We start from the raw sequence: 144,179 nt of genomic DNA, 5'->3' as shown, positions 1-144,179 counted from the left end.
TAGCACCTTTCCAACACGACACTTTTTGAAATCTTCTTCCAGGTTCGATAAAGAACAAGAAATCCATATACTATATAGCCTGATCTTGAAAAAGAATTATAATAAATACGTTATCACATTGGGCTATGTCCTCCAAGTGCTATCTTTTAATTTATCGTCTCAGAACAAGAACAACATCTCTCTGTTTCTGCAACAGTCATTGTGTTTTCAGACCCCACGTACCTTTAATAAGTCTCAGAGAAACAGCATCCAAGAACTAAGGTCTAATTTTTAACACAGTTTTTCAGAATTTTGAAATGTTGAGTTATTCTACAATCAAGGTAAACTAGCTCTGAAATCCACGTGTGTGTGAATGTGACTAAATGGTTGTCTGTCTTTGTGTGTCATCCATGTGATTGATTGGCGGCCTGTTGACGCCTCTTGTCCAATGTCTGCACCCTCAGGGGTGTAGCTAATGGATGGATTGATGGTGGTTGGAAGTATAGTACCTTCATCTTGGTGTCAATGCTGTTGAGACAGATGATTTTATAGCACCTTTCATGAGCCAGCCATGTTTGATTAACCATAGATCATGAAACATATTCTGTGTAGACTGCCCTATAGTTTGAGCAATAAATGGTCACCATTCAGAGAATAACTCCTCTGAGATTGTGTCCTCAAACATGCTGTGGATGTTAATAGTTTTATTTAATATGATTATATGAAGAGAAATCTAAGATGCTTTAAAAGCAGGGGTCCTCCTAGAAATTCTACCTTCTCGAGCTGTGCCACTATAGACCCAGTCATCATATAACGGTTGAGTATCACCTCAGTGGTAACCTCCAACTTTAGCTCCTCTTAAGTATTGTGTATTTTCATGGGGCCCACTACCTGTGTGCCAAATTAAATGACTTTCAACTCCAGAGAGAAAATCTGCCTCGAGCAGCACCTACCCACTGAGAGGGGGTGGTGACACGCATACTGTGTATGTTAATGTACAACCAATTGCTTTATAAGGGCCTACCCTTCACTTGCTAACCAAGTTGGCTACACTAGCAGGTCTTAATTTTTTCTTAATTTATTATTTTCTACTGCCATTAGAAACTCTCTTAAAAGTTATTAGGCATATAATTAAATATCTTTATTAGCATTAAGCTCTTGTTTTTACAGGGGGAAATAAATGTTGAAAAAAGGATCAGACATTTCAATTTCATTTTGCTGTAAAAAAAAAAGGAATCAAATTCACAGACTATTTAGTTCAATGTTGATCCTGTGAAGTCCCAGAAAGTAAACAAAAAATGGTACTTGTGCACACAAGATGATAATATGTGGGTAGATGGGTATAGATATGTATATGTATATATACATACATTATTTTTTTTAACTTAATGGGACTTCAGGTGGATTGATTGGATTCACATGCTTCTGTTGCACAGGCTGAACTATATATTCACATGGCGCCCTGATTTTATTTTAGAGAAAATGTCTGATTGACCTCTGGTTCATAAATTGTAAATGTATTATCTTGTGTGATGACTGCACAGCTTCTCTTCATAGAAGGTGGGGTACGTTTTGTCTCACACAAAGGACAGTGACCGCAGCTGTGGACTTTTGCAGCTCAGATTCTTAACTCATCAGGCTTTTCAGTTCACCTTGTTTTGAAATACTGATTAATTAACATTTAGAAAAATGAGAGTTGCATCCTTAAAACAACCTAGTTGCAATCATTTTGCTTTTTTTTTTTTTTATCATGTTATGCCAATGAGTCTATAAGAAAGTGAGTTTGCTTTATTAGCTTTGATATGGTGAAACACTGGTTGCAGCTGTGAGCGAGCATTAATCCCTACACAGACATTAATCTCTAAGTAACCAGACTAACTAGTGAACTATTAAAGTAGACACTGAATTAAGTTTTTTTTTTTAACAGGAAGGAAGGAAGTTCTGAATACGGAGACTTAACAAACTCATAATATCCAAAAGGAAGGTACTTTTAAGCTGCTACATTCTTGTCCTGCCAGTAGAGGTAGATGTAAATAAACTTTAGTCTTTAGTTAATTTCAGTGAAACTCAAGACTCAGGTACAGCTAAACATAAGGATGAGAGAAGCATTCTTCTATTAACCTTTACATTTTGATTTATTTATTTATATACATTAAAAAGTAGCTTAATAAATGTTTACAGCTGCGGACCATAATATCATTAAATTAAAAACGTTACATTTCAACAATTTTATTAAATTCCTGAACTTTGAGCTACAGTAGCAACCCCTTTTTTTAATGAACAGAAATGATATTGGAGCACTTCAAAAGAACACACGCTCACATAACACAACACCTACACATTATGTCCACATTATAACAGCGGGCGCTTTGTTATTAACACGAGGAAGCAACTCCAACTCCAAGAGATTCAGAGACAACATAACACAAGTCCAACACATTTAATTGCTGTAAGCGTTTGTGTCACTATAAAAAAAACAACAACAATTCATGCGACTTAACAAAAGCCCCCTCAAAGATGAAAATATCACTGCTGATATAGAGAATAAATACAATGGAAAAACACTCATCTACACAATAGATCAGAAACAGAATACTGACGTCGGTAACAATGGAAAACAGAAAAGTGCTTTATCTGCTGTTCACCATTATAGCCTCTCTATGTACTTAATAAAGTACCATTTTATACCAAGATACAGCATTTTATTAAATGTATATGGAGACTTTTAATCACAACCTTTTTCCAAATACGTGTGCCTTAAAATATTCTTGAAGACTACATAAAATCAAGTTATAAATTTCAAAGATTATAATTGGCTTTACTTTTAAATTATTGAATTCAAAAATCAAAATACATCAATAAAAGCAGAGATTAAACTTTTGGAGCTAAAAATAAAAATATAGATTCAACATGTGTTAGTCCTTTTATAGTAAATTCTAACTCAAAAAGATAACTCGTCCTTTACTTGCATGCTGAAAAGACTGACGTGTGAACATCATCTAACCGAGTTGACAAGTTGAACCAAATGATCCAAATGATTATAACAGGGATAACAAGGCTTTCCACTCAGTGTGATATCTACCAAACCTTTTTTAGTGACAGAATCAAGTAGCCTTCAATCAGTTTAATGTGCTAAAGAGTCCCATTTTATTTAGTACAAACAATAGAAGAGACAAAGCGACGCAGGGAAAGAAAAAGCAATCCTTTTGCTCCAGTGATCCATGACAGATGGATGATTCCTCCAGGTAGGTTTTTTTTTTTTTAACTTGAGCTGAGCTGCATTGATTTGGCAGCATCGGCTGGATGTCACACATGCACTGAACAATGCTCAATGACTTTGCTGTCCTATTCCCATTTAAATTGCCTCTACGTTTCCTCTCTGACACCTGTTTAAATCAATGCCTTCCTCTGCAGGTCATGGGCTGAATGTACTAAGGCGCACAACAGCCGCCTCTCAAATCCACTAAAATCAACACAATAATTGAAATATTTTCAAGCTGATTACACCAAAGCCCTGGGCTTGGCTGGTTGCTAAGAGTACGCTCCCTAGTTGCTAGGGGGAGTAAATCATCTTGCATTATTTGATTTTTGTTACTGATATGAAACTGCTAGTCCCTCGATTAAATGTCTCACAGTCAAACACCTAGGGGATGGACAGGAGAGAAAAAATAAAATAGTCGCTTCGAACCTGTAAAATAGCATCTCTAACTTCTCTTTTCCGTGGGGCTTCAGCACAAATCTATCTGCTTGTTTGTTTGTGCCTTCTGAAATAAACAAAGCTATAAACCTGTTTTTCTGTCATTGAGGAAAAGCAGAAAAGACAGTGAAGTGTCCAGATATTCCATATATATCCCGTTCAGGTTTGGTATGATCATGAGTAATCTCTTTGTCTGCTTTATCGAAACAGATTGAAGAGACAATACCATCATGTATTTGTAGAAATCTCAAAGTGGTGGCAGGTATAGAAAACATTGGCTGAATGGTGTACTGTCATAGACAACTTCAAAATAAAACACTTCCATGTACATGTCATGATTTACATGGCACATTTTTTTTCATTTAATTTTATCAGGAAATTCTAAACATAGAAGTTGATTATAACAACCACCAATACATTTATTCCCTTACCTCAGCATCTTTGATCTGATGCTGACTGATTACAACTGGACCGCCACTCTCCTTCCATTTAATATTAATACTGCATAGAGGAGGATTTTCTCCAAAGACTTGTCAGACATTGAGGGCTGCTCCAGCCAGCCTTGTCAAATGAGATCAGTGCTCACCATAATGGTGAGGTCAAGTGGAGGGGCAGCCTCTCAACTCCATAACAGCCTGACAGCCAGCATTATATTCTGCTCTGTAAGCACGGCGCACGTAGACATATGCAGGTCCTACACATTAAAAACTACAGATGCACTTGACGTACATCCAAGGTGTGCCGTATCATTAAAAAAATGTCAACGTAATCCTGCAAATGGGTGTCAGCTGAATTAGTTAATCTACTTATGCAACATTAGATTATATCTATCACAGGACTAAACTCCCGTGAATAGAATACAAGGCATTTAACAGTATTCCTTGACCTCGGCTATGAGCTAGCCCCTGATTTCGACAGCCAATAGAAAGGAGCTGGCTGACAGCTCTACTAAAAGGTGGCTGAGTGGTGATCAGTGCCTGGCTGCTAAATAAGCACCTAAGCATGAATCAGAGTCCCTTCATTAGCTGGCTGTCAGGTTTGTTCGATCGATAAGGCCGTGCCACTCTTTTTTATTTATTTACCAAGCGGCACATTTCTTGTAACTGAGTTGACTTTAAACTGTGCGGCTGTTTAACTGCTTTATTCAGCCCCTGTTTGAGACCATCTGGACCCCTGTCCTGTAAGTCTCTCCTAAAGCCCCGGCCTGACAAGCAAGAGATATGTCAATGCAGTCCTCAGCACAAAGCAACATCTGCCATCCCTGACGCCCACCATTGTATGGCCATTTAATCTGTCCCCCTCCTCCCCTTAACGGCACACAACAGTTCCTGGTATTATGTTTTGCCACTCAATTAGCATTATCATCCCGCTGAAATAGAAGCCAATTTACCTTTAATGACGTGATTGTTAGATGAGTGACAGCAGTCGGTGCTGCCACTATCACTAGATAAACGGAGGCCTGCCCCTGTTTTCCTGACTGGTCGCGCCGGGGGCCGGGAAGTCAGAGCCAGCCAATCACCGTGGCCTGGCTTCACCCCTCACCACCAACATTGTTTCCTCCAGTTCATAGAGGCAGTGTGCTGGAAAATTGAGTCCAGATTCATTAGGTTTTCAGTGTGCCGCTCGAGTCAGTTAAATTGATACATTTCCTAACAAAATTGAAGTGCTTTTGTGGTGCCTGCGGATGGCTGGTGACCCCACTCGGCCCACTGAGCAGCCGAAGCAAGCTGATGGATCCATTAGACCGCTTAGACTGCTTATTCCTCTCCCTCCATCTCTGACTGACACTGTAAATCTGAACCAATTTCAGACTCTAATCACCATTACAAACCCCTTCCACTGTCCATTTGTTACTCTGCAATTCGAATACACTACCTAGATTGGTTCAGAAATACCAGTTTAGAGGGGCCCTCCTGCTTTCCCATGGTTAAATGGCTCATGACTGGTCCTTTTTCTCGGCTGAAGCGGAAACGCAGTGGCTGCTGGAGGAGGAAGAGGAGGAGGAGGGCGGGGATAACATACAGTGAAACAAAAGGCCTTGAACAATTCCCAAAAGATAACTGGAATTAAGAAAAATGACGGATAAATGAATAAATACTAGGAGAAAATAGGAAGTGTGAAATTCAGGGAGATGACAGACAGGCCTCAAGGCCACACTGGCAGCTGTGGTAGAAGGCTGTCCCTTGAATAACAATTACTGTTACACCTCCAAAACATTTCCTCTTCCACTAGCCATTTTTACCCGAGCTTTTATCTGCTCAGTCAACCGCACAGCACTAGCGAAGCGGCTGGAGGATATTATTTCCCTGTTGGCCCCAGTCATATAACTCTGCTTAATATGCACTCTATAATTTAAGAAACTGGAATTATAACCCGAATACGCCTTGCTATATATTATCTATCTAACCTTCAACTTTGTTCAACTTTGAATTAGTGACTGAACATTTTCACATAACAGGTAAAAATGCTCAAAAAGTAAAGCCGCACATGCATTATTTATGCCCTTAAATCATAGCAGTTCAATTGAAGGGCTTATATTGAAAACCGGTGAGCTCACCCGTCAGTCTCTACATCTAATTAACTGCTGCACCTCATATCCTCTAAGTGCGCTGGAAACACATTTTAATTGATATTGAGATGTTTATGCCCTTAGAAAGTAATTAAGATTTTCAATTAATCCTGTCTTATTTCTGGACATCTTTGTTCGGTGTCCTTGAGCGTCCAGCGATTAATTCCCAAAACCTCGTCCAATGAAGAAACTTCAATTACTTTGCACTGAATCACAACCCTGTGAGTGACCTCATCCAAGGCTGCATCATCATTTAAATTAAAGGCAATACAAACCCAATTAAATCATATAAGGTTGGTGAAACCAGGAGTAGGTGAATGTGAAAATATGTTTTGTATATTCCATAAAAGAGGTAACAAACACATTTCCTTTGTGTCTCCTGAGAAGAAGAAGAAAATCTATAATGAAACTAGCTCTTTTTGGGTTATCAATAATTCTCGAGCAATCAATTATAACAGCCTTCACAGAGAAAGTGATGTTCCCTATGGGATCTGAAAGCAGTATATGTGCCTTTTAAACTGACCTATTCCCCCTCTCCTGTGTCTCCATTTGCTTGTTTATTACGTTCAGACATGCTCAACACTCCAGTACAAAAAGTGTTGGTGGAAAAACCGAGACACAGATGTTATCAGTCAACTTAAAAAAACAGTTGATTCCACTTCCTAGAGACCCCCTTACAGATAATGGTAAAATGTGAGGCCTGATATGAAAACATAATCTATCTCCTATACTGTATTTTCATACCTTTGGAATTACATCTCCCCAAACCTCAAATGTGTACACACAATATGACAACACTCTGACTGTCCAAACCTCTATTGTCATGCCAAGAATAAATAATAATTTCTCTGTGCTGCCCTTGCACTGCTGTTTTGCTCACACATACAATCACCTGCCCATCTAGGCAACAAAAAGCCTGCTTGGGGATTATGGTGACATAATCTTAACAGTGGCCTGTGAGTCGGGGGCTGAATGGGTTTGAACCCTCTATGCCACACTGAGATAACATTTGTCACCGGGGTTCCTGGGCGCCCTATTCATAGATTAGTGGACTGTCGCCTTTTCAAAATGTGAAATGGCTTTGGCACTGCTGCATGTTTATTTTCAAAAACCTGTGCCTCCAAGGATGAGGAGAGCCTCTTGTCCTTTTCTTGAGAGCACCGCTGCTTGGCCTCATGTGAGCACATAGAAATCAGCAGCTTCTGTTGTCTATGTGTATCTGTGAGGACGGTGAACACCCAGGAATACTGTTACATCCCCTTGTTGCTCCCTGGGCATCCTGAGATAATACATGATATGTTTGCCGAGCAAAGTGTTTTCATTTGAGATGTTTTTAAGTGGAATAAGCAGGGTTTATGTTTGTATTATATATGCTGGGTTAAACACTTCAATATACCACCAAAGAACAAAACATGCTCAAACCTTTTGTAAAAAGAATAGGTCAACATTTCTTTTCGGGATTTTTGTTTTTTTTGACAATACTCATTATATTCTAAACTATTTAATTCTATATGTTTATACTTTTTTTGTTTCTATATGAAGCTAAAGCTAGCAGCTTAGCTTAGCTTAGCATAAATATGGAAACTTTATGATCTGGTTTTGTATACGTATCTTATTTATTGAATAAATGCAATAAACATTTGTAAATCATAAGTGTTTTGTTATTCAGAATATCATTGCTGGCGATCATGTGTTTCAGTCATATTTCCCCAAGAAATAACCCCCATAAATAATGACAGATTATTGGTTTCACACTTGTGTGTTCAGAATAAAGGATCCCAGATAAAACAGGTTAATTATGCTTTACACTTGCTTGTGCTATTTCCCCAGTCTTAACACTACGATAGGCTAAATCAGTGGTTCTCATCTGGTCTAGCCTCTTGATCCACCACCAACTCCTTCATGACAATCTTGACCCAAATTTCTAATTTTTTTGTAACCAATCAGATTTATTGAATGAAAAAAAAAAGACCAGATTGGACCTCAGATGGTACAAAACACGTGACTGCGAGAAAGAACAAAGCAAGCATGGTTTCATAGACTTTTATTGACATTTGTTTTTTCAGTTACAGGTTTGCGACCCATTTAAAAAGGCTCCACGACCCACCAGTTGAGAACCACTAGCCCAGTGGTAAAATACTGCTAGAATACATAAGAATGGTATCAATCTGCTAATCTTTTAACTATTTCTAGAAGTTGACCTATTCCTAAAAGTAGGAACCTTACCATTCCTTCCCTTAAAAACCTGCATCAAGGTAGACTGGACCGTGAGTGATTGGTGATTTATTTATTTATGTATTGAAATTCATTCAGAACAGGAGATTTGGGGATGTTCGCGGCTGCAACATCTCCTCCGTCCCTCTCTAAACAACCCCACTGTATTATTTGAGCACGCTTCAAGGGGTCTTTAATCAGGCCGAGCGGTCCCCACAGTTAGCATTTAAAGCGAGTCTTTGCATCACAAAAGGGTGGGATGTGTAAATGAGATGTGACATTTTATTTGTGCGGGGCTATGCAGCAAATAAATAAATATCAGGCCATGACAGACAGAGACTGCTTGGAAAATCTCCTCTACATTGCACTCACTGGTTAACTGTCACACCATTAAATTGACTTTCGCGTTGACATGTTGCCTTCCGATTGGTTAGCAGATGTAAAAAGAGGGAACACTTGCCAAACAGTTTCCAAGAGCATGAAATTGATATTGTGAATCATATGTGACAGTGACTCTTCTGCCCTATAATTGATCTACATTAAGGCTACAAGGCTACAGCCTGTGATTGGAAAGCGGGGCACATCATGAGGCTCTGTGTATCCCCGGCTGGCTGCCAGAGGAGTTTATTCTTGCACTGGAAAGATTACATCTTCAATTTTACCTGGGGTGTATAGACCTCAGTAGGCCAGCAGATATCTCTCTATAAGTGGGACCTTACTTATTGCTCTTTCAAGTGCTAGATCTATCCATTCACTCTAATTAAATTGAGGTTTTTAATCTGGTTCCTCTAATCCAGAGTCAAGTGTGTTGGGACTCGGATGATGTGATTTGAAAGGGAATACTCTTGATTCGCTGAAACACTGTTATCTCTTCCACACTATTGAAATAAATTTGAAAATGAGGTTTGTGCACTTAAGCACCACACACTCAGACGGCTTGAGCCGGGTGCTTTGGCGCACAATGTATTCCAAGTAAAGTAGGAGCATATAATAGAAAGTAAAAGCCCTTAATCGGCACCTGCCTTCTTTTTTATGGTAATGAATTTACAGGAAAAGTGTAATTAAACTAACCCTTAACAGCGATCAAATATATATATATATATATTTAATATGCAATTTTTTTTGGCTAAACAAACAACAAGCTAAACAAAGCCATTAACATCTTGCTAAAACCTTATGATGTGTGCCAGATTGGTAAAAACGCTAAATCAAAGTTACTGGCCAGTAAATGGGTTTCTGTGCTAAATCCTTCTATTGTCAAATGTATTAAGACATAAATAAATAGATCAATGAGTTTGATCATAAGATTTAGGGAGACCTCTCCTTTCAAATCTAGGGTCCATGTGACAAAGGGTTAGCCACTGAAAAACAGCAAGCATCCATTGCTCCAGTATATAACGCCTCTGCTGGGAGAATTCACACAGTTTGGTCTTCAAGATCCAAATCAGGCGGAGGCTTGATAAAGCTTGTTCTAGCTGGGTATCCAGAGATAGGGGTCTTACCTATGAGTCATTTTCGGCATGATCACCCTTATCTGTGCTGAGCTGGGCTCCCCTGGCTACTCAGAGGCCTCCGTTTAACCCTGGCCCTTCACAGCCAAACACAAAAAAACACTCCCAGCCAAGGATGCTTGTTTGTCAGGGATTAAAGGTATTTTCCCTGCTTCTGTTGCTGCATCCTTATTTTGGCAACAGCAGCCCTCTAATTCAGGTCACAGTGCCATTGGTATCACCAACAAACTGCAGGCAACTTTCCAAGTTACACTGGCTCACACAAACCTGTGCAAATCATGCTGGACAAACATCCGAGCAGCCAACTGCCCCAGAGAGACAATAAAACAATAGAAATGGAAAATAAAAGTTTAACAGTAGATTTTCTGCCATGATGCTGTTGAAGTCATGAGAAAATGGAACGAGATTGTTCCAGGGAATTGACTAAAAAGAATAGGATGAGGAACATTTTTTTATGCAATTACCTCAAAGAGAATAGTGACGTACTTTAAGGTAAACCATATCACAGAAACTAAAGAGCTGATCTCATAATGGACATTTTAATCAAGTCCCTAAAAAAGAAACCTATCAAGTTCCAATTTTAATTTATGAGTAAAGAAATGATTTTAGGGAAATTCAAGGCAAGCTGCAAGATGGTGTGCAGGATTAAAATCGAACTCAGATTACACTGTAATTGCAGACTACGTTTTTTAAATGTTTACAGTACTGTTTTTTTTTTTTTCATCCATCGTCTGCCATCACATGCAGTGTTGCAAATAGGAAGTCTGTTAAACAATGAAAAAACGTGTTCCCGATAACATTTCCATCAATATTCCATGTAAGTCGAGGGACAACATAAGGTTGACTTCAAGTTCAGGCTTTCTCCTGCAATGTATTCTGTATATTTACTCCCTTCCTCTTGGGAACATGCATCTGTGGCTGCCATCGTCAAAAGGGACCTCAGTAAACTATTCATGAAGCTCTGACACCAGCATCTCTCATGTTTGTGGGGTACTCTACTTCAGACTAATTGTCAAATGTTGTACACATCCACTGAGACATCACTTAACATATTTCTGCAATTTTATAGAATTAAAAAAAGAATCAAAATTTTTTTGCAGACTCATCTTGTAAAATCTACAGGAGATCTCACCTTAGGCCTTGATTTGGATAACAAGCAAAACACCAATTCTGCTACAATGATTCCATCTATTTAACTTACATTCATCACAGCTAATGGCCCAAATGAAGGTTTAAGCACCAGCTTGTAAACAAACATCTAGTGTGGTGGGAATGGTATTGCCACTCTGGGGGGTTGTGGATGGAATCTCTCCATAGTGACAGGATGTGATCGGGGACGTCCCTACTGAAAACTATCCAGGTTACGCACAGCAAAGGAGGCTGAATATTTAAAAAAAACCCTTTTGCTGCTGTTGACCTCCAATGCATGTATTCTAGAAAACAAACAAAAAAATATTCTAGTGTGAATGTAACTAACAAAAAAAGAAAAGGATAAAGAGGGAAAAAAAGGAGGCGAAGAGAGAGGGATAAAATATGTGTGCTGTATATATGTCCAATATGAGGCCAAGAGGAAGGAATAAATGGGGAGATGGGGCTACAAAGAAGGGAAATGACAGCTGAAAGCTAGGAAGTATTGGGGTCACACTGATGGGCAGTGAATTGTGTCGTGAATTGAATGAACTCATCTTTAAAAGACTACTGTGTATTCCCCCCTTTATTGAGAAAATAGCCATATTAACATCCTGTTCTCTTTGCGAAACAGAGCCATATCCGGTGATGATTGGGTTTGGGTAACGCTCTGATGGAAAAAATAGAGCCCATTGCTTCCACATCACCATCTCACACCACATTGGCATATGCGGCTCAGTGCGTCCCACTTTTGGCCAAAATTGAAGGGCTTGCACAGAGGAAAATAAATAGACGGTTGAATAGCAATGGCCTCTGCCACTGAACCTTTTATCAGTGGGAATCTAACAGCCGTGCCGTTTCAGAATTTCAGTTTAGCTTCCGATTACGGTATGTCCCGGCATTTTATTCCCTACATCTCTATGCTTCATAGCCTTCAAACACTTCTCGGTAACTGCCTATTATCCAACAGTTCCACTCCACTGACCCTGCCAATAAAACTTTTCATATCCTTATAAATGAACTCAATTGCCGCGTTCTAAACATTTACACTGCACTAACAGATCATCTCCACACCTTGGAATTGGGTAAATTCCCTTTTCCTTATGAATATATAGGAGGAGATTAGAGATATGATAGCTTTTCAGATTGCTGCACCCGGTGAAATTAGTTTAGTGAGCATTTACAGACTAAATTGGAACCATTAAATAGCGGATTGAATTGATGGCACATTCATTGTCTCTCCATCGGTATCACTGTAAAATCAATTAGCCGTCACTTTTCCATTCTCAATAAAGTATGATTGTCAGCCACGGATGAATAAAGAAGACCCTGACAGCCACTCAGACCAGAACACCATGTGAAAACAAATGTGTGTGTAGGCCAGGGGCTGGCAAATGTGACCTGTAATTGTGCAAAAAGGCACAATTGTCTTTATCAAAAGGCCACTGTGCATAGAATGGGTCATTAGTTTAAAAATGTAGCGCTTCAAAGTGATACAGAGAACTGGGAGAGCTGCAACAATTGTTTCAGTGCAAGGGTAAATAGAGATTTCTTTTTGAACTGTTATTATCCATCGAGAAATGTTCAATCTTTTTATGTTTGAATTTAAAGGTTAGAAAAAAAATCATATTTAATATAAGACAGTTTAGAAAAACTGGGACAAATGAATAAGGTAACAATACAAGTATGCTCTGATTAAGGAAACTTTCATGACATCACAGCAGCAAGTGTAAAAATCAATGACTTTCATGTGTTACCTTTGACATAATGTAAAAGTCACCTGAAAGCACAGAAGCACTTCAAATACTTGGCCTTGGCTTTTTTCTATTAGGTGATATTCATCTTTTATTCTTTATCAATAAGCGTAACATCATTTGTTTAACCAGACTCCCTGTTTGTGAATCACAGGAATTGCCAGGCAGCTGTTTGGTTTTGGTTGCAAATCAAACAGCGTTAGGTCTGTCAATTTGCCAGAGGCGATGCTGAGTGTCCTCTGAGATCAGGACTTTCATCTAATTTTTCCCGTCTAATGAAATCAAATAGGGTCTCCCAATATCCCTCATCACAATGCTGTGTGCACTGAGAGCCTCTGCTCCGACAGCTGAAGTCCCCTCCTCTTTATTTTCTCTGTACTGAGTAACATATGAACATGCATATGAAAATTACCAGAGGCAGCAGCATCGCATATGCTATTATGCCAAAGATGGCACAATGAAACATGCCAGTTTTTCATTAAGCCATTTTGGTGTATTGATAGAACAGCTGAAGCATCTTTTTTCTTCTTGAATATGCCAACAGCCTGATGGACTGCAAACACAGTGACTTTTAAGACCTGCCAACAATCACAAGTCAGGGCTCCAAAAGCATGTCAGGTCTGCTTGTCAACAATATTGGGATTTCAAGTTTTTGTTTTTTTTTGCACAGAATTTACCGTTCATGTCAAATGTTGCTACTTGAAATTCCAACCATTTTAAAAAGGGGCGACGCAAAATTGTTAACCTCCGTAAGAGAAAATGAAGACACTCTGTCAGCCAAACGTTTACTCCAACATTTTACTGCATATAATAAGAATGAAAGGATGTTTACTAAAGCCAAAGAGAAATTCAAGCATTTCTGATCCCAGTAATTTAAAAATAAGACTCTTCTGTGTGCTGAAAGAAACCACTAAATGCAGCTAAAAAATATATGAGGCAATGTGCATTTACATGTATTAAATTCACTATCAGAACCAGATTGGTTTCATTTTTATTTTTTTATTTTTTTTAAATGAATGCTCATCTCCATGCTGCAATTACTCCCCAGTGTGCATTGTGCTGGCAGAGGATTGGTTATCTCGGCACAAAGTAGAGGGCTTTAGGATCCTCAGATGAAAGGTGAGATGGAAATGCGATCAGGTATTATTGCTGCATGTTATCAACACTTCAGCTTCCAGTATATGTACTGATACATTGTAGATGCTCATCTCGGAGGTAAATACTTTGATTTCATGAATACAAATGGTTGCTCACAAAAGGCAGGGTAAGAATTCAATCTATATCAATCTGATTCAGCGACTATTCCCCGGCCCTTTGAGGAGAATGAAGGGATCCAGCGGCAGCCTTCAGATATGAGCTCAGTGTTTGGTTAAGGCGAAGAGGGAAAGTATAATAAACTGCCTGTGTGTTTGTGCAGTCGGCCAATAGCTGCTGAGCTCTCAGGTATGGTGTGAGATTGACAATGTTTAAGGAGGCAGGCCGAGCAGCATCAGGGTCAGAAGATGTCCCAGGTAGCAGATCAACCCCAGAAGCGTCGAGGAGCTCTGTAATGTTCAGGAACTATGGTGGAAGGTGAGAAAAGCTTAGACGGGGCTTTCTCATGAACCTGGCCGACCCGGGGGGAGAGGCTGAAGGGGAGGACTGGGGCTTTGGTTGGAAAAATAGACAGCTGATGTTTGGTAGCAGGTGGGGTGCTGCTCTGTCCACAGGTGCTGCACAGATGCCTCTGAAGCAGAGCGAGCTACAGTTATCCAGGGACGCCGGGACCCGCCGGAGTCTCCTGATTCCGTCTCACCCACAGCCCTCGCATCTGCTCAACCATTCTCTAGCAGTAATTACACATGGCACCGGGTGGGCACATGATGGATGCTGGGAAACAAGGACAGAAATCTGACATGTTTTTTCCTTTAAGGTTCAGTGGAAGCAAATTAAGCAAGCTTCTTTTTATTTTCGCCATCATTTAAATGATGTTTTGAATGTAAACGTGAGGTCAGGCGTACGTCTTCCTGTCTAAAGAGAATTTTCAAGATGTTTGGTATTTCAAAGCCATTATGGAGGAGAAATGAAACGTATGAGGAAATGCTGTCCAATCGGTGTCATAATTGCTATTTGGAGGATTCATAATTACAGAGTGCAGCCATCAGATAAAGGAGTGCAGATAAAAAGGACTTCAGCTGGTAATGGAAATCTGTTTGGAGAGGAATAGTTGCTAATAAGTAATTTTGCCTAATAAACTATAACCGATTTAATCTCCACCTTATCAGGCCAAGATTTCACCACTTTCGTTTTTAATTGGCTATTTTGTAATCCCAATTCCCCACAGAGCGGATGGTCTGTCTGCCTCTCCTGAGAGTTAGCATGAAATCAGTTTAAAACACTGTGTCAATCTCATTCTGAAGTGGCCATCTGGCCAGTGTACAAGAGCTGGGGCTGGAACGCTGAACCACAGGGTCTCTGTGAGGCAATCATCAGCAGATTTACACAATGTGTTAATGCAAATTTAATAGAGACTTCCTATCGGCCACTTTAATCTTCCATGTGCTCCCAGTGTCACCAAAAACCTGCAGTACATGAGGAAAACCTGCTCATCTCACACAGACTACATATTTAGTGTCTGCCACTCCAGTTTTGTTTTTTTTTGCTCCAGATTTCATACTTTTTTTGTGTGTGTGGACTTGCAGTACAAACATTTCAAGTAAAACCGGAAGTGGCAAAAGCAAAGTCTAACTTAAATCTCCACAAACTAACAGTGTTTAGTTAACCCTTAAGCCATCATCCACTGTGAATGTACATAGACTATTTAAAAGACTTTGTTATGTTCAATAACTTAATCATGTAAATACTAAAATATTATCATCCTCACGCACATTTTGTAAGATTCTATGAGTATCTATGTTACATAATCGCATATGTACTGTAGGAGCCATAAATAAATGTAAGTTGATCCTGCATTTGGTTTAATGGTTTGTTTACTGATTTGTTTCTTGTTTGCGATCTTATTGTTTCTGGTGGTGGGTGTGTTGACTGGAAGTCCTCGTGGTGAATACCGGGTTTATATGGGCTGCACTCACCTGTTCACCTGGTTTTTGTCTTAGATGGAGAAAGAGGGTAAGCGCAGAAGTGGAACATTTCTATTGACTGCCATCTACTGCACTGCGGTCACAAGTTGATTTTTACGTAACTGCAGTCATAGTGTCTTCTGTTTTTTGGGAAGAATAAATGACGAAAAAGGCATATTGATTTGAAAGTCATTCATTTATTCTTTTTTTTTGTGACGACCTGCAAAGGCCAAATAGCTGCAATATTTACTATCAAGCTCATCTCAGCATTGTTGCTCTGCTCCCCACTGCACTATTTAGCCTGATATTAGCCTTAACTTATTTATGTTTATATTTAATGTTATACTTTTGGCCAGTTCACCAAAGCCAAATTCCTTAAAGGTGATTCTGATTTGCTGTTGCCATATTTAAGTTTCTTTTAAGAACTGATTTTTAACGGTGGTTTAAACTGTTGATGTAAGGACCAGCATAAATGATCTTTTAACACAGATATTAGTGCATGGGGTTTTATTGAGTACAATTGTTTTTGGCTCATGACTGAAATCTGTCCATGCACTAACATTAGAATCCTAAGCATTTCACATGTGTTTAATCCTCCTACATATGGAAGATAAACATGATACCTTATGTTTACTGATAGCGACTCACACTAAGGGTTCTTGCAGTGCCCTGAGAGCCTTGCAGAAGTGCAGCAGAATTTGCTTTGTTACAATATCAACTATTTGGGCCTTTCACAAGCAACACTGCACCTGCTCCAGCAACCGAAGTCAAGGGTTTCTAAAATCCTTACAGTCTCATACAGTCTAAAATATCTTTGTCTAATGAATTACACTTTAATAGAGCGTTGTTAATGACTGCATTAAAAAACCCAGGCCAAGGATTCCAGTGGAGCTCTGCTGTGAGAACCCTGAGCAGTAACTTCTACTGTGGTTTACAAAAAAATAAATCTATTCCCTCTATTCATTAAAGAGAAACACATCATACAGGACCATAGCTAAGAATTCAGGGATCCTTGAAAGAATATTGCTCTGGGCCCTGCTTAATTAATTCATACACCATACCAAGATTTTTATGGTCCCTCCACAGCTGTGGGGCCCTAATATTACCCCCACCTTTCATCCAACTTCATTTGGATTGGCTTTTTCCCAGATACAATCATTAATTTCAATTAGGGAAATATTGTGCATTTTGATTATGAGCATAATAATAAAACATAATTAATGAAAACTTAATACAAGTGCCAGAGCTTCCAATTCCTAAAATATCCTGAATGATGCAAAATGTTAGCTCACTTTTACGCTTGCTGTACGTTCCTCAGAAGGCAAAGGATCAGGTCAAAGGTTTCTTTGTAGAATCATGCCATCATAACTCCACGTGACTCAAAAGCATGTCATCGTGCACATTTTGAAAATAAAAACTGGTCAGTCTTATAAAATCACACAAGTTCTAAAACCCTGGATTGAAAGTCCATTCCCGACTCCAGAACTTCAAGACCTGGAACAGCTCTTGGACAGAAAACACATCAAAGCTATGAAGCCTGAGGGTGGCTCATTGAATGGGGAGCAGTTCTGTTGTAGAAGAGATTTTCTTCTCCAAAGCTGTAAAATATTGTCTGATCACCTCACCACAGTTACCCTGGCACTCTGTGTGTGACCTTTTTCCTTTTGTTCCGATCCATTTCCAGCGGAAGGACACGTCACTGTGACATACACATCACAAAGTGTGTAAAACAACACTCCAGTTTCATAGTGGATCGGATTCTTGTAATGTACTGGAGTTAATAATATGAATCATCCTTTTTTTTTTCTTGTGTGTATTGCTAATTTTAATGATCTTTGTACCTTTTTTACTTCTACCGTACCAAACCAGGACTCAAATAAATGACTTAAAGTAAACATCGTATGTATTACGGCATTAAGTTAATTTAGCTGTCCTGAAGAACCTGTTACAAAAAATTAACAGGTGAAATTCTATTTTCGAACAACTTAATATCAGTTAACATGGAGAGCATTTTTTTCAGCAACATATGCTGGCCAGTGTTCCCAGAGGCTGAGCTTTTTTATTCATAGTAACCTCGAAACAAGATTTGAGTTTGCTTACATATGTTGCTTTATCAGCGAGTCTTGCTCAAATACAAACAATGTGAATTCTAAGCTCATCCTTTCATATGAAGAACTGCAAAATGTTGAAGAGAAAATATACATTTTAGAAGAGATCCACTTGATTTGTAAGATTCATTCGGCTGAAGCTTTATGTAAATTGCATTAACTTTTAGTACGCCTACAATTTTCCATGGAAAGACAGCAGCAGATGATCTACAGAAAAAGCTCTCGATGAGTATCTATTCCCTTAAAAATGTATATACAGTATGTGTAGCTTTACAACACATAAATGGCTAATTAACATTGTGTGTAGATTTTTCTCACTCTTTATTTTATTTAATCAAACTTATAAGCACTGGCGAAAGATCTGAGCTTTGCAAAGATAGTTCAGTCAGGGGGATTTAATTGGTTCTTGGACGTCATCTGTGAAATAAAATGTTTCTCTCTCTTTCCGTTGACGCTCAAATGCATCCCTTTTTTATCGATGCATAGCAAAAGATTTTCATTCATTAATTTATCCACTTTAACATCTTTTATTTAATTTATTTGTAGGTTTAGGTGGAATGTAGAATAGTTGATGGTGTTGGCGTGGAAGATGACTCTGAAGGAGTATGTTCTTTTTTTTTGCTTTTGTTCAGTCTCTAGCCATTGCCTTGCCAGGTTCCTGTCTTTATTATTCGCTCTGCTCATGTCAGGCTCTTTGTTGGCTCATAATGCAGGATGCTTTACAGCAGTCACATATGCATCAGTGCTCTCCAGTGGGAGCATTGTTATGTAAATGAATATTAATGAACTCGCCTGCCACTAGTTTTTGTGCTGTTTGTTCACTTATAAAGGCAGCAGAAGACGCGATGTCCCTTTCTTTGACTGCTGCACTGATACAATGAGAGGTTAAAAAAGAAAAAGAAGACAGGGTTCAACTAGATGCTCCATGAAATATTATAGTCCTGCTGAACTCTGAAGAACAGTGAGACACATTAATCCAACTTGATAAAATCAATTTAATAAATGAGTGAACATTTAAATTGGCAAAATACATCTACTCAGAACAATATAAAATGCAATTGTTTTGCTTCCAAATGTTTTTGAAAGCTTTTCAGAAAGCCTCAAATAGTTTTGGTCATGCTAAATTCTGAAGTAATTAAACTCACACAGAATGGTTTTAAACAGAATGGCGTTGTCATATCTGCATAATAGAATGGATTTGTGTGAATTGGTAAGAGCAGGTAAATAAAACCTTTTGATTTCATTACCCTCTGAGTGTTTTCTTGACAAAAGCGACATGGCTAAAGAAAGAAAACTGATATCAAAATGGAAATTGTTCTGGCTGTTTAATTGGATGGCTACTTCACTTAACTTATCTTTTGCAGCCCAACTCATTCAGTGGATGGGAGCTTTTCCAATTACAGTAAATAACAATTTTGGGCCCAATTCAAAAGCAATTCTTCTGCTTGGGTATGTAGTTATACTGGTATGTGCGAGTGTAAACAAATCAGACATCGTCCTCTTTTAACCCTATTGACTGTTAAATGAGCTCTGAAGTACACACAAACTCATGCTTGCAGGTTAATAAAACACATACATCATTCAAAATCACGCCTGTATCATAACAATCTTAAATAGCATAAAACATGTTCTTATTTATTGCTCAGAAGAATGATTTAGGCCCAAACAGCCACCCTCGAGATCATCTCTAAGTAAGTCAATATGACATGCATCCTGATGAAAGACATTTTAAATGAAACACCGTTACAATCTTAACAATATTTCAAGCTGGGTTAAGAACAAATGATTTCATCCCGTATATAGCCTCAGAATAATGGAAGTGGCTCCTACATTATTGCCCATTTTTTCCTGGAAGCTATAGACACTGACATTAATCCCAACTGTCTGTAAAATTGAAGCAATAAAACCACAAGCAGTGGCATCAAATTTCGCCATGGCGATACTTCTCAAAAATATAGATCCTTAGATAAAAAAATAAAAAAAAAGACAGAAAGACTTGATTGTTTCAGTAAAGATTCCTGGACTCTACGCATTCCCTTTGTTGTACATAAGAGAGACATTACACTGCTGGTGGAATATGACCTCATTTGCTGCAAAGAGGAAATTTAATTAACAGAGCAAACAGCGTCTGCCAATATGCCTCCGCAGAGACTGCAGAGGATAAGAAATACCTTTCACAAGAACCTGCAATACTGTTTTGAGACTGGACCAACAGTTGGACTCATGATACAAACCCTCTGTCTTTTCATTTACAGCTGTAAAAAAAAAAAATTGAAGAGAGATAATTGAAAGGGTCCACTTTACAAAACATAAACAATGCACAAAAGGTCATGAAAGCTGCATGAAATAAGATTTAGGAGATTAGCTAGAAAGAACCAAAAGTGTCCTCCTGTGCACCATTAGATGAGTTAAAACTCCAAAATCATCACAAATGTTCTCATGGCTTTTTATTTTAACTTGCAGAACTGCTCACTTACTGCTGTTCTTCTTGGCTGCTCCTCTTGTGCTAAAGAAAAGTGAAAATCCTCAAAGGAGCTGTGTGTGTATTTTTTAATCAATTGTAGTTCATCTCGTGGCCAAACCTAAATAAAAAGGCTTTATCTACACTTGAAAAGGAATTACTTGGGTTGCTGAAATCCACTATGTGAATTTGCAACGCATACACATGTACAGGTTAACGTTTAAGAGCCAGTATAGAACAAAGCTATGGTGCCATGCTATAATTGATTGACAGGATTTTATTTAACCTTAAACTTCACTTTAAATCTTAAATATTTGACAATTTATGACTCATTAACAAAAAAGCAAGAAAAGATTCAGTATTCATTGTGGTTTCATTTACAGAGTAAATGTTAAAGAGAATTAAATGGGTGGTTTGGTCAAATTTAATTGTTGAAGATCGAGCAGTTTAGCAGATCACTAATTAAAAGGCTGCTGCATTCTGATTGGTTCAAACAAGAACTATTCACATCTGAGCACCGTCTGCTCAGAATTATGAACATTTCAGGTAGAACACAAATACAGGAGTTCAAATGTAAAATGACACATATAAGCACAGGTTATTGCTTTTAATGCTTCTTATGAGATATTTTATATTAAATCTATAGCCTATGATCAGAAATGGGGCTTGAACCTTTAATTACAAAGATATACTGCTATACTGAACCTCAGGAACCGATTTAAAAAAAAAAAGATGTCTGTTTGGCTAATTTCACGTTACATTTACCTTTAAAGTGAAGGGGGGACACAATGAGTCAGGTGTATGTACGGAACAAGGCTGTTAGATTAAATTAACTCATCACCTTTGAGCTTTGCTAATGACTCTTGGCGCTGTCTCGACTTTTTTGCGCTTCCTTTACAATGTGCTAACATCGCTCAACTTGTGTGAGAACAACACCTTCACATGCCACACAGCCATACAGTAGCACTGCTCTATTAGCGACGTAGCCATTTCATGGTTATCATCATTATTTCTTTTGATACTCTTCGTGTGATAAACACACTTCCAGAGGCTTCACTGAATCTCCAGCGAAGTGAGCGCTGAGTGGACTGATTTGTTTCCCCTGATTAATTGTTCATGTGTTAACGTGAACAAATAAAATACACATAAAGTCTGGACTGTTTGGACTTGAATCATATCATCTTCTGTCAAAACCAAACAGAAAAAAAAAATAATATCCACAATAAATGTCAATATATCTCCTTTATTTTTTGACTCCTTAATCTTTTATGTAAAAGGATAATTGGTTTCTGGAAAATAAACTCATAGCTAAAATAAGCAGAATCCAAACGTGGGTAAACAATTTTAAGCCTAATTTGGTATGAGACATGACTGGCCCAGTGGCAGTGTTGCAATTCCAATTATGATAAGGATTAAGCACATGCAATCAAAAGATAGAACAAGATAATGTGCAAAGATACATTTGGCGAGCAAGCAATTAATTGGAGAAGCATGACACCCTGCCTGCTGAGGATGATGCTTCAACACTTCCACATTATTAATGGCAAAGAGTCCTGATTTCTCTCTCTGATCATCACATCGAAGGCTGTCTCCGTGATTCGGAGGAGGCAGAGGGAGCTGTCAGGGAGTCCACTGCGCTTGGTGGTCGCTGTCTGTAAATGCTGTCTGTGCCTGCTGAACCCAGGAGGCCGGAAATGACCGAGTTCACGAGTTGATTAATGAGCGCGCTGCCACCAGTTGTCAAAATATGACACTGATTGTGGCGCTTGAAGAAATATCCTTTGATGAATCAATTTCGTGCTGAAATTGAACTGATTCATACAGAGTGGTTGCGAACACACATTTAAGCACGTGTGTGCAGCCTTGACTCAAAAGAAAATCAAATACATCAAGGATCTTGCATCCTCTGATCCTGAGGCGCAACAAAAAAAGAAGACAGATACTGTATCCACTTTGCATGAGATATGGTTTCAGAGTTGTCGTGGTGCTGCTAACATACGTGAAGTCTATTTAGCTGCTGACTGTCCAACTGTTAGCAGTCATGATGAGATTAATTAGGAGTGGGATGGCTACTGAGGGAGAGATGAAGCTGTCATTATACAGTAGGTGTTGAGTAATGATGACTGCCTCGTCTTTATCCTCGGGAAGTCTGTCTCCGCCACGCTTTTAACTCTGACCCAATTAATGCTGCAGGTAAACAGATTCCCACCGTGGTCACGAGCATTTTGCTCTCCGGAGAGAAGCGGTGAAATGGAGCTGTACGTTTTGTCTGTGCATCATGGTTGGAAAGTCAACTTGACAGAACAAGGGGCACTTGATAAACAGTCTATCTAGGCCACTCACGGTATAGCACATCTCTCAAGGGGCGCAGACAAAACCCAAGACATTACAGAGAAACCCAAAGCAAATTATCCTGACATGGATGAAACAATAGCAAATTGGACAAATGATATAATTTGAGTCATATAGGCCCCAGCAGAGTCATGTTGTTTCTTGCACTCTGAGGGATTTGGGAACAAGAATAGTGTTTGATAGTAAAGGTCAGGAAACAAAGGTGGGTTTCCTGCGCAGTATAAAGACACGGTGTTCATGAAAAACACCCCCTTACTGCAAAATATATTCATCAGTTTCTTCCTTTTTTGATTTGTGCCTCATATGAGAGGAATAGTACTTCCAGTTCCTTTCCTTGGGGTTTTGGAATTTTATCTAAGAGGCCTTTGTTCATAATTTCTCTTCATTTCTCACAATGCAGCGCTCTCAATGTTGCAACTGTATTTCTTTTTTTTTTTAAAGATTTGTTTTTGGCCTTTTGCCTTTATTGATAGAGGACAGTGGATAGAGTCGGAAAGGGGGAGAGAGTGGGGAGAGACATGCGGGAAAGTGGCCACAGGCCGGACGCGAACCCGGGCCGCCCGCGCGAGGAGCGAGGCCTCGCAACATGGTACGCGCGCTGTCGCTGCCGCTGAGCTATCGGCGCCCCGCAACTGTATTTCTTGACGTCAACACAGAGAAATACACACTGGAGATTTAATTTACTGGAAAATGTGTGATTCTAAACACATAGTTTTTCTCATTAGATGTGTCCATCTAATAAGGAGAGAGAGATATCTAAATCTGACTTTACACTTTAAAATCAATTACACAGCATTTTTATGTCAGTCAAAGACGGGATGTTGAAGGTCGATAAATGTTTCACGTGGATTTAAAGTCCTCAATAACTGGTATGGATGTCTTTTTAGGTAAGGTGGCGGTAGGTTGGGGAAATCTGAGTCTAGACTGAGTGTGCACTTTTCAGCAGCAGGGATGCACATTGAGTCATTAATCACAAGCCGCTGACACCGAAAACCTTCTGCCCCTCATAAGGGCAAAATAACCTCTAACAATGAGAGGAACTAAGTGGCCAGCGACAATGGGATATTGCGTGGTAGTTTATGTTCCTCTCATAAGCAGCCCAGCCACCCTCAGAAGATTGAGCAGCCATTCGGTGCAGCTCCCTGACTGTACACAGCAGCGGGGAGGGACATTACATGGTCGGCCTCAGTGAAGCGGCCTACAGATTCAAAGTGCATAGTGGAACCTATGTCGTTTCTCTCAATGAAACTGACCCTCCATAGCATCATTACATGCACATTTAAGGCTGGAAAAGCAAAGGCGAGCCATCACAGCAAGCAGAGACTTGGGTTAAATAGCATGACAGGAGCAAAATATCATACTTGACACTTGGCCGAAGTCTACCATCTCCTTTGCAAATGGCCTCTCATTGATATCTATTGCTTTGAGCAAAGATGATGGCCGTGATGGTGGGGAAAGTATTTGAAGAATTTCATCACTTCATTCTTGAAAATTGCTCAGTTTTAAGTGAAAGTCTGCGGTTTCAAAATGCAACTTCAATCTGAATCAGCCTCCAATAAAGGGTTTACCAACTTTACATTGGATATGACCATGCTTACGTTGTTGTGTCAGCCAGGCCATCACCTCGCATGAGCCACTCAACTTGACTGCTGGTCTGATTCCTTCAAAAATCAAAAAAGAGTGGGCGCTGTACCCAAAAATACAAATAAAAAGAGGGAAAAAAAAAATATATATATCCACAGACCAAGATGCTTCTGTTTGAGGGATTTATTAATAAGTGACGTTTGAGCAAACCTGCTCTTAGCATGATAATATCAGGATTTATTGATAAGCCAGCGTTGTTGGCTCGAAACAACACTTTTTGAATAACTTGTTGAACTCAGTGCTTCAAAAGACCTGTTCACAAGCAAGTGGGTGAAGCCACCTTGACTATGTCCGCTACTTACATACTGTACATATCATCTTATACGTCTCATTCAGCGGTAAGTCAACGCTAAAGTTTATCATCATACACGTAAAAGGAATTTACTGTTTTACTTCTCACAAAGGCAAACAACAAACTCACAGTATAAACTTTGTCATCTGTGACATGCTTTGACTGTGGGCATGCATGGGGTTCAGAACCAGCAGCATGATTGGTTCATCAGATTGGTACCTCTTAGTAGACATTTATCAAAGTTTTTACAGGCTTACAACTGCTACAGATGACAGATTTTCTTTGCTCTTTTTTTAGAGCACAAGAATTATTACTTTCTCTTCGGACCTAAAGACAAGCACAACCAAAATCTTAAAAAGTATATCTGGAGAAAATGACAAACCCTGCCTTTAAATCTGACTTATTGAGTGTACACAGCTCCCAACATTAAACACAAGAGCTAAGTTTATTCTGCCTGCTTTATTTCCTTGTGAGTAATATCATTTTAGACCTTTTTGATGAGAACACATGCGGAGAAGATTTTGACTGAGTTAGACACCTTGGTGATGTTACTGGAAGCTTTCAACATGTGAACAAAAGAAAGGCTCATTTGATAATAAATCTGCAAACATTTCAGGCTTGCCAGTGTCCAGAAGCTAGAAAACTGTAACTAATTTCAATATTTCAACATTAACTTTACGCCAAATGTAATAAGAGTTGCTTGGGATTGTGTGCGACTAGTGATACTCTTCTGAGCAATTGATTGTGTTAGTGCTGTATTTAGGCTACATGTATGTCACAAGAGTTTTGCACTCAAGGGCTGAATGGTAATAACTAAAATCCTTTAGAAATGAGCCCTTTAGCTACAGTGTAACACACATTAGCATCCCAGACCTCATGAAGGCCTGAAGTTGATTGATTAATAGAGACAGAGCATGCCAAGCCACATCAGGGCCTCTGCACAGGTTAAGTGGTGCTAAGATTGTTTTATATAGGCTGTGATTAGAGGAGGAGGAAGGACAGTTTGATCCTTCAGGCTGGATGACCCTCTCTCACGGTGGGGGGTATTTCGATCGAAACCTGCCCCAACAACTTAAATCAGACACACTCTGATTTCTGGAAAACAGAAACCGAGGTCAGAGATTTACATCTTCAGAGATTACAATTAGAAAATATGCACACACATTTGTTTAAAAGAACTATTATGTTTTCTTGATCACAAGAAACAGTCAATCCCCAATGTTGCCATATTTAGGACTATAGACATTTGGTTGTTTATTTAACCAACCTTAAATTAATGTTTAATTACTGGTGAATTACTTCTTAAACAGATTTTTAAAAAAATACAATTTTATTAATGTGTAATTCATCCCTAGTCATACTTTGAAAGAAAAATCTTCTTCTAGCAGTCATGTAAAAAAACATGTGCTTCTAACACCTCTGCTTCTGCGACTATGACATATTTTCCATTTTAGTTGCAATTAATTAGTAAACAAATAGATGGTGTTAAAGGTTGATAAAATGAAAGGGAATTAAAAATATTCTCTAAACATTATTTACTTGGAATAGTTGATCAAAGGTTTTAAGGTTTCTCTATAATTTGCCCTGTGCAGAAACTCTCCGGAGTGCAACATAATTATCTACATCATCTAAAGCAATTATGGATGCATAAATTGAATGGATGTCTACATCCCCATTGTCCCCTGCATATTTGTCCCTTGCACAGATAACACAGCATTAACATTACAATGGAGGGGGAATAATGGAGTTGCCCAGCTGGGGTTAAAAGGACATGACAATAAGTGTGACAAGCCTCAGTCAGATGCTGGGCACAAATAATAAACCAACTTTTCATCCCATTCAATGGGGGTGTGTAGAGTCATATGAATCACAGCTTCAGAGATGCGCTAACATGTTAGCACAGGGCGACGTTCAACACAACAATACTCAGTACAAGTGAATGTTCACCAAGTGCAATTTGGTCAAGCAGGGCGTGCTGAAGTTTTAACATTACAGCCAGAACTGTCATTCATCTAATCATGGACCACTAGACCATCATATGTGATGGACTACATCTGAAGAAACACAAACTATGTGTATGTCTGTTTGCATTGGTCTGCATGAAACAATCCACAGCACACAGACATGTACAAACCACAGACAGAAATATGCCAAACACATACTGCATTAAAGTAAATGAGAAACATGTTCAATATTTTTAATAAAAGAGACAGAACAGCAACGGTTTACTGATAAATTATTTTAAGCCTCTGGAGAATCTCAGGAATTATTTTCTTCGTGTTTTATCTGCAGTCCAAATTCCTCTATGGACTCTTAAAAGAAAGACTCCCAAACTGACAATTTTCTGACTAACTATGAATGATTTGGATGTAAATTTGCAGTCATGCTCCAGTGACTTCAAGTCAATTATTTAAGTATTTGTTAGCAGAAAACTCCTGGAACATTGAGTCTTAACTTGTTGACTTCTGGAATCCACAGAGGTAGAAAAAAAAAAAGACACATCGTTTAATAGATAGCAGGTGTTTTCACTGATAGAAAACAAATTACCAAATGACAGATTTTTACATAGAACTTCATCCACTGATCTAAAATACTTCTTCTCAATTAACAGGATGTGATAAACGTCTCCAAATGCCTGATCCACACTGCAATCACAGTCTGCTGGAGTGACTCATTTTGGGCCTTTTTTTGCTGAGCTTCGGTCGACACATCAGGCCTTCTCCTGCTCAGCCGAGACTCTCTGAGAATCCCTGGCAGCTCATATATCAAGGGAGATCCTCACAGCAGCACTCCTCTTCCTCTTTCAACGCACAGGGTAAGTATTTTAATTAGTTGGCTAATTGTCTAAGTAATTGGAAGACAACTTAGCTCAAAGAGTAATCAATCTCTACAGGGCTGTGTTCTATCACATCAAAGGATCTGTAATTAACACTGCAAACCATGGGATGGTCTTTGACTGAGCTCGATAGCGTGGGGGCGTATGATCACAGATAACACTGAGGTGGAGGAGACGGATCTGGGAGGCCTCCAATGAGCAAGGAGAGGTGTTATCATTGAGACACAACCAGAGTCAAACACTTTAAAGGCAGGGACAGTCAGACCTATAATAGGCTGTCAGTGATGCAACAGTTTCACTCTGTAAACAAAAGGCAGATAAAGACATTGTTCTGTAAATAATGTGTGTGTCTGTGATGGTTTGACTCACACACATCTCTTTAAATGTGATCCTTTTTTTAATTCAGAAAAGCAGTGTTTTTACTGTCAATAAAAACAATGCAATATGAGTGTTTCTCTGAAATGTTTAAAGGTGCATCTTCCTCTTAAATTTCCCCAAAGAAAATCTGTTAGCTTGATTTTGACAACAGAATTGGCAATTCATTAAATGTTTTCATATACCGAGTATCAATTTCACTTTGCAGCAAAGCTCATGCCAGGCATTAAAAAAAAATTATACATTTGGGATGAACAAGACTAATCATGTCTCGGATTCATCCATTTGAGGCCCCTTAATTTCCCCATTGTAGGAAAACAAGACATATAATGAACAATTAAACATAAAGTCAATTTCAGTGTTGTGCAGAAGACTTAATTAAAATTACTAATGAAAAAAAAAAGACTGCTTACAGTGTGGAAGTTTACTCATCAATTTCAAACTGAGTAAATGCTTTGTCTTCATGGACCATAATGAAAATGACCTTAAAGGCAACGTTCTCCATTTTATTTGTTTACAAACACAACCATTTTCTTGTTTGTCTGAAAACAGTCGACCATAATTGGCCAAATTGTGGACAGAAACGGCCGAAAAACATCAATACTATTACATCATTCAGGGACGACATATCATAATATCAATTAACAAATGTATTCAAAATGCAGAAATGAATGTCATGCTTGTGGCAGCTGCTTAAAATGGATAATTATGATGAAACATCCAAAGGAGAGCAGTCATTGGAAGACATGATATTCCCTGAAGTGACCCCCTCCCCCTCCCCCTCCGGCCCCCCACTCTCCCTGCCGCAAGGCACAATCGGCACAGTGGCAATGACAGATTGACAAATAAGGTTAATAAGTACTTTCCACCTCTCCTAAAGGCTAATCAAATATTAATCCGTAAGGTGTGGTCAGCAGGAAAAAAAACAACAACAAACAATTGGTAGAGGGGAATTGATAGGATTGATTCTCTCTCGTAAAGCTCAAGGCCGGGAAAGAAGGAGAAGACAAAGAAGGAGACAAAGAGGAAAAGTGGAGATTGGTGAAGAACTGTTGGAATTTCAGACAGGACAAATATTTGGATAAAAGCTCTTTAAAATATCTCTATTCTTAATCATATTCCATGATGGCTAGGTTAGCACATGTTACTTAAATGTATAACATGTCAGCAGTGTTGTGGGTGTCATCTGGCTCATGACACCCCCACCCACACCCAACCCTTATTAGACCCTTCATAAACACACTAACAGCTGAAAAACAATAATGCACGTGTCATGTATCATATGTTGTGACAGAATGCAATACAAGATGTCCATAGTCTCATTTTAGAGAGGAGTGGTTAAACCTTACAAAAAATAAATCAATAAATAATCAGAGGATTTCTGAAAATGTCATCTTGTCTACAAAATCAGCAAATGGGACCCTTAAAAACACTATTGGTGACACATTTTAATTTTACACAAATCCTCCCCCCCCCCACACACACACACACACAAACACACACACCTCAGAACAGTTCTCACTAATCGGATGCCCCGGGACATCTCGAGGCCTAGTGGACCATGTGAGTAGAGCCGTGTACTGATATGGCAAAATTGGATCCAGTGAGAATGCAAAGAAGCTTATCGGGCAACACTTCCAGGCAGTGCTCTCTGCAAGAGCATATGTCAACATCATTTACGAGATGTGGCCAGGGACTAAATTATGTATGATCACAAAACAAGAAAAAAAAAGGGGGGCGGGGGGGATTGGGGGGCGGGAGGTAGGATCACACGCAGCAGGTGGATAGAATATTATTTGGAGAGAATGTGAAATTATTAATAGAGGCCCTTAAGGGAGAATATTTGTTAACATTAACCGGCGAGTCATTTGTAATGCGTCGAGTGTATCGTTTATCATATTGGACACATTAGAATCATACATAGAGTTAAGTGAATGTTTTATTTGCTCCCCTGTATTGGGAGGAGAAATACATATTACTAAAGTGACACATCATTCATATGTATTTAGAAATAACTTTTCAAACAGCATCTGATAACTTGTGTTTAAAAAAAAAAGTGGCTGAATTTAAAAAAAAAAAACCTGTTAACTGTATTTCCTTCACTCCAGCCTAACATATACTAAGTAGCTTTAATATTGCCAGATGAGCAATCTCTCAAGCAAAATACTCTTCAGAGATATGTGTAATTGACTCCACATCTAACAGTATGGAACAAATCCCACTAGCAGAGGGAGTTGACAAATTGCATTAAAAACACTCAATTGGGCCAGGATTGGATAGAAGCTCATGTTCCTCCTTATCCCATTAAACATGAAACAGTTTAATCTCTAAAAGTTGCTGACATGAGGAAACGCTTAAGCATGCAGCCTGTATTTGGTTTGTGGAAGTAAATCAAGGTACAACAACATGGCCTCTGAACTACTGTGCATTTCTGTAACACGTGTAGACAAGGGCAGAATGTTATAACCCTCAAACACAACATGGAAGTAGAATTATTTTAATCAGCGTCAATTACAACGTCGTTTAATAGCAGGGGAACAGCAAAAGGCAGACATGCGTATCATTTGTTTCAGCCTGCTTAAAGTGGGCAACATTAAAGAGACTCAAACTGTCAAATCATCCAAGTTTCTTCCTCAATAGCTTACCCGATTTGAACATGTTCCGCTTCTTTTCATGACATGTAAACAGGTTTTGACATGGGTCTAGTTAAACGTGTAAGACATGCTGAAAAAAAGGAAAGGGAAATGCCTGTGCAAAAAAAAAAAGAGAAGCAAACCTGTCAACACACAGTACCTGCTTTAAATCTGTTCCCCATTTCAGGCAATCTGTGGGAACCAGGCCTGTGGAGTCTAATCCTGTTTTCATCCGTACCCCCTCCCCCCCCCCCTCCTCCAACACCCCCCTCATCTGTATCACACTTTCAATTCCACTTGCTGGTGCCTTTGTGTGATATTCATTTGATCTCGCTTTTAAAATTCAAAATCTATTCAAGGTTTTTTTAGTTGGATTCACGCTGTTGCCGTGAAGCTGTATTTATGTTCTAGATTTGGAATTGCAAATCAAGAGTGTGTGATTCGGGTGGGGGGAAAGGAGGTCCAAAATTCCCCACACTCACCTTTTATGATTCTCTAGGTTTAAAATGTTAACAAGGGTGTTTGAGCAAGATGATTTGTGCAGTATAAGCCTGTGTGTGTGTGTGTGTGTGGGTGTGCGTGTGTGTGAGTGTGTTTGGACTTTTCTGATTGTGTCAGACAATAATCACAGTAAACTCACTCTTATTTACTCAGCCTGTGAGTTTGCAGCACACGAGCACAATGGTGTTTTTTAAAGTCTGAGGTTTAAACATCTTTTGAAGTTGCCAGGCACATACCGAGGAAAAATAATGTTGGCAATTCTCTATCGCTGTCATGTGTATATTTAAAAATAATGTAATTTCATAAAGCAAACAATAAATCCTACTCAATGTCGGAATTGTCGAAAACCTAAAAAAAAAATCTCAGCAGTTGTTTGCCATTTGCTACCAAACTATCACAGACGTATTCACTGCTATTTTTTCTCTTTACAAAAATACTTGATTTGAACAACTTGTCTTTTATAAAAGAGCATTTTGTTGTTTTCTTTTCTTTTTTGGGTGGCACAGCAGTATTTTTGTCTGCAGGGATTTAGGTTGGGAACTGGAGGGTCCCCAGTTCAATTCCCAGTGCAGACCAAAGTATAGAAGTTGACCCTGTTGCTGGAGAGGTACCAGATCCCTTCATGAGTACTGCCAAGCTGCCCTCGAGCAAGGCACCAAGCTCTGACCCACTCCCTGCATAGTAGTCGTGTGTGTAGCAGCCCCACTCAGACATCTCTACATGTCCATAAGTCCTGTTTGTACATCTGTGTATTTATTTATTATGTGTGTGGGAAGTATCTGAATTCCCCTGAATAAAGTATGAAAAATGTATACAGTATACTTATTACGGTTTTTCAGGTTCAAAAACACAAAGAAACTATACATACACATAGATCTGTTTAGCTTCTTTTACATTCTGTTTAACTTTGCACAGAGTAATTTTTAGGCATGCAGGTTATTTCCAGGTTTACATTATTTGATCATTCTCCCTGAACATATCTGAATTCTGCAGCTGTGACAGTTCTCAATGCAGGACGCTTTAACCAGACGTGAAGTTAAACACCATGGTGTATCGTAGATCCTACAACAAACATGATCATAGTTAGGATTATGTGTGCAAAGAACCACACACCTCATCACCTCTGTCTGCAAAGTCTCAATAAGCTTCAGGATTTTCAGAACTGAGTAAGAACAAGGCAACAACAGCACCAGATAGAGCATAAATGATATCTCAGATGGCTGCTGAGAAATAACCTTTTCATTTCAAACAGTGTTACCAAATGTCAGCATATTATTGCAAAGAGAAACATTTGCATGTGTTGTAGGAGAACCTGAGATTCTAACTCTATCCATATACAATATCCCTGCTTTAGTATCACAGAGTGGTTTGAGAAAACAAAAGCATTAGCATCCAAGACAGGCACAGACTCAGATTGATTTTTCTTTAGACTTAACTCAGCCATTATGGTGATACCAATGGGACAACATCAATATCAACCAAATTAATAACTTCCACTCTGTGAACGATCTCAACCCGAGCTTCAACTGTATCCATCCAGTCAGTAAGAAAGAGTGAGAAAAACAAACTTAAACTCTATTGAATACATTCCTCTGAGCATTTTATGCAAAGACTTTTAATATAGCTGCAGACTTACAGCCGCTCTGCAAATAAATGCTTACTTCTGCACTCAGATATGAGTCTAAAGAGCAAGACAGAGAGAATCCACATTCGGATATGTTAACATTTAAAAACAATACGCTTGCTTGTTTTTTTTTAAATGTCAAAGCATTATAAACAAGTGCATATTTTCACATGTGTTCAAGCAGTGTGTGTTGTGTGTGACTTTTTATGGAAGCTTATGATGATCATTTTAAAGTCATGTTTGTTTGGAATAAGGTATAACTGATAATGCTATTATGAGCAACAGTGTATCTGCTTATCAGGGAATATTACTGCCCTACTTGATGCCCGGTGAGGGATTTAGGTTCACATTATGAACTCAGCCGGAACAAGCACCACTGGCAGTGATTATCTGACACGAGGTGCTGACAGACACTCACAGTTGACATTTCTGTTGATATTGGCAGTGAAGGGGACAACAGCAGCGGAGACGTACGCTGCTTACAGGACTCACGCAGATGTATTTTTCTCTTTGTCGTCCTGCGTTGTAAGACTTACAGCGTGTCATCCACAGCTGAATGAGCTGTGGTAGTGACCTGGATCAGGATCACACATCAGGAGCGGTTTTCTCTCTGTCATCACAGTTGTGTGGTCAGGCCCGACAACCCGGAAAAGCTGAAACATCACAAATGCAAAACGTAAAAGCCCCATTGTAGAGCAGCGTGTCCAAAAGCAGTAGTGTAATGGATAATGGGTCACGGTGTCGCCGTTATTTTTTTTATGTTGCGGTCTGATCCTTACCTGATTGGTTTCTGTTAGAAGTTATTATTAGAATTACAAAGACCCTACTTACCATAAAATAACAGGTAAGGTTAATGGCAAATTATTTGTTGCATTAAAACCACACTTTTTGCATTTCCATCACTTTTTTTTCTGCCCTAATGGATTTTATTTTAACAAAAATTCTCGGAAAGCATACATAATTCTGTGTAAAAGAGAATCTATTTTTCATGAATATAAAGTAATAATAAAAGGAAAAGTTAACAGATTATGAATTAATATTTTTGTGTTATAGAACCAAAAAGAAGTGCAAAAAATAGGATTTTTCACGTTTCTGCTATGATGGCAGAGATACAATGAAACCAATGTCTGGTTGTTTAATATTTAACATTGAGGAAGATTGTGCACAAGTTTACTTATTTACTGAAAATGTATTAAACATAGTAACGTACTATGTTTATTTGTAAATAACAAAGATCATATGATAGCTGATACAGATATAGATTCCCTCTGCAACTCACCCAACTCAGAGAATAAAACTTTGATATTTGTGTTATTGTGATGCTGAAGTTAAAAACCTAATGCTTATTTAGTCAAAAGTATAAAGTGAAATACAGTTACATGTTGTAACTGTCAACACATCTCAACAAAAGACACAAATCATCTCAAATCTCAAATTTGGTTTCACTAAAGAAATATTATTTTGAGCACTATTTGTGAATACAATGCAAAGTTTGTGAATTTGGATTTACATCCAGATGTAAATTTGAGGTACTGGATAATATTGATAACAGCAGAAATATGAGATTTAGTGGGGGAAAAAAAGTTTATTAAGAAACATGTAAAGTAATTTGGTTACCATAACTACATTTTTATATGAATATATACATTTAGATCTAAAACACAAAATGAGAAAAATATCATATCCCACACTTACCTGCATCTGCCATACTTGTTTGCATGATCACTGTCATATTTTCTTTGGTAAATGGTAAACAGACTTTTGTTTGTAGCCTTTCACACCCATTCACACACTGATGGTAGAGGTCGCTATAGACTGGTGTAGTTTTGAGTCCTAAAACCAGGAAGTGAGTTAGCATTTTAGCGCCATGGGTTCCTAACTCTAAAAGTCAATGGGGATTTTGAATGGGTTTGTGTTTAGACGCCTGAAATAAGGTCTGTGGTTAACACAAGCTGAAGACATGTTGACGTTATGTTAGACGAGAAAAACTACGTTACCTAAGACCCCACTTGTGACTTTTAAAGTTTTAAACGGCGGTTGCTAACGAGTAGCTAACTGAAACTACAGTGGTTGTCACAGACATTAAACGTCATCACGCCGGGAACTCTCTCCCCAATCCTCCTTACAGCCTCTAGTCATGTTTTCAGTGCTCTTGCAAATATTAGGTTAATAAACAACTTATTAAGCTAACGTTTAGCTATCTTGTCAAATCCAATGATTAGATCGATGAGGCATAACGGTCTTGACGTCATTATAAATCGACCGCGGTGTAGTTCGCTAGCGCATAACGTTAGCTTTTTACTTCTCTCGGCTGCATTAACTCTTCAAACTTCATATAAATGATGTTCATCTGTAAAGATTATCCCGCTAAACAAAACAACGCGTCAGAAACGTGTGTTTGACACAGCTTATTTTCTGCAATGATCCAAAATCCAATGCAAAAATCCCATTTTTCATAGGAACCACCGGCGGCATTTTTTCGGGTTGGCCTACAAAAATACGTCATTACTATACCAGTCTATATAAAGTCACCATCAGAAGTAACTAATCACATTCATATACATGCACACGCTACCAACACCACAGAAGTCAGGGTCTTGGCCAATGACACATTGGACATGTTGTTGTAGGAGCTGGGGAACAAACCGCCAGTCTGGCGGTTGAGAGATGATCAACTCTACAAACTGAGCCCCGATGGGATTTATTTGTTTTAAACGCAAATTGTTCTGAAATATCTCAACTCATGTTTCATTTGTAGCCAAAGGGTTATGTCTCTGTACACTAAAGCCAATCACAGAAGAGACATATATGAAGTATCAGTAGGTCACTATGGGCTAGATAAACAGTTATGATATCCCTGATTTAGTTCACCATAATCCACCGTATTTTAGTATGAATTGATTTAGCATCAGAGGCACCAGAGCAAATAAAAAAAAATGCCATGGTTATTTGACAACAAGCATAGGAAAAGTTAGTATTTTCCTGACTTGGTGTTGGCAGTGGACCAACAATGAGAGATTCATCGATAAGGTTAGTCTCTGCTAGCCGCTGTGGTTGGAAAGCCTTTGATACTTTAAAGTCTGGTTCACATGTTATGTGTAATCTGTCACCAAGCTTTTCCTCTCTGAAGCCCAAACAGTAATTGCTGTGTCACTGCATTTTCCCATGACATTTGGAGGTTAATGTGCACTGGTTTCATGGTCATTTATCGATGGAGGGTTCAGAAATTAGCATTCACCACGCTATTTATTGACAGAAGTGTTTAATAACCCATCAAATCAAACAGGATGCCCAGCCAGGAAGTGCATCTCTGCAGAGAAAACATGCTCCGTTCAAACTGCATGTGTTTTTAGTTCAACACATGCTGCTGTGTGATGATTGAACTAGTAAAGCTAAAGCCCAGAAGTTTCCTTGAATTAATATGGAGTAAATCATGCCAAACGTAGAGACAGATTTATGCCAGGGAAGCTTTGTGGTAAATATTGTATAGGAAGCGGTGCCTGATGTAGGGCTAATGTGTGTGGAGGGATTTGCAGATGAGGCTTCTGCATGAGCTGCTGTGATCCAGATGGACCTGGTCAGTGTAGTGGAGACAGATGAGGGGAGAGGAGAAGGAGGAGGTTTCTTATTCTCACAACAGGTTTCCCTTCATTGTGACATATTTAGGGCCTTGTTGGATTGGTTTCATATGTGTTTTACCTGAACTGTACAACATGCTCTTCCTGCTTGCTGCCTCAATGTTTGTCTTCACTTCCCTTCTCTTATTCTCCAACTTTGCCAAATTCTTTGGAGCAGAAAAAGAAACTGTTTACTTTTTTGATTGTTGAAATGTTGTGGGGTGGGGGGAGGCATGCAGCCGTGGGCAGAGCTTGGATTTGAACCAATGGCTGCTGCTATAGCTTATAGTACATGCGGCATGTATTTTCTGTCAGAGCAGATGAAGACAAAGTATTGAAAGCTTTGAAAGAATGCACTACATTCACAAATATATTGCAGTTTTAGAGAACTTATTCAGCAAATGAAGTGTTGATACGCAAATAAATAGAGAGTAGTGTCTATTTGCGGTAAAAGGAGGAACATTGTGTGCATTTTTTTTCAAAGAAAAATTAGTTAAATTCCATTTAACACATTCAAAGTGATCTTCTTTATGAAACCCGGCTTCCTCCTCCACTCTTATCTCGCTCTTACTGTTGTGCTCGAATGTGTATAATTTCAGATTCACACGGAATGTCACCAGCTCAGAGTGAAATATACTTATGTTCAAAGGAGTCCTAATGTGGAGTGATGGGTGGGCCTACGGTAGCCTCAGAGCCGTTGACACACAGCTGTCTTTGCAATAAATCTTGCAAATCCACTGAAAGAAAATTCTAGCTCTGGAGACTTCTTTGAGTGGCTTCAACTCTGAAAGTAAGTGTAGTCAGAATCGTTATGTGTACACCACTGCTAAAAAAAAAAAGAAATCCTTTCAAAGGCAGTCAAAAGGTACAACTTCATTTCTACTAACAGGGAGGAATTCTCTCAGACTATGTGTGTGTGACCAAATGTAAATAACAAGTAAACAAATTGGACTTCTAACATAGTAACTGGACAAGGTTAATCCTGCAGGTTAATAAATACAATGCATCCCCCTCCTAAGAGCATGCATGGCCTTGTCAGAGTTCCTTTATCTACAAGCTTTGTCTGTGAGGCCATTATATAATTATATCATTGCATTTGTCATTTGCCTCACCCTTGGGGTGAAGAGCAAATTAAAGCACTGAGTATGTGAGCTTTATAAGCAGAATGTCTTCGACACAAACCATAGCAAAAGTTCATATTTTCTGTGTAATGAATGTTACATTATTTATGCTATGAATTATGGATGAACTTGTGCAGACCTGTGCAGCCCTGACTAGGATGGCTTGTAATCAATCCTTGTCTGATGGAGCTCTCCAACAAACACTTATTGCTGCTTTCTCTGCCTCAAATCTTCCTGAAAATAAAAAAATAAAAAAATAAAAAAATGTAAAAAAACACCTAACTTGTACAGAACAGTAATAGTGCTTTTATTCCCTGAATTTGAGGTGTAAATTACAAATTACCGAAGGGGAAAAAAAAAAAAAAAAGAAGAGGAAAAAAAACATTCCAGCCATTTGGGAATAAATATAAAGATATTGTAAATGTGATGTTTTAAAGATTGTGGCGACAGAGATTAAGCAGTTCACTGATTTTAGTGACATTGAAAGGCTGTTTTTGGAGGACTGACAATACGTTTCAGCAAATACCAAAGAGAATGCACATTAAGTGACAGGATCCTTTGAATTAATACACTTTGTAACTTCGCAGGCAGTGGCATAAGCACCGAGCCGAGATAGGGAGGACACATTATTCATGGTGTTTTTCATCCTAACTCTACTTTATTAGCTTATTTGATTCCCCATTCTCCTCATAGTTGATTCAATACATTTCCTATTTGCATAAAACTGTCCGGTAAGATTATCTTCACTTATTCGATCTATCCTAAGAGTCACCTTGTTCAGGATCTTATATGAATAATGAGATTTTAAATTGGAAGACACTCACACAGAGAATGAGGCATTTACAGTTAATTCATCTCATTGAGTTACATTGCTTAGAGGTATTGGAGGGTTTAGATTTTCATTCAAGCATCATATTTAACAGTGTCTGCTTCCCCCACTTTACTGCCATTGAAATTTAAATGGCCTGAGCCTGACAGATCCAATATTGCCAACCACTGTTGCTATTTTCCTGGGAGCAAATATATTGTCAAAATCGGTATATTCAGAGAATGAGAAGGCAAAAAGAGCGATCACTTGGAGTCCCCTGCCATTGTGGTTTCCCCTTTCTCAAGAATATTTCAATAGGACTGAACTCCATTCTTTATTTCCCTCTTTATCGAAACCAAAACACATCTGAATATTGCATGTATTTTTTTTGAATCTCCAGTGTTGTCCATCAAAACTGACTCCAAATTAACAACGTGTTAGTGTTTTATGTGACAAAACTGCACAATAGATTCATGCACTCAAATTTCTGTCACTCATTCCCACACACTCAGAGTCATTTGACAGGGAGAAAGAGACAGAGAACGGGAGAGTGGGAAAGAGAGAGAAGGGGGAGGGGGTTAATTGGCTTTTTATGACTCCAATTAAATAACATTATGCATATACTGGCTTAACGGCTTATATGTGGCCTCCATTAACAATGTCCTCTTGATTGGTTCTTGGGCTTAAGGTCTCCTCTAACTTAGACAGTGCTTGTCATAGTGTCCAAACCCGTATGTGGAGGAAAAAGCTTTGACTTTAAGAGATTTTATATGTGTGTGAATCACTATAAAGAAAACTACAACTCTTGAACGGATCAATGACATTTCTACCTGCAACGAGGCAGTTTGAATCGTTATCTGTCTGAGTTGACAATTGAATCAAATAAATCTCATCATTAAGGCCTCAGTGCGTTATCTTGAAAGCAAAAGAGAGAAAAAGAAAACAAGCATGTGCCTGTCCTGAAGCGCAGCTCCTGAGGTGTTAACTAATCTCCAGTGGCCAGTCTATGCACTGCCTCCTCTAATTGCTCCCTGTATTTCAGTCTGGTGTGAGAGCAGCCATTGTAGCGAGCGCCCAGTCAGCCCCCAGAGGTCTCACACCTTCATTATCACTCTTTATTGCAGAACCTTATACGGGCACTCGGCACCAAACAGCCTGCCCGTTAAAAATAGAGCCTTCTCCTCTCTCCTCTCCTTTTGGTGGTTTCAGTTTTAATTACTAACACAGAGCCAAAGCCAGAGTCCTCAGCAGGCCGGCGTTTCTTTTCTTTTTCTTTTTCTTTTTTTTTTTTTGTTCACTAATTAAAGCGCGGATGGAGTTTATTGAAGGGACCCTGACTCTGCTCTCTCATCTATTATTAAGAGGGCAGGACAAATCATTTTCAAATTTATATGCTGAAACCTGTCCAGGGACAGGCATTGGGCGGTAAAGGTTGGGGGAAGGTGGGGTGAAATGATGCTGAACACAAGGGAAGGTGGCTGAGACACTGCCTACCCAGAGAAGGGAGGAGATCCTGGAGAAGAAGAGTGAATGGATAAAATGTGTGGTATAAGCAAAGCATCACTTAATGCTAAGTGGTGTTTGTGTGCAAAGTTCCTGTGAAGAAGCACACCTTGATTTGGATCATTAAGGCATGAGAGTCTGCTAGACCTGCTCCAGCAGTATTAACAAAGATAATGGCATTGATCGGAGGACCCCCCTCTGTGTGCTCTGTGTAAACAGTGGGCATAAATACCAAAACAGCAGGGTGGTAATACGAGAGCACAATGTCCAGCCAAATTGACGTTCTTAGTGATTCACTAACCCCCTCCGTCTAACATTCCTAATTGTCTAAACAGGAGCGACCCTGACAGCTGCACAGGTACCTCGCTGACGGGACAAAAAGACAAGCTTCTGACAGGAGAGATGGGAAGGAGCAAGACAGCTGGCAGCGAAACCTCAAGTAGAGCAGAAAAAAAAGAAGTTAATATTAGTCTTTGCTTGCATGCTTTTACTTCATGCAAGTACTCGGAATTTGAAATTCTGAGAGATTGAGAACCCATTTTTATAAGTCAGTTGTAAACAGCCAAGAATAAGTCAGTGATTGTTTCTTTTGTATTCCACTCAGGAATTCTGATGAGATATATTAATGAAAATCTTAATGGTAGTGTAGAGCAGCATGTTTATGTCCAAGCAAGTCCAGAATGTTTTAACAGCTTAGAGATATTTTGAAAACTGGAAAGGCAACTGGATTAAGAATGTTTCGAGGAAAGCAAACCGGCTTGTCACTGATGTGCATATTTTGTAATGCATTAAATATTTAATGTTTTGCCATTTTCAATCCAAGCACCAATTCTTCAAACAAAAATGAACAAGTGTGACTTATGAAAAAAATAAAAAGCTCATATTAGCTGAAACTTTTCTATGTAAGAAATCAAACTAAAACAACCTTTGACCCATGTTTCCAAAGGACAGATGAAGGCTTTGTCAAGCCACTATACTATACATTAAAATGCTCTCCAACAGTCCCAGTGTGAGAGTTATCCATTCTGTAAAAGCACAACTGGGATCAAGCCCACATGGACAATGATCAACATACAATTAGAGAAAGAAAGTCTTCTGGTTTCTAACCTTTCTAAGATGAGGTAGAGTGAATTGAAAAGGAGAAATAATTAATTTAGCCGGCCGAGGAGAAAGAGAATCTTTCCTTTGCCTAACAAGCAGCTCGCATCCTCAGGGCAATTAGTCACTGTCATATGAGGGCAAATGTAGAACCCTTTGCATGCTTGTTAAGTAAAAACTTACACAGAGGTCACTGACATGTAAGAGAAATGCAGTCGAACCACTGAGCTAGAGAAGATATGCAGAGTAAAATAAGGCAGAAAAAACTCCACCGGTATAATAAATCTGTGTGATCTTAAGCATAATCTAATGTGGCCTTTTTAACCGCATGCAAAGAGAGTTTAATTAATGCACTTACACTGAAACACAATCAGCTTCACGTTCTTATACTGGTCCCCTTTATTCAAATCTGACACAATATTGTATGTATTTTTTGGGGATATTTGTTGGAAAAGCACCTCCTTTCTTAACAGATTCTGGATGCTGCAGTTTTTAAGAATGATTCCACGTTTGTGCTCCATGTTCCCGAAATATTTACTGTACCTCTAAACAATTTGGCCCAGTATTTCACCCAGCAAATACAAGACAAATCTTGTTCAACAAGCAGAAGAAAACGGAGAGAATTCACAGCTGTTTAATGTGTGATTGTTTAATTTGACCATTTCTATGCATTCTAAATGTGCATTTCTTTCAGGGTGGATTTTTCCAATACATACAGGGAGGGATATATAGGTCAGAGACCCTCGTGCCTTATCAGTAATTTGCCATTGCCTGGTTATTAAGGACAGCTTAGGTGGAGAGGGCTGGAGTACCAGGAGGGGTTAAGGTGAATTGATTGCCTGTGGACATGTTAAACATGACCCTGTCAGGCCTCCACTCCGCTCCTAAAATGCACCAACCTGTGCACCTCACTCCAAGTAATCAGCTGTAGAGGCTTTAATAAAATTCAGAAAGCCCCGAGAACTTCCCCCTAGGGACTGTACCAAGTTGGAAATAATCGAAACCCGCGGCAAGAGACATTTGCACTGTGTTACCGTAGGAAGCATAACAAAATGCCTGGCGCTCCAAACCCTTAAGAAATGTTTTCGGCGCGGGTTGGGGGGGGGGACGTTGTGTTTTATGAGCGTAATGGAAGCACATAGGTTGTTGTTGTTCACTGTTAAACAGATTGGAAAGTAATCACCAAAGTGTCTGTTCCTGAGCTGACTGGGTTCAGATGCGGCAGCTTGCAGCAGAGGGGCAGTGGCAGGGTAATTACGGGGTAACTTGGGCTCAATCTGTCTGTAGACGCCCTCCCTCTTGGAAGGGGGTGTTTCCCTTGATTAGCCCGACTTGGGGTGAAGCCCCCTCTGCAAACGGCAGATTGAAGTTCATCACAGGGGTCTCAGCTGCCAGTATGTTGCAATGAATTGCTTGCTGTAAGAAGGTGTTGACAGGAGCAGCTGGACATCAGAGAGTGATGAAAAGAAAGGGAAATTCATGGAGAACCCAGACAGAACGGTCCACTGGGGAAAAGACTGAGAACTGGTCATCTGCCGGCGGAGAACAGAACTGCAGCCATTGTGGTCCGGCCTCAGGGTGTGTTTGTGTGTGTGTGTGTGTGTGTGTGTGTGTGTGTGTAAGAGTCATATTTGTTTATGTATGGCCTCCTTTGTTAGGAAGGCCTGCTTCTGGGAGTTAAGAACAGTGGAGTGTATGAAGTTCAGTCACGCTGATTGATTGGATCACTGCAGCCTCTGGCGATTAATCAAGTGGAACCTTCAGTGAAATAAAAAGTTAAGTCAAATGATAACGTGAAGCATTCAAAAACAATGATGGTTTCCCTGCAGCGTGTTGATAAAAAGACAAAAATAGTGGCGCTACATCATAAATGTTCTCTTTTTATTTATTTTAAATATGACATCTCTTGGCAGGAAGAGTGCATTCTGGCATAAATTCATGTTAGAAAGGATTCAATGTGTTCTTGTTTAAGACTGATCAAATCAATCCTTGTTTAGCATGCAGATGATAAATAATGGACTGTCCTTCCAGGGCGCCTGACGGCACTGTAGGACATTACACGTACAGATGTGTCTATTGTCTCACAAGTTCTGCTCCTTAGCTCAGCAATGGTGACTAATGTCAGTGAAAATGAGCAGTGTGTGCCTTTGTGTGTGTGTGTGTGAGTGTGTGTGTAGGTGTGTGTGTGTGTGTGTGTGAGTGTGTGTTTTGATGAATAGAGATGGTGCCCTAAGGTGAGGACAGACTATATTGGTGTGATTCTACCATTCACTATATTAATGAACTGCCTTAAGGTGCAAATTACGTTTTAATGGGTGTTACTTTACTAGCATGGCGCTACCACACACAAAGCCTTTTCACTCAGTGTTCCTCCTGCACCTTTTTAGAAAGAGAAAAAAAAAAAAAGCAATTATAATTTAAGTCATTTCAGTAATGTCAAAATAAAATACACAAACATTAGCAGCTCAACTTCTGGGGAAAAAAAACAAACAATCAAAAAAAAACTAAATGCTTATTCATTTTGTTATGATACTGTGTTCTAACTTCTTTCCCCTCCACACTTGAAATAGCGCAACTTGTGCTGCCAATTTTTGTCTTCCACCAGCTTACGGTGAACAAAGCCAAAGCATTTTGCATGCCTGCGTGTTTGAACCCTTCGTGCCGTATGATTTAACGCTCCTTATTTCACAGGAGGAGAATTTGGAAAGAGGGAAAGCAAATTCAAAGAAATAGGTGGCAAAAAAAAAAAAAAGGAAGTTTATGTTGAAGAGACAAATGCGTTTTGAGACGGGGGTTTGAGAGAGCAGCTCTCGCCTAACACGGTCTCTTAGCACACTTGACACCAGCCACTACTTAATTAGCTGCCATCATCTCTGAGCCCCGGAGAAAGAGGGACAGGCGAATGATTAATGATAAAAATGCCTGAAAAAAAAAAAAACCTTTGACAAAACACAACATGTCATCCTGTGTCCTCTAAAGACGTGAACTACTGCTGCGACTTAACCCTCCGTGAAGCCGGCGGAGATCATTTATACTCACAAACCTGATTAAGCTCAGATTTGTTTCTGCTTTTCAAAACACGGATGGAATTTTAAGGATGCTGTTTGCATTTCTAATCAGTGCTTCATGAGGTATTTTTGGCACACTTTACGTCTGACGATGCAAAGTCTACAGGGAAATCTGGGGAGTCATGTTTCTGTCTGTATGTAATGGTCAGGTTGTATTGCTTTTTTTCATAACGCCACTGGATCTCTGAGCATACTACAAAATCAATTGCCTTATTGATCTATAACTAATTAGGGGAAGATTAATGACTCAACTATACAAATACAGGCGCTATAATGAGCCAATACAGTGCAAGACATATTAATTGAGTTTTACATGAGGCCATTATTCTATATTAGACCCTACATGGTGTTCAAGATAGGTCTATACTGATACCTGAAGCCAGAACAAAACTGAAACATTAAATCATTTACCTTCTTTAGCTTACAGTAACATGTCCGTGTATTAACCAGAGCTCGTGTTAGAAAAACACCTCTCTTGTGTTACTGGTGTTGTGCGCAGTCACCAGCGATCAAAGGCTAATTAGTTTGAGCTGACACGGGGTCTGACCCCTTAGGTCAAAGATCATGACTGATGTTATAGAGATGATGGGGGAGAGAGGGGGAAGCAGGGGAGAGCTCAGGGATCCGAATCCTCATTAACCAGAAATTGTTGCGCTTTACATCAAATCTAAAGACTAAACTTAAGCCGAACACTTTTCCCATTCTAATCACTTGTGTTACACTTTTTAAAATCTTCACGTTTGTGCAAACAGCTCGTCCCTGGAGTGTGTTTTAATAGAAAACGCAGAAGGAGAACGAGATCAGATTCTGTAAAGTAACTGTATGCTTTCCCAGAGGCTTTAGGGAAGAAAAAAAATACTAAAAAAAACTATAATATGCAGTTTACATTATAGTGTCAGTTCAGTTCATAGACAGACTCCCAACCAGGGGCTCCCTCTACAGGCCGACTGCCAACTCCAACAGCAGCCGGCTCTGTCTCTCACTGACAACATGCTCTCTCGCATTGCTTCATTTGTCATAGCAGATGTTCAAAACTATTTTCCCTGGAAGCCTAAAATCTGAAGAAGTAAATTAATATCCCCACCCCTCCCATTTTAAGTCCCTCAGACTCAGTTCATAGCCTGCACTAAGTGCCCTTGTTGACTCAATTGGATTAGCACTAATATGTAAACACAGGAGGTAAGAGGAGTAATCCTCTAATAAGGGAAGAAAAAAAAAAGTGAAATAAATAAGTTGAAATGCCATGCCTTGCCTTAAACAGAGGCATCTGTCAGGTTAGCTGGATGTGTGTAGATTGAAAGCAGGTATTAAACGTGGACTGGGGGATATTCCGAGGCAAACTGTTGTGACCATTCAGTGACAGCGTAATTACTCGTTTGTAACTTAGTTGGATAATAGGAACAGAGCCTCCAGGGGATAAGACAAAGACTTGTTAATTATTAAAGCTTACATCAGCCAGGCACTAGAGAGTTGCAATTATTAATGTTGTTGTTCTTGTTTGTGCTTAAACACTACCTCTGCTGTTAATATGCTCATTAAGCAAAATGAGTGATTTTATTACTCTTGATTTGGTTTGGGGTTTGTTAAACGTATCAGTGCTCAGCTGTCGTTGTTTACTGAAGGATAAGCACTCGTGGACAGGTGATGATGAGAGAAAAAAAATGTGTATTCAGTCTCAGATTAAGTATATGATAGACATATATATATATATATATATATATATATATATATATATATATATATATATCATCAAAATCCCAATTAAGAACGCTAACATATTTCTTTTTGGTCATGAAGTTTCCTTTCTTTTTTCTTTTATCTGGATTGAGTTCAAACACTAACATACGTTGCAAGGCTAACTTTAGCCTATGTCACTTATTGCACTGCAAAGATTCCCTTTTAATTTGAACACAACATTACGTTGCACTCAGATGACACAAGTTGGGTCTAATAAAGAAAAAACGTTATTGCTCAAAATGTTCTCGTGCCATCTGAAGCTCTTGTTGAAGATGAAATAGTGAGCTGCGACTGTATAACATAACGTCTTCATGTTAATGAGAAATCGCTCTATTAATATCTGTTGCGTAAATTATCATGGCTCTAAATGGGAATCAGTTACAGCAGTACAATCCAGAAATGTAATTAAAAATAAACAACGTCATTTTATTCGTTATAGAGATATGATTAAAATACTTCGATGTCATGCAGTCGTTTGTTGGAATTTCATATATGATGTAAATTATTTATATTTCAATTCAAATCACAGCAGACGTACACATGTTTGACCTGCAAAACTCTTTCCAATAAATGTTGCTGTCACAAACTGCCAATAGTGATTTCAGGTGTCCACTCTTGTTGCCCCTCCTGCGCTCTCTCTAATTGGACCTGTCTGTAAATCAAGAAAGGCAAAATGGGGCTTTAACAATGGATGTTGCTCATTCAGCCCGAAGTCAAATTTTGTTTGATAGGACAATAATGGCATTGGACATATTTTTCTGCAACAATAAGAAGCTTTACTTATAGTTTGACATTTCAACTCACTCAACTTGCAATGATTATTTTTAATATTGTTCATCAGTTGAAAGACTGCGAGCTGCAGAAAAGAAAAAAGCGAGTCTTCAAACCCACGAACAGTTAAAAAAAAAAAAATGTTAAAGCAAACAAGCAATTATATTTGTTCACTCTCCACTGTGTGTTAAAACCATATGCAGCTCTAAAGGGTGTTCCTCTTCCTAATGGGCCCCGTGGGGACGAAGGGGTTAATTGATGCAGATGTTGATCGCTTTTACACACGATGCAGGGAGCATCTCCCCGGTGGCTCCTATTAGAGGCAGTTTTAATGAAGTGCTAAACAGAAGGCTTTCCTACAGTGTGGCCTGTCCTCAGGAAGACTCGGCAAAGAAAGCACTTCACAGGAAAACAAGGTCCCCTATTGATCGAGATGCCAAATAACTGAATCCTTTCCCAATCAATGCTTATTTCTCAACTTATGGAACCTAATAGAAGACAACATGAGAGAAAGTCAATCAGGGAGGCATTATATTGCTTAGAGCACATGAGTGAGTGTGTGGTTGTCATGTAGAGTAAAACACTGCAGTTTTTAGCCACTTAATGGTAATGGTGCCAATAGTTCAGCTGGGATTTTACATCCAGTACAGTTTGTTGTCTATTGGGTATATTTAAAAAAAAAAAAAAAGGGTTCCTTTGTTCAGAACATTTTCTATCTTAAAACTGATTTTTTTTATAGAAGCTTTGAGATAAAAAATATACAACTTTACGATACAGGCCACAAAAACATGAAGGTAGTAATTCCCACACAAATATATTTCCCCCCAAAACACACTTTGTTTCTAAATTTACACAAGAGAAAAAGAAAAAAAAATCAATGGAGTTTGGTTAAAGTGATGGTAATGTAATAGGGCTCCTCACGCAGCGTTACCAGCCCATAGTCACTAAATTCTCCTCATTAAAATGACAAACCCAAACACACAGCTACTCAGGCGTGATCTTCAGCTGTGTATGGCATCTGGCCCTGATGCACCTCCGCCCCCAACTCCCTAGAGCATCACACACACACATGCACACACACGCACACACACACGCCGCACACAGAATAACCCCAATCAAATTTTAAAACAATCAGTAGTCCTTTCATTTCCAATTTAGTCACCTGCCACAGCCCCTATTAGTGTCCACTATAATACAATATTAGAGGTATATAAACGAGGACGGCGTCCCCCCCCCTTCCCCTTCCAGTCTAAAGAGTTTTTCACATTTTCCCCAGTCAGTCTCTCCCTCCATCCGTCAGCCTCCTCCATCCTGATTATCAGGAGACACCAATTTCAAAGAGACATCTTAATAGTGATGTCAACGTATTAATTAGAAGTGTTAATGAGCTAAAAGCAACCCAAATTAAATTAATGCAGCAATAGACAGAGAGCGAAATTAGCTTCAATTTCTGTAAATGATTCTGAAGTGTGCACAACGTATCAGCCTGTCTGAACATTCCCATCCCCCAAAGCTAATCAAGAGCTACATTGCAATTAGCTGCTTAATTAAAGCAACACTCTGCTCGGAAAATCCGGCACAATTAAGTAATGGCTGTTATAGCATGAAGACAGACTGTATTTTTCTTCTGGAGGAGAGAAAAAAAAAATAGAAAACAACATATTCTATCCCTAATGGCCTGCAGGGGATTGAGCCAGCCAAGATGTGCCAAGATGGAGAGGTTTCTATCTCACGCTTCAATGGGGATCTTTGCTCCAGCTGGAAGCCTTGTGAATCAATGACAGCGAGGCAGATCAAACTGCCGTGCCCAGGGTAGCTGAGACATCTGAATTGGCACCGACTGGGGTGACTGTGTCCTAATCACCAGTACTGTTTTAGTAACTCGATGGCTTCCAGTTGGACAGAGGAGCTGCAGACTATTGACACTCTACACATATTTCAGCAGTGGACCTGTTACTGATCCCTGTGGCTGCAGACACTGGTGTCCTTTAGCCCCTGCGGATGTGACTGGAGTTTACCAGCACGAAGGGATAAACACTGTCAGAGCCAGAGGAGGGGAAGTGGCTTCAGCTTTGTATTCGCAATTAGTTTAGTTAACAATAATTTGATTCATTTAGCTTAAAAAAAATGTACAAACATAGCACAAAGTGGTTTTCTAACTGGAATACCTTGAGTCAATTAGAACCAGAAATTGAAGGTTTTTTTGTCTTGGAGATAAACAAGTTGTGTGATACAGAAGAGACGTCTGAAGACACCTAAGTCATCTAAATGTTATTTCTTGTAATAAATTGCAGATATACAATTCAGCAGCCCAAAAAAGTAAGGTTTTAATTTAGCTGAAAACTTATTCTCCCCCAACTTTAATGGATGAGGTGGCTGATATATTGTATAACTTATTTTAAGAAATGAATGCTCTTACAGGAAGTTATGGAGATGGATTTTATTGTTGTTGTTGTTTTTTGTTTTTTTTACAACCTATTAGTGTCCTTATTTCACTGCTGAGATGTGCCCCCTTCTTCTTGCAATGCATTGTGAAACATCTGTCTATACAGTATAGTCTCATTGTGTCACATTTAATCTGCATTATGACTTATTCATGCAGTATATTGTCACTTTATTGCTGTGGACTTATTTTAAAAACTGCAAGAAATGTGTGTGTTGTTTGGATTGGGCCCCATTTTTTGTTTCACATCACTGGTTTTCAGTGAATGTTGTTAAATTCTGGGATCCTTTTTCAGCCCATAAGCTACAACTCCAGAGTCCCCTACTGTACATGTCCCATTAACAGTACCAATTGAAAACAACACCATCTTGTTTCGTAGTTCAAGTAGAACCTCCCCTGCTACTCAGTTATTTTCTGTATTTTAAAAGTGCTCGAATGAGTGCTGAGCTGTGATTAACAGCTTTCTCTGAGTTGGAGTCCAGGGACTGTGGTGTAAACGCCATCCTTTCAGCAGGTGTAGGCCACAGCAGAGCATATGCCGCCAGGTAACCAGGCTGGTTTGCTCTACAGAGACTCTGCTGTGATCGTTTCCCTGGGCCTTCTTCTGCTGGGAACCAGTGTCACTCACAAACACCATCTGCCAGAAAAACAGCTCCGCCTGCTTGGAGCATTTATCGGCAGGTCAAGGAGCGGTGCCTTCCTCTCAAAAGAAGCCCCACACACCTGCTGGAGAAAACAGAGGGATGGGGTGCTTAGTGCTACTTTCAAAGCTCCTAATTTCTTCTTTAAGAATCAGCCATGTAAACATAAAAGAGTTAAAAACAGCAGGCACAAGAGATGGCTCAAACCCCGCAGTGCTCCAGGATACCTTTCCCTTTGCTGAAGAGAGGGGAAAAGACACCTGAAGTGTTTGCCGCTAAATTAGCTTTTCAAAGACAATAATTAGACTTCTCCCCTAAAGGTAAATTACCTGCTAACCAAGTGAACCTTGTTCTAATTATAGGATCTTGCCTTTGAGCCATTGCCGAGGATCCTCGTTCCATAGCAGGAAGATGTAAAACACATGAAGTGGTAAAGCCTGCAGAATACACAGAGGAAACATGTTCTCTGCTCTGTAACAAAGAGGTTAAAAAATGAAGGATCACTTGCGTAGCTGCTATAACCTTTAGAGGATTTAAAGGAGATAATTCCAGGTGGCAGTGATCATTCCTTCTGTGCATTTTGACAGAGGAGGTTGACTGAGCAACACTGGATGGCTGACAACTGGGTACTTATCTGTGCTTTGCATATTTTGCAGTGGATGTCGTGACACTGCAAATTGATTTGTAAGACACACAGTCAGAGAAAAGATATTGAATATTTACACTCGCCATGTAATAAAACCTGCATGTGACGGGGAGGGTGTGCTCGGCCTTTGGGTCCAGGTAATTTCTCCTTGTTCTGAGCGCTGAGCCTCCCGCCAGGCGGCACTGTGGCTGCAAAGCCACAGTAAAGGGCCACACATTTGAATTCATCAGCCGTGCTGATAGCCCGACACTAATTAATATGTAAATTTGACATTGTTTGTTTACTGCTGTGTCAAACTTTGATGTGAGGAGCGGCTTCCAGGTTAACAGAGATTTAGTGGAGATTGAGGGCCACATATCCCAACCAGCCTGTAATCTAATATTTTATTTAAATACATCCTCTAATACTGTACGTCTCCACAGCTTAGAACCTGGGAGACAGGCTAATGATATTTTATTAAGCCTGAGTAATTGAGGATCCCATCAAAATATGTAATTAAACACTTAAGCATAATTATCCTAACACAGTAGGAACCCGAATGAATTAATTAAAAAAACGTCAATACATCAATTTATTTGAATTCCTTTGTCCCTTTTCTACTTGTAATAATTAACATTTTAATTGCCTTAATTTGTGATGAGTTAAAGAAATTCACACTTTATTCACCAGCAGCAGTAACGCAAGAAGAAATTTGAGCTCACTAAAAGGACGATGATAATGCATGCTTACTGCAGCTGAGAATAGAGAGACTGTTTAAATATTTATTTTTTATTTTTTTTTGATTAAGAGTCAGGGATGTGATTGTGCGTGTGTGTGTGTGTGTGTGTGTGTGTGTGTGTGTGTTTAGCTCACTTGCCTGGGTATATGTTCATTATCAGCAGGCTGCCTGGGTTTGATGCATACCTTGAGAGCAACTTAATATCCTCAGGCCACTACTACATGTCAGGCCGTGAGAAATATACACACACAAGACAGAGGAACATCTCTGGCCCCGGTGGAGCCATTTACCTTTCTCCAAGTAGGTTCAAGATATTAATTAAGATAAATCTACCTCAATTCACACATTCTGCCATCTGCCTATTTATCAGAATTATGTTAATCATTTCTGTAGGGCACAAGAATTATTACCAATTTTGTGCGTAATTCGTATTAACATTCAAGAACTTAATGGTTTTGCATTCTTGTTCCATGCAAACCGCCTGCACCTTTGACATGTTTGCTGCACAGTGTTTAAATAAGTGACACATTTAGAACACATGCAAGGGCACATGACAACACTTTCCCTGCGGTGTGCCTATAGACAACTTGGAAATGTATCCATTTATAATAAGGAAGGTTTTTTTTGTCAGGATGCAACTTTGAACAGGACAATAATCTCACAATGATCCGTTAAGTCTCACTGGTTGTGATTTGAAGTGTGAAAGGCTTTTTTTTTCTTCTTCTTCTTCTTCTTTCGGCCAATTTATGAGCAGGTTAATTAAACTCTGAGGAGAAAATTAAGATAAGACGTCTGCTTGCATTGTTCCGGTCATTCTGTCATTATGTGGGGCAGGCCGACAGGTGGCACAGGTGAGAGCTCAGCCAACAGGTCACACCCATATGATGGTTCGGTTAGATTTCATAGCTCCCCCTGGTGCAAGACACTCCTGCCGAACCACATGCCAAGAAAATCCACTGTAGACCTGCAGAATTGTTGGACTTGATCTTAGCTTTTGGATCTCTATTGGCTGATAGCTGATGGCATGGCTGGGTTAGAGTTAGGGGCAGGAAGGAGGGTGCCAGGGCACAAGCCGAGGACTAATGAGGGTGAGGACGGGGCCAGGCGATGCTATGTGATTAAATTTAGATCTGGAGGGAGATCTTGACCCATGGTGGCCTACGTCTAAGTGACATTTACCCAAGAGAAACACGCTGCGGCTGAGGCTTATTAACCTTTTATAGATCTAAGCATCGCCGCCTGTCTTAATTGGCAATCAGATTATTAAATAGACAAAATTCAGAGTGATATGATCCAACAAGGCCCACGTTGTGGTGGATATTTTGAGAGGTCTGGTCAGCGACAACATATGCATAAGATCCATGGAAGAGATTAAATCTCACAATGTAAATTGTCTGGGAAGATTCTCAATTAATTATGGGATTAATAATAATAATATGTTGGATTTATATAGAGCTTTTCTAAGTACTCAAAGATGCTTAACAAAGAACAAAACACATTATTGGATAAGAGTAAGCAGTTAGTTTGAGTTATACTATCAATAGTAAAGAGCTTGAATTAGTTTAGAGAAAATGCAAGACAGGAAAAAAAATCTGTCCTGAGTTTTGCTGATCACATACATGAAGACTTTTAAATGCAAATAAATATATATTTTTGGTAAAAAAAAAAACACAAAAAAAACATTGTTTTTTATTCAATCTTTTTCTTTGTTTTATTTACTTCTCTGTTAAATCTACGCTGTGGCTAGGAATGTAACATTGTCTTCAGTACTGTAGGCTATTGAGTTGGTGTGTCTGCATACCTCTGCAATACCTTGTCTGAGAAACGCTAGTTGGCAGTGCAATGGCTATGCTAGCTATCCCCAAGTCTCTGATTCTGCCATATTCTTTGGTTGTTTCTAGTACTTGAAACCATGGCAACAGAAACAAAGCATATAAGGTTGGAGTGTCAGGCTTCATATAGGCTTTTGCGATTTGCTACTGCGTAGATTTAGATTTAACCCAGAAGTAAACCAGACTCCCATTTTAAACTGTATTGATATTCTTGGAGTCGAAAATCTTGCACATTTTTAATATCAATCAAAGTTTTACTTTTACATCTTTCATAGTTTTAATCAACTGGAGCATGCTATAGCTGAAAACTTATTAAAGAAAAAACATTGTCATTGTTTTTAATGTTTCACCACATCACACATTTTGGTTCAACAACAGTATGTGTCCAATTATAAGAGATGGAAACATCACTGCAGTCCTATATCTCTGTAGTAATGTCATGCTAAAATAATGAGTCTCAGATTTGAAGACAGCTCTCGTTTTGCTTCTTTTTACTTTTGCACAAACTCAGCTCAGTCCCCTAACTTAATGTTTTATATTAAATGACTTCAACAAGCATGGCTTATGTTATAGTTACTACTACAAGCATATTTTAAAATTATATTTATATAAAGCAGATTGAAATCGCTTAAGAAAAATGTAAATAATGCTGTTTAACTAAAATCATACCGAGCCTTGAAAAACCAGAGAAGCTCCATGCATTTCTCAAGTACAAAACTTGATCCCCGATACTGCTTGAAGATTTTGTTACCAGCATTTGTTAATAGACAACTTATTTAAGTAATGACAGTAATAAAAATACATGATTTCGGGGCTGAGCTGAATAGCATCATTATTACAGATTTCTTCAGCAGCTCTAAAACTTGTGTGTCTTGTTTTGTGGTGTTGGTGCAGATATCCATTCAGAACAAGACGGCCACTTTTATGGACTTCTTACAGTCAGTTAAGATGACCGACAAGCAGTGGGAACATTCGTTCTGTGCCACAAGTCCCATACATCAACTGTCTTATGACGAGTACGGGAGGGGATCAACATATTCTAAATGAGCAGACATAATCCCGCTGAATGTGGAGTTAAGCCATTTCATAATTAGCAGATTTTCTAATGTATGCCAGGCTTTAATGACCTTTGCAAATGAGAATGGTTGTTTGAATTTCCAGCCTTCACATCGTTTTATCCCTGCCATATCTGCCTGATAGAATGAGTGCACCAGTTGATGATACGCATAAGCTTAATGAACAAGTGCACACACTTCTGAATGGAAACTGATGGGCTCAAGCCAGGGAGATTGGAAATGCATTTCCACACCTTGCATATCATCATCATGGCCATAAGTGGTGCCTCTCTGACCCGTTAACAATGCATTTCAAGCCTTTTGCTTCAATTAGGTACACTTCTCCCTCAGATCTCGCTCATCAAAATGTTATTAGCATGCTATAGTGCAAAAATATATGAGACTTCTATAACATCTCAGGCTTTTAACTATTGTAAATGACAACATTATCCTTCGTTCAACAGTGCATGTGACAATCAGGAAGAGCAAAGTATTACCTTCAGAGCCAGTTCATCACAAGTTATCAAGTTCCCTTTATACAGCCTGAAACTGAATCTTATGTATTTCCATAGTCACAATTGAGAGTGTTGAAAAGTCGTTTCTCAAAGGAGTTTTATGTGCATAATATATAGCAGGGAAACTAGAGCAACTGCATCAACAACAAAAAGAGTAAGATTGAGGAGGGTTAACTACGCCTTCTGAAAGCTCTGTTAGCTTATTAGTCTGCAAAATGCATAAATAAAGATGCAATTTCCAGTTTTTCAGACATTCACTTAACAGATCCAAATAAGACTGAAACTTTTTGATTGTTAAATAATCTTCTGTGGCATGGAGTGCATGTTTGCCTACAGTATTTGCATTGATGTGCATCGTGATTAACTCACAGAAAAATAATAACAACCTCTGTTTCTTCCTCAGCAGTGATTTCGTACCAGCCTAAAACTTCAGTCAAAGCTGTGAGCGATTTTAGAAGCAGCTGGTGACTGTTTCCAGAGTTAAAGTTATACTTTAATTGTATGTTCTTTGAAAGGCATCTTCTCCCCATTTGACCACATACCCTGAATACAAATGCATATGTACTTCAGATGAAGTCTTTATAGTTACTGCTAACACAGACAGACAGTTATAAACTGGCACTAAAATAAAATTAAAAAAAAAATCTCTCAATCTTTAAAACTGGCCCCTTGGAGGGGAAAAACTGTTTCACAATATATAGTGAAGTGCTGAAGAAGTGTCAAATTGTCAATTGACAAAGTCAAAGTTGTCAGCCAATAAATCAATCCCTTAACCAATCAATGCTACTCACCAGGCAACATCCTCATTTGTCTTAGTGAAGTTCTTGTTCTTCCTGATGGTTGCTCACGTCTTATTGCCAACATCATTTGTCTTCTTGGATCTTTATACTGTTGGAAATGCATCCAAACCATGCAGAGGTGTAATCACTTTATTGTTTTGTTAGTCATTGGACAAAAGTGACTCCAGTGTTGGTGAGACTTAACTGGGCCTTATCTCAATAGAATAGTCTGGTGTTAGGGACCATAATGACATCCTAAGGTAGATGTTAAATTATGAAGATGGATTCCTTGTAAATTGAACAAATGCAAATGTATCCCACAAAATCCCAAGAAAATAAAAAGAACCTTTTGCATTATCCCAAAGTCGCAATAAATCAGAAAGGGTATAGTTAAAATGTAATATGTACATGTAAATGTTATGAAAGCAGTTCAAACAAGGCAACATGGAACAACCAATGTTACTCTGGGCAATGCACCACACGTGTGCCTGTTTATCAATCTCGCTTATGAACACACGGACATCCCGCTTATGAAACTAGAACAAGCTAAGCTAACCACTGCATCCTGCACATTTTCAGTATAAATCATTTGGAAACATTACCCCCAACATACAGTACAACAATCCCTTTCGGTTTAAACCACAGTGTTGAAAAATGTGCCAGGCCTACAGCAAGTGCAGTTTCTGCTCAACATACAAGTTGGAGGTTATTTTACTTGGTGGCTTACCAAGACGAAGAGTTAAATCAAATCACATCACTGATGTATTTAACGCTCTACAGTCGCGCTGCCTAACTCTGCCCTCGTCAGACGCCTGCTAAGAAGCCTCGTGGTGGGCTCTGCTAAAAGCTACCAACATTCATCATGGCTTTAATGCTATCAAACTCTAATCTGTCTGGGATTTCATGTGTGTTAACATACTTACAAATTCAGAGAGCAAACACTTCAACAGCACTACATAAATGTCTCAATATATTGACTAGACAATAAACAACCTATTCAATTCGGGGGATTTGCATGAGAAACGTGAGCATTAGGGAACAGAGACAAGTCTTCTGCCTTTCTGGCGAGGGAGCGGATGGCTTCAAACATGATCCTTTGTCAGACGGGATGCGAGACACAGACACACAAGCCTCTCATCGCTTTTGGCACATCGAGGCTCACAATGCTATAGATTAGTAGCAGCCTGACCACAGAGCTGCAGTAAGCTAATTGCTTAATTAGCTGACCCAATTCTATAAGCTTCTTTGGGCATATTAACATGAGCTATGATACAAATACTTATGTTTCACAGAGGTGGTGTTTGTTTATGGAATTACATTAATGAGGATCAAATATAAAACATACGGTCAATGGCACTCCTTTTATAGAATTTTCAGCTTTAGAAAATAGAGCATTGTTTTCTTGAAGTGCTTTAGTGTCCTTAAAACTTGATACAGCCTTTGTCTGATCTGCATGCAAATGCTGCCATGAAATTGGCCTCAGTTTTATATACCTGCGATCATTCTATGTTTGTCTGTGCGTGCCTTATTTTTACATTGCTGATTTTTCTTTTTTAAAACAATTAAGCCGCTTTGGGGAATAGCTTGACCGCCCTCTCAATATTTCCGGACATTTGAGCAACGACCGTCAAGCGAGAGAGAGGGAGAGAGAGAAAAAAAATCTTATTAGATTGAATGATGATTGAAACGGATTTACATTTCCTGCATGCATACTTTACATACATGATCTTTGCTCAGCACAGGGAGTTGTGGGCAAAAGAGCACTATTTGTATGAGATGAACTCATCTATATGCTAATTCATTGGCATGTAGACCTGCTTCATTTCTTCCATTCATGACTGTTTACCTATTAGCTCTTATAGATGCAAAGGGAATAGGAATATTAAAAACCAAAATGCTAAGGAATACAGAGCATTAGCAGTACATCACCTGTTATTATATTTATATTAGCACGGCTTTCCTGGCCTTTGTTTAAGCTGAAACCAAAAGCCAACTTCCGAGACACTTATGACAAATAAAATAAGCCAAGTCCATCTCTAAAGTGAGACTTGTTGCCCATGACATAGGCACGGTGGCTTTTAAACAGGGCCTTCAAAGGACTGCAGCACACTTCACTACACTCGATCTTTCCTGATTCAAATGAGGACGGATGTGATTCTAAAAGATGGGAAACAACTTTAACATTTCACAATAATCTTTTGTGCCCCAGAATACAATTCACAACATTTGCAAAGCACAAAACCTGACTTAAATGCTGCAAAGGAAAAGCCATCTTGGCCTTATGCTGAGATGTTTGACAGATCAAGTTACAAGTGATGCCTACATGCTAATGTAATTTCATATGAACCAAGCTGAAAGAGATGCAATCTGCCATTCCCGATTCAGACGACTGTTGTGTTTAAGAGGATGACAGAAACCTCTCTTATTGTCTATGTAATTCACCAAAATTGCCACTTACAGCCGCTAAGAGCAGGACGTTTCATCTCCAAGCTTCCTCTGGTCTTTGCTACTCATCCCATTTCTGCTTCCTCCAAAAGTGCCACCACTTCATTAACCTTGCCAGGCATGAGATAAGAGAGGCAGTGCATCAAAGCTGCCTGCCCACAGAGAGAACAGAGCCCTGCATGTCTCCACTACACAGCAGCCATCACACACACTGGCAGAAACACAGTCCACAACCCATCCAACGTGCAGAAAAGACCTTTTGTGTTGCAAACTGTCATTCAGGAATGTTTTTTTCCCCCCTCCCTTTGTGCACAGGACATCATCATGTTTTAAATATAATTCTAAGTGGGGTGAAAACATTTGCTCATTCCAAAGGTTTTAAGGAAGTTTGATAGGAAATGAAGCAGTATAATTGGTCTGGGTTAGACTCTTTATTGCCTTGGAGCCTGCAGACACTTATTTAAGGTGTCTCATAGCACTGTTAGAAGAGGAGCCGAGGACCACAGGGCTGTCATCACTATGACCTACACTCGTAAAACCTTAAAAATGAGAAAATTAAACAAGAAAAGCATCAAAGCCAACTTCAGCACGATGAGTAACAGCTCCTGACTTCCGCAACGCATGAAAGTAGATGGTAGAAAATGTATTAACTGAGTCACAATATTGTTTTACTTGCACCACATACAAATCTCTCTGGTGCATTTAATCCCTCTACCCACAGTTTCTGAGAAAGGAGGATATAAATTATTTTCCTTTGGTGGAAACTGCAAATCCCTGTCTGGATTCTGTTAAAAGGCTTAAAATGTCACTAAATGCCAAGGCTGAGACTCCTGCTAACACGCAGGTCTTTAAGACAAGATGTTAAAGCGTTGAAAGTTACCTGAAATTGATGAGGTTAATATTCTTATCACAATTTGAGGCTTCTGTGAAAGTGGATATTGAAAATAGCCAGGTAACCCCTTAATATAAGAGGCTATCATAAGGATTAGCAGCATAAACAGCAATTACATATTTAATTGTTTATTGTCAGTCGCATTTGGAAAACACACTACTGACGTGCACAAATTAAAAAGGATTTGGATGTAAAGGGGTATTTGCCACAATATAGCATTATATTAAATATGTATTACTGTAAAGGAGACAAGGAAATGTTTAAGAAATAACACATTTGGAAGCTGAATGTCAAGCTGTAAATGAGTAATTTACCATGAATATCCTTCTCTATCCCTTTACGGTCATATGAATTCCTAAACCACGGTACACCAGCATGGAAGGGTCTGTCAGTGAAATTTGAAATAGAGGACAAAGGGGCCAAGGAGCAAATAGGGTTTTTTTAGACACCTTCCTCTGAGTTTTCTGCCAATGTGAATCAGAGGTAAAATACAGTGCATTAAGTCGACCTCTGAGGCAGCACACAGGAGGGTAGAGTGAGACATTCTGCTATCTATTAAGACTTGCCTTATGTATATATTGTGTTTTGAAGGAATTTTACTGATCCACAAAACCAGCGGGAAAGGATAAGAGTGAGTCCCTAAGACCATGTGGTAAGCAACTGCAGTGCAGAATCTCAGGCAAGTTGAAAGTTGCTGTGCCGTTCAGGAGAAAGTCTGGCAGAATCCTGCATGCCCGCTGATAACATGGTTGGATTAAGGATGTTTAAGGGAAGTGAAAATTATTCATTTGAGATGGATGAAAGCTGCACTTGTCAAGTCTACCAGTCATGCACTTTATACATTTCATTTCCACTAGCCAGCATGCATAATTTCCCCTCAATGCAAATTTCTACACACTGAAAATTGTAAGCATATTTACCCCGCTCCCTTAACACATTTTCTGACACAGAAAATGGATCATCTCCGTTGAACAGGAGGAATAAAAACAATGCTATTTTGTTTGCAGAGGTTTGAGAATCTAATTTTGCGTAGGGGGGAAAAAAAAAGAAGTCACAAGACCCTGCAGAATGCAAACAATCGCTTTAAAAAAGGAATGTTTTTTTTCTGCTCGTCAAGATGGGAATCATTTCAGCACATGCCTAATTATCTTACAAACATTATGTTTTGATTGTAATTACTAGTCTTAAGTCGCAAAGTCTCGGCCTCAGTGTTAGGTCTAGGAGCCTTTTAGCTGAGTCTATGTCCTGGATATCCGTCTCTCTGTACAAATATTATGATCTCTCTGATGAGAATTAAGTCTCCAGCCTGGATGGCCAATAAATTAGAGGCACGCTTCTCGTTTACTCATCAGAGCTAATGAGCCTGATAAAATTACCTCGAGGATCATAATTACAGGCTAGTGGCAGAGACTCTAGCTGAGACTGGAATAAGAACACACGCATACACACACACACACACACACATTAGATTGTGCTGTAAGTGGCAGGATACTAGAAAATAACAGAAAAATATCAATGTGGACAAGCAAAGATTATATGTTTTCATTCAGGCAATTTAGCACATGGTACAAAGGAAACTCCTCTGTTTGACATTATATTTAAGAATGTACATAATGTAAGGTGCAGAACTATGTTACAATTTCCACCTTTCTGTCAGAGCAGGTTCAAACAGATTTTCTCCACCCTTTCATAAAGATTAAGCACTTCATGGGTAATGGCATATTTTAATGAACGATGGCAGCCTGGACACAAGAGCTCACCTCAGAGGATTCCATTTCATCACACATTCACAGGATGAATTGTTTTACTTATGAATATTAATGTCCCTCTAATTTGAGGCTGTTGTTAATGCTTGTCGCTAGGAGCTCGGCAAATCAGGTCCCATTCCTGTTAAAACCATGTATTAGACACCCCCCTGACACTAAGCCCTCGCCTTTGATTCTTAATTGCAGAAGTGCAAGCATTTGCAGTAGATGGGGCGCAAAGCTTTAATTAACTCTAATATCACACATTCGGTCTCAACTGTCAGCCACATCACGCATGGCATTTTGTACCAATACCATCCCCAACTCTGCTCAACTAGAAAGATTGTGTTTCAAGTTCATGATCACAATTTCATGCATCTCAAAATGAGGGATGTGTAGCTTTTAAGTTGCCATAATGTATTGATGACAGGGAATATCTTGTTGCCTTCTCTTAAAAAAAAAATCCCTTATTAAAAGCATGCATTGATGCAGCTCTGTGATTTCTGCACAGCTTTCATGCAGCATTGTTGGTTTCTTAACTGGAAGCAGCGTCTGATCTTGAATCAACAGTCCTCCGTGGAGCTTGTGGCATGAGAAGTGGAGTTATAAAAAGTTCACGGAGGTGTTAAAATAGAAAGATGTGTGAAGGCTGTTATTAAGTAAATAATTCAAGCACACTCGTCTTCTATAAGGATTTATTGAAGAAATTTCAAGTTTAAAATGCTATAAATACAGATCAAGCACATACCATTCAATAATAACTACAAGTCAACTCTTCTTCAGGTTATTCCCTGCACTCACTCGGATGCCATTTTCACGCACCAGTGACTCCACACGTCCTTTAAACATTTAATAGTGCAGGTACGGAGAATTTCTGATGCAGATATTAGTAAAGAGTAGTGTTTAATTAAAGCCAGTTCGAAGATAAAAAGCTCAATACAACCTATAGTTTATAAGCCTTCCCCGGCCATAAGCTACAGCTCTACCTAATCCTCTTTCACATAACATTATTGCATCAGCACAGCTGAACATTTTTGAAGCATTTATAAAATTAGCAAAGAAATTAACTGTCCGCACTGTGGCAAATTGGATTTCAAAGTTCCTGCCGTGTTATACAGCATACCCAGGCTGCCACCTACAGTACAGCGTGGGAGAGGAGCGACAGTCTCTCTCTGCAGCGAAGCCGGCTCAACATGTGTGGCTCTTCATTTTACACTCCACAGCCAGTCTAACTTAATTGTCAAGCTTTTTTTTTCTCCTGCTAATATCCTTACAGGAAATTTGTTAAAATCCATTATTAAATAAAAACTGAAATAATTTCATTTTGGATCACCACTGTTGAAGGATTACACGTCCATTGTGCTCATTCCCATTTGCATGAGGAGGAAGTCGGTGTTTCCTCTGGAATCTGTCAAATTTTTATAGTTTTAGTTTCTAACGTAAAACGACCTCTTTTCTGGACCCGGTCTAAGTTGGTTTGATATCCCATCCAAATTTTTCAGTAAATATAACTTAACATTAAGAACATATCCATGAAAGGTGACTCATGTGTTACTCTTTTACTGTGATCTGCATCGTGTAAGGGAAATGCTCTCAATTTATGACATCATGAAACTGTCTACTTAATTCAATAAATCATGAGAAATGTATAGTGACAGCATTAACAGTGAGCAGAGAACTAAGAATACTTATCAGAAAACAGCATTTTAAAAGAACCTTCCATTTGAAATATTCCAACATAATGGAAACGATACATTGTTTCATCATCATCTGACATCTCGTCTCTTCTCTTTTCATTTACACACTTCAGGTTCTTCAGTATCAAAATATAAAAAGCTTGCTTTTTCAAAAGCATGAACAAATAACACAAAAAGAAAAGAAAAACCTGTCCTTTAAATCATTCCACTCGTCTTTTACTTCTTCTCCTGAACATTTTAGAGATCGAGGATTTCCTTTTGTTTTTGGCCTTTTTGACACCTATTTACATAAAACAAAACTGGATATTAGAAATGATGCGTTCAAGTTAGAAAACAACGCACAGGCAATACTTACCGAGGTTTTTCATCATTTCATTCAACTGCTGATCCTCTTCCACTTCCCTGAAATGGATCAAAAACACAACTCCAGTTATTAAGAGCTATCTCCTAACCAGTGTTACTTTGCATTTATGATCACTTCTTTATCTCCAAACAACACAAGCTGGATCGTGTTACCGGCGCCTGTCTTCATCAAGACCCTCAACAATTGCATTTCTGCCATCCACAATCTCCATCAGTCTCCGCATCAACTTCTTCTCTCGATGTTGCTCCTCTCCAGACTTTAAATGATCTGCAGAAACAAGTTGACACTTTTAATCGTTATTTGTAAAAGGTAGGCAACAGATGTTGAGCAGAGAGTGTCGAACCTGGCTTCTCCAGCAGCCTGCGGAGTTCCCCCTCCACACCTGGCTGCTGCCGCTCCAGCTCCTGAGTCCTGGCTCTGAGATACAAAACCAATATAACGTAAAAAAGAGGCTTAGCTGATATATAATGACATCAAATAACATTTATGGTGTAACATTTACAGGAAGCACATTACTGCAATGATAACATTGAGCTTCATGGGGCAAACTAAATACAGTTTAAAATAAAAGTAAACAACGCTCTCTGAGGTGAACACTCGAGTCCAGAGAACTTGATAAGTAAGGGATGTAAGTATGGGATGATGGTAAATGTATTGTCACTGTTTATCTTCTCAGTTCAAGGCTAGAAAAAAGAAGGACTCACATGTAAACAAGCTCTGACTCCTTTCTAATGTACATCTGCTTTTTTCGAATGAGAGTGAACCACTCAACCATCAGAGGGTCCATCAGTATGTCTCCGTCCCCCTCTGAAAAAAAACAGTTTTCTATAATGATCCTAAGAACAAAGCAGCTCCTTGTCTAAAATGACATCTTATTTTCACCAGATCAACTCGTTTTTTTTTTTATGATTGAATATTTAAGCTATAATAAAATTACGTGTGAGAACACAAAAACAAACTTTTTTTTAAGGATTTGGCTGCTGTGCAGTAGCAGGCTGCAGGTTTGTTGAGATGCGTTCTGATTCACCTCCTGGGACCGAGTCAAACTTCAGGGACAGTCATACTGTATGCAGCCAAGGATAATCAGCTTTGTACATTATGTGACGAATATCTTTGATCTGCCAGTTTGTGATAGAAATGTCTATTTAATGTTTGTTTTGTTCATTAGTAGTTGCAGTTACTTTCACTTTATCATTTTTTTACCAAAACAAAAGTTAGGTTTGGTATTTGATTTGGATAATTTTTCCATAACTATTAAATTACATTGATAAAAGCCAAGACATTAAGAAGAAAATAACTCTCTTTGGATACAAATGTTTGGAGGATTTGTTGCTTTTCTTTTTAAAATATGAAGATGCATATCATTTTCTGACTGTTGTAAAGCTGTTTGCTAAATGTTTTTTTTTTATATGAACAAAACAGGTTTTCTGAACATCGTCTTTGGAAACTCTATTGAGCATTAGTTGCAGCACTTTGGTCAGCTGTTGCTGTTTTTAAAATGTGCTTTATAAAGACATTTGAACCTACTGATTGCTAAATGTTATATTTGAGTCTTAACATGTCGGTAGATCTACACGTAGGAGATACATCATGAAGTCTGTATTTATCTTTAACACTTATAATGATTATGAAATAATCCAGAAAGGAAAAATTTAGGATTTTTATCAAATCATTTTAAAATAAATGTTGGGCTTTACAATGAAATGTGTAAGTGTCCTCGCCAGAAGCTAAACATCAAACATACAGAGGAGCATGAGGAGGAATGTGAAAATTTGGTCTGACTTATCACCTAATTAAGTAAATCTACAGATTTCTACAGTGAATATTGATCCCCATTCCATCGATTTTTCATTTACAATAAGCATCATGATACAGTTCCAGGACAAAGCTAACATGTTTTTATTTTGACATCCAGGATTTCTTTTTTTGATGAAAAATTCCAGGTGAGAAGCTGACGATCTCCAAGGTGCTATACAGCTGATGGCAAATTTCAGCCAAGTGACCGCATGCTAAGGCTTTCTGGGTGGCACTTGAAAAACGAAAAAGGTATGCAATGGACCAGAATATATATTATGCCCGAGTCATGTTGACCTTGAGTGAAGCAATCAGGCCCCCTACTCCCACTCCCTGAAAGAGAAGCAACATCCCTGTGGGCCGTCTGTGCCTCTCACCTCATTTGGCTGCAGAAACGGTAATAGAAATGGGCAGTATGTCCCCCAAACACAAACCCACACACCTCAACTTCCAGCTGACAGGGTGTGTGTGTGTGTGTGTGTGTGTGTGTGAGGACACTGTGCCAGAGATATTCTCACTGAAGCAGCAGTGGGATTCAGCTGTGTGCTGAAATACAATAAAATATGAAAGCTGTGTTTAGTTTATTCACTGCATGAGGACAAAATTGAGCATTGCCTCTAAAAAAAAGTTGTTTTAGGGGTTTATCATGAACATTGAACGTATCAACATACAATTTTATTTGCACATCCAAACAAGTACAACAAAATGAGTTGCAGGGAAAGAGTGGGGGATATAAAAAAAAAAAGAAGTACCTTCTTCACAGCTGCGGAGTTTCTTTTCCAGCTCCACTCCCTCCCTCTCCAACTGAGCCAAGTTCCTCTCAATATCATTCAGCTCTCTCTCAATCTGCTCCGCTGGAATGTGATAAGACTTCACCTGATATAAAACAAAAGAACTTAAGAGTCACAGTCAAGTATAGATAATTTTAATTTGAAAATTCCGACTTTGGCCGCTAAAACGCAAAGAAGGTCGTCCATTTTTTTTTTTTTTTTTTGCCGGGAATGTAATGAAAGCATATTTGTAGAGCTGTTAATTAATCTCTTAAGAGACTTAATGGAGGGAACTTACAGAGGGTGACCTCATTTGAGTCCTGGAGGCGTTGGTGGGTGACAAATACTTTCCCTTTTTAGCACCTAAGAGGTAGATAAAATAGGATTAGATACTCCTTTCATGGCAGCTTTTCAGAAAAGCATTGTCACATACGACTTCACCTGATTTATTTTCAGTGAAACATTGACTGTTCATATCATATCAACAAGATGAATGAGGCCATGTATGTGAGGCTTTGATGATGATATTTTTAACCCACATGACGGATTCCCGTGATTGGCTGGAGCAGACATTGAGGAGCTAATAGATTCCACAGCTGGCCGTCTGGGTGGGGATTTCACAGATGAGCGAGTCTCCTGTTCAAAACCTAAAATAAGGACAGGCAGGTTAACATGGTGCAGATATGCAGAAAGTTCAATCTGCTAATGAATTCTCCGGTTTTAGGAGGAAAAATCTGCATGAATCTCAAAACACAGGGTAGCAGACACAAAGAGGCTAAGAGGACGTGAACTTTCAAAATAACATCAAACTCCATTTAAGTTTTGAGTGGTTTTTTTGGGGGTTTTTTTAAGCAAAAGTGATCTAATAAAAAGGACAAAAATGACAATTACAAAGCTGACAGTCAACAGAAAAATATACAAAGCCATCATCTTTGTCTCCGACTGCAGAACTAAAATAAGTATAAATTATGAAGCCACACTCAGTTCAAACTACCAATGTAACAAAAAAACACAGAAACACATTACGGGTCCTACATGGTCTGTCCTGGGATCAGAATGTGCGCCAATTTATTTGATTTATTTTTCAATTTTGAAACAGGGACACATCCAATGAACAGTGCCTCAATGATGCTTTGTGATTTTAAGCCATGCTAGTGGAGCTGTGGGAAGGTAATGCCGGTCTGTATGTCAATCCGTCCACCTCATTGGTCCATACTGGAATTTTTAATTAATATCAACACCAAACTATGTTAAAGCATTCTAGTTCCCAAAAGGCTGACACAAAATGACCCCTGTAACCCCCTGACTTTTCCTCTAGTGCCACCAGGAGGTTGGGATTTGTAGATGTGGTTTTAAATTTCTTGATCATGTTTGGTTGATTTGATCAAACTGTATCACAGACATGAATGCTCCTTCAGATGGATTTATCACTTCCGTCGTTTTCTGATGTTTCTTTTAGCCCCCAAATAGCTATTTTTATTTGTCCATTATAACTGTACACCTGGAAAACCAAAGACGGGATCATTCTTAGCTGTACCTTGTGTGTGGAGCTAATTAGGAGTGGAAGGTGATTAGAGGCGTCATAATACTACAAGTGCTGTTAACTTTTTTCAAACTAATTTAACATGACAACATTTGATAGTTCACTTCAACCCACAGCCCTCCTCACTTCTACAAAGTGTTTCTTTAAAGGTTTTAAGGTACTATTCTCCTGTTTATCTGCACGTTTCTCATTTATAAGACGCTCTCAATGTTTTTGTTCACAGTTTTAACGCCTTCGTCTTGACGCCTGTTGTCGCAAAATTGCATCAAACCGCTTCCGCTCCAAATCCAGCTAAAATAGCATCTGTATTCCTCCACTGCCGGTTGATGCACTTTCAATACATACCCCGAAACCTTTTACAAGCAGTTTGTCATAGGACCAGACGGAGACAGAACAACATCCGTTTGATGTGCTATGCATGTACTATTTTTATGTAATATCTATTTTATGTGCTGTTTTCAAATAAACCTTCTCAACTTAATTTAGCATCTACTTGAAAGCAGAAACACGTGTAAAACAATGTTTTAATACTTGGAAACAAATTCAGGCGTCAAGTGGTTATGAAACAACAGTTTTTCTTGAAAAAAAAAAAAACAACAACTAAGAATTGACATCCTCTGAATCAAAAAACAGTCACTGTTAGCACTTTGCTCGTGAACACAACCCAACACACGAGTATTTAGATGTTGAAGAGCCAGTTATTTTGCCTTTAGTAATTTAAAGGCAAAATAGAATTATAACAGAACTATAACTAAATATAATTAATTAATTTCTTCAAGGGAACTTCTTCGGAAAGCTATCTGTTAATATAATGAACAGAAGTGACTCACTTGGGTTTTCAAAAGCATGCTGAGGTTTCTGAGGAGACACTTGTCTAAAATGTGCAGCATCAAACGGAGCACAGCTGACTGCTGGTTGTGCAGGTGTTGGAGCCGAGGGAGGCCGTGTTGTACTGATGGAGACATTAGAGGAAGTCGCAAACCTGAACTCAGGCTTATGTGGCTGAGTATACGCTTCTGTTTTTGCCTCTCTGTAAGAAAGACAATGACAGTGTCGTAAGCTTTGTCAGCATTTGGATGTAAAAGTGCAGCATTTATCTGACACTGATGACAAAGAGAAAAATAAATACAGAAAGCCTCACCTTTTTGTTTTGTACTTATGAAAGGTGGGGTACACAATGGAGAAATCATCAGCAGGGGTAAGAAATAAGAGTGTTAGAGAAGGAAACGTTTAGGCCAGGCACTCCTTTGGACTTGTTAGAATTGGAAGCAGATACAGCTGCACTCTGAGCCGGTTAACAGAGAAGGACGAAGTGCGAAGAAGCTGAATGGTCATGGACGTATGAGGACAAATCTCTCTACCTGTGTGACCCTCTCACATCACTTAAGTGAGTTAGGAGGCAACGGTGATTATAAGGAGAAACAAGGATACTTACATAAGACATGGCTGGGTTTTCAAAGGTTCAAGCCGTGATTGCCTCCCTTGGATCGGATCTGCATACAAGTGATTGAGACAGAAACAGCTTGATGAAAATATGCAAAAGTTATGTTTCATCTGTCAAATTACTTTAAAATGTTGTTTTCCTTTAAAAAAACCCAAAAACAAATAGATGTGTGTCATTTTTATTTTGATATGTTCTTAAGTTTAATGAAAGCAGGTACAGTTCCACAAGTCTTACACAATTTAAAAAAGATTTATTTGTGTCACTCTCACCTCTGCAGCTCAACAAATGGGTGCGCTGACTAGTTTCAATGTCTAGTCTGTCATACAGCGCTAACAGATCATTATCGGTACATTTGAATTAGACACCCAAATGATGCCCTAATCCAGCATGAGACAGAAATGGTCTTTAGAATTGTGACAAAAGGTGATTTTCAAATTTCACAAAACTTGAATGAATGTCCCGTTTCAATGCTAGATGATGACTTTATGACCATTTAAATTAACAGCCAGAAGTAATTGTGTTTATGTCTGGGACTCACTGTCAGGATGCTGCACCCATGCATGTACATCCATCCAGAGAGAATGACAGTTCAACTATAAAAGTTCATTACGACAGTGTCACAGACATTAAATTGTCAGTGTTACATGTGGAGCTAACATCATGCTAAATGCCCTGGCTCTATAAATAGGGCAGAAATAACAAAAGGGCTTTGTTTTTTTTTCTATGAATGTGTTTGCAGACAGACAGAAGGAATTGGCAAGGCAGAGGTTGTATGCTGGCAAGATGTCAAAAAATGGATCAAGAACAACTGAAATGAATTTAGTAACGCTTGCCTGCAGCGGTTGTGTGTACAGTCGTTGGCCTTGTGTTGTCTTTGTTGATGGCCTTCAGACGTGGAAATTCCTCATTGTTTGTCTGGCTGGTGGAGGGCTGTCCTGCCTGGTTTCCTGCTGGGCCTTGGCTACATTTATCTTTTCTCAAACCGGGTCTGTCAGCTGAACTTGGCCCATCTCCAAACCTGCAGAAAGAGAGAGAGAGCCCTCAACATCAACCATATGAAAAAAAAAAAAAAAAAAAAAGTCAGGACAAATGCATGCAGACAGCACTAAAGACTAGAACTGTCCAACCGAGAAGGAACTATTAATGCCATTTCTCACCGTGTCTCTGCTGGTCTGATGGTGAACAGGCGTTTGTTGTTGTTGTTGCAGTTCTCGTCTGCCAGTTTCTTTCCGATTGTCGTCCTGGCTCTGCTCTTCTCTTCATCAGGACTCAATTGGACCTTCGGCCTTCCTGAAACACTTAAAGGCTCTGTGGGCTTCCTGCTTACTGTTGTGGCCTCTGGAGTTTGCTGCGCAGCCTGGAAAAACTTCTGCCGGGCCGACTGCGTCTTCTGTGCTGAGGCTGTCCAGGACTGGGAAGGTGGAGAAGGGATGACCGTCTTCACGATGTTATTAATCGGAGCTGACAGCACAGAAGAGGGGCGTGATGCAGGCTGAGTCTGGCTGGAGCGGTTTAATGGCCCGGCTGAACAGTTTTTGATCCCATCCTTGGCGGAGGAGGGTTTGCAACTGTTGTGGTGGGTTTTACAGATAAATGTGTCTGGATTCTTCCCAGGTTTGTAGCCTCCTGCGTGAAGCACACTGCAGCATTCACTGCACCTGATTGAACGGTTGTTAAAAAGGAAGCTATGAATTTAATAAAAAGAAACAGAGACAGGAAAGTATGGAGGAAAATACAATCAGGTCTTACTTAAAACAGCTTCTGTGGTACAGCTTGCCTTCCACAAAGTGTCTCTGAACCAGATGAACGTGACTCTTGCATGCAACACATTTGCTGTTCAGAGTCCCAGTTTTGTTGCCATTTTCAGCCAGAACTGCCTTCTGCAAAAAGATAACAAATAAAGTAAAACACTATCCAAAAAAAAAAGAAATCCCATTTAGTTACGTTTATTAAATTGAATAAACAAGATCACTAGAAAGGTACTACTTAAAGACTATAAAGATGTTTTGTGAACACTTTAAATGTGTGAGCACATGATTTCTGGCCACCTTAGGGGAGGTCTGAGCAGTGACAGTTGAAGGTGAACGATTCTCCGAGGCAGCTTTAGACACAAAGGTTTTGGCAACAACTGGGAGATTCTTCTTTTCTGATGGCTCCTCCTTGGAGCCCTCTGCTGGCCTCTTTACACCTCCCACTGATGAAAAAGCAGAGCACTATTAGTTTCAATTATCACACTCATGCCGAATCCTAAACCTGCAAATAAACATGAGAACACTTTTGAATTCCCTGAGATGGGCAACACTCGTAGCCACAGCTCTTCAGTTTCCGGGACATTTTAAGCAGCCATGTTCTCACTTGGAGGCCGTCCTTTAAAGTAGTTGTAGTACTGGGAGACGTAGGTAAGGATGCTCAGCCTGTCTGGGATCCTTAAAGCTACCATGTCTTCTGCGTCTAACAAAGCAGGGATCCCCAACTTCTCCTCTGCCACCTGAAAAGCCTTGACAGACAAAACATACACATTTCAACCAGAAGCACTTTTACCATATGAAAACCGTTTTTGGCTGCTCCCAATGTGTTACAAATGTCCCACAATACAATCTCCTTTAAATAGAGCAGCAGCAGTCCAGAGAGGTTATAAAGGGCTTTATAATGAATGGAGCACTTCCTGCAAGCTAGCAGGGATAAGAAAGAGGACGGAGGGAGTGAGATAGCAGGGCATTGTTTAGCATCAGCCTGGACATGCTCAATAAATTTAAAGCAGAGCCGTACTGAATACCAAGTCTGTCTGTAAAATAAAAGCAATGAGAGCTGTTCGTTGGTTTGGCTGCAAAGACACGCACACAATTTCTTATTTAACAACCTGTGAAATAACCACCTGTAAGAAACATGACACTATTCATGAAAAATAGAAGGGTGCGAATGACCGCACAGGTCATGTTCTCATATTTTGCTACTTAAAGGATCTTTTAAAGTTGTTTAAAACTGAAACACTTTGAAGTATTGCATTCTCTGGCCACAAAGTTATGTTTCTTGAGTACAATCTGATAAAAATGCAACAACAGTGGCTTATAATGAACCGTCATTGTGAGTATCAAGTGGTAGGTGACAGTGAGCCTCATTCAAAATAGATGTCCTGGAGAGCCTCTTCCTTGGGCTCAGGTTTGTTGCTGACACTGCCAGGGCCATCTGAGACAACAAGGAAGTCATCCAGAGTGCACAGTGTAGCCCTACGCCGGGCATGTAACCCCTCAGAGGAAGCTGCTTAAATGGAAGAAGTCTGAATAATGGAGAGGCCACGGCTTTGTGGCTCAGGTCATGAAGGGGTTAACAAAATAAATGAGGTCAAGTGGACAGGAGCAGAGGACCAATCTGAGTTTTGAAGTTTTAAGAAGGAGGCTAAAGTTGGAATAGGCTTGTGCTCAAACTGCTGTGCTGCTCTAATGTTTTAACAGCTGAATATGAAAGCACTGTGCTGCACGAATGCAAAAAAACAAGAACAAAATCGTGTGTGATGCTCGATGCGTCGTCGTGACTCTGGGGTTAATAAAGTGGGTGTTTTATGCCATGTCAGATTATGCAGCTCAAGAATGAGGTCAGCCACATAGGCTGTCTATGGTCAGCTTTGACAAAAGTTCAACTGCTTGACTCCTTACCAGTCTGTTGTTCTCGAACACATCCTCCTTTCTGAGTGAGTCATAGTCTCTGGAAGGGAAAAAAAAAACAGGAATACAATGAACAGAGTTAGATGTGTTGCGGAAAACTTCATCTGATTTAGGATCAGAACTCTGGGCTATTTAAAATAAGAGAAGTGGTTTTATATATAGAAATACACATTTATTACGCATACTATTATTTGTATCATCTTATTCAGTACACATACCCACAGTGTGACAATTAAAAACTAGAAACAAATCCCCTAAAAAGGCAATTACATCAGGGGGAAATAGAACTAAATAATAAGCATTTTAGGTACTGAAAAAACCTGATCCTCTATACTTAAATATACATATAATTTGAGCAGGACGTATCTCCTTCTTTCAAAGCAGTGAACATCGCCAGCTGAACTCTACCAACACTGACACACTTTTTTTTTCTTCAAGGAGAAACACTTACATGAGGTCCGGTCTGTACTTGTGTATAAGCGCACAGAAAGCCAATCCGTTCCTGAAAGAAGTGGTCATGTTGGTGATGGTCACATCTCGATAGCCCTCACAGTGCATTTTACACCATTGCTCCAGAGCCTTGATGGCAGCCATGCTCCTACTGAGAAACACACACACACACTGTACACCCAGTGCAGACAGACAGCAACGCGCGCAACAGGCAGGGGGATGTTTCAGTGCGGAGGAGCCGGAGGAAAGAGAGATAAAAACAAAAAGTAAGTGCTCAGGATTGGATCGTGAACTGCGGCGCTGCAGCTGTGTCCTGTTTCCTTCTTTTACCTGAATGCGCGCGCTGCGTCTCCGGGACGAACTGCTCGTGCGTGTGTGCGTGTGTGTGTGTGTGTGTGTGTGTGTGTGTGTGTGTGTAGTTACCACTACTGTGTTTCTGAGCGCATTACTCTAACTGACCCTGATAGCTGATGCGTCCTTTCAACACTCGAACAAAACACAACAGATAAGGCAAACAATTGTTGGTATAAAAAAATGTCATTGTTGTAATTCAGAGAAAGTAGTCAACATGTGCCATATAAAATAAGATAAGTCCAAGTTTTGACTACCAATCAGTATAACAACTTAAAGTGAACGGCATTTACATACAAGAGTCTGATCAGGTCTAATTGTAGTTTGAAGTAGACGGTGTTGGGAGTGTTTTTGAACAGAATGTGCTTCCAAAAAAGATGCCTCTGTCAATGCGATGGACCTAATCCTAAAGAGTAACAAGACCCTGCAGTCCATTTTGAAAACACTCCTGAAATAATTCGGATTATTCATTCTGGAGTCACATGATTATGTTCATAACAATGGTTAGTATGGAATATGTTTCTATCAACATGTCCTTTTATTAAAGTATTTGTGTTTCTACTGGTTGGTTATTGTTTTGCTGCCACTGTTTTAATGCTGCAGTTCTTCTGTCTTTAGACTCCAGGACAAAAGCTTCATGTGGGCATTTACAATATGTGTTTTCATTGAATAGACCATGAAATTAATCATTTTGGTCTCAGTAAAAGGAGGACTATGCTGCAGGATTTCCGAAGTAATTAAACACCATGCTTGCTATCTCATCCACTATATTGAGGTCAGTGTGTGAGAACCAAGAAGAGAATTTATGACATGCATGTTTTTTTTTCCACCTCACTCAGCTTTGTGTGGGCCCTAATTAGGGCCCCAATTGAGGGCAACTATTGTCACACAAGTATTCTGACCTAATTAGCGCATATTGTTTCAAACATTTTTGGGGAAAATGTAACCTGATTTTCAGCAGCTTCCACATATTAAACTATGTTTTTAAAGTTTGTTCTCTCAAAAAAAAATTTCAAAAAGAAAACTTAAACATCAATTTTAACTAAACAGGAAATGAAAAAAAGCTAAAATACTTTAAACTCATATTTACAGTGTGAGTTTTTACATCTGTTTGTGTGAGACCAGAGCGTAACTTGAGACTTTGAAATGCAAGTGAACAGAGAATCCTCATTCACTGTCAGACACTTACTGTTTATTTATCACAAAACCATTTGATACTGAAAATAAATGAGGAAACTAAAACGTATTTGAGCTATGGTCAACAGATATTTTTATGTGTGACCAGAGTGAAACAGGAACGTATGCATTAGTTAAGAGTTTACATATGATGCATGTTGCATTGTCATTCTACCTCTCACCTGTCCAATCTGAGGACACGCTCATGCCCAGAAGGTGGCGGTGTCACACTGCGCTGTTAAAAGACTGACACACCAACAAAATGCTAAAGTATTTTGCAAAACCACAGGGGTTCAATTTAAATGATGGAATTGAGTTCTTTTTCAGGAGAAATATAGTTTGGACATTGCTTTTTAGAAAATGTTTTTTTAGTATTATTTTTTTTTAGTTATAAAAAAAAGTAATAATACTAAAAAAATCAATTTATAACCTTATTTTGGAATGGGAACTTAAGTTAAAAAGAAGACTATTCTTTTATTGGGTTGTTTGTTTTAATTTAGTCAAATTAATTATAAAAAGAAAAATGAAACTGTGTACTGCTAATGAGACACAAGGGAGGATTTTCGCCTCCATAGATTCACCTCTCTAGTCATTGTAAATGTTGAATTTATAACTTAACTAACACCTCACTTTCATATTGCTGTGATGAGGATTATCTGCACTTTAAAGTTCATAAAACAGAAACATCTGACATCTTTTTTTCTTTACCATACACTTTGTTAATTCAAAATCTCACATCTTTAAAACGTACATCTACATGGTGTTTGTGTCACTTTTACACAAAGCAGAAAAAAAGATCCTATTCTTATAATCTATAGTTTTTAAGTAATAGACATGGTATATCCATGTACGTAGACTCCTTTTTCATGATTTTACCCTACAGCCATTTCCATTGTTTCCACCGAGGACATGTGTCTGCATGCAGACATCCTCTGTAACCCGAGAGGTCAGGGATGAGCCTGCCATTAGTGAAATCCAGTCGAAATGAATTCCCCTCATCCCATTTAAGCCCTGATGTACTGAGATGTTACGGAGGCAGTATTTACTATTTGTCACCGTCATCTGTAATAGACCTGTCATACAACATGTGTCTGTCACTCAGAGTCGGCAGAACTAAAAAAAGAAAATCATGTTCAGAATGAAAGAATGAAATAGACAAAGAGAATATGTGACGGTGACTGATTATTACGAACACGCTTTAATAGCTGTAGCCTACTTTTAAGAACCTTTGAGAAATATGTTTATGAAAGTGCTCATATGTTACAAAGATGTTAGTTGGAACGAAATTCAACCAAATGAATCCTTGTTTATAATTTTATTTAGAAAAAAATAGCCAATATTTTATCCGACAAAAAAAAAGTTGGCTAAATAAAAGAACTCCTTAACTTAGAAAAAGGTTTGAAAAGTATGCAACAAAATCATACAGTCTGTTCGGTTGTCTTAGATTATCTGTACAAACAGGAAGGTTGTGAAATGATCAATCATCTTGCTTGGCATCAGCTTCCTGTGTTTGTGTGTCCCCTCCTGACGTGATCACAGTGCTGTGGAGCTCGGCCTTGTGCTCTCGGGCTTTGGCCCTCAGCTTGGCGATACTGCAGGAGCGGAGATCCTCTGAGCTTGGCCCCTCCGGTCTCTCCCATTTCCCTGACCTCTGAGTCACAGGCTGCACAGGCACACTCATTTTTGTCCATGGATTGTTGTCTCCTTCCCGTCGTCTCTCCCAGTGCTCGCTGTCACAACTTTCTGTCTGCTCTTTTAAACCTCTGCTCGGATTCTCAGAGGTTTCATCAGTGTCTCTGTTTGCATAATGCCCTACAAGCTGGCCCTGCAGTTTCAGCTGTCGTCTCATCTTGGCACGCCGGTTCTGAAACCAAACCTGGATGCAAATGAAGGAATATAGTTTTGTTATAATATGAACATGCAGAAGTTAAACATTATAGTTAAACCAAAATTGTAAATACCTGTTCAGCTCTTTTCAGTAACTCATAAAGGAAACATCTTTTAAAGTCCATTGACCTCCATTTTTGAACATTTGAGGAAATTAAAAAAGGCATTCCACATGTCCATGCTTGCACTGAAGAAATCACTTTTCAATACAAAACTATGCAACCTCACCAAAAGAATTTTGCAAGACTTTGACTTAAAAACCACCAGCCTTGTTGGGTCTGCTCAGACTGCTGAGGCCTCATATAAGGCTTAAGATAAAGGTTAAAACGCATTTTTGAATAGAACAAATGTACTATACTGACTTTGACTTCGTACAGAATAAGGAATCTCTTCACAGCTGGTAGGAAAGAAGATCTACCACATAAACCAATGACACATTCAGCTCATGCAGACGTGAGTATGGTTTCAGAAAGAGTTAAAAGAATTTGTAACTTCCAAACCAAATAAAAGAAATATTGAATAGAAATTAATTGCAGGACAATGTTTGATGCAACTCCTCAGATTTCATTGGGACATTTTTGAAAACCTTATATCTTAGTTGAGTATGAGCATCCATCTGGGAATTTGAATTGTATTTGTCAGCACAAGCTGGGAAAAAATGGACCAGCCAAAGAGCCTTTAGAATGCTTAAAACATAATTGATAGCAGTTCAATGAGTGTGAGGTGAACTCGGCTTTACATGTGTTGGTTACCTGCACTCTGGCCTCGATGAGGTCCAGTCTGACAGCCAGGGCTTCCCTCATGAAGATGTCGGGGTAGTGGGTGGTCTCGAAGGCCTTCTCCAGCTCCTCCAGCTGCCAGCTGCTGTAGTTGGCCCGTGCGCGACGCTGCTTCACTGGCCTCTGTTCATCTGGAAAGCACAGCGCGAGCACCAATTACACAATCGCCAACGGGTGACAAAGAACTAATGGGTCTAGATTGGATAATTAACGCAGCCATCATTAGGCCCACTTTAACACTGCTTGATAATTGATTGTTAGTTACGAGCTGTTAGCTAATCTTTTGTAAACATTTACACTGGAATCAGATGGTTCTGACTGAGACCGTTATAGAGACTGTGGACAAACAGTGCCAGTTTGGCTTCAATTCGTCCATATTTTTCGCCAAATCAGTTGAGGTTTAAACTCACCCATGACCTCTGTGAGCTGCCCCATCCCGACTGCCTGTGTGGCCAGCAGCAAAGCCTCCTTGCATGGCTCCGGCTGAAGATAACTTCTCAAGGAGTCATAGCTGATAAAGGGCCCTGGGATCAGGATCTGAGGCTGAGAGCTCAGTCTGGTTGGGAAAGCAGGAAAAAAGTGGGCTGCAGGCGAGTGGAAAACTGCAGGCAGGAGAGTAGATACCAGCTGCCTTGGGCCAAACATGTCCAATATTTAAAAAGTCTAATGTTAAGTGTCTGTCCACTGAAAGGGGACAGCTTGATTCTTAAATGGATGGTGGTTTTCTAAAATGCATCCCAACATCCAGAGGAAAAAGAATGGAAAATAAATACGAGTAGGATTGTTTTCCAGTTGTATCCAGTTTGTTGTTAGAGCTGAGCACAGGTATTAGATGTTGCTTGCGGAGTAAAGGTAAGGTTTGAGTTGTGGAGGTGGTCTCACCTGGGCTTTCTACTCTTCCTCTCAAATCCTCTCCCCCCTCCTTTCTCTGGTCACGTGACCCCAAACAGCCGACAGGGCTTGGTCTCGAGGAAGCAGGTGAAAATCCAGCCTGTGATTTATCTCTCAGTGGATTATCAGCATTAGTCCATCAGTATCTTCTGCATTGGTCATTACTCCAAGCTTTTCCAGTATGCGGTAGGATATTCTTCTCTCTCCGCCCTTCCTGGAACAAGTTGCAACATCTTTGACTTCTGATATTTCAATCAGTGGGATGGATAGGAGCTCAGTGTGTCAAAGCTTAACTGTGAAGTGTACGTTCATACAGACACATGCACCTTGAAGATTTGCACAGCTCTGATCTGACTGGTTTAGTCAGATGGAACGAGAATAAATGAGTGAAAATGAAACATCATGAAACATGACAACACAAGTTGTTTCATTCTGTAGAATGAAAAAAGGCACTTCCAGACTTTTCCTGACAACAACAGAACAGTGGAAGGAATTTTTCTTGATGTGTTGCAACTCTGTGCCTGTACAAATACAGATATATTTTACTGTTTGTTTTTTTTCTCCTAAAGATGAGACCTTTTATTTTCAGAATCACCTGGATTGACTGATAAAAAATAATGATGTTGGTTCGTCATCATAAAAAACTTAGTAGTATAACAGATACAAATGTCTTTTTTACATGACATCACGCTTAAATCAAGGAACTATGTTTAATATCGTAATGGGAAAAGATCAAATTGAAACAACTTAGTTACTGTGCTTAACAACTACATGGGTACAAAAAATTTCATTTAAAAATTAGAAAGTTTGATCATGGTGATATATTAATTTCTGATGAGTTTAGTTTTTTTGTTTATATTTGAAAAAGCAGCCTTAACTGAGTGAAAATTAATGTGTTATAAGTGTAGTTGTTTGTGCATTATAATGTGAAAAAGCAGATTAACATATGCTGAAGTTACTCTTTGAGTAAAGAGTGGAAACATTCCTTATTTGTTTTCAGGACAAGAAGTTGATTTATGTACGAAAAACAACATTTTGTTTTCTTGAGAAAATTAGATAATTTACTTGAAATGTCAAGTTTTCTGCAATATAAAAAATCACAGCAATTCTCTGCTTATGTGAAGAAAAACATCTTTGAAAAAAGTATTGCAACTAACTTACTAATTGCAGCTTTTTCATACACTTGGTCAGAGAACTTGAATGACCCTCTATTTTATTCTGTAGCTTTTCATCCCCTTCCGATACAATACATATTATGAATGTTGATGTTTTGCTAATAAATGATCCCAGCACAGACCTGAAGTAAAATTAACTTGCGGATTTGTTTCAAATTTACCATGGATACAACTTTTAACTTGCTAACATAGGTTTAAGTTTAAAAGCTTCTGTAAGTTGTAAGCATTGTTTACATTATCCGTAAGATATTGTAACTCATTATTCATGTGTTATGTCTTTTTAATAACAGAAAGATTAGTAGTTATATATTGTAGGTTTAAGAAGCATGTAGACTGTAGTCAGTGTTGTCGGATACTTACAAGATTGTTCCATCACAGCATACATATCAACACATTAACATCCAAGACAGGAAGATTATTATCTCTTTTTTTTTTTTTTTTTTTTTTTTTTTACTGAGGCAGCTGTAGCTTAGTGTTGAAAGATCCCTGATGATACGATCGTCAGTGCTGTCTATGTGAATTAAACACAGGTGTGACAATTAATCCAAAGATACATATCACTTCACAGCACGTCCCTCTAACTGCTCTAACTGCTCGCCAGCTCAGACTGAGGTGAAAACACTGAGCTGTCAGTGTCGTCACTGCCGAATTGTTTAAGTGAGACGTCTTTGATCAGCCCGGGACCTCTGCAGGAGAAGTTGGTCAGAGCTCAGGTGAGTCACAGGACAGTCGATCCTCTTAAACTGCCTCTCACCTGTGGCCCTTTCATCCACACCTGTTCAAACACTAAATAAATGCCTTAGTGTTGGCATAAAGAGGTTTGACATATCAGGAATTTAGAGATTTAGATTTCTTAAAAGCTCATGTTTAAACTGAGTCTTTATTTATAGAGTTAGTTTGATTCCACAAAGGTGAAAAAAACAGACTAAATAAACCAACGTTAATGTCATTAAGAACATTACAATTCTTTAAATTATTGTAACACAATTGTTAAGTATAATCTTATCTAAAGGTGGCAAATACATGTCACACTAAACTACATTACTGAAATGGTTTGCTGAAGTAATATTAAACATAATTCAGGTTTAACTTTATTTAGGAAGGAACATAATCAATGTTGTGCTGCACAACTGGGGGATGTAAAAGAACTTTTCTTTTTCAGTCCGTTTTTATCTCCACGTGTGTGTGTGTGTGTGTGTGTGTGTGTGTGTGTGTGCGTGTGTGTGTGTGTGTGTGTGATGGAGGCAACTGACAGCGATTGAAAGCAAATAATTTCTTGAGTTTGCAAGTTCTGGGGGGAAAAGAAAAATAGATTAAATGTGTCTCGTCTGAGCTGTGGCTAAATAAACACAGTGTGTGGGACTGACGACTGAATAGCCATCTCCGTTTGTCCCTGGCACACAGGTAGTTACAGGGATTTCTGGTCTGTTTGAAAGTAGACCCCTTTCTTCCACCCCCCAGAACACTGTGTTTGTCTTTGCCAGGGTCCTTTAATACCCATTGATCCAGATAATCAGGGACAAAATTGGTGAAAAACCAGTGGGGGAGGTTCTGACAGTAGTTGCTGAAAAGAACTGCTTGTGGATAATTGAAGGGGGCATTAAGACAACAATAGTAATGGCTAATGCCAGGACTTATTGGTTTCTCTTGTATTTCGAGTTCCCTAGATGTCAAGACAACTTTGAAAAAGTCACAGCTAGCATAGCGATCCTCGAATCATTGGCCAAACTTCAGCTGCAGGGACAGAATGTGCATTATCTGTGGGTTTAGCACGCCACCAATGAGATGTCCTTCAGATGTCTTTAGTTTGAAATGAACTTGTTTGAGCTTGTTTTCATTCATGCAGAGTGGCAAAAGGACAATCATGTGTGATCTCTGATTATGCTATGGTTTACGTGTTTTTAGTGGTTTATTGTTGTTCCACCTTTTAACCTTAACAATAAAGAATGGTGTGTGAAAATGACAATAGACAGCTTTTTATTTACATCATTTTACCTGTAGATAAAGGAATATTTAAATCTGAGTTCAAGAGTCGTTGGTGAAAAAAACAACAACAACATAAAATGATGATTTTTTTTATGGCAGAATATTGTTATCTACTTTTTAATGTGTTTTTTTTTTTGTTTTGTTCTTTTTGCACTTTGGGTCATCCTAGGCTGTTGACGCAGCTTTGGAATGAGTGCTCCAATAAAGATAATTATGGCGAATATGGCCAGATAAACTGTTACATGGTATATTTACAGAGACATCATTGGCATTATGGTATGATGTACTAATTCTGGTTAAGTGAGGAAAGACAGTGAGATATTCCTTCTTCTTTAACTCTGTTTTGGTCTCAACTTTAGCTAACTAGCTAGCTAACAGTCATTTGTTATTGGGTGTTTGGATAGTTAGTGTACATGGGTGTTATAGCTTTTTCAATGTAAAAATGGTCTGATATTGCAAACAAAACAAAAAAAACAGTCAGTTTGTGGGCCAGAAAGTGAGCTATCTCTGGTTAACACCCTGTTTGTCATTATAACATGCCCATAACCACATTGTCATTGACATTTGTATTGTGAAAAATGTTAATTATTATCTCTATAAGGGGGACAAAATGGTATGACAAAAATAACCTCCAACATACACAATTTTTAAATGTGATTTTTAAAAAGTTACAAATATCTAAATTAAACATTTGGTATTTAAAAAAAAAAAACTTGTACAGTGATGTAGAAGTCTTTAGATCTCAAGGAAAACCCCATCAATGACTTTAAACTTGAATTAATTGATGTGGAATACTTTGTCCTTTTTTTTCATGACAGACATGGCTGAAGTGGATTAACTGTCACACTCTGCTCCCATTTTGATAAGATACAATCTAACATGATGGTGATCATGAACACTGCACATTATTATTCTTTCTCATCCCCTACAATTGCACTTCAGCTCATGAAACAAGAGTTCTGCCAAATGTCATGTGAAGATGGATGATTATCGTCAGCTCCACTGTCATGGGAATATATCTATCTGGTGTAATTTGCAGGCTGGAGCAGCAATGAGCACAGATAAGATCAATATTTAATGAAAGTGTAAGTGAAGCTTAAGGGTTGTCACTTATGCCACTGCTGTTAATGACATGTCACATTATCATACTTATCAGATCGGGTCAATCTTAACTGCAATTACTGGCCTCATTTCTTTTTAATTCATTACAAATGTTGAATCCTTTCAGTCGTCCATTTCTGTGCAAACACAGCGGGAATGTACTCTCCGGATTATAGTGTCAGCACTCTGCACAAACTTTCAACTAAAATCTATTAACCAGAGTGTGGATTGGTATAATTCAATCAACACACCTTAAATGTGTTTGTAACTTGGAGGAAAAGTGTATTTCATGGCTGAGGAAGCCCCTATGCTTGGTGCCTCACTCTCTCTGGTAATAGTATCCTACAGTGAGCTGGTTGATTGTTTTAGTCCTGGATCACTGGCCATGGGATAAACCTGAGAGCCCAGCCTGCTTTTCATGTCAAAACCTTCAAGGGAAAGCGGCCACAATCCAAGAGCAATCACACTTGAGACATCAAAGTGCCAGAGAAAAGAGAGGCGAGAGACGGTCCACATTTTTTCCACGCAAGCCAAGTGCAACTCAAGCGTGGAGGAAGAGGAGATGATCTAAGGCGAGGGTGCCATTGAGAGGAAGACGGAGAGCAGACAGATGTGCATGGGCAGGTAGCGGCACATCGGGGCCCCTCCTCTGGCAGGGAGATACACCAAGATGACTCTGCTGGTCACATTCCTGCTCACGGCTAACTCAGTGTCCACTCTCATGGGCAAGGACAGATGACCTGATACTCATGATCATGTGTCTGCAGTGTGAGTGAACAGTATTCTGCATCATCACCGTCAGTACTGGCGGAACCCTTGCTCAAGTTTAAGTACAACATCGTGTAGAAACTGGCCAAGGACATGAAAAAAAAAAGTATTACGTGGCATTTATTGGTTTTAGTTTTTTCAGATGAAGCTGATTTAAACTACGACTGTAACTACGGTTTGTTATTTTAGTACAGGGTTTCCCTTCCACAGGTTCAGTCCACTTTCAAAAGCTCAAAATCTTAACTATGGGAGGTGATTCATGTCAAAGCAATTACCTTACTTGTCACATACGACATAGTCATCATATTTAGTATTTTGTCTGTTAAAAGAATAACTTTTTTTTGTTTCGAACCCAAACATTTAAAGGTTTTTAGAGTTTGAAACATTGTCGGAACTGAAAGAACAGAAAAAAGGGGGAAACCAGTGAAACATGATAAGGCTCATAGACATAGGCTAAAAGGGTTGAGAACCAGACACTATGTTTTTTTAAACAATGCATTATCATTTTTAAGAAGTTTCTTGTGTTTGTTAGTTGTAGGAAGAAAGCTTTCGCTCCTAATGTTAGATAATGTAGAGAAGTAAAATGTTTAATATTTCCATCTGAAATCATAGTAGGCTAAAGAAGACATGTGATAACAAAAGATGCTACATTCTAACACTTGCATAAACATTTTTGTGTTTTCCTCCGCTCCAATGATTATTTACTTTGAAGGTATTTTATTTGAATGCAAAGCACAGCCAAATTAGCTGTTAGCTCTTAGCAGCTGCGTTTGAGGGCATCCAACCTGCTATGATGAATAAAGGCAGAGGTTGTTAACTTGTCAGTGGTCTGTCACACTATTCAGCAACAGGGCTAGCCCCCTCCCCTCCTCTCCCTTCCCTCACACCACTTCCTCGTAAGCTGTCATTCATCTCTGTTCCGCCTCACTGCTGCCCAGCCAATGGGATGCTGGCGCCTGACCAAGAGCCCAGGCTGCTTAGACTTGTGTAGTACGTTGATTGATAACCACAAACAGAGCTTTCGACTAGTCATAGGACACCATACAGGTGCAATTAACACATCAGACAGAGGCAGCAGAGAGAAAACAGCAGGTATGACGCATGATGGGTAGGACATGATTGGGTTTAAATATGAACATGTTAATTATTGGAATGGATGTGTGGATACATATTCATCATATTCATTAAAGGGGATTTGGAGGCATCACGAAGGTCAAGAAGACAAAGGTTAAATATATAATGAATACACAATGGCTTGGATTTTAAATCAGACCTCGTCACTCAGCTTTTTCTTATCTTTTCTTGCTTTATCAAAGATTTCTATTATTTCCTTTATTTGCGGACTGAAACTGCAGTGAGACTTTAACTCTTCTGAGGTACATTAAAAAAAAAAAAAAAAAAGCTGCTTTTATGTATGAGGCAACCTGTTGTCAACCATCCAGTGTGTATCTTACTATACGGCTGTTATTTTCTGATTGACAGATTCAACTTGATGCACCAGTGTAGGCATGTCTCACCCTCACAAAGTATCCCTAACCGTACTGATACTTCATCTTCATGTCCTCCTATGTAACAAAACACCAGCAGCAGTCTGCTCTGTAAAAATGTCCTGCCCACATCACATCCTCAAAGCCCCTTTTGGTCTGTGTGATTGAACAATTACCGCCATGGTTAATTTGCCATCAATAGAGACACACACTTGCATAGTTTAGCAGCATGCCTATACACAATGTTTACTTTGTCCCTTTGACTCCATCAAGAGGTTTGCAGATGAAGTCAGTAGCACTGGGCAAAACAACTCACACTTTCATGGCAAACTGGTTTCCATCACAGCATGCGCATCACGCCTTTAATTCGTCTGTTACACGCCAGTGAAGAGCGAGCGTACCTAAGACAGCCGTTTCCATTTTTATCAGGAGCCACGAATTACTGGAATGAAATGAAAAGCCACAAATTTATTCTTCAGAATCCATCCAGTTAAACATGCTGGAATATTATCCTGAGAGGTTATTATTGGTTCTTGTGAAATCTGTTTTGATAACTTCAATGCTCAAAAGCTTTTTTTATTTATTTATTTATTTTTTAATTCAACATTGATTAATTGTCTCCATCGAATTCTAAAAGCACAGTTGTTCAATGCCGATATGTTCTCAACTTACTTCCCATCAGAAAAAACAGGTTAAACATATATTTAAAAAAAAAAAAAAAAAAAAAAGAGAGAGAGAGATATTACTAAAGTCATTTAATTGTGTTCACATGAAGCTGACAGATTGTGTTCTGTTCACAGTAAAGCAAATGTGACCTCAACTGAAACAAAGGTTTTAAGAATTCACAAATAATAAAACAGCAACAAGATAACACACTTCATCCTTTTCTCCACTCATGTATAATTAGATTGTTTAATGACACATTATTCTGCACAATCTTGTTTGGCCATACAAAGTTATTAAAATGTAGCTTGTGTCCATGACAACGGGGCTGTACTCCATTTAGAAGCTTTAGATTTAGAGGAACATCACAGTAAAGTTGCTACCAAACAATAACTTTTTTTAAGGTTATATTTCTTTAAACTCACATTTTTACTATATTTAATAACGTGTTTATGTCAATTGAAATTATCATGAAATAATTCAACGTAAGACTTTGTTTTCAAATATGACACGAGTAATGAGAATAAACCGAGGACAATTTAATAAATGCTGCAGTGAGAAACTCCCTTCGAGATGTATGAAAATGCAATAATTGTGTTTACTTCCCAATGTAATGAATTACTTTTAAAAATATCTATATCATGTATTAGATATATTTATGACTTATTAATTTAATAAGTATTGTTTTAATGACCTGAGTTCATATATTCTTTATGACTAGAACGGATTATCCTCACCTCGTAATATTCCCATTCTTCTTATCTCCCTCAATAATTATTTCATTTATAATTACATCATTGGTTTCAAATAATTTGATAAGTAATTAATGCGCTAATTGTGGAATTAATACAAAGACAGCAATTTAACACTTTTAATTATGACATTTTCAACTCTTCAGAGGGAGTCTCAATGCATTCTTTGAAGTCTCTAAATCATCCTGAAGTTATTACATTACTGGAAGCTGCCGGCTCGCTGCAGGACCTTTTTGATCTGTTACACTGAGGAGCCAATGACTTCTGCAATCGGCCACAATCTAATTAGAGCGATCTTGTGAATTGAAGACAATAGAAAGAAATAATCATCTCGCTCTGGAACGCAGAAAGAAAAAAAAAAAAAAGAAAGAAAAAAAAAAGGGACGCTGTTTTCAATCAGTCGTTTAAAGTTATGTTGTTGCTTCCATGTGCAGGACCTTCATGGACTCCGCGATCATTGAACTGGTGTCGATTTGTCCGTAGATACCCACTAAAAATGCCTTGTGGAGCAAGATGTCTGCATGTTCTGTGAGGGGGGACAAAAAAAAACAAAAAAAAACCACATTACAGCATGAAGCTATGGTTCTGCGACTATGAATGAGCTTTAAAAAAAACCCTGCCTGATAATACTGTTAGTTAAGTGACAATAAGACAAGGAGAGAGAAACATGGGCTAAGTACTGTAGTCTTACCTTGACAGAGAAGGACATATTCCGGAAGATTCCGGAGAGCAGTTTGTACCACGTCAAAGTTGCCGCTGCCCATACAGTACATGAAAGTTGGCAGGAAGTCTGTTGCTAGGCTGCAGCACAGAAACACGGTTATATGGTGAAAACATTTCTTTCCCCTCTCACATCCAGCAACGCTACCTGAGGGTCGTTGCACGTGCTCACGCACACTTACCAGGGATTGTTCTGGATGCAGCGCAGAGCCAGACTGAAGGCCATGTTTCGACACAAGTCCTCAGACGAAGCCATGAGTCTCTGCAGGTCGTTCTGCAAACAGTGACAGGAGGCGGTGATAAACGTGACACACACACACACACACACACACACACACACACACACACACACACACACACACACACACACACACACACACACACACACACACACACACACACACACACACACACACACACACACACACACACACACACACACACACACACACACACACACACACACACACTGAGAGAAACGACACTGTTTGTTTTTTTTATCAGCCGTTTATGACTCACAATGAAGTACTGGATGATCTCCGGGCTCCTCCTCGACTTCTCATCCACCTCTGTCAACACCTCCAGCACATCTACAGCAGACGGAGAGGGGGCAAGAAAAACAGCATATTACTCATAATGATGCAGGACGTATACATCTGAAATAGCCGTGGCGGTGTTTTAGTCACCCTCGACTGCCTCTCCTCTCGACATCTTCTTCAGGTACGTTGTCATGTCAGCGGCGCTCAGGGAAACCGTGGCGGATATGTTGACGAGAGGCAGGGAACCGGTGGCCATGTCGTCTGGAAAAGGAACAAAACGAATATTTACTGACTGTTCTAATGAATTAGTAAGTCATTTCGAGGCCTGTTTTCTACGCTTGAAAGAGTGTTCATGTCATGAGAAAAAAAATGAACTCCTCAAGCACTAACCTTCTCCGTCTTCTGGCGCGACCTCTGCTGACGAACTTTTGACAGGCAGAGTGAGTCCAGCCAGCAGAGACTTTAAATGAACCAGGTCTGGGTTTTCAGCACACAGAGTCCTGGCCAAACAAAGAAATAAGCATTGTTGCTGCGAACTCACCGGACACCGTTTCATGGTGGGTTATTTCATCGTCACATTTTTTTTTAATCCTTTCATTATTTCAGGATGTGCTTACTGCAAGATCCCAGAATGCTTCTGTAGGAAGGGAATAGCAGCTGCTGCATCATGGGTAATGTACTTCTGTGTGAACTGCAAAAACTTGTTGATGAAGACGAACGGAGAGCGAGACCTCTGAAAGTTCTGCAAGGGGGAAGATGCACACATGTGTATGAGCGTGATGAACGTCCGATGATTACAATTCAAACTGAAGACGGACGTGTGAGCCGCCTACCTGCAGGACTTTCATGAAGGACAGAAGGCAGTCCTGAAGCGCCCTCTGGTGGTCGGCGTGGAAAACAAGGGGCTGCAGCAGCTCCAGAATGGCAAGCACGTTGCTAAAAAACGTTGTGTGGTTTTGCTGCCGAAACTCCTGCAAGTTGAGGTGAATGCGGCCGCGTAAGAGCCCTGCAATCATGGGCATGTGTCTGCGGGGGGGGGAAAGGAAAGATGAACTACAAAACACATGACCTGGTGTTTGCACACTGACTGAGAATGAACTGCATTTGTTATACCTGAGCAAAAGGACGGGGTGAGACACAGCCAGCTTCCTGCACGCCAGGTTGGCATCGGAGGCGCGGTTCTCGGCGGACTTTGAGTCGCCCAGATCAGCGAGGAGGGTGACCAGACGATGCACCAGGACGTCAAGCTGAAAAACAAAGCAGTGGGAATCATTTAGAAGTTATCCTTGAAGTCGTACACATCGACAAAACTGTTTTAATGAATGCAACAAGAACGTGACATGACACCCCGATTTTCAAAATAAAGGCTGATTCCTGTGGAGAATGCATGGACGCAGCTCAGGTCTTTCATTACTTTTTACTGACTTAGTGATGCAATAGAAAACTATAGTGTAGTTTTATTACTGATTTCCCTAATGAGCCTCAGTTTACAGAAATGTCTTTATCATTTTTAATGTAGTAAAATTATTAGTATAAACATTCAAAACAACATATTTAACTTCACATGTGGACGCTAGCAGAAGTGGTTCCCTTTGGAAACATGACCTATAGACTGTAATTACATTTCCGCGGTACTGGACGGCCATGTTTACCTTGCAGCTGCTGCCGTACGCCGCCCCCCCGCTGCTGAAGGTGCCTTCGGGCAGGGTGACGTGCTGGATGACCTCCGGGAAGTGCAGATAGATCTGCAGCAGCAGGTTCTGGCAGCGCTTACTCATCGCACTGAAGGACAGGGAAAGAGCAAAGCGAGACATACGGTCTATATATATGAAATGGGTTACATGAACGACAATTTTGGTTTCTTTCATGGCTTAAAGAGAGCGTAGCTGTCCGAGGTAAGGAGAACAGCTTAGTGGCCAAATAATCCAGAATGTAAATCCCTGACGTCGTTGAAGTGAACAGTTTGAAGGGATGTAAGTGACAGTGATTGGTTGACTGACTTTGTGAAGCGACAGAAACTTTGTCAGCTCGGTAAACTCCCGTTAAAAAACAAACCATGTTCTTTAGTTTTTCTTCGAGTTGGTTCGATTCACTTCCTCCGCCGCCTTTGAACGCTTCTGATACTGCTGAGCTGAGATGAGGGGCGCACTCTTCGATTGTTGCAGCCTCAAAGCAACATCATTAACGCACACGAACACAAACTCCAACAGTGCAATGTCACTCAGAGGCCCGTTTCCCCTCTAAGTCACTGTGGCTTCATTTAATCCTCTTGAGGCTCTTGTCAGGCTTCAATGACGCGCTTGTTGCTAACTGTGGAGTTTATTCGAGCTATGAATTAAGAAAATCTGAACGACCTTGACCAAGAGGAGAGAAAGCTGCTGGTTGCTCAACACTGTCTGTGTAATTGGAATAAACAGCAGCTTATCTGAGTGCAAGGTTGCACGAGAAGAATGCTAAACATTCAATCAAGTTTGCATTCAACACAAGGCCAAACTCCCCTTTTACTCCCATGTTTTTTTTTTTTCTTTTCTTATTTTTATCCTGCCATGTTTTTCGTCGAGCAACTATTTTACCCGGCAGCTTAGCCGTACTTAAAATACTGTAATTCGGAAGCTAATTTTGCTTGACCTTGGCCAAAGTTTCCTCATTAAAGTGGTTTAATAAGCAGAGACATGTTCATGAAAGGAGGGTTTGACTCCACAAAGAGTTGCACCCTGATCTCTGACAGCTCAAGTCAGAGCAGGAATTCACAACACAGGCAAGTTTAGAGCTTCAGCCTTAATCCTCTTGGCTTCATTATAATACACTGAGCTTTTAAAGAGATCACAGTACAGACGACTTCTGCTGGTTTTAATTTCACACCAATAGACCTAATTATCGAGTTTCCCCTGCTTCCACCGCATTGTGGCTGACAGAGGAAGTCGGAAAAGTTCATCTGCGCTGCGAAAAGAAGAATCTAGCGCGATCTATCTCCCAACTTTATCAGCACATGGTTTAGGAACAAAAAAAAAAAAAGGACTTTGTGCTAATTAGAATGTAGATGTGTCCGAATGGAATGGTGAGCACTTACACGACAAAATGCGTCTGAGAATGAAAGATGAGTCTTAAAGTGTGAATATACAAGGTTAAAACAAAACGATAAAAAAAACACCTTACCTGTCCTCCCATTTCTTTGTGCAGTTGATGAGGTACTCAGAGACTTTCTTGATGTTTTCCAGCTCCCCGCTGCAGTAGGAGTGCAGGAGGGGCAGCCTGGACTGGATGAGGGAGCAGGAGGTCTGGTCCAAGCTGCTTTGGTCATCGTGCGGCGAGTCGCGGCTGTGGAGCTCTGACTCCGACAAGATCAGGTCCACCAGGCTGATCAGCTCCTCGGAACTGAGGCGCAACACAAACTTCTCGGTTTTCTTCTGCAGAGGAGGAGGAGGAGGAGGAAGAGGAAGAGGAAGAGGAAGAGGAAGAAGAAGAAGAGGAAGAAGAAGAAGAAGAGGAAGAAGAAGAAGAGGAAGAGGAAGAAGAAGAGGAGGAAGAAGAAGAGGCAGAATGAGAAGAAGGAGAAGAAGGAGAAGGAGAAGGAGGAGAAGGAGAAGGAGAAAAAGGAGAAGAAGAATGCAAGAAGTAGATTGCAAGAAGTAGAAGAAGAAAGAAGTCAGAAATGAACTCCCACAGGAAATGTTCTGAAAACACTAAGGAGGGATTTGGATCTTACTTGACGGATCTTCTGGTCACGTCCTTGCCAGATACGCGGGATGTGGCTGCACGCCCACAGAAAGTCCAGGGCAGATGACGGGTCAAGTCTGAAAACATAAACACACACAGTTACCCATCATGTCTCCTTCTCAGAAATGAAATGATGAAGTCTCATAGGAACCAGAAAATGTTCCTAAGAGCTGCGCATTGATCGATCAATGCCTCAAAAAAACCCCCCAAAAAAACGGCTTAAGAATAAAAGGTGTACTTGTAGTCTCTGCGTTTGCTGAGAAGAGCGCCGATACACTGCAGGAGGGTGGACCAGTTCGACTGATGTGTAAGCAACGCCAAAAGATAAGGCCTGTATGCAGGGGTCCCCCGTGCCTGGAATAATTAAAAAGAGGACGCATCAGAAATGCAAAGCACACATTTTGTGAAACCAGAGAGGAAAACATTATCTGCAGGGCGAGTTTGTCGTACCTTGTTGAGGGCAAACAGAAGTTTCTGCTGAAGATCTGGACACACTGAAGTGACCTCAGGGTCCAGATGCTCCAGCCAGTCAACCAGCAGCCCAGAGCTCAGTCCTGACTTTGTCACCTCAGAGCTGGAGGCAAAAAAAACGGAACATAAACAATCACATATAACATATCCACAACACAAGTGAGCTGAAGTTCTCGCCTTCAGAAAAAGGGTCCTTGACAAGAAAAACATGTGACTGTGACTCAGACGTAAACAATCGAAAACTCCAGGAATGAAAGGGCTGCATCTAGCAAGGACTCAAAATACACAAATACATAAAGTCAGTGGAGTTAAAGATGACATATTACACCCCCTTTTTTTCCCACCTTTTCAAACAGTTCCCTGTGCTCGAAATGAAACATCTGTGCTGTGCTTCGGTTCAAATATAACATGAATCAAGCAGCAGAGGAGGTTCGTGACCCTGTAAAAACCAGCTCTCTCTGAACGCTCCGTTTTGGTGTGTGTGTCTCTTTAAATGCGATGAGACTCACCCTGAGTTTTCCCTGTTGACATCACTACTCTGTAGAGACAATAAAAATGGCTGACATGCACACAAGTTAAGCTCTAGGCTGGAGGTGGAGTCCATGGGAGGAGCAAACAGAGGAGGGGATTTTTTTTTTTTTTTTTTTTACCAGAATCCAACTTGTGATGTCACAAACTGAGAAAATTTGAAACGTGTAGTCAGACTTATGCAGACCACAAACAAATGACTGGATGGATTTATGGCACATTTTGTGGTTTGACAGACACTCAGGTTACCCAAATAAATGTTCAAAAAACACTGTCAAAGTGGATTTTTCATAATATGTCCCCTTTAAGTTGTCAGTCGGGTTCTCCGTTACCATCAAGGATTAATCGAGCCCCCTTTAATGCCAAAATGACGACACTTTGGTGACACTTGACATGCTCAATCGTCTGTATTAAACTGCAAATATTCTATTTGCGTGCTCAGGACGGATTGGAGACTGGGCCTAGTGTGAGTGCACCCTTAGATGTACGGTAAGAAAAGTTTTCTTCAAGCATGAACCCTGGTCAAGCATTTCAAGGTAAAGCCTTAATAAGGGTCTAAATCAAGATTCTAACTCAATCATAAATACAGGAAACTGCTTAGAACATGTCGCTCAAACACTGAAAAACAGCTGTTCTAACTTGGGAAACTGGTCCTTCCGTGGTGCACCTGAATGCAGCACTAAGTCAAAACTTAATGTTCAACAGATGCAAACATTTTACCCACCGCACTGATTCACTTGAAAGCTTTCTTAAAATGGTACAACACGTTGACGTGAGCAGTAACAGGGCTTCTGCAGTTTAAGGATTTTGAACACACACACACACACACACACACACACACACACACACACACACACACACACACACACACACACACACACACACACACACACACACACACACACACACACACACACACACACACACACACACACACACACACACACACACACACACACACACACAGCTTGTTTGTGTCACTGAACAACACTTCTCCATTTACCAGCCTCACTGGCACGACCAAAACATTCTGTAATCTGTTCAGATTTTCACTGGATATGAAATGAAGTAAAGCTGCAAAACCAATTAAATCTTTCTGAACCAAATCAAAGACCGCTTTCCGAGTACGAGGCCACAGGCGGCATGCAACGCTTTGGTGTGTTTGTCACTAGCAGATGTGTGTTTGTTTTTTTGTTTTTTTTCCTTCTTCTTTCCGTCCCCTCAAACGTAAATGCTTCTTGCCTGACTTGGAAAGGAAATAGAATTGCAGCGCTCACTTGTTAGAATCCGCTTCCTTTTTCACAGCTCGCTCCTCGCTTTCCGGAAGCAGCAAGGAAATCACCGTGGCAACGGGGCCAGCTGTCCCGTTTTGTGTACCAACAGTCATCAACAGAGACAGAAGCTCCTCCAGGTAGGGCGACCTCACCTCCATCAGGCCCTGTAACACTGAAAGAGCACGGTAAGGAACAGCCTGACATCCATATGGAACAAAACGAAATGCTAAAGAGCGGCAACAGCTTCAAATGCACCTTTTAGTCAGTAAACATTCTCAATTAAAACGTTCACATTGGGTTTTGGTTTTAATTCAAGCTACCTGTTTTTTTTGCACTTTTTATCTTGTGCTGTTTATGCTGCTGTAAAAAACCTAACGTGGGGCTGATCTAAATATGTTCAAATATCATTTTTACATTTGGTAATTGAAACTTGATGGAAGAAAAAAAGTATTCCTACGTAAAAAATCTTTTTGATTTTTTCAGACTAGGGGTGTCCCGATCTGATATCGGTCCGATATCAGCCAAAAAAAGGAATATCGGATTTTATCAAACTGCATCTAAACTCTCTGATATAAGCGCTTCGATACGCAGACCATTTAACAGACTTGAAAAGTATAATCTGTTTTTATTGGATTTATTTAGGTATTTTTCAAGGTTTTTCGAATTCATTATTTTATTCAATTGTAGGATACTGTAGATATTATGAAGGTTAAAATGTATGTAACTAATTGGTTAATAATTAATGGGTCAGTTTTTTATACTCACACTTCCTGTTGCTGACTACGGTTCTCTGTTTGAGTTACCTCACTTTGATCAGGCCTTTTCTAACATTCCACACTACAAGATAAGTAATAGAAGTATGTATGATTCCTGCTGATTTCGGTATAAGGATAAGGATAATCTGTATTGATCCCCGATGGAGGAAATTGGGGTGTCACAACAGCTCCAAAACACAGTAGAAACAGGGAATATAAACAGCATCAATAGCGAAACAGAAAAAAAATAACGGCTATGAGCAAGTTTACATTAATTAAATAAAAGGGGTTAAAAAATACAAAGGCTTAAAGTATCGGCCAATACTCAAGGCTGCAATATCGGTATTGTACTCCAGACTTTCAGTCAGTTCCTTACTTACTCTTCTAGTGTTTGAGTCTCTAAATCTGATGACTCTATGAATACCTTTTCCGATGAGCTCCCCTTCTGCATTGCATCGGTCTCCGGCCTTCAGCATTGCAATGACGGCTCTGAGTGGCACTTCAGTGTCTCTGTGATAAGCCAAAGCTTCCGCCAGGTGGAGGAAACCCGAGCGCACTGCATGCAGGGTAGACACAAGTGTCACTCGACTGACTCTACAAAAGGAATCTTCATTTAAAGGAAGAGAAATGTCTGGAGTGCTTACCATCGCTGTGCCTGTGTTTCTGAGAGTTCTGACCGGCGAAGGTTTTGAGCAAAGTCTTCAGTGGTCCCGCCTCCACAGTCGGGTTGTCCAACCAGAGCGACAACCCGACGATGACCTTGGCAAACAGCGAGGAGAAAGCAATGTCCTGCGAGACCAGGCGCTGGAAGGACATCAAGCAGGACGTTTTACATTTCAGTATCTAAGAACCGAAAATGAATGATGCGCCGACGGGCAGCGAGTCTAACCTGGTAAAGGTGAAGCTGACGCATGAGGGGACAGGAGAGGGCGTGGTTGTGGTGCATGGACATGATAATAGGCCCAGCATGAGCGGACGCCAGCAGAGCCGCGATGGCCTGAAGGAGCCTGAAAGCCAAGCCAGCCTGCTGGATTTGTCCCTGCTTGGCTCGCATCAACTCTTTAGCCAAGGCTTGCTGCAGGGCCAGAGAGAGCTGGCTGGGAGGGGGGCCGTGCCAGTGGGGGTCCACGTTTAAGGGGAATATCTGTGAAGGCAAGGGAAAACAGAAATAAGACGGTTTGACAAAGAAGAGAATGTAAAAGAGGAGGAAAACTACCTTCCACGGTGAATCTCACCTGAAGCAGCATGCCGGTGAGATCGTCGTCAGGGCCGACGGCAGGAAGCTGAGCGGCCGTCCTCATCTTTACAGAGCTTTGGGGCGTTTCCACCATCACTTTGGCCTGACTTGCTTCAGCAGAATCTGTCATGGAAGATTCGATCATCTTGATTACTGTCACACATTCCTTATGAGAGAGATTTCCTTTTTTTTTAAGCTTCTTCACCACAAACATCCCCGTGACATCAGAGTGCACAGAGATACTGACTTAAAGAAATGCTAAACAACAATTCGAACGCTGAAGTGACCAACCTCTGTCTGGAGGAAGAGAAGAGCTGAGTAACGAATGAAAAGTGTGCCCCCCGGTGGCCCCTCGCTCATGTTGCACTTCAACCAGGTGGGCCATGTAGTCTGTTTCAGGACGAAGAGGAAATGAGATAACGATCCAGATGTTCAAACACTAACTCTCAAGCCTTTACAAATGATGAATATGTGCACTCTTACGCTTGTCCATGATGCAGTCTTCCAGAGTCTGCGGGTCATGGGAGACCGCCTGGTCCAAGTACTGCAGGAGTTTACTCATGCTGGATACGGGAATGCCAAAGGACTGGACAAACAGCAGGAGCTGCTCCGACTCCAGATCGTGCAGAGCTAGGCAGAAAGACGTTTTTTTAATTATTAAAATATAAACGCTGATTAAAGGAGAGGGGGGGGGGGTTCTTGTCTTGTTGTCTCACCTGCATCAACCAATCGAGAAACCTCTGATCGGATCATCCTCAGTTTCAACCAATCAGGCAGCAGTAGAGCCTCTTCGGATGTGTCGACCAGGAAGGCGGTGGGTAGAGGTTTTTTGTCCGGAAACCAAATGTCCAAAAGAGCGTAGAAATCACTCTCTCCTTCAAAACAAAACAAAACAAAACAAAACAAAACAAAACAAAAAAAGTTTGAAAAGATAATGTTTATATAAAAATAAATAAATAAATAACTGCAAAGCTAGAAGTGTAAAGTCATCAGGATTACCTTTGGGTGGCCCCAGAGTCAGCAGGATGACCATGGCGTGGACTACAAGGATGTGCATCGTAGCCGTCTCTCCTGTGGTCCAACGCAGGAACACCTGGTCCTGAGATTCGGACTAAAAGAGACAGAAAAGTTTGCGTCACAGTGATTACCTTCAGTGCGTCTTTCATCAGCAGGTGAAAGTGAAGGAGTCCCTCTGTTAATGACACACTGAAGTCCCGCACACACACACACACACACATATATATCTCTGGTCATTGCTCACCCAGCTGTAAAGATCCTCTCCTTCCTTGGTCTTCCTCATCCTTCTGATGTACGTGGAGAAGATAGTGAGGAAGGCGCTGAGCACGGCGTCGGACTCGGGCCTGCACGAGTGTCTGGAGAAAAGGCTGTTCATGATGGTGGAGCGCTCCACGATGAGCCTGGCAACATCCTGCGGGTGGGGGGGGTGGGGGGGACGTGGTTTTAGGATACGATTAACAGTCAGAACTGCTCAGAGAAGAAAAAAAAGAAACTCAAAGAAGCGCACGCCATGTTAACATCATTTTAACAAGTCATTACCAGAGCCAGGTCGTTATGAGAGGACTGCTCCTCCACTGGTGCATGCTGGGATAGGTAGATGAGATAGGCACTTATAGTCTGCGGATCCGTCTCCATGTGGATAGCCTTAAAGAGAGCAGATTGATCTTTAGAAAAAAACAAACAAACCTGCTTTTCATCCGTAACAGCTTTACAAACAATCACACTGAGTGACGGTCCAATCACGCGCTTCACCTGCTGCAGAGCGGTGGACGTCATGCCCCGGACGCTGTCGAACAACGGGAGCTTCGGCAGGTCTTGCAGCAGCCACTGATATCCCGGCAGGAGTTCGGCGTCGGCCGAGTCTTCTTCCATCGGCTGCTCGCGCTCCTCTCCGTCTCTTAAGCCTCCTTCGATCAGCACCAGGGACAAACCCTGAACACGAAACATTCAACGTGAGCGGATCCTCGCAATTTGTAATGATACCGTGTACCGCAAAGTTTCCGCAGCTGAAGATTTTTTTTTTCTTTTTTTCCTGCTTCCGAGTAAATTATCACCTTGATCGCCAGCACTCGTGACGCCACCTGAGAGGAGCTGAGGCGACGGAGGAAGTAGTCCAGCACTTCACACGTGGTCTGTTCGTCGGCCTTAGGACCCAACAAGAGATCCTGGAGCCGCCCGAGCAGCTGCCTCTGTTTCTGTTGTCTCTGAGGGCGACAGAAAACAAAGCCAAGGTCAGTCCAGAGCAGCAAATAGCACCAACGGCGAAAACAGACTGGCGATTCAGAAAACGGCACAATTTGAGTAGTTGTGATGTCGGCGTACTTGTCGCTTCTTTTGTTTCTGCTCTTTGCTCTCTCCCTCGTCGTCATCGTCGATCGGTAAGTTGTCGTCGGCAGCGTCGTGCAAAAGAAATTCACAAAGGCACTGCACCGGAAGCACGTCCAAGGAGCCCTCGCTGGACTGGACCAAATCAGCCAACCACGGCATGGACTGAGAGGAAGCCTGGGGAGAATTCATAACGCGCTTTAGAAACAGGAAACACACTGCAGGACACAATAAAGAGGATGAAGGATTTTTTTTTTCTCCCTTGTCTTAGTCCGTTATACGCTCAAAGATCAGTGATGTCATGCGCGTTTTTGAGACACAATAAGGAGGCTTTAAAAAAGTGAATGCACAGTTTAATGCCTTACCTGTCTCTGGATGATGTTGAGGAGGAAGTCAGGGTTGCGGCTTCGACAAAGGAGATGTCCCAGACGCAGGGACTGGTTCAGGGTTTTTACCTGCTCCTGGATCTGAGGGGGAGGACGGCGAGGCGGACCCCTGAACACAAACATGGAGTCAACTTTCCAGCCACTCGGCCCCCCTTGAAAAGTCAGTTTTTCCTCCCATACCGCTACATACAGTGTGTTAATCTAACAGCTACGAGATGCGGAAAGTCTTCCTCTCTTACTGTGGGTCCAGACTGGTGAGCTGAGACAGCAGCAGGCTGTTGCTCTCTGTGATGGTCTGTTTGGTGGAGGCTGCAGCCAGGTGACTCTCGAAGGCCAGGATCTCTTGCTTCTCTCTCTGGGAGATCTGCAGCTCCCTGTTGATCATCTCCGTCTTTGTGTCCTCGTCGGCGACGGTGCACGGAGGGTAGGTGTAGTTACTGCAGGCAAAGCACGCCGAGACGCGCGTTAGCTGATTAGCAAACCTCGACTGAATCTACCACTTATTTTGGTTGCGTTTGTTTTGAATGAAATTATTCACCCACTTTGTCATAACCATCTCCATGAGCATTTTCAGCGTCGGATAGCCGTCCCAGGCAGCCAGACCTAAAGGGGAAAAAAATGTAAGATGGTAAATACAGAATACTTAAAAACATAGAGAAATTGATTATATAGATGCAACTAAAAAGGATTATTGTACCAATTTTTTGAGGATTAAACGCAGCCACCACAAGCAGAAGCAGCCATGCCTTCCAATATAGAGTGGATATTGCCAGATTTGGCGGTTGGTACCTTTAACATTAAGATCCATTTGTTATTGTAGGTGGTAAACTGTGTGATTAAAGAGCACTTTCTAAGCGAGGGATGACGGGTGTTTTACCCTGCAGGCAGCTGGATGTTCTCTGGGTGATGGTATGTGCACAGATTCAGCACTGCATCAATGAGTTGGATCCGCTCCACTTTCACCACCTCCAGATCTGCTCAAACAGGGAACGCTCAGTGTTACTCAGGCGTGTACAATCAAGAGAATCAACAACTCTGAGAAGGGTGGATAATATTCACAATAGACGGTCGCAGTTCAAGCACACTGGTCACACACACACACACACACACACACAAACACACCGTCAGACTGAACTCCAGCGGCTCTCTTCACCAGGTGATCTGCGAGCTCCATGGCATCGGCCGGGCCCAGGGGCAAATCGCGTGACAGCCCGATCACCAGGATTCGCATCAGAGTGTCCTCCAGCAGAGGCACCTCGGAGCACAGGCGAAGGAAGAAACTGGAGAAGGAAAAGAGACACAGTAAGGTGACAAACTGAAGACCAAAAAGGAAGACGGTTGAGTTTGGAGGAATGCAAAAAAAAAAAAAAAAAAACTCACTTTCTGTCACTCTCTGGAGGCCAGTTGTCCCACTTGTAATATGTCTCAGGTTGCTCTGTGAAAAGCACTTTGTGAAGGCTGAGGACACAGAAAACAGTTAATTACACATAAAGTATCTGGAAAACATGACTGACCAGTGCAGTCTCAACAGCGAACACACGAGAGAATCACAGTGACTGACCAGTGAACGTAGTCTTTTGCGCCGACTTTGCTGATTGTAGGAACGACGGAGTGAAGCCACCACACAGCGTCTCTCTGGATGGAAGCTATTTGATTCTGAAACGACCTCAGGGCCTCCAGATCTGCAACAAAAGGCGTCGTGTGTTAAAGGCAAACATGATTCAGCTCATTGTGGTTAAATGAGGCTTAAAAAAAAGAAAAGAAAAAAACAGCACTTACTCTTCTTCTCTCCTTTGTCCCAGGCAACGCCAGATTCTTTGACCTGAGCGGTGATGCCCAGCATCATTGACACAGTCAGTAAATCTGTCACCTGGATGACAAAACGCTCCTGTAGAAAAGACACAAAGGTGAAGAATTCAAAGTCAAGTAAAAAAAAAAAAAAAAAAAAAGAGGATGAAAGCACAGGAAATTAAAATGATTGGGATTGATGTTGAATGTAGATTTACTTTGAACTCCATGTCCACATATGTGGCTTCTTTTCTCTCTTGCATCAAACCGAAGCAGAAGGACTGGAAGTTGATCTCGTGTTTGGTTTGTTTGATGATTTCTCTCAGCAGTGCTCGGGAGGCGCGGAGGTAATCGTCCTTGTTTGTTAGCAGGTCCTGGAACACCATCGCCAAGAACTGCACACAAAGACACACGAAATGGGAGAGAGGGGGAGAATGTGACAAAGCAGATTTATAAAGCCAAAAAAAAAACAAAAAAAACAAGCGTCAACAACCCTTGTTATTCTTCACAGCTTCACGGGTGTCACCTTGGGGGCCTGCTCAGGGCTGTGCTGCAGCACCGTGTGCAGGACCTGCATGTTGTTTGGATTCCTGGCGTTGGACAGCTCGTTGAAGATCACCAGCTTCACCATGGTGGCGAGGTTGTCTCTGTGTGCGTTCAGCAGCTCTCTGGAGAAACAAAAAGCCAAAGCACCAGTGAGTGGGAGTCACAACCACTTCAAAGTCAAACATCAAAAAAAAGAAAAAAAAAAAGAAAGAAAGCTCCACAGACCTGACACACAGCATGTAGTGGTTGAGGAGGACTTTAGGTTTGAGCCGGATCTTGATCAGGTTGGAGATCACCTCCATGTCGTCCGCTCCGTGGCTGTTGCTGTTCATGCACAAAGACATGAGGAGGTCCTGAGCGGGTCGCGTCAGCTTGTCAAACAGAAAAACAAAGAAAGTGAGTCTCAATCGAGTAATCACTGGGATTTGAAGGCAGACGTAATAGTCTCTTCAGGTTAATGAGGAATTAGGAATTAGGAATTGGAAAAGCATCTACAGTTAAAAGGCGCTGAGATTAAAAAAATTGAGTGGTTTATTCTTACCTTTGGGTTCTGGAGCCACATCTCCAGCCTCTGCACCGCCATGAGCCGTGCCTCTTTGTAGCCACACGTGGCTGTGAGCAGACGCAGAAGGTTTCGGGACACGTTGTCCATCGGCTGCCTTCGGTTCAGCTGATCTCTGAGGACATCCAGCACATAGTCCTCCACGCTTTCTGCCAGTTCTTCATACCTACAGTGTGCAGGAGGGGAGAAGTGAAGAAAAAAAAAAAAAAACATCGCCATCAAATGATTCATAAATAATTTTGTACACTGACAACATGATCAACATTTCTAAAGGATTTCTTCTAGAACAAGGAATGCAATGTTTTTGTTTTGTTCCCTAGAAGATCTCTCTCCCTCGTTTCTATTGGGCGGAGCTCATACCGAGGCATAATCTGTCCATCATCCTCAGGACTGAGTTTCTCCTCCGCTATCAGCAATTCAGTTTGGCTGTCGTCCTCGTCAGGGGTGGAGGGATGAGGGCTGCTTCCTAGAAAAAAAAAAAAAAAAGACGTAATGGCCTCAATCATTAGCAGTGTCATCATAAAACAATCTAAAGTGTTTTTTTGTTTTTTTTTTCACAAGGGGACTGTACCTGCACTGAGATCTCCACCAGAGCGGCCGGTGTCGGCCTGCAGCAGCATACTCTTAGGAGGCATCTTTGTCCCAAAAGCTGTCTGGATGTTTTCCACAAAGATTTTACAGTGAGAACTGTCGACCCAGATTCTTTCCCCCAGAGAGTCCTCAATGTACACCTGTAAAAAAAAAAAAAAAAATCAGATTGATTGACAAAAATGTAAATATCAACGATAAACGGTTGAACTAAAGAAAGAATCAATACAACTTTGAGTGTTAGAGAGGTTCTTACTTTCACAAAGATCTCTGGCCAGTTCTCGTCCTCCTCGTAAGCCGCCATCAGCAGGTTGCATGCAAGAACGGACACAAGGCTGTTCCCCTTTGCTTTAAAGTTGATTGAAGCATCCCGGCGCAGGAGGCTGCACAAGGCCTGGAAAATGAGAAAAAAGTTTAGACAAATTCCAACATTTGTAAGGCTCACTTACAGGCAGATGTGAAAGGCTAAAAATGTTTGATTTACTATTAATTAGTCGTGAGTTACACAGCTTGATAGCAAAGGATTCCTAAAGCCATCTGTTATGAATAGTTTGTTAAAAATAAATCATGATTTAAACAGTACAAGAGGCAATCATTGAACTTTCTCTTATAAACTGAATCATTTAAGAACTGTCTTCACCTTTTACAAAACTAACAGCTTCAGTTATAAAGTAAAGATGAAGATAAGAAGGTATTTCTTATTGCATTTCTATAACTGTGTAATACAGCATCTCAAAACACACCTCAATAATTCCTTCAGTTGCAAACACATTGGGCTTGATTTTAGCCAGGAACATGAGGCTGAGGTACAGAGTTATGTCGGGCTTGGCTCGGTTCAGCTTGAGTTGTTTCACCGCTCCACAAAGCAGTCCCTCGATGCGATCATCGTTTCCCTCCGACTCTGCAGCTTCAATCTCATCAAGCAACACTGCAGGTGACACTACAAAAAGAGACCAGATTAAGCCTTCCTGCAACAGCCATGAAATAGAAACTTTCTTTGTTGTGATTGTGTCTGTGTTTCACAAGTTTTTCAGAAATCAAGAGTTACTGATTTACCTTCAATAGGTACCACTGATGGCTCTTTTATCGAGGGTGATATCGCCCTCTTGTCCACAGCTGCTACATCAGCTAGTCGTCCCAGAGCGCTGACTGGAGGTGTGGTTGAGAGTTTGGGTCGCTTTGTGAGGCTTGACAGACCTGATGAGGAGGGCAGGGCGGAGGAACTTTCTCTCTTACGATCAGTAGGTAAACCTGAAGCTGCTGGCTTCAGGAGGACAGCGGGGGCTTTGGGCTCTCCGCCCTGGCTCTTAGATCCAAGAGCAATAAAATCTCCTGGTGGTGGGTGGCCTTGGAAACATAGACGAAACAGAAATTGTCATGCATTTTCTCATTTTGCACTAAATCGACACTATGATGAGTCTGGTGTTGACCTTATACCTGTTGTCTTTGCAGCACTGGGGCGCCTGATAGTTGTAGGCTTTGGGCGATTCATCTTGACTTACAAGCACACACTCCAGCTCTTTAAAAAGGGAGCATTTCTTAACCTTCAATTTTCTGTGTAAGGAAAAAAAAACATAGATAATCGAGGATTAGCAACCAAAGCTAGATCACAGAGGATAAAACAATGTAAGGGTTTCTCGTAGCATTATTTCACTTTTTAAGCCCCTACAATTGCATACGTGATTACATGGCAAGGAAAAACAACATATGTGTTATATGAGTAGTAATGATACTGTTCAGACTCAGATGTCAGTTTATAAACTATAAGCAAAGAAAACAAATACAGCAAGAGACTGCTAGCTATTTAGCTAGCTTTAGCTTTTATCAAGCGCCGCACTGACAGTTCGCAGGTGTTAAAAAGCCTAAAAGTGATCCACTTTTATAAAATGTGCCTTACTTGTTTATTTATGTCAAACGTCTGATTATTATTAGCGTGGAGTAAAGTACTTACTCCAAAATCCACGTTTGCTGGCTCAAAGCCCTCAGACAACAGTGATGGTTTCTTCTTCTCTAACTCAAAGTGGTTTACAAACAAACACTGAAGTGTAGCGCGCCCTCTAGTGGTCTGATATAAATATCACCATAGCATTAGAGGGGTAACTGTTTTGTCAAACTAAAGTTGTTGTACACTTTGCTGGAAGATACCAAAATGAAGGAGTCATCTTTAGTTCTGCTTTAAGTTTCATCAATATTCAGCCTATTATCTCTAATTCATTTTTATTTTTTTCTATTTACAGTCTAAATTATTACAAGGCTATACTTCCTACTGTAACAGCAGCATTTCCCTCAGGGATTCATAAAGTATTTCTGATTGTGATTCTCAGTGGAGGCTTGTCAGGATTATTAATTCACTGTTGCTAATGTTGTCACTTTCAAATAAAAACAATGGAGTTACGTAATGTGACCAGGAAACAACTTTTTTTTTTCTTACAAACCTTTTGGCTATCACACTCAAAATACATCACAGAAAGCCGCCACTAGTGCTTTTGTAGGCTATAGGCCTAAGTAAAAACTCAAGTAGGTCTAACACAATTTTAATAACTGTTTTTGTAAAACTCATCGATCTGATAAACAAAATGGAATCATTATCTTTTTTCTTCTTGAGAATAAAGATATATAACGACATCAACACATAATCGGACATGTAGGTACATTCTGACAAAAGGGTTTTGTTTTTTTTTTGTCTTCCCTTCCTTTTGAAAAAAAAAATAGATTTGATGTATTTCCAAGAAAAACAGTCAGCTTTTAACTTGGCTGCTTCTTTCCAACACCAAAAGTTTAACACAAGGTGGCAGCATTCTCCATTTAATTACACTAGGGTAGTCACTGTTATTCAGTGTACACTTAGGGGGTTTTCAATCTATTGTGAAACTACATGGACATGAATAATAACCTAACAAAATCACATCTCCAACTTCCATCCAAATATAATAGCCAGCTGTGATAGAATAACAGAGCCTAATGATCAGTTTGTCAAAGACACACCACACATTCAAATAGGCACTGAACTGAAATAAAATTAGAAAAATGTAACATTCATTGGTCATTATCACGTTTAAAAAACAGATAGCAAGAGATCAACATTTCATGAGAATAAAACACTGACTCGAAGTTCACCGTCATATCCAATACCCATGGGAAACAAGATGCAGATTTTTGTAGTCTTAAGTCATCGACAAAGCTCATGATGATGAGTCACACAATTAGGAAATGCAGAAACAAGATTTCTTGAAAAATTACAGTACTGGGGACGTGATTTTCTCCCCACAACTGTATTCCCCATAAAGTATCCATTCCATATCCATAATTTTCATTTTTACTCCATTACTGCTATAAGTCCCATAGCTAGTTATATGTTCATCCCTTTAACATTTCCAGGTGCAACCAGACTGTCATGTAAAGAACAAAGCAACTCTAAACAATTAAGTTTACAACCTGTGTTGTTCTTGCTTGATAACTCATCTATTGTCTGTAAACAGTTGACCGGGGCTTCCTTCAGCTGCTGCTACCACTACTACTGTAACTACACCATGTTCCTTTCCATGGAGCGCCGACCTGCCAGCTGCTTACGTAAACTGTTTTCATATGAAACAGATTCTGGTGAAGTCAGTGGAATGTTCAGTCAATGTTCCAAATTAAATCTTGTCTCAAGTGGGAAGTCTTCAAATCTGTAAAAACAATCCTTTATACGTCTGACATTACGTGCTGTGCCACAGGCAGCTGTCTGATGTGTCAGGCCTTCTTAGTTAGATATTCCGGATCCATGTGAAAACACATCTATGGTTTTCATCTTTGGTGGGGTTTTATTTGGTTAATTGGTAATGTTACCCCTTCAGTTTAAGAAAAGTCCTGCATGGTTAATATCAGCCTTTACCTCGCTAATAATTTGGAGCATTTGGGACAAAAAAATTGGTCCTTAGCAACAGGGGGCCTCTTTGTGCTAGATCACATTTCTGAGTTCAAGAGTCTGAGTCAGAAAGAAACCAGATTAGTGACTCAATGTTACTTCCTGTAATCCTAAACGACCTGAGAGAAGCACAGACCCCACAGCTCGCCAATTCTAGCACAAACCGTGAGCAATCTGCCACACATGCTCCTCTGTTGTCGTTTCGTCCGACACAATGGGTATTTCAGGTCATCCATGGACACTGTGAGCAGATGGACAGTAATTGGCTCGTGTTGCTTCGACTGAACAGCTGGACGTGTGACCGATGATGGAAATCTGCGGTGGTCTTAAAGAAACTTTATCTCAGCACTTCCTCTTTCTAAAATGTCAGCAGATTGTGACACCAACAAACAGACTAAGCAGTAATTGTTTCTGTTCATTGATCTTGTTTGGTTTCTGATTTTCATTTTCTGCTCTGTATCTTGCCTGAACTCATTTGATCTCACTGCATTCTCATCTGGTTACATGTCTTTGATCCAACTGATGTAATGAAATCCCATCTCCCCTCTTATGTAGTTTTACCCATTAAAATGTCTCTGTTATCATCATCTCCTTTTATCTCTGGCGTCATTTCATCCAATGATACGTACTCCCGTTAACTGTCATTTCATCTTATGATGTAATATGAGAGATGAGTCATATTATGACAGCTAATCTCATAGAAATTCACATCTTCTTTATTCTACTGCACCATCTCGTTGAATGTTGTTGAGCTCAAACACTCTCTTATCGTTAAAGTGTTCTCATGTCATTCCATCTCTTCTTACAACATTAGTTGTCTCACCACTTTTTTTTTTTTTTTTTTTTTACTAATCTCTGATGTAATGCATCTCCTGTACCGTCTAATATCTTATCGAAATAACTATTTTTAGAAGTGAAAGTAATGAAGCCTTACATATAGAAATACTCAGTGACAAGTAAAGTTCTGAATTAAAACTACAGTAAAGTCTTTTTTAAACTAAACAGTAGGGAAATAGTAGCATCAAAATTAAGTTTTTCTTCACAGAAAACGTCATTTACATTGTAAGAATAAATTATGTTGTTAAAACTCTGAGCTGCATCACAGAATTTATCTCTTAATATTGTTCATCTATATCTATAATCAATTGTTTAATAAATGTAGTGGAGTAGTTAAACTGATCGAAGTGAAATGAAAATTAAGATGTGTGTCGCTGCTTTCCATCACCAATTCTCAGTATGATCCAAGAAGAATACTTTAACCAAACACAGCCTGTTTCAAACTCATTAGAGAAAAGCTGCACACAGGAAATGATGTTGTGTCGTTGTTGACTTGTGGTCAACACGCTTGTGACACAAGCTAACCAGATAACAAAGCCGGGTTACTCATCCACTTCAGTTATTTGACTTTTGATTTGAAACATGCTCCACCTGCAGATGAAAGAACTAACCCCATCATCTCTGGTAACAAAGTGATTCCACATGGGATTCAGAGGAAGAGCTGGATCTGTTGAGTCATTAACTGTAAACCACGACACAAACCCTTCGTCTCCGACAATCTGGGTGTGTGGCACGGAGCTTAAAAGAGAATCATTCCAGGGAGTTTAAGGTTTCGTTGGAAACGGTTACCATTTCTGTTTGGGACTCAGCATAGTCAATATTTAAGTTGATCTCAAACATCACTGCTTTGGGACAACAGTGCTAGGAAACAGTGAGAGAGGAAAACAGAGATATCTCTAGTAAATGATCAAAGTTTATGTTTTTTTAGCCAAAAAAGTCACATTAACAAACTCAATGTGAAGCATTTATTCTCGAGCCATTCAGTGGTCACATTTAAAATAAAGGTCAATGAGCTCATGCATTAGCGACAAAGTGTCTGCCTTTGTTGGTGTCTCTGTTTCCTCTTATCTGATGAGAGTGACAAGAAGAATGAAGCTTAAAGCATCACAGAACTAAATGTAAAAAAAAAAAGGACTTAACAAATGAGTTGCTTTCGACTGAAAAAAGTTACAACAACAGATTTTCAACACAGAAATGTCCCTCCACTCTTACGATTGTTTCTTTCTCTCCTCTGTTCAGTAGCAACACAGCAGAGGCAAGTTTTTATGTCTTTAAACGCACACATTTTTACATCACTGAATCGAATCCCAAACTTCAGTCACATAACACATGAAGGCTGTGTGTGTATCACATCTTACAGCTGCTGCGAGGTTATGGATGCGCAAGCAGGAAGTTTATGCATCTTCATTTACTGCAACGTAAGTTACAGATATCATATTGATGCGTATGGGAGCATGTATTTTAGATCATTTTGCAAAGATGCTTCCAGAGACAGCTCAGCCAAACTACCAAATAAACACTGTTGTTAGTGTGCATTGATTTGCCCAAATAGCATGAAGTCATTTTTTGATGATTGAGAACCAGAATTGTTTGTAGAGGGTCAAAGGAGGAGGCTGCTGTGGAAATGAGGCACTTTTCTATTTTGGAGAAAGACCATTACTTACTCTTACTATTATGATGGATTTTTTTTCTCGTCACACTTGGTTTTTTTTATTTTTTTTTTTAAAAGGTATTTTTTTCTGTGGCTCTTTATAATACTGTTCATGTGTTGCATGGCCTCTAGGTCTCGATATCTACTTTTACAACTCATGTGGTTTTAGTATGCTGCCATTATTGATCCAATTTTTTATCCAAATTCTTTCCACCAACGACATTTGTCAGTGAGTCTGTTTTTCATTTGAGTGATGCTGAAGTGATTTAGTGAAGTTTGGTTGACCAGACAGTCTGTCCTGAAAAAACAGAATGTGTTATAACAGGATAATTTAAGCCCTAACCCTAACCCTTTGGAAATTTGCTCCAAGCCATGTCATCAGAGAGAGAAAAAAAAAAAGTAAAAGTGCATTTTCCTCCTTTTTTTAGCCTGGTTTAAACTATGCAGCCCACAGTGTTTATAGTGTAAACACACTTCATCTGTTTTTAACAGGCAGCACAGTCTAAAGCCACCTCAAAGCTGAGCTCGTCTTATGTAGGATACAAGGAAAACCATGAGAGTGCAGCAGCCCTTACAAGGCCACTGACTTAACATATTTACATTCAGTACTTAATTACCCAGAATAACTTGTGACGTGACTGGCAGCCGTGCAGTTAAAATAAGAGAAATCCTGTGACTGCTGGGCTACTACGCCACATACTTTCCTCAGGAATGGAATGCCTCTGCTGCTCCCAAGGCAGACGGAGGGAGGAGGTCTCTGTTTTCTCTCAGCTAATGCACATCATTGAATACTTTGTAGTGTAGACCATGAAAGAGTTCCCTTATAGAAAGTAGGGGGGGGATTGTTTACCAAGAGAGCACCAAGTTTAGGGGATTCCATTCAACAAATAGAAGTTGAGGAGTTTTTTGCTCTCTTGAAGGCTGCAGGGGCTGACTTTGTTCAGATTAGTTTTGTAAAGTAAGCAAAAGCAGTTGCCAGCATTATCTATCTTCTATTTCTGGTCTCTCTCTCCCCCCACCCCCCTTTCCCAGACTGACGTCAGCAGAAAGTTATTTTCATGAATGGAGGGGGCGGTCACGAGGAATCGGTGACGTGAGTGCTTGCGGAAGCAGAGCGTGGAATGTTGGTACATTGTTGTTGTTTTGTAGTTAATTTAGTAGCCTACGAGGATACACCGCTGCCCTTCTGCTGGACGCCTTACACCAAACTGTGTCAAGTTTCTTCGTCGCCTGTATCGGAAATCTACTCTGCCACTTTTGACATATTCAAGCCTTAGATATCCGCCTTCACAGAGGTGAGTTGTTACTTTCTTTTTTTTTTTTTTTTTTTTTTTTGTTTCGTTGGGAAATATGTTTGGACATTCCTTAAGGTGTCGCGATGATTGCCACATTATAGGCTACTGGCGCGCGCTCCCGCAATGTCGGGTAAGTTTTGTTCCCAGTTCTGAAAGTTTGATGTTGACTTTGTAGGTTGTCGAGTGGACACGTGTTTTGTTGGAGTAACTAAACATAAAGCCCCCAAAATACCTCAGGGAGAAGGAAAGCAAGACAAATACAAAAAAATACATTTTTTAGTTTTTAATTACCTTTTATTTTCTTTTTTTTCTCGTTTGTCTGAATTGTTATAACGCATATTCAACTAGGCTTATTGGGTTAGGCGATTTTTTTCAATCAATAAATCTAAAGAAAATTTTATATTATTCAAACACTTTGAATATTTTAGAAATATATTGTACTTTTATGCGCACACAAAATATGGTAGTATTCAGTTAGTTTAATGAAATATATTGTTTTTTGTTACTAAAACTGACCTTAATGTTATGATTACAAAGCTTATTATGCTGTTTATTTTAAGATGACATTAAATCTGTTGAGGCGACACAGATTTATAACTGTGTTATAAGAAGAAAAAAAGTGTATCTGTGTTGTTTATTAATAGCTTAACTTCTGTCTGTCGTACTTTATGGTCAGAAATCCGCCTCATAATCCAGCTCAAACTACCTCATGTGAAGAAGTGTCACATATTTTCACTTTTTTTCCACGCCTAGCTCCGTTCTACGCGGGAATAAATACAGGCTGCTATACCAGCCTACTTTGACATTGGAAACAACACGTGGTCTGTATTTTAGACATGTAGGACAAAGGGCACGATGTGAGTTTTGGACCACCAGGGCTGACTGGTCTGTTTAGAGGAAACCAAACAGCAGGAGGAGCACATATTTCCACAAAACATAAATCACCACGGGGGAAGAAAGGGCTTTATCTTATCTTTCTGTTGCCATTGTTGGTTTAAATATATTTCATGACTTGGGTTAAGAAAGGCAAGCTTCGTCCTGGGAGTAAACACAATAATAACAATACACTTTTCAGTGTTTATTATTGTACAGCTTAAACATCTTCTGTGTTCGAATTTGAGTTTTTCCATTGCAGAACTGAGATTTGTGACCTTTCAATGCTGTTGTGACGATTCTATGGAAACTATTTGTCTTGTTTCACTTCAGTGATCACAGAATTGTACCCCCACAGGCTTTTTTTTTTTTTTATGATGCTCTGTTTGTTTCTGGTGGGTGCACCATGTCTGCAGCTCTCAGGGAGTCAGTGGGAGCGAGTGCACTCCTCTGTCATGAGGTTAGCATGTGGTTCAATCACAAAAGCGATGATGTCTTCTTCAAATGAAGAAGTTACAGTGTCTGACTCATTGTATCACCACAACAGTCTGTGACAGTGAGGAAGCACAGCATGAGAAATCCCCCTTAAAAAGGATATTGTTTAATCGTCATCAGACACGAGATTATTATTATTTTTTTACCGCTGAATAATGTTGGCTGAGAGCAGTGCAAAATGCATAGCGTTCTTGTGGTTGAGTATTGTGAAAGTTAGAAAAGCTGTGGTCGGTGATGCGATGACTCACAGGGAACACGTTCAGTATGGTGTTTTTTTGGGGGTTTTTTGCGCCTCCAACTGGAAAAAAGAAGTCAAGTTTCACCTATTGACTCTTGAAGTAGGATTTTGTCCACAGCTGAACATATCAAACACACAGTACACGAACAATAACAAAGCAACGTGTGAACACGCCTGTTGTGCATCCATCCAAATGGTCCCCCTGACTGTTACACAGAGCCTGCCACCCACAGAGCTATTCATTCTGCCTTCTCCTGCTTTTCTCTTAGAAACCAGCTGCGTCCACCTCATCATGAGGGGGGGGGCAAGTGTCAAGTTTACACATTTATTTATTTTATGCAATTTTGTTCTAGGGAATACCGTGTTGCTTCTCTAAGGGGTTGACTTCCTGGATCTTTTATTTGGACAATTTCCTAAATCTAGTGTGACACAAGTTGCAAAAAAAGCTTTTTTTTAAAACACTTTTTCAGTCCAGCTGTCAGAGCTCAGCTCAACTGAAATCTGAAAACTGACAGATGATGCATGTTTTTTTTTTTTTTAACAGAATCTTAATATTCATCCCATGATAGATTTTTTTGTAGTGACAGGTGATACACGTATTTCATTTTCTCCCTGAAGCATTCCTGACATTTCTTAGGATCCTAGCTTCCCTGGACTGAAAAAAAAAAAAAAAAAAGCTGAGATATTCTGTGCGTCCTCCTCCCATTCCTCGCGAAAGTTCTGGTCTGGTCTGGTCTGTCATGCCCACCATTTCCAAGGTTCTCTGTTCTTTCCTTCCTTCCAGTGAAACAACGGGATTTTCCAGGAAACGTCAGATTGGGAGGGTGTGATTCCCTGCCGCTGGTCGTCGCTTTTTACCAGTAAACAGCATGACTCACCGCTCTGCTATGCTCTCCATTTCCTTCGCATAATATCCCACCAAATGTGCTGTGCTGGAGAAAGAGCAAAGCGCCGTGCGCAGCAGACTGTGGAGAAATCTCTCCACCTTCCTGAGAAAAACGCAGGGAAAGTCTGAGCGGTCTCAGAGGGGGAAAAAAACATCAGGCTGTCAAAGGCAGCAACAAGTCTGCTCTGCACTTCACACCTATACTCACACTTATAAACAAAATGAGAAGAAAAACAAAGAGTCCAGGCGAGCCGACTCTGCATTTATCACTGGAGCACGTTGCTCTTTGATATGCTGTTTATAAAAGGAGAATGCTGGGCCCCAAGCTGACCTACTGAAACTGAAGGGAAGCCTTGAACTTGACCAGATGCCTGACCTAAAAAAACAAACATTTGGCATCAGTTAACCCAAGGAAAATGAGTTCATTAATCTGTCTGTGTCTCAAATATAGACTTTATTCTTCCAAACTCTTTGGCTGAGTTGTACCCACATTGTTCTATGTCTGAAGGAATTGTTAAAAATAGTGCTGTAAGGGTTCAGTTCAACTTCAAAGCTGTGTCCAATGAAGGAACAAAATAAAGGGTTAAACGTTTTCCTCGGGGTTTGTTTGAGACATTTACTTGGGGAGTAACTCTTGCGTCATGACTTGCGCTCTCCTCCTTAACGAGTGGTAACGTAATTGCTGAATCGTACATTCTGAGCCATTAGTCATCCGAGCGTCATCGTCAGAAATAAAACATTACTGAATGTATTAGGAGAGTGAAAGAGTTTGTTGACAGTGTCGAGCGCAACAGAAACGTTGGACCTCAACACGTGCACACACGCCTGCTTTTTGATATGTTCGGGCAAGCGAAAAGGCGCGAGACACTCTCGAATTCCAGACATTTCGTGAAATTTTTGCAGCCGCAGCTTTACAAGTGGGAATCGTCTGAGCCCCACCCCCATGCCTGAGTGCATCGCAGGACATATGCAGACAGAGTATTCCCTCTGCTTTGTGCCTATGGAGGGTTTGCACATGTGTGTTCACTCAGGAATGTGGGGTTTTGTTCTTTCGCCCGCCATCTGGGACTCCTCTTTGTGATATTTTTCCCAGACTCCTTTTCCGTCTCTTCTGGAGAGAAAAAAAAAACAGTGATGTTTCCTTGACTATAAAGAGAAGTCATTGGTTTGTTGGGAAATATTCCTGTCCCAACTTTGTCTCATTTTAGCAGCAAAAACAATAATGATTAGATTTAGCTGTGTGTTCAAAATGTTGTCTTCTGTTAGCTCAAACTTTGCCATCTCGATCAAGAAACTATGTCCACCCTCGAGTTGCAAAAACATATGCACATGCCTAAAGAATTTAAAGGAAACAACTTGGCCTCTTAATTCAAGCTGGAGGCCTCTTGTATGAGGAGAGGAAGGCCCCACACCACTTTTCCATGATCTTTAAAAGGAATATAGCGAGGGACCCCCTCTGATGCAATATCACTTCACTTAGGGTGCTTTTAGCCAACTTGTTGTCTTGGAATGCCGCTGTTTGAGTAATCCGTGTCATTTGCTTATTGTGTAATCTCAATAATGCAATTCTTTGCTGCATGTTTTGCAATAATCAGAAAGAGCTGCAGATGTTCCCTACACTTAAACATGACTTTATGTGACTTTGGGTTTTTAGTCCCTTGGTCTTTCTGTTTGTTTCCAAGGCAGGACTCCTTAAAGGTCAAACTGCGTGTCTACAACCCTGTTCTCTGCAGTCCGCACTTCCAAAGTCCTGTATTGTCATGTGAAAATGTGATAAACCACCCAAAAAGAACAGCCACGTCCCGAGTATTTTCCCCACATGAAAAAGCTGCAGCTAACTGGAGAGAATATTTGCCCCTCCTGACTCGAGGTATCATTTATCGCACGCTCACCTAAATTGTTTCGTTGGCAGAAAGATTGTGTCAGCACTGTGGGCTAAATATATCCGCCAGAGTTAAATAAGGGCATGGTGCTGCTCAGGAAAGCCCGCTGTAAGAGGATCCGAGCAGCGTAACGCGGTCCTGAATCGATCGACTACATTGTCTCAAAGCGAAAAATACATCAGTGACTATAAAGGAAACTATGTCCGTGTGGCACCCTCTCCCCAGAAATGTTCCACATGCGTATCGAGTGCAGCGTAAAGTTCAGCATCAGTGCGACGGTTGTGCCGATGCTGTTATAATATCTAATGAGGAGACAGCGTGGACCGGCTGTCGGAGACAATTAATTCGGAGAATGGGCGATCTAATCAGATGAAAGGGGAAAAAAACAGAATAAATAAGCATGTCGTGATAAAAAAATAAAAAAAAACAGGAAATTTGAACACAGGAATCCTTCAATTTATCTGCATGAGTTACTGATTCCTATTTGTGCTGTGTACGGCGTTGTGGTTATGAATGAGACTTGTTTACCCTTTTGATGACCATGTGACTCACACTCCCACACCCATTCGCAGGGCGTTTCCATGGTAGCCGTTGAGCACGGAACAGTGCATTCGCAGTCAGGCTGGTCTGCAGGTCCTGAAATGGAGCCTTGGGGGGATGTGTGCCTCTCAGAGCATCACAGCTCAGTGCTCTTGCTTTTTTTGGCCATGGCAGCAGTCAAGGGAAGCATGAGTCTCACTGCAATGAGCGCAGACAGACTTTTCTCTCCAAACTCTTAGGCCCAGAGCTTTAATGCATAAGTTTTGTGAATACACAAAGAGAGGGAATGCTTGTTTTTGAATCTTGCCTGGTCTGGTGAACTACATCCAAGGCCCCCTTTCTCTGAAAGTCAACGTAGGTACTTTGGAGTGTGTTTGTGATGGTGCCACGCTGCCCTCTGCTGGCATGAAGGGGGCCTGACATACGAAAACCAATATTGACACATGACGCAACCGCTGGAATGTTGTTGTGATGTCTCCAAAGAGGCGGAAGGAGTGCCAACATTATGATGTAGCCTACTCAGCATCTTCTGCAAAAGAAATAAATAAGGCATTAGATTCAAAAAAGGACACAGATGTGTTTATAAAGTACAAACATTGCAAAAAAAAAAAAATATATATATATATATATATATATATAAATATAATAGGCCTACTTAATTGTTTTCGACCAAAAAAGTCCACCATTTTAAATGTATAACTGTTGTTAAAACCAAAAAAAGTAGTCCTAAGTAGACCTTTCTTTAAAGTGTAGGCTTATTAGTGACAGTAGGCCAACTTATTTACATTCACTTTGAAACTTTGTGGTTTCCTTTCACTGAACTGAGGGACTCACACTCATTATTTCCTCTTTACTTTTTCTTTTCTCAGTGTGTCTTCTGTGAGATTCTGGCCAGTTGTCTGCATGCAGGGAATGACGACTCATTTCAAGACGAGCAAAGCTTTCAGGGTAAGTGCGGGGACTTTGAACAGTCAGTGGAACCACCTCTCATACATGGAGCTGTCGTTCATTAACTTTTCATCTCGTTCTGTAGGTCAAGAGGGAGTCGGGCGAGAATGCCCCGGCGCTTAGCGATGATGAGCTGGTGGCCATGTCCGTACGGGAGCTCAACCAGCACCTGCGAGGACTGACCAAGGACGACGTTGTGCGGTTGAAGCAGCGCCGTCGGACCCTGAAGAACCGGGGCTACGCCGCCAGCTGCCGCATAAAGCGCGTCACCCAGAAGGAGGAGCTGGAAAAACAAAAAATAGAGCTGCAGCAGGAGGTGGACAAGCTAGCCCGGGAGAACGCCAGCATGAGGCTGGAGCTGGATTCCCTGCGAGCCAAGTACGAAGCCCTGCAGTGTTTTGCCCGGACTGTGACCCGCGGGCCCCTCTCGCCAGGCAAGGTGGCCACTACCAGCGTCATCACCATTGTCAAGTCATCCAACCACAACAACTCGAGCCATACGCCTTTCTCAGCTCCCTCCTAGTGCTGACAGGACTGGGCTTTCCTCCTCCTGCCTAGTCCTTCCTGGTTCTGACCCCGCTAGAACCCACTTCTCCTGTACTGAGAGGATGCTCAGTAGTTAGACTGAGGGAGGGGATTGGGTTGGCAAGTTCTATGTGATGTTATGCTGCATTCACAACTCTGTCCCTCCATGCACCTCTTTTACACAATCTACGTTGTCTGTGCACTGTGCAAACCCCGCCCCCTCCCCCTCGTTACCCAGCACCAGCAGGGTGTCAGGCCTCTGTGACCCTTCTTCTAAGACTGACAGCAGAGGTTTTCTTTAAGTCCAGCCTGAAATGTATTTAACACACCCAACTGAGGCGACACTGGCCCGAGGACAGCTTGTAAACTGAGTGCTACAAAGTGTGAGGCATCAGCAATTCAAATCGTACATATGTGATTTGTTTTTTTTTCTTCTTCTTAAGCCTATGCCAAATTACATTTCCTTATGTAGCAGTGTCTCAGTTGAAATCGCGCCTTCAAAGCTGTTGCCTTAAAAGGTTGTCTGAGTAATCTGCATATGAGCTCACACTAACTTGGAGTTAAACACGAGGAGAATTGATTCCATCAGCTTTGAGACACTTCTCCATTGCCACAGTTACCAGTTGCTTTTAAGAGCCAGCTAAGTACAACAACGGATGTTTCCCTGACTAGCGAACTGTTCTGTTTTGGAAAGGTTGTTGAAGCCTATTTAAAGAGCACTGCATTATGCAATTAGCTAAATAACTGACCAACACTAAAGGGCTACACTCACGATACACAGTTTTAAGTTCATGAGTCTGTTCCGTTAAACGGAAAGTTTTCCAGGTGAGCTGTTGTGCAGAAAGCTTCTTTTGTATTTAGGAATTTAACGTGAGGGAAAAGGTAGAAAAAGCTTCCATTCATTGCGATGCTGGTCTGATTTGAGGTAACATATGTTTGGGTTTAAGACATTTCAGACTCAACCATTGGGCCAAGATTAGAGTGACAGCATTTTCTGGACCGTACTGAATTCCCTTGGCAGTTGTATGAAAAGATGGCCACTCGTGCCTTTTATCTATTTGTATTGGCAACTCATCCATGAGACGCTTGTCATGTTGTGGTGTCATGGTTGAGAGATTGTTTAATTGGTCACGGCAGGGCTGCAAATGGCTGTGTGTAGCTTGTAGCAGAGGCTGAGGGTTTCTTATTCAATTAAGAAATGAGAGCGGTGAATACGTGGTTTATTTTTATCTGCTTTTTGTTAAAAAATGAAAAGTATGGAAAGTAATGATGGAGCTTTCTCGACCAGATTTGTTTGATTCAGAGGAGTTGACATTGCCTTGTGTCTGTCATTATAAAGCACTTAAAAGATATAGCTGTTAAAGATACAGTAGAAAAGAAAACAATTCACAGTGCAACTGATTCATAAAATTAGAAGAAAAAAAAAAGATGACGGTCAGAAACTATTTGCATTTCTGAAGTTACTGGGACTTGATTGCATGATGATTAAATGTGTCATGACCACCTACTGTGAGGTCCAGCCGAGTGTAACTTAGGATGGCGTCTGCTACAGCACTGACTAATTAGTGTGTTTGTCTCCGTCCTTTCTATGCCACTCTTTGGCAGGTAATCCATATTGGATTTAGTGATAATGAGAGAGGTCCTCATGAGTGAAATGCAATCCAACTGGGCTCCTGTATATTACAGATTATGGACACGTTGAAGCTGCCTCTGCCTCTGATGTCACTTTACGATGAGAACACCGTCCGAATAGAAATCATTCCTATACTGCTGGGTCACGAAAAAAAAAAAGTGCTGCTGCTGGTGTTGGTAACTCTGAAACAGTTTCTATCTACCTTGCTTTGACACACTCTTCTACAAGAGAACTCCTGACGCCCATCTCTAAAAGGCAGCGATGTCATGGACACTAAATGCAATAAAAAAAAAACCAAACAAACAAAAAAAAAAGAAACACCTTCCTCCTGTTGTACACTTATATAAACATGAATCTCACTTGAAATCAAGCCTTTCTTACAGAGGATCCATTCCTAATTTGGAGTGAAGTCAATAGAGATTGCTCATGTCAGGATTGTCTCTTGGCTAAGAGGACACGACTGTTCTTCCCCTGTTCCATAGCTGCAAAGAACAGTCCGGAGAACTTAGCTGCTGTACAACCTGCTGTGATGTAAAGCAGGGGCATTGCTGTGTTTTACTCTTGTTTTGTATTCTCAATTGGTGTCTTTGTTGATACATCGTATGTTTTCTTTCTGATACTTAGTTTTATATGCGTATATATAAATATATATTACATATTTTTCTATATTTATGTCTTTTACTATCCTGGGAGTGGGTGTGATTATATAATCATCGTTTGAAGTCTAATTATGATGATGCTGGCCTTTTGCTGAAAAAGTTGTATTCCCATTTACAATGAGAAAACTCTTCTCATAACTTAAGTCTTTTATGTATCGATACCCCATGAATGGCTCTTCTCAGCACATTTAGAATGTTACGTATGAATTGGACAGACGATGACTTATGCTACATACAGGCTGCAGCTTATGATCCGTCAGTCGAGACATGACTGTTTTAACAATGGTCAAATGCCATTTTGACTGCTGGTAAATACTATTAGTAAAGATCACGTGCATCAACCAAATCAAATTTACAACAAGTAGTTCAGTAATAATAAAAGACGTGTCACATATTGCAATTAAGTTCAACACAAAAGCATATTGGTCTTTCTTGATTAGATTTAATCTGATGTAATATTAGCAGATTGTTTAGCTCTCATAAATAAATGAGAATAGTTCATTTTAGAATGAAAGACTCATGTACATTTTGGCAGTTTTTCTGATTAAATTAAACAAAAAAAACATCCTTTTTTTTTTTTATACATTTACTGCTTCATATAGGCAACAATTTTATTTGATTACAGTGACACTGTTGTAACCTCTGAGACTTTACTGATAATTCCAAAGCTGCTCTCTCTCTCTCTCTATATATATATATATATATAAACCTTGTCTTACTGGACTTGTTTTGTTTCAGGTCTGTTTGAAGCCTGAGTCATAAGAAAATATAGAAACATATTTCATGTTTACAAAAGTCCTTATACCAAAAAAAGACTACATTGCTGGAAGCATTTTCTGATGAGCAAAACAGTGACCCCTTGTGGTGAAGTTTCAAACCAAATTGCTGATCAAGTAAGATCAAGCAGTGCTTCATAATTAAGTTCATTTTACTTTATTTTGATCACACCCTAAAAATGACACATTAAAGCATATACTTCTGTGTTGTGCCATGAAACAGACTACCTGTTCTAGTGAACAAAGTATGTTGTGGTTAATTCCACATCAAGTGTGATCAAGTACAAGTCCCACCAAGTTCATGTTGCTTCGACTGTATTACCACAAACTTAACATTTGCTAGGCAAAATATTGTTTTCTTTTAAGCCAGTTTCTTTGTAAAGGAAAGATGACATAAAATCATGTTAGGGGGTGTTTACTGGAAAAAAAAATAGACAAGTGAATGGTTGAAAAGAGGCATAAACGTTACCTGCCATAGATGTTTAGCCACCTCATCCTGAGCAGCGATCTTTCTTCCTGCAGCTGAAGTGACTGAAGCTCGTCATACTGAGGAGCTGTAACAGATCTGTTCAACATGTCAGTGATTATCTGTCATTTTTATATGAACCATGACATTGCTAAAGTATGTTTAGACATGGGGTTGCCTGAATATTTTGACGAGGTTATTAATTTAAATGGTCCTTCTGAAAATGTCTCTGATAAAATAAGCTGTCCACATACAAAGCTCCACCAGTCCTACAAGCTAACGTATTTAATTTAAACAGTGTGGAACGTCTGTTGTAGTCTGGAAAGGTTTCGACTAAAGATGCAGAAAAAGCTCCGCCGTGTAAGGATCTGAGCACGTGTATGAAGATTTGGTTGTTAGTGGAAGTTATTAACGTTAGCTCAATAGCAGTGATTTCTATGTTACAAATAGTCCATGGATATCCTTGTTGTAGTCTTGTGGTAACTGTCAAGAATGACTTTAGACAAGGACAGCAATAAGGCAGTATGAACTGTATTAAGTACCCTCCGCAACTTGTCATTAGTCTACTCATATATATTTATTTCTTTGAATTGTGTAATTTTATAAAGAAAAAACCCACCTAAATTATTTTTATTTTACATTCATTTATTTACATGTTTTCTCAATGAACTATCCTCATGTACAAATAAAATCTGTATTTGCTCTACCCTGATTTGAAGTATGGTCAGATTCTTTCTAGAAATAGGTCTGTTGTGTGTTTTTGTACTTTCAAAATAAAAGCTTTTTCTCATTGAGAAGGGCATGTTTACTCAATTCAATAAATACATGTTACACAAGCAAATCACAATGCTTAACTTTCACACAACACAGGAGTTTAAAAAAAAAAAAAAAAACATTTTTAAAGACACATTTATAAAAGTGTCCTGGTGAAGACAGGCAGCAGCACAATAACTCAGTTGTATGTTTTCTAACAGTAGTATGTACCCAATTTTAAATTAATTTCAGCTTTTCCTGAAAAGCTGCTATGATTGGCACAAAGGGGTGTCAAAATTAAAACAACCTATGACCTAATACACAGAGCTGATCACTTCATATATTTATGTCTTCTCCATCAATTTAAAGACTGTTAAAAAAAAGAAGGAAAAAAAAAAAGAAAAAAAAAAAAAAAAAGAACGTTGGATGAGAAACTATAGTTCAATAATCACAACTCTGTGTTTTTCTCTTCACCCACAGATTAGAGTTGGACTGTCTAACCACACTAAATACATTATTATCTCTGAAATAATAATTGACACTTTTTACAAAAACACAACAGTCAAATCCACAATTTACACAAATCAAACTCTGTACACATTTCATAATCCCTGAAGCAAGGAATTACAGCTGCTAGTGTTGCGACACTTTGAACATTACAAGATTCTGCAAAAAAAGCATCGACACAAATGCAGAAGCTGCAAAATGAATCATTTTTAGCGCTTGTTAAACGGCTGGCTAGTTGCACTGAGTTACACTCTTTAGCACGCTAGGAAAATTAATGACAACAATACAAGTCCCACACTGTAGGAGACAGGTTGATTCAATTTGTGCGTGAAACAGTAGCTACAAAGGATTGCAGAGTGCTACACTGTGCAGTTTGAAGTGCCTGCTCCAAAACCTGTGCGTCTTGAACAAAATGTCTCCATGTGTCAGGAAACCAATGCCGTGGATTCTTCTGTAAAAACTTCAAACGAGCAGAATGCGAGACACGGTCCATGAAATGTCATTCTCAGCCATCACTGGGTTTCACCACCTGAAGTCGCACATTAATCATCTCCTCTTTGAAACCGGCAAGAATCAGAGGGGAACACACTTCAGACGGCCGCACAATAAGCTCTGACATTATGACAGAGACAAAATCAGGATCAGGGAAACTGCTGGACAACAGGCAGCTTGATTTGTAGAAAAAAAAAAGTATAGCTCCAGACTTGAAGGTGAAGGTGACACAGCTTTGTGTCTGTGATTTGTTCTGCTGAGTTGAGACAGATCCTTTCTCTGGTCATTGAGCACTCAATTTTAAAACTAATATTTATGTAACTGAGACAGAAGGAAGCAGTCCATCTGAAATACTGGGCAGATGAAAATCCAACACCTTGATTCAGGCCAGCTCGGTGGAATTTGAGACACAGCTGTTTCCCCAGGGGGTCAGAGATAGAGGTGGCGAGGACTCAAACACTTGGATCTTGCTCGGTGGAAAAAAAAATCGGCGGAAAAAAAAAGAAAAGAAAAAAAAGCCCTAGAACTCATCGTCGGAGGTAATCAGCATGATTTTGTCAGACTTGCGGGAGCTCTTGTTGCCTGTGGCCATTTTTCCATTGGCGCTAGGCTGGACCACCTCCTGAGTTGACTGCTGGGTGTACTGCTGGTAGGCTGGAGAGAAGTTGTGGATGGCATCCTGAACCATATCTCCTGGGTTTATGGTCTCCTTCAGACCGCTGGAGATGCTCTGCATGGGAGGGCCATTCTCTGTTGGAACAAAAAAAAAGAAAAAAAAGAAGGGAGATTACAGATGCGACACTCCTGCATGTGACAACAGTGTATATCTTTTTCCAAGAATACGTCTGTTTTAATTTAGGGTAGCTCATTTTTTATTCTTTATTTTCTAGCAATTTACTAGTTTCACTATTTGGCACTATGAAGCAACAACACCGAGCTTCATTCATTCAGTATTACATTCAATTTTGTTTTATTAACGAAACAGGGTCATACAAACACTTAGTCAGCATTTTCTGACGTCCCAGAAGCCTGTAAAACACGTTGAGCATCTTCTTTCCAGTTAAATGCTTTAATAGCTTGTCAAATTAATTTTCTCCTTTGATTCACAGCCGTTGGTGTCAGTGCTACTAAGAACTGTCCAATTAGAGACAGAAGGCTGTAATATTTGATGACCGGTTTAAAAGGAACCCTAAAAAGGGATGATTTATGTCTTTCATCCTAGGAGGTTTTTTTCTTCTTCCCAACCTGCAGTTTAAAATGGACTGAACAGAGTGCAGTCACAGCCATCGCTGTGGTGTGATGATCTCTTAGTACCCAGCTGTGAGCCAGGTAGAGGCGCAAAAAAAAAAAAAAAAAAAAAAAGTGGGCTGACGTCCACAAGCTTTTGGCTTAAGGGTCACTGGCAGTGCTGTTGCGATTGGTTTGTGTTGGTGGCATGGAGAAGGGAAAGGTGCCGAGGGACAGAAGATGGGTGGGGTTGGTGTCGGTTGAGTTTCTTGTTACAGCCTGCCTGCCTGCTCCACAGGGCTGAGGCAGACGAATGGTACACCAAACTGATGGCAACTTCTGCAACCACACCTGAGGGTGTGAGTGAAGCAGCAGAGCTACAGTTGTAAAGTCAGTCCTGAAACATCCATTCAAAAGAAGAGGAAATCATGTCTAAAACAAACTTAAATGACCAAACATTGAATGACATGTTAATTAAGACTAACGTGGCAGCAGGATGAGGCGTTTTCATTTGGGCAGGAAGAGTGGGCGAGGAACAAACAAGAATTCCTCCTTTTCGATTTGATCTAAACACGAAGGTTTCAGTTTTTATCATCACCACGAGTGTGCCTGCATGTTAAGAAGCTCAAGGAGAGAGAGATGGTTTCCTCTAGCAGGGAAGAAAAAAAAAATGGTTAAATGATTGATATTGAAGTTAAAAGTTTTTCCCATGACTTCTATTTGTCTCTTACTCGAAAAACAGCCTTGATGTTGAACGTCTAAGAAGTGCAGCTCACTCCACCCTGGCTTCAAAATCCCCTTAATAACTCTCTACATTGCGGCGCCTCTGAGTGTTGACTAAATTGTGAGCTCTCAGGGTATCAAAGCCTGCTGACATCCAACCTGATCATGACAGCACAGCATTTAATTCAAGTCCAAACTTGTAAATATGGAGATTTTCACACAGACTGGTGTATCAGCTCGAATAGAAGGAGTGAATCTAGGATGCATCTCTAAAAGTCAGCGTGACTGAGCTAAATGGCTGCAAAAAGCACAGAGCGATGCAATTACTTTTACTGCTAACACCTCCAGCTTGAGTCAGTCCTTATTCTGCAGAGGAGGAGGGTAATTACCCTGGAACACGTCAACCTGCTTCAAGGCGAGGGCGAGAGGTAATAATCAGCTTTTGTCCGCTCTCTGTATGGACTCTCACCTGGCACGTCGTTTTTTTTCTCCTGGTACACGGTGCAGGTGAAGGCGTATCTGAGGGCGATGGAGGCGAAGAACATTTCAATGCAGATGATGAAGTTCTGCCACCCCGCCGCCACAGTGCCGGCACCGACCTCTTGGCCATCGATGAAGAGTGCGTTGGGAATAACGCCGCAGCGTTCCAGGATGGCGAGGACCATTCCTGCAAAAGAGGCAACCTTTTCATCTGTAATTGATCCTTTTTTAATACTGGCAAAGCAAACAGAAAAAAAAAAGAAAAAAAAGTATAGACGGATTCACTTACCTTGCCAGAAGGATAAGAAGATGACAGATTTGATTGTGAGGAATTTAAGAACTGGCTCGTACGGTCTGAGCAGGTCACTCGTGGCGAAGAAGAAGAGGAAGAGCGCGTAGAGTGCCAGGCTGACTGAGAAGTTGTAGATGATTGTGATATATAGATATCCTCCGTTTATGCTGCACACAAACAGTAGAAGCCCCATGATTACATATTTGATTATCACAGCTGGACTACGTCATGTTCTGCACGAGTTTCTGAAAAAGACAATTTGTCTCAGTCTCCAAACCAGTCACCGTCTTAATTCAGTTCTCAAGACTCGCTGCTTTAGCTTCATGACTTTTTCAGGAAGAGAACAGAACCAACCAGAAACAGAAGAGCTGTTGTTCTATTATTTAAAGGACTTAATAAGGCCGGTTTGTTCTTGGCTTTCTTATTGCAGGATGCGGCCGATAAACAGGTAGATTTGTCTATATTTTATTGGCAGACTTCCTTCCTACCTCTTTTGCATTCTAAAGAGCGTCTCTGAGGACTCAGCTGTGACTGCACTAATTACTCCCATGCAGTATAGAGGGCACGCTTGGCTGAAAGCGCATAAGTAAACAATCTGTGAATCATCATGGCCTTTCTGCACAGCTTAAAGGAAGACTTGGGGGAAAAAAAAAAAAAAAAGGGCCAAGTTATTTCTGACTGCTAATTTTGCTTTGTAAGTGCAGAGAGAAATAAGCAGGTAGGGTTCAATCAAGCCCATCTTTCAGCTCGTCATTAAGAGAAACTCCTGTCTCAAATTCTTATTCAACTCTTTACGGTAGTTTAGAAAACCAGTATTGTGAAGGCTGAATCTTCAGAGCGAGATGCTACACTGAGAGGTGGAGACGATCACCAGAATAAAAGTCGAGCAGAATTTATGGCCGACAAGTTTTATAGCTTTTTGATTGGATCTATTACCCTCTCTTTATTCTGTTTAGACCCTTACTGGCTCTTCTGGAACAAAAAAAAAAAAAAAAGAAAAAAAAAGAAAATTACACAAATTGCATTTTTCAGTCTGCAATTTATCCCCGTCATTGTATCCCTTGACATACAAAGTAAAGTGTGTAAACGAATCACATAGTGCTTCTTCCATTACGGAGCTGCGATCTACAATAAGAATGAAGGGTCTTCATTTCAGAGCTCTATAACTGCATTTAGGAGAACTCAATATAAAACCGCCATCATTTCTTTAGTTTATTATGTCTGTGTCCTAAGTTATTCCTCCCAATAACAACCAGGAGGCTGAGAAGTGGATAGTGACACAACATGGAGCAGAGTACCTGCACATTCTCCAGAAAACTTTGAACCAGGCACTTTCTGCCTGATATGAAAGCTTTTAATTAGAAAGCTGTTTTATAACACCAACTGTAGAAAAGTCACATAATTATCTCCATTTGCAAAGTGTTTCCACGAGCATAAAAAACAAACAAAAAAAACAGAACACACGCCTGCTGGCCATGACATGGATATGTGAGATATAGTCAGAATGAAATGTGTGTGTATGGGTGGGGGGGGGGGGGGGGAGATATGTGTTGCTCACTTAAAATCTCCGTCGTGATATTTGCCAAAGGCCTGCAGGATGATGGTGATGACAGCCATGATGGGTTTGACAACGCAGAACTGGAGAGTCGCCTGGAGAACACATTACGATTCAGAATGAGACAATGGAACAAGCAAGGACAATATTGGGGGGGGGGGAAGATGTAGGACAAAGAAAGACGTCTGAGTTCGTTGATCTGAAGACCTGACCTGTTGGAATTTTTTCCACTCTCTGCAAAACCAGTGAGGCCAAGCTTTTTCATTCGTTACTCAGTCTTCTTTTCTTTCTTTAAACACTTAAAACATTTACTTTTGACAATAAGCATGTTGCCCTCCTAGACTAGAAAAACAACACCATTAATGTACCTAACGTTACAGACAGCTTTGCACAATGTGCATGAAGCTTTAAACCTGTTTGGATAATCAGTTCGAACATCTAAGCACTAAAAGGACAATTTGCTTTTTTTTTTTATTGCCAGCTATGTGTTATGTTGTTCCTTGGCTCTGCACACTTACTTCCTGGAGTCTCTGCTGTCTGCCTGACAACTGCTTAGAGGTACGGAGAAGTCAAATAACCTCTCATGTCATTTATAATGTCAGGACAGATTAAGCAAACAAGATAAAAGCAGGTTATTATTAGGGAGCTTTATAGTTCTGGTTGGTGGATTTTGGACAGAGCTAGACTTGAGTGTTTTCTTCATTTTCTCTTTTAGTGCTAAACTAATTGACTGCTGGCGTTGGACCCCACACATAAATTAGATTAGATTAGAAAACTTTATTGATCCCCAGCGGGGAAAATTCATTTGCCACCTGGTCAATTCATACACACAACAAACATTATCGACGGTGCAATCACAGTACACAACAACTGAAGACGAACGTTGTGTTGCTCTTCTCATCTTACACCTGGAAAGATGTCAAACTAGTTTTCAACTGTTCTTTTGATTCAAAGATGAAGAACATTTTAAAATACAACAACATATATCTTTTGTTGTAAAGCCGTCTTCCCTTCAGCCCAACAAAGTCTGGTTCACTGATGCTGAAGTCTAAATGCTGTGGTGGATAGGAACTGGCAGTGACGACATGATGCAGGGGGATGTGGACCTGCATGGCATATCAAACTGGAGGACAGGTGTCCTGTGTGTTGTGTATTGAAGCCTAAATCAACCACTTTGACAGAAGCTGCTCCAAACTCCCATCACTGTGTCGACACTTGAAACAAACAGACCAGGAGTGTTCAACTTGATTAGCCGGAGGGAGACGTTTGAAAAAAATGGCTGGAGTGTCGGTGGTGGGCTTTGACAAAATGACATCGCTGATCGTTTAGGTTACTGATTCACTTTGAAGCTTCTCGCTTGCCGCCTCGAGTGCCAGCTCGTCTCTCTAAATATTCTCAAAGCAAATCATTTTGCATGATACCTCATGGCATGCCTGACATTCAAAACACAATGTGCATTAATAATGCTGCTGGATTAAAAGTCTACTGTGGTTTCAACCTAAAATGTGTTCAGTTATTAACTGGATCCATTCAAACAGGCAGCTGTGTACCCACCAAGTATTCCCTTAAAGCTGTGTGCTAAGTTGACAGACTGACTCAGGTCTGTCAAACTCTGAATAAGGATGTTTAGGCGGTTTTTCACAACTGTAATGTTCGATCGTTTTAACTTGCCCCATCTTGTGCCAGCAACCTACCAGCAGTTATGATCACAACGCCAAATGAAGTTTCCTTAAGAAATCACCTCTTAGCATTGTCTTTGTTCAGAGTTCACTCTGATGATGCATGCTTCTGCTTCTCCTGAGTCCAAACAACAGCAACATCTCTAGTTTGTGAACTGAAATACATGCCTTCAAAGCTCACCTGTGTCCCGTTAAGACATTATGCACTGGACAGTAGGCCCAAAGCCACCTTGTGTTTTTTGTCACTAATTTCTCCCAGACCCTGCTACTGGCTACGTCCGCCCGCTCAGATGTTAGCTAGAAAAACTGGACTTTTTATTTTTTTCCAAATAAACGTCTTCTGTATTGTTGCTGCTGCTATTTTTATTAACCAAAACAAATAATCGTAACAACGGAGACAGGTAATGTTCACATGTGGATTTTGAAGGATCTAGCGTAGCGCCCATTATGTGTGCTGCTGTTAAAACGAGCTAAAGCACAAACTCAGAGGCATTATTATCATTAATAATTTGTCTTATGAACTTGAAGAGGAAACATTATCCCCCTTTTCCACCTTTTCCTGCGGTGTAAATGAAACATCTGTGCTTTGGTCCAAATATAACATGAATCAAGCACCAGGAGGAGGAGGTTTTTGACCCTGTAGAAACCAGCTCTCTCTACGAACACTCCGTTTTGGTGTGTGTCTCTTTAAATGCAGTGACCCCCCCCCCCCCGATTTTAACCCGTAGACATCACTCCTTTGCTGATGAAAATAATGGCGGACCTGCTCAAAAATTTTGCTCTATGCTGCGGTGGAGTCAATGGTTGGAGAAAACAGGGGAGGGAAATCCAACTTGTGATGTCACAAGTTGAGCAAATTCGAAACAACATTTTTTCTCTGTATTGTAAGACTTACGCAGACCACACACAGAGGGCTGGATGGATTTATTTCACATTTTGTCAGTCGATAGACACTCAAGTTACCCAAATAAACGTTCAAAAACACTGTCAAAGTGGATTTTTCATAATATGTCCCTTTAACAGAAACTGGTTTATCAAAAAAAAAAAAAAAAAAAGAGGAAGTCATAGCTCCTTGCTCTTGCTTTTTAATGTATTGTTAATTTGTTTCGATCCCCAGGTGGTTTACAGCAGTGGCCCCTGGACTTTATAGGATTACATTTGAACCTGTTTCAGGAACACAAGAGCCTAAAGTGTCCTACAGTATGATAAATGTCTTAAGACGTAAATGTCAAAAACACAGTTCAAGATGCACAAGCAGCTTATCCTCAAAGCTTATCTCCAAGAACCACCATAACTCTGGGCTGCTTTTCCCTATCAGGGATTCATTTGTTAAGCGCTCTTCTAATCACACACTGGAGCTGTTTTCTAAAACGTGCAGAGAATTGTAAAGTTTGTTTTATCACCCGTGAAGAAAAAAGAAAAGAAAAAAAGGACCAAGGCCTTGTTTCATTCGTCTATGATGAGCTGCTGCACATACAGTACAGCACCGCAGTTCAAGATGAGACTTTGTCTCATCAGACGACTAACAAGCGACAACTCTATGTGCTCAATATAATCAGGTGCTTCAGTAATCCATTTAAAAAGAATAAATATGTATGACTGCACTTATCATTATTCTGAATCCAGATAGCGTCTCACTTCGTGGGAGTTGACCTGCAAAAACAGCTTTTAATCATTCTTGAAGTGCGATGTATTGACTTCTGATATTTCTCTTAATAAGGATGACGTGTTTTAAAAGCATCAAACCAGCTTTGAGTCCTTGCTCAAGGCAAAAACATTCAACACACATTCCAAGAATGTACAATGATCTTTTTAAAGTCTCCTTTGCTTATTTTCAAAGTCCCCTCACCTGGAAAACTCAAGAGATACCAACATTTGTCTTGTTTTTCAAACATGTCACGTAGGTTTCTTTTAGAGTGTTTATCATTGGCCCCTTACGAAAAAGATTTCATATCAACCTGTCTTTTCTTTCGAAGACATAACTCTCAGTTTCAATTTCCATCAGCGTTAGACTGAGAGCCAGTGCTGCATCCCGAGACAGAGGGAGGGAGCTTTGCTCTGACAGCTCATATCATCTTCCAGTGTTTATTATCAAGCTGCTTTCACCTGGCCTCAATTGTTTTTTTCTTTTTTGAACCAGTGGATGTTATCCGCTGAAAAGCACACACACAATTATATCAACTGCCATTTGTAAGCAGTCTAGAGTGTGCGTGAATGTTTCAGTTTCAATGTGTGTAAATATATTGCATTGCTCACAAGAAGGATCTCTCGAAGCAGAGATAAGTGGATAATTGAAGCTCACCTGTTTGCAGAATCTTAAGAAGCCAATGGAGTAGCTCATTCCCACGAGGCAGCATGTACCATACAGGCAACTTGACCTGGGATGACAACAGGAAATGATGGGCCATTATGTCATGTCAACACTCATATACACACATTAGCATCAGATTGATATGAAGGGCTGGCTGTTGCTCAGAATAATGAGCACATGTCAAGATTTTTTCAGTTGGTGAATGTTTTAAACACACAAAGATGTCTGCCTCAACCATGCTGGGTGCCTGTGTACAGTCTAAATGTGAGTCTGAAAGTACGCTGACTAAGTTCTATTAAGAACATTTATCACATGATGCTGAAATTTGTTTGTGATGTTTGGCCTATGCGTTTACTATTTATACAGAAAAATCTAAACAACTGCTATGTTAAACCAATCATCTGGCACGAACAGTTTAAAAAAAAAAAAAAAACTTAAAAAAAACTTAAAAAAAAAAAAGATTTGGAGCCTAACAGAAAACAGAAATAGTTCTGCTTAATATGTCAAAATGCAGTGAGATGAGATGTTAACATGTGAGACATTTAAAACGAGTTGGTCTAAAGGTGTATGTTTGACTGTTCTTACATCACTGAGAGCTGGACACAGGAAGGTAATTTAATTTGAAGCTTCTATGGAGTGTGCATTTCATTAAATATGTGTTTATTTTATACATTGTAAAGTGTTTTAAGACATTGATCTTGTTTTTTGCAGTTTGGACTGGGTGAAGGCCGCTGGTTGCAACTAATACACATGTGCCTTACTCTGCTCCAGCACTGAGGCCAGAGGCAGCAGAAGAAGATCAAATTGGCTCAGTGTAAGTGTGATGCAGCTCTAAAGCACCTCCAGGCTCATGAATCTAAGAGGCGGTTGTGTCCCATGGTTAAACATTACCCGATGTTGACTTATGTATAGGAGTATTTTTCTTTTTCTATTCTGAAACCAGTACAGAGAGGTTATTGATGCCGAAAACTCAAATATATTTTAGTGACTTGCAAATAGGAGCATGGATAGTTATTCAAATTTATTTGAAAAAACAAATTAGGATTTGTCTCAGGATGAAAATGTACCTGTACATGTGTTGCTTTTAGTTTCCTCCCAAAGAGGCTTGGTACATCAGACTGGTGTTATTTTGGAATCAATAAAAGGCTAACTATGTCATGAATGAAAACATTACACGCAACTTCTTTTTTTTTAATCTTAAAAAGTCGCACAACAATGACGAGAATGGGAAAAGGGTGAAACATTTCTACAATGCTTTCATTTAAATGTTCCATTATTTCCCCTCGAACGGTCTAAGTTGGTTTTGTGATCATGGTTCAAGGTGAGGCCTAGAAACAAACGATGTGCTTTCATGCTACTGAGTACATCACATCTGTTTGTTTGTTTTTAATTACGAGTGTAAATCATGTTCCAGAAGATGTTACAATATAAAATCATTTGGAGTTTGAGGGTTGAATAAAACACAGGGCTTGTGTCATCATGTAACAGTCAGGCACTGAACATAGCATGAAGAGCATGCCTCCATATGTCTCCAGTGGCTCGTGTTAAGCAATGCTATCATTTATGAGGGCTCACCATGAATGTCTCCACTGTTTTAAGATTGAACCTAGCAGAGAACTGCTGTCAAGTGGCTGACTCAGCCATAAAACCCAGCCTATCAAAGGCTGGTCAAAAGCTCAGAGATAAAGAGTAACTGTCACAGATTAGCAACACTGTTTTTAGTTTTTTTTTTTTAGTTTTTTTTTTTATTGCTGCTTTTAAGGCTCCTTCCTCGTATCAGCGTCATCAATCTAAATGCTTACTCAAGGACAGCAAAATGGACCTTGCACCTTTTCTGGATTGTAAAGATGGAAACAAAAACACATCATAGTTTGCAGCAGAGCTAACCAGAAGAGAAGGTTTGAACTAAACATTTATGTACGACAGAGGTGTACTGCTGCCACACCATAGAAGAAAGTGTCATACTGGTTATTGTTCTGACAACAGTGAAGATGTTTGTATGAAACAAACTAGAGCTACTAGGGAGTTTTCATTTATGAATAGTTTATTCGTTTTCCGATGAAAATTTTAATTCATATCAAATGTACTTTCCTTGTGACATCACAGTGGGAGTCTGGTTAGAAAAAAAAAAACTCCCCTGGAATCGCCACCCATCGACTACACCCCCAGCCTAGAGCAACACTTATGTGCAGGTCCGCCATTTTTATTCTCGTTAGCGAAGAAGTGGGGGCGAGGCTCATTGCTTTTAAAGAGACACACACACCAAAACGGAGCGTTTTGAGAGAGCTGGCTATTTTGATCAAAGCACAGCGCAGAGGTTTCATTTAGACCCTAGACGAAAGCTGAAAATTAGCTGATCGATGAGACACTACCTCGAGATTTGACTCCTTATAGCTTTTGTAACAGTCCCAAGCATTTTAATGTCCAATTTAGAGGAAGATAATTATCACAATATCATCCACTGTGTTCAAATAGTTTTGTATCAAAACTAGAAAAATGGCGGATTACTATTAAAGAAGATTTTTGTTATGTGAAAAATTGTCCAAAAATAACCCTTCCAGTATATAGTATACCGTATATATACTGATGTGCTGTTCTTTTCTGGTGTAGACAAAATATTCTTCTGAACTTAAAAAAAAATAAAAAAATAAAAAAAAATGCCACAGATGAATGATTGGAATGAGAGCACTCACTGTATGGGCTTCCCTCGAATCTCGGACATGATTGCACTCTCTCCTCCCAGATACTCAAAGGACAGGCTCAGGAAATTGTATATGACAAATGCTGCAACAGAGAGGGGAGAAACACAACTTGAAACCTGGACCTATATATGTTTCATGGCATGATTTGAACTGCAGAAACTTTCCTGAACATCACGTAACATTCAAAAAAAAAAAAAAAAAGTAAAATATTTTGAAGCAGAAAACTTCCACATGATAAAAAATTAATTAGACCTACATTTTGGAACAATAACTGTTTCAGTCCTTACATTAAGAAGCTTCGAATGGGTTCTGTGTCTTGGAAATCCCTGGCTAATCCTTTGTTGCTATTTAAGGAAGGATTAAATGAAGCTAATGCAGATGGTGTCCAGGCATTATGTTTTAGCCACAGCCGCTGGTGGTATTCCGTTCACCCTGCTTTCTGATGCGCTTCGCTATCAATCAGCCACAAAATTGGCCTTCAAACTGGAAACTAATCTCCTGAATAATGTATTTCCTACTTTTACTGTTCTCAAATTGCTTGTAATCCATTTAGCATATGATTCACCTTTGCCATTAGCGTAGTGCTTTGGTCTAAATAAAAATAATAATACAACACGTAATTACAAAGTAAAGGCAATAAAATAAAGTGCATAACAGGGTTTACATTTTATCTGGATGTAGAACAATTTTCAGGAAAATGTACCTAACCTAAAAACTAAACCACAGCGTTAATTCATTTTCTGTCTGAAAAGACAGAAAACAGTTCACACAGGGATCCACCTTGAAATGTAACACCTCATATAATGAAGTCTACCAACAAGATAACAATGACTGACGTGAGAAAACTAGTTTGGGCAGTTTCTCCTCTTTCCTTCCCTTGCAGCCATCTCCCATATGATTGCAGGGCAACAACAACCCTGAGCAGACAGACAACCTTGAGGTCAGGCTAAGTGCTACTTACCTTCATAGCAGTCTCGAATGGAGTCAAAATAGACGTAGTACTGGTCGTTGCTGATGAAGAGCAGGCTGAGCCAGGAATCAAAGGCATAAACTGGCACAATGAACAGTATGCGGATGATGTAGCGCTGTTCATTGGGGACGGTGTAGGACCGTAGGTGTGTATAGATCTGCAATGAAAACACAGACAAATGAACACATGAGAAAGCAAGGGGGGGGGGGGGGGGGGAGATCTCAGCATTAAATAACCAAGAAACTTGATTCCCGCTCCTAATGTACAAAATCTACCAGTACAAAAAATAAAGTAAATAATGTAGCTTTCATGTTGAAGTCAGTCAATGACAATAAACACATACTTGAGTGTGAATTGAAATGTTTCTCCTTGATTCAGAGTTCGTTAAATGTATAGGATACCAGAACATTTTGAAAAAAAATCCTCTTAAAATCTTCAAACTATAACTTACTATTAGGTAGAAAAAAACATTCCTCTTAATGGACCCTCATAAAAACAACAAAGTACACTAAATGAATGACATGCGATCATACATAAGTCACCATCATTTAAAGTTAGTTTAACTAACATTAACATGCACAGCTTATTACAGATACGTTTAACAAAAGCACAGTGACACTGAAGCGAAGTATGAATAGCATGGGTGTGATCAACAGGATACTTCAAATACTTGGGAGCGCGCAGAAAACAACTTCTCTTCACCTGGATGATGATTTTTATTTTATTTATAGCACACTGGCATATTATCTCACACCGACTGTCCTGTCTTAGCTACAAATGTGCTACAATGAAACGGAGCTGCAAGTTGAGTAAGAATAAAGAGAGATCGCACAACTTCTATTTTAATGACCTTTCAAAATACTCAGCCTTGAGTGGCCGCATCTTAAATTATGCTGCTTCAACTTTACACACAAGAGCAGAGAGAAAGAGCAGCATTCCCCCCCCCCCCCCCCCCCACTGGGCTGATGAACGCTCTTATTAACTTAGTGTCAGCCAAACTTAGACACACACACAAACCTCCACAACTCCCCTAAATAAGCACGGCATGTGTTGTTATTGTTTTCAAGTATGCGAGTGAAGGCATCCAGTCAGGCTTCTTTCAGTGTGGCGCTCAACAAACAACACTCTATTTAAGGATCGTTTGTGATGCCTATGACATCATCACAATCATTTTCTGGTTATTTTTCAACATTTGTTGTACCCGCAGCGAGGATTTTTTTTCCTTCCCTTTATCAATTAATCAATCAGTTCCACTGCTTTCTACAGTAGTCTCGAGCTCACTCAACAACATACAGACTCACTCGGCCTGACACGTTCAGCTTGACTCAAAAACCATTAGAGGTGGCGTATTTGAGCCTGATCACAGTGAGGTTTGGAGGCTCGCTGCATGTGTTCACCTCTACTCTATATTGTGAAGTGAAGCAGACTAACAAAAAAAAAAAAAAAAAAAAAAGGTAGGACAGTTTGTATGTATGCAGCATAATGGCTCCAAGCCAAACGCTGAGACTTCTTCTGTCATTTCTGCTCCGACAGAACGAGGAACACGACAACTGAAACCGCACCAAACCAAAAACTGAACTATGAAGAATGAAAGAAACCACATAACACCCAACAGCCTAAGTGCAGCCCGCTGCTATTAATCCAAAAAATGCTAAGTGGCAAAGTGACTATCATCTATTAATATCAATCCACACTCCACCATTTACCAGTCTTCAAAGTATCGGCCACTTTACAGCACAGAGGAACTAAGGTCATTGCCTCTCGTGCTTAGTATTCAGAACGTGAGTTTAAGACTCTATAGCAATCCTCTGGAGCCCAGTCAGATGAAACACCACCAGCATTGCAACAACTACTCTCACAGACCATTTTATTCTCCCTATGTGACAGATGCTCGCCTGTTGGAAACTAGCCCTCTTCTCCCGGTGGTACACTTGCTATTTATTTGTTCAATTAGAATGTCTTCCTTGCAAGTGTGTGGACAAACAAGCGTTGTATTAAAGCGATAGGAAACCAATTTACTGTATATTGAGTCACAAATCCCTTAACAATGATTGTGTTTGGATCACAGGTTGCAACGTGTGGATGCTGTGCGAGCGTATCAAAAAAAAAAGCTCGCCAAATCACCATAACTCTTTAGCGAAAAAAAAGAAGAAAAACACTTAAATGTGCGCTCAAAGAAATATAATCTTGGCATACCACTTCCAGCCCGGGTGTGCTCGATGAATGCACATTCAATGGACTAAATCAGGGGACCATTAAAACACACAGTGAACACAAAAACAACACGCTCATCCTTTATAACGCTGAAAATGTTCTCTCTAACATCAATTGATTTCCCCGCTGATGCCACACTGCACCCAGGCCGCATTCTCCGCGAATGATCAAATCATAATGATAAGCTATCATCTGTGCACAGCGGGTGACTCACCCACCCAAGCGGAAACGCGCTCGTTTTTACCGCAGCGGTGAAATGCTTTCTGGGTAAAGGTGGGCTGTGTTGAACTGCTGATTCTTGATGACCATCTCTTTTGCTCCCACACAGAGAGAGCTCACTGCGAACTCATTGTTCCTTTCATCCGCTGAAGGATTTACGTCCATTTTTAATCTGAGAGTCACTAACAACTCTAAGGGAGGCTAAACATTCCCACAATGCAGTGGAGCAGTGCAAGCGCAATACCCGGCTGGAAAGAATGATACTTTATGAATGGATAAGATAAAGCATGAGTGTGAGGTGAGGTGAGAGAGGATTCATGGATAGGGTTGAATGTTCCTGTCCTCTGGCGAGGGAGGTACAATCTGTCTCTAACCGTCTCTGATTACAAATTTACATCAGGAGAGTGCGCAGTGCTTTAAAACTGGATCACTCCCAGTCACTTCTACTGTATGATTTAAAAACCATTGTTTTGAACTCACCTGGTGGCAGGTGATGAGCAAAGCAGACCAGACAAAGATCCCTGAGAAGATCTGAGCAGTCACCGTGTTCAAAAACATGTCATCATCTTCTATGATTGACCCGTTGCCTGTCCGAATGATGGTCATGTTGGAGATGTCAGACTTGTCCGGCAGGATTGGTGAATCCAGGTGGACAATAGTATAACTTTCAGCTGATGGATCCACGTCAAGTAAAGACACATTCATCTGAAGACAGAGAGCAAACAGCGACAGTGAAGGACAGGTGTGTGTGTGTGTGTGTGCGTGTGTGTGTGTGTGTGTGTGTGTGTGTGTGTCAAAGTAAAATGTCGACAGCACAGCTCCAGATATTTTTTCTATTTCCCTTAATGGCACCTTGCTGAAGACGAATCTTACACTATGTCAAATCAATCGAACTACCAAATGATTGATAATTGATTAGAAAAATACCACTTCATGACAGGACTGTGTTTTGATAAACAAACGAACTACAAACAGCTCACCTTGTCCCTTGGAAGGGAGATGCAGCTTTATCCCTTGTAGATGGTCGGCCTGTCCACTGTCCACGATTGTCCCAACGCTACAAAAATAAATGGAAAATAAAATGGCCTTCTGAAGGAGTCAACCGAGATCATTAACTGCCATTGACAAACGGCCTGTCGCCTCTCAGTCGAAGACGGGTTCAGCAGACTGGACTTCCTTGTTTGAGACAGGTATCAGACAGAGGTTGAAGTCCACGCGACTAACCGGCAAATACAACACAAGAAACAAAAGCTGTGGCTTATAAAACAGAAAGTATACAAACAAGCGGTAAGCTTGAGGCGTTTACACTGTGCTAGATACCAGGCAAAAAGCAAACTGTTAGAGTAAACAAAATGGGATTTGGATGTATCCTTAAGCGGCGAGTCAGAGGAGCGGAAGAGATAAACAGGTTGGGCACAGGTGAAATGATCACGTGCCATCCGCTCGACATATGTCGTCATCACGTTGTCTCCGTCTGTGAAGGATTAAGGTTAAGGCCTAAAGAACATTAAAGTGCTGCACAGCTCATGCAAACCTATATGTAAATAAATATACAAATTATGTTCTATGTTTCCAGGTACTTACATTTAGGGGATAATAAACCCCTGATACAATAAACCTCCAACAGCTCTATAGATACAGCAGCTTTATAGATAGCTTTATAGAAAAGCAATGCTTTTAATTAAAAATCCTCAACAAAATCAAGCATGGGCTATAAATACCATGAGTATATTGTATGCAGGTTATATTTTACATCTCTGATTTGATCAACTTGTTTACGTCTTATCTGGCAATATATTTCATACTGATGCATCAATTTTCTCTCTCGGGGGGGAAGGGAGGCTTTGTTTAGATGGGACAGTGGATAGAACAGGTGATACCCGCTTCCAGGACCATAGCCTCTGTACGTATAGAAGGGTGGAACCTAACCACCCTCTTAATGGTTGCTGAGTGAGGTTGGTGAGTGTTCATTTGTTTAAACAAAAAAAATAAAAGATTTTAGAAGCAACACATTTTATTGGTACTCTTTTTTTCTTCATGAAAAAAAATAAAGAATATCTCATTGCAAAATACAAAAATAGATACTATTAAGTATTACAAACAGCAAAACAAAAGCATAACATTGTTAAATGTATTTTGAACCGTGATGAAGCCTTTAATCTCACTTAGAACAGACTGTCTCAGTTTACCCAACATTTTTTAAATAATTATAGAGAAGAATTCAGTAAAGGGTTTATAAAGATCAGCTGAAAGGACATTTGCCACTTCAACATTACTTTTCTATTTCTTCCTTTTGTCTTTGTTATAATTTAGGAACATAGTCATCATTTCCATTGTAATAAGTGTGGGCAGCCTCTGCGGTAGCTGTTCCAAACACTGGAGCGAATTATGTTCTTTTAAAAAACACAGATACACATGTGACACTGGAGGTTTCCAGAATGTCTGTCTCGCCAAGTCGTCACGTTTTAAGTCCCTTTTCTTCATTTCCTACCAAACTTGACAACTTTTGACGACCTCTTTCATTTGCTTGATTGCATCTAAGGAGGAATCCTTCAGTGCCAGTCCCAGTAAAACAGGCCTGTTACCGGCTTCTTGTGACACAAATGTTGCCAGGTTTTTGGCACAAACGTGCGTCAGTGGCTGAAAATAGAAAAAAACAAATCAGATTATTACATTTACAGAAATTCTGCAAGAAACATAAAACAAACAGATTACATGTCAAATCAACATAAACATAAACGTGATGTAGACCCTGACATTAAAATCTAGAACTCAAAACAGTAGACGTTTTTTCAGAAAGAAAACAAATAAAGAAGCATGCATTGTTGAAGGGCTGGCTTTTCTGTGGTTTAAAAAGCCAACGAGTGACATTCAATAACTATAAACCGTGCTACGATAAAACTAAATGTACTTTTGATTTATTTTATATGGTATGTTTGTTTTAAATAACACATTCATTCAGAATCATGCTGAAATAGGACAACCTAGTATTGACTTGATATTACTGAACGTTGCGCCGGCACACATCTTTTTATTGCTATTAACTACAACAAATCAGAGCCAATCTCATCTGCCCTTTCACAGCGTGAAATGAGTTCAGTCTGTCTGAAGTCCTGTGAGCAACTCTCCATCACATTAATACAACATGTATCTGAGTCATTTCACCCAGTGTACCTCATCTTTGCCCAGCAGTACTTTGGTGGAGAACGACGGTGTGATGATATCATTAGATCTGGAGTCAGGTGTGACTGATACCAAGGTTCCAATTTTGCCATACTGAGTGACAACTATGAATATGTAATTGCTGAACTCAGTGCAGACGACCTGCGTTGAAACTCCATTGACTTCTTTTTCTGTTTGTCTCGATCTGATAACGGGCTCAGGAGAAGACATTTTCTTATTCCTGGGGAAGAAGAGACAGAAAATGGTACTGTAATAAGGTAATACAATTCAGAAAGTAGCGAAAATACCAAATCTCAATTCTCAAAAAAACTAGAAAACTTATTCAGTGATTAGTATACTGTTTACAAATGACAAAGTCTTTTAGGTGAATGTACCCTTCATCTATGTCAGTTTGTTTACATTTTATCCTACTTAATTTGTAAAATATGCACAAACATTTCAAGTGTGTTCCACCATAGACAGATCGATTACTTCATTTACTGTAATCGGAGAAGTGAAACATGAGCTCGCAGAGTTGATGCACAGCTACAGGAGAGAGACAACACCAACCTGCAGTAGCTTTTTAACATTAGCCACGAAGCTAACTCTACTATTAGCTTCGGCTGTACTCTTCACAGATGACAAAACAACGCCATTTTTATCAGCGTCTATTTAAAATGAAAACTTAAAAAAAAAACCTCACCCTGTTTCTTCGGCTGTGCACAGTGTAAACCTTCTCGCGCACTAAGATGATACTCTCGGAGAAACTTCAGAGGTGCTCTGTCATTTACCCTCCTTCAATATTAAATGTGCTTTGTTTCCTTGAACGTCTGTACGTCAGCTATCTTTACGTGATGACGTCGTGTTGTTAACCCAAACCTGATTTCCGGATAATTTTCTCTCTCAATTCACAAAGAGTGGTTATGGAAATGATTTAGAATATTTAGTTTCAAAGAATGAAGACCGATAGCTTAAATGAGGCTTTTGGTTGTAAAAACATTTTATGAAAGTGGACTATTCTGAACCATTTGGGAGAAAAATATTTAGACAGGCACTCATTTGGACTAGAGAAAAAAGGGCCTAAATGAGTGAATTTACTTTAACAACGTCATAGTTTACTTGCCAAAAAAAAGGTATCATATACTATTACTTTGTATTTTCTTTTCCTCATATAGGGACATTTACAATACATAGACACAATGAAAACATCAATCCAATGCAAGTATTATAGTGTTATAGTGGATCCTAATTTAACTGAAGTAGCCTATTATTTACAGTCTATGATCAAAACCAAGAAATTGATTATCAATAAAACTGTCTCAGTACAACTTCTAAACCTTATGTTAGATGGTCAACATGGATATGTGTGTGTAGTGGGTGCTAAATCATGGTGAAATTAGCTGCAGTTTAGAGTAATGAACTGAAGGATACACAGTCATAAGGTGCATTTTCTGTCTACATTTTTTATGGATTAACTTGGTGGTTTTATCATTTATTTCCTCCATTTTTATTGAGTTATTTTCCATCAAGAATTTTAAGATTTTAAGCGTGCCTTCCCCATTAAGAATTCATGATAGTGATTGCTCAGGCCGTCAGTACCTGTTTTATATAGTTCTTTTTTTACCTTGTTAATGGATAGTGGGGTAGGGGTGGAGACTTGTGAGTCATGTTGTTGCTGTTTGTTTTCTTTTGATGTAAAGCACGTTGTTCTACATCACAGGTGTCAAACTCCAGTCCTCGAGGTCCGGCTTCCTCAGACTTTTAGATGTCTCCCTGCTCTAACACACCTGCTTTAAACTAATGTGCTGTCATCAAGCACTGCAGAAGCCTGATAACGAGTCACTCATTGGATTCAGCTGCGTCCGAGCAGGGAGACATCTAACAGTCTGAGGAAGCCGGCCCTCCAGGACTGGAGTTTGACACCCCTGTTCTACATCATTGTATGAAAAGTGCTATACCAATAAAGTTTGATTGATTGATTGATACAGTATGCAGCATATTGTTACACAAACAGATTTTTACTGCATACACACACAGTATGTACCGATATGCATGGCTTAAAGTTTTCAGGCGCCGTGCCTGAACTCAGGTGTGAGGCATGTAGCGCGAAATAATTAAATAATTAACCCAATAAACAGAAAATAACCTGTTTTTTTAATATCTATAAATATTGCCAATGCTGCAGTACTCATTCAAAGATGTCCTGCTATCCTATGGGCTTGAGTGGCACCAGGTAGTCAGCATTTGAAAGGATAACTGTGCTGTGATGAGGGGCAAGAAGACAAGAGACACAAGCAAGGAAAAAGAATGCTCATCTACTCGACATCTCAGACACTGTCCACATGGTGTCAAATGCTGCCATGGTTCTTTTGCACACATTTAAGGCGGAAATTGAAGAATTATCCTCTGATTTGTACTATAAATCACCCAAACAGAAAGAAATTTTCTATGAATTTCAGAGTCGTTTTTGCTAATTGCCCTTGAAGCATTTTTTATTTATTTTTTTCACTTTAAGCCCTGGATATGTATGTGTACCACAATTGCATTGAACCGTAGAAATCCATTTCAACAAAAGTGTTGAGAAAAAAACAACAACAACAAAACAATATCTTTTGTAAGAAATCATTTACAGAGTTGACTGACATGGTGACAAAAACATCAAAAAGATGAAAAAAGGCCAAAACAGTTTGACCAATACGGCTCACACAATGACAAAACAAAATCAATGTTTTGGGTGACATATGACCTTTGCATGCAACAGAGTTCTGTTATCCTACGAGTGACAAACTTACAATGTTACGAATGTTAAGAATAAAAAACAATAGCTAAAACGATTCATGATTATGACATCCTTTTTACAGTCTATGGTTGACAGATACTGCATGGAGCAAGGGCTCCTGAGAATGTTGAAGTGCAGTTGGTGAAGTGTGTCAATAACAATTTAATCATTGTTTAGTTTTAAGTTGTTGATAATTGTTAGTTGAGCCTGTCTACTGCCATTTTTAGTGTGGGTTATGAATTCAATTGACGAGTGTGGGAGCTGTTTCAGTTAGACATGTTGGGCCATGTGTTAGATGTGTATGACAACAAAGCTGTACTTATGTCATGGCTAGCACAGCAGCAGCTTGTTAAACTTTGATCTCTGCCTGCAAGCCATTATTGACATGCTAGCAGGACACATACAGTATACAGTACAAGTATGTGACTTGCTCCAACCACGTCATCCATCATCGACCAATCGTAAAAAGAAAAAAATATTTTCTAGGTCTAGATCGACTATAACCACCAACTGTCATGTTGACTCTGACATAACCTCTCATGCAAATGTTTACACAAGGACAGACAGAAACAGATATACGGACAGATGCTTATACCTGGGTGATTTTTTTAGAAATAAAATATTTTCTATGAGTGTCATTGTTTGGACGAGTTTGAGTTAAAAAAAAATCTTTCAAAACTAAAATTAATGGTTAAAGTGCACTTACTTTTACAGAAACATACAATGGGCCTTTTTTTTTTTACCCTTTTCTTTGCCACAAATGCAATTGAATAGCAATATATCTTCATTTCAATAACCATTTTTCCCTGAAGTTTGCCCACTAACACTCAGTTTCTGTCTTTGTATTTCTCATAATGAATATTCAGGGCTCCAGCATTGCTTACAAAGAATAATTATACTTAATCTGCATAGTCATTTCCCTCAAAATTACTGTGATGAAGTCAGGATAATTTGACTGAAATTAATGAAAGTGTTATCCAGGGGGAATTGTTTTGAATTTAAGATGTAGTCAGTCTTCTGCCTGGGTTGTTCAATCAATATTAAGTCACAGAAGCAACTCTTCCAAAGTAAGAAACCTACAGGAGCAAGAGGTTTTTAATTAACTGTAAAGGGAGCTTTAACTTCAGGAGTGGATAAAGTCTTACTTTCATATACTTCTGTGCTTTTTTTCTCACTTCAGGAAGTAAGCTTGAAACAGTGAATTAATTGTATTAATCCTCAATTTATACACTTTAATAACCAATGTGATCATGTAGATTTTTCAATTTTAAAATGTCCAACAAAAATAGCAACGATAATAACCTGACAACTAAAACACATAAGTAGGACTTTGTAGGACTTTTGGGCAAATAAATGCCCAACAGCATTCACTCCTGCTTTACTGCTTCAGAGAAATCAAGCAGTTAAGGAATTTTCACTGTCAGCAAAAATGCCTGTGTGACAGTTTTTTTTTTTTTTCTGCAGGTGGATGTGAAGCTTTACTGAAGTCTGCGAGTGCTGCATCAGACAGATCCGAAAGGAGCCACCTCTGTGAACATGACACATTCACAATGTCAAATCGAGCCGGCTCAGCGTGATTGTTATGCACTCTGAGTAGGCAGCAGTATGTATGAAATTGGTTGGACCACTCCTTGTAAACTTTGGCTGACCCTCTGTGTCCTTGGCAGATCATTTTGATCTAAGCAAAGTCTTTAGTGCATATAACACGACCCAGTGTTTAAGCATTGAGATAACGCTGTCGAATGGAGCGTTGTACCATCAGTAACTCTGCAAGGAAATACAGGGAAGTCTTCTCTGCAAAGTTAAAAAAAATACATTGTCACATGAATTGAATCAAACTGACTAAACACAGCAGCCCTAAGTAAATAAATCGTTACGCTTCAATTCACATGACGTCTTGAGCACATCTTTTTTAAAGTCCATGTCTGCAAGGTGTTTTTTTTTTCAGTGGAAAAGTGTCCTTTTCCATGTTCCTCTCTTCATTTATCATCCAAAATGATGTGACATTTACCAATTTCATAGTTAGACTGACAACATGCGATCTTAACTAGCAGTAAAGCAAAACAGTTTGACTTCAGGCCACATGGAGCTCGAGGAAGTGTTAAAGTAATTATTACATCCTGACCATTACATCCTGAAAATACCACCAGTAATATTTTATTATGTGATCTATCAAAGCCTTGTTTTACATAATGCAGACAAACACTGATACTGTAGTTACAGTGGCTGTTTAAGGCTTCAAATGATCCTTGAGGTGTTTCTGGTAAAATGAGGAGCTGTTTATTTATTTGATTCATCATTATGTGATGATAATGCTGAGGCTGAAGATATTTATTTATATGATTGCTTTTTTTCATTCCAACCTTTCCCAAGTCATTGATCCTGCAGCACAAATGTATTGGAGAGCTTTGATCCTAAAATCTTGAGATTCTTTATTCGAAGATGAATTTTAAATTATGTGTGTGAATAAAAAAAAAATGCTTATGAACATGAACTTTGGGTTAAGTGTTAAAACTTCTGAACCAGGTCTACGTTGAAGCTGCTTCGGAAGACGCCCCAGAGAGAGATTGTTTTGTCATTATTTCTTTGGGCTACAAAACAGTGACACTCAAACTATATCCAAAAAGTTAAGTGTTGGTGCGATGCATGGGAAAAAAAAAAAGTTTAACTGTCACATATTTCCAAAAAGAGTTTATTGTGCTTAAGGGTTCTCCATTTCACAAACACATCCCATCTCTGTCTGTATGACTAGTCAAGCATTTTCTCGGTCTCTGTCTGCAGACTCGAAGTGTCGAAGATGAAAATATCTTATTTCCTGGATGAGGTACTTCCTGCCCATCACCATCCTGCTGTTCATTGTCACATTCTGATTTCGACCTGTTTGTCTCATCAAGTCTCTTTGATAGCTGAGTACATATCATGGAGGGTAACTTTTTTCTCTTTAAACATTTAATCTGTTAGTCCATTTGTGATTGATATTTGCCCTACATCCGCCCAGTAACTTCAGAGAAGCTTAAAGTGGCTGAGGAGGTCATAAAGACACCTTCATGCCTCAGTATATTTCACCTTACACTCACACACAAACACACACAATTATTACCCCTGTGGCCACTAGAGTGCTGTGCTGTATTACAGATAGAGCTTAAAAGCGACTTTACCGTGACATTTGAAAGTTGCAGACAAGCCGCGTGGGATTAACCACTGGGGCTAGTTTCTGGGAAGTGATTCTTTTTTTTCTTTTTTCTTTTTTTTAGACAAACCAAAGGGGAAAAAAAACCATGTTCAGGGCATTTGTTAGAAAGCCTCAACAGTCTGTGATTTGTCTCTTCTGCTCTGCAGACCACCAGAGAGTACTATGATTCTGGTTTCTAGTCATGGTTTATGTTAGATTAAATAAATGACAAAAAATAACTTTCTGGTTTTTAAGTGAAGTGCAAATACATCTCCGCCCTTTGAAGTCTCATGCTTTAGCATTCTCCCCTTTATGCATTTCATTTCTATTCTCACAAAAGTGGTAGACATTGAAACAAGCCAGATGTCCAAGCTCATAAATAGCTGTATTTTGCCATACTGCATCATTAAAGAGATGATTATTCCTGTTTCATAGTGACATTACATCATTTTGTCTGTTGGCTTGCATACGTTGTGACTGATAGAAAGCTGATATGTGCTCTTACACTCATTTCATTGTGTTTAAAAATAAGAGAATGACTCAGGTTCGGTATCATGTCTAGTTTAACTATACCATGCTTCCTAAATCACATCACATTGGAGCAGAGGTTACACAAGACACTTGCTATGTATTTCACAGAGTAGTGGAACATGTCTTAAAATGAATAAATTGTGCAGTTGAGAATATTTCAGACATCATCTTGAGGCGAGCGCTGCTTTATTTATATCTCCAGTTCTTTCCAGATAAAGATCTGCTGTTTTACTTCATTTATTAGTGGTTGAGGGAATTGGCCCTTCTTTAATGAAAGTACAAATCAACAGCAACTTTGTTAAAGCTTCCCCAAAAGCTGATGCAGAGGCAGCCAATAACCAGTGAAGGTTTATAAAGTAAGTTTTGGAAGAAACAAACGTAGCATGCTGAGGTAATCTTCTAATCCAACTTTAATCCGATTAAGTTATCTGTCA

At 39.9% G+C, this 144,179-nt stretch overlaps 6 protein-coding genes across 6 annotated transcripts; 1 reads left to right on the top strand and 5 right to left on the bottom strand.

Annotated features, from left to right (window-relative positions):
* Nucleotides 1-61,139: 61,139 nt before the first annotated feature.
* Nucleotides 61,140-72,234, bottom strand: micall2a (mical-like 2a). Its single transcript, XM_079366604.1, has 17 exons — nucleotides 71,897-72,234; nucleotides 71,437-71,485; nucleotides 70,139-70,280; nucleotides 69,817-69,977; nucleotides 69,533-69,663; nucleotides 68,941-69,441; nucleotides 68,617-68,801; nucleotides 67,775-67,832; nucleotides 67,170-67,369; nucleotides 65,336-65,443; nucleotides 65,095-65,159; nucleotides 64,779-64,902; nucleotides 62,937-63,039; nucleotides 62,576-62,649; nucleotides 62,385-62,499; nucleotides 62,224-62,270; nucleotides 61,140-62,148 (listed from the first exon to the last, which is right to left on the bottom strand). The coding sequence occupies exons 1-17, from the start codon at nucleotides 72,037-72,039 to the stop codon at nucleotides 62,069-62,071; spliced, it is 2,286 nt and encodes a 761-aa protein (XP_079222730.1). The 5' UTR covers nucleotides 72,040-72,234; the 3' UTR covers nucleotides 61,140-62,068.
* Nucleotides 72,235-74,899: 2,665 nt separating this feature from the next.
* Nucleotides 74,900-76,733, bottom strand: LOC306837692 (visual system homeobox 2; the record flags this gene model as incomplete). The annotated part of the gene is made up of 3 exons (XM_079365438.1): nucleotides 74,900-75,298; nucleotides 76,062-76,219; nucleotides 76,499-76,733. The coding sequence occupies 3 exons, from the start codon at nucleotides 76,731-76,733 to the stop codon at nucleotides 74,900-74,902; spliced, it is 792 nt and encodes a 263-aa protein (XP_079221564.1).
* A 7,503-nt stretch (nucleotides 76,734-84,236) lies between these two features.
* On the bottom strand, nucleotides 84,237-102,530 carry ints1 (integrator complex subunit 1). Its single transcript, XM_079366216.1, has 48 exons — nucleotides 102,317-102,530; nucleotides 101,803-101,919; nucleotides 101,422-101,712; nucleotides 101,109-101,305; nucleotides 100,622-100,759; nucleotides 100,349-100,508; nucleotides 100,138-100,243; nucleotides 99,757-99,943; nucleotides 99,441-99,586; nucleotides 99,196-99,337; nucleotides 98,888-99,064; nucleotides 98,661-98,769; nucleotides 98,443-98,563; nucleotides 98,262-98,339; nucleotides 98,004-98,161; nucleotides 97,759-97,855; nucleotides 97,579-97,670; nucleotides 97,424-97,484; nucleotides 97,121-97,318; nucleotides 96,861-96,990; nucleotides 96,493-96,672; nucleotides 96,225-96,374; nucleotides 95,923-96,102; nucleotides 95,710-95,814; nucleotides 95,414-95,581; nucleotides 95,152-95,263; nucleotides 94,869-95,027; nucleotides 94,636-94,782; nucleotides 94,444-94,542; nucleotides 94,151-94,275; nucleotides 93,805-94,059; nucleotides 93,560-93,719; nucleotides 93,340-93,471; nucleotides 92,164-92,332; nucleotides 90,338-90,461; nucleotides 90,126-90,241; nucleotides 89,877-89,964; nucleotides 89,327-89,577; nucleotides 87,823-87,952; nucleotides 87,284-87,417; nucleotides 87,004-87,196; nucleotides 86,788-86,912; nucleotides 86,561-86,670; nucleotides 86,318-86,431; nucleotides 86,151-86,221; nucleotides 85,814-85,905; nucleotides 85,603-85,712; nucleotides 84,237-85,437 (listed from the first exon to the last, which is right to left on the bottom strand). The coding sequence occupies exons 2-48, from the start codon at nucleotides 101,855-101,857 to the stop codon at nucleotides 85,322-85,324; spliced, it is 6,558 nt and encodes a 2,185-aa protein (XP_079222342.1). The 5' UTR covers nucleotides 101,858-101,919; nucleotides 102,317-102,530; the 3' UTR covers nucleotides 84,237-85,321.
* A 5,351-nt stretch (nucleotides 102,531-107,881) lies between these two features.
* mafk (v-maf avian musculoaponeurotic fibrosarcoma oncogene homolog K) lies at nucleotides 107,882-118,689 on the top strand (the record flags this gene model as incomplete). Its single annotated transcript, XM_079365510.1, is given in 5 exon segments — nucleotides 107,882-107,917; nucleotides 107,920-107,949; nucleotides 107,952-108,055; nucleotides 113,840-113,918; nucleotides 114,004-118,689. Coding segments are annotated over 5 exon segments (687 nt in total). The 3' UTR covers nucleotides 114,442-118,689.
* Nucleotides 118,690-120,233: 1,544 nt separating this feature from the next.
* Nucleotides 120,234-135,561, bottom strand: tmem184a (transmembrane protein 184a). Its single transcript, XM_079365509.1, has 9 exons — nucleotides 135,082-135,561; nucleotides 134,582-134,806; nucleotides 131,660-131,825; nucleotides 130,690-130,780; nucleotides 127,988-128,063; nucleotides 124,010-124,101; nucleotides 122,449-122,618; nucleotides 122,149-122,346; nucleotides 120,234-120,479 (listed from the first exon to the last, which is right to left on the bottom strand). The coding sequence occupies exons 2-9, from the start codon at nucleotides 134,804-134,806 to the stop codon at nucleotides 120,250-120,252; spliced, it is 1,248 nt and encodes a 415-aa protein (XP_079221635.1). The 5' UTR covers nucleotides 135,082-135,561; the 3' UTR covers nucleotides 120,234-120,249.
* A 536-nt stretch (nucleotides 135,562-136,097) lies between these two features.
* On the bottom strand, nucleotides 136,098-138,110 carry psmg3 (proteasome (prosome, macropain) assembly chaperone 3). The gene is given in 4 exon segments (XM_079367200.1): nucleotides 136,098-136,602; nucleotides 136,604-136,741; nucleotides 137,276-137,504; nucleotides 137,967-138,110. Coding segments are annotated over 3 exon segments (378 nt in total). The 5' UTR covers nucleotides 137,495-137,504; nucleotides 137,967-138,110; the 3' UTR covers nucleotides 136,098-136,581.
* Nucleotides 138,111-144,179: the final 6,069 nt, after the last annotated feature.

The sequence above is a fragment of the Symphodus melops genome (assembly GCF_947650265.1).
Source record: "Symphodus melops genome assembly, chromosome: 17".
Lineage (NCBI taxonomy): Eukaryota > Metazoa > Chordata > Actinopteri > Labriformes > Labridae > Symphodus > Symphodus melops.
Note: the sequence above shows the minus strand (reverse complement) of the source record. Positions and strands in the feature narration are given on the sequence as shown.

Coding starts and splice junctions, on each gene's coding strand:
- micall2a (XM_079366604.1), bottom strand. CDS start 72,039: ATGGCTGCCATCAAGGCTCTGGAGCAATGGTGTAAAATGCACTGTGAG. Junction 67,370..67,774: donor AAAACCCAGCCATGTCTTAT/GTAAGTATCCTT, acceptor TCTTTCTTACAG/AGAGGCAAAAACAGAAGCGT. Junction 65,444..67,169: donor GCATGCTTTTGAAAACCCAA/GTGAGTCACTTC, acceptor TCCTTATTTTAG/GTTTTGAACAGGAGACTCGC.
- ints1 (XM_079366216.1), bottom strand. CDS start 101,857: ATGAATCGCCCAAAGCCTACAACTATCAGGCGCCCCAGTGCTGCAAAG. Junction 100,760..101,108: donor CAACTGAAGGAATTATTGAG/GTGTGTTTTGAG, acceptor CTCATTTTCCAG/GCCTTGTGCAGCCTCCTGCG. Junction 89,965..90,125: donor AGCAAACGCAGAGACTACAA/GTACACCTTTTA, acceptor TTATGTTTTCAG/ACTTGACCCGTCATCTGCCC.
- tmem184a (XM_079365509.1), bottom strand. CDS start 134,806: ATGAATGTGTCTTTACTTGACGTGGATCCATCAGCTGAAAGTTATACT. Junction 131,826..134,581: donor TGCTCATCACCTGCCACCAG/GTGAGTTCAAAA, acceptor TTTTCATTGCAG/ATCTATACACACCTACGGTC. Junction 122,347..122,448: donor CTTCTTATCCTTCTGGCAAG/GTAAGTGAATCC, acceptor CCTCTTTTGCAG/GAATGGTCCTCGCCATCCTG.